At 42.0% G+C, this 112320-nt stretch overlaps 2 protein-coding genes across 7 annotated transcripts; one reads left to right on the top strand and one right to left on the bottom strand.

Annotated features, from left to right (window-relative positions):
• The first annotated feature begins 26146 nt into the window (after positions 1-26146).
• On the top strand, positions 26147-31172 carry LOC137374191 (tyrosine-protein phosphatase non-receptor type substrate 1-like). Its single transcript, XM_068039978.1, has 4 exons — positions 26147-26238; positions 26334-26675; positions 27729-28028; positions 31078-31172. Exons 1-4 carry the CDS (start codon positions 26190-26192, stop codon positions 31170-31172), a joined length of 786 nt encoding a protein of 261 aa, XP_067896079.1. The 5' UTR covers positions 26147-26189.
• ttf2 (transcription termination factor, RNA polymerase II) lies at positions 30468-107619 on the bottom strand. Of its 6 annotated transcripts, none has more exons than XM_068040731.1 (23): positions 107489-107619; positions 98436-98547; positions 97080-97166; positions 96360-96426; positions 93984-95075; positions 92724-92850; positions 91809-91970; positions 87915-88078; positions 80899-80980; positions 79662-79772; positions 74044-74194; positions 73192-73282; positions 72591-72790; positions 72146-72299; positions 66573-66664; positions 63873-63961; positions 60513-60655; positions 59824-59994; positions 52959-53017; positions 41897-42050; positions 40331-40413; positions 39198-39272; positions 30469-34121 (listed from the first exon to the last, which is right to left on the bottom strand). In XM_068040731.1, exons 1-23 carry the CDS (start codon positions 107514-107516, stop codon positions 33977-33979), a joined length of 3639 nt encoding a protein of 1212 aa, XP_067896832.1. In that variant the 5' UTR covers positions 107517-107619; the 3' UTR covers positions 30469-33976. The 6 variants fall into 6 exon arrangements, 5 of the variants coding, with proteins under 5 accessions (XP_067896833.1, XP_067896832.1, XP_067896831.1 ...); XM_068040730.1 differs by having other exon boundaries at positions 30470-34121; positions 60513-60652; positions 79662-79775; XM_068040729.1 differs by having other exon boundaries at positions 30471-34121; positions 79662-79775.
• Positions 107620-112320: the final 4701 nt, after the last annotated feature.

The following is a 112320-nucleotide window of genomic DNA, read 5'->3' as shown; positions in this document are numbered from 1 at the left end:
TTCAGAAGGCTTTTGATAAGGTCCCACCTAAGAGCTTAGTGTGAAAAATTTAAGCACATGGGATTGGGGGTAATATATTGGCATGGATTGAGAATTGGTTGACAGACAGGAAACAGAGAGTAGGAATAAACGGGTCTTTTTCCAGGTGGCAGGCAGTGACTAGTGGGGTACCGTAGGGATCAGTGCTTGGGCCCCAGCTATTCACAATATATATTAATGACTTGGGTGAGGGAACTAAATGTAACATTTCGAAGTTTGCAGATGACACTAAGCTGGGGGGGGAGGGGGGGGGGGGGGGTGAGGAGGATGCAAAGAGGCTCCAATGTGATTTGGACAAGTTGGGTGAGTGGGCAAATGCATGGCAGATGCATTATAATGTGGATAAGTGTGAGGTTATCCACTTTGGTTGTAAAAACAGAAAGGCAGATTATTATCTGAATGGTGATAGATTGGGAAAGGGGGAGGTGCAACAAGACCTGGGTGTCCTTGTACACCAGTTGCTGAAAGCAAGCATTCAGATGCGGCAAGCAATTAGGAAGGCGAATGGTATGTTGGCCTTCATTGCAAGAGGGCTTGAGTATAGAAGCAAGGATGTCTTACTGCAGTTGTACAGGGCCTTGGTGAGACCACATCAGGAGTATTGTGTGCAGTTTTGGTCTTCTTATTTGAGGAAGGATGTTCTTGCCATGGAGGGAGTGCAAAGAGAATTTACTAGGCTGATTCCTGGGATGACAGGATTGACATATGAGGAGAGGTTGGGTCGACTAGGCCTATATTCACTAGAGTTTAGAAGAATGAGAGGGGATCTCATAGAAACCTATAAAATTCTGACAGGACTAGACAGGCTAGATGCAGGGAGGATGTTCCTGATGGCTGGGGTGTCCAGAACCGGGGGTCACAGTCTCAGGATACGGGTAAGCCATTTAGAACCGAGATGAGGAGAAATTTCTTCACTCAGAGGGTGGTGAACCTGTGGAATTCTCTATTGCAGAAGGCAGTGGAGGTCAAGTCATTTAATATATTCAAGAAGGAGATAGATATATTTCTTAATGCCAAACGGATCGAGGGATCTGGGGAGAAAGGGGGAACAGGGTATTGAATTAGACGATCAGCCATGATCTTTTTTGAATGGTGGAGTGGGCCCGAAGGGCCGAATGGCCCACTCCTGCTCCTATTTTCTATGTTTCTATGTTTAGTATCTTCGCAAGTGTTGATTATGGCAGCTTTGAGGGCAGACCAGGTATTGTGGACATTCTGTGGTTTCTGCTCGTTGAGCAGGAATATCCAGACTCTTATGGACAACCCCAGCAGCGACAGACCTGAACATCGCACCGCTGTCATAGCCCGAGAACTCCGCCACTACAACACTGATATTGCTGCCCTGAGTGAGACACGATGGGCAGGAGAAGGCCAGCTCAAGGAACAAGGTGGTGGATACACCTTCTTCTGGAACGGTAAACCAGAAGAAGAGAGCCGACTCCCCAGGGTTGGCTTTGCCATAAAAATTGAACTAGCCAACCGCCTCAGCGAGCCCCCTTGTGGATTAAACCATCGTCTCATGACTTTCCGGCTCACCCTAACCCAGAAACAGCACACCACAGTCGTCAGCATAAATCCCCCAACCATAGAAGCAACAGATGAGGCCAAAGAGGAACTTACTCCAGCCTTGATCACTTGTTGTCCCTTGTTCCCAAGGAAGACAAGCTGATCCTCCTCAGAGACTTTAAAGCCAGAGTTGGGAAGGACACAAACCTTTGGAAAGGTGTGACTGGCAAGGAAGGTATTGGAAAGGCTAACACCAACAAAGTCCTTCTTCTGATGAAATGCCTGATCATAACAAACACCCTATTTCGTCAGAGAGACAAATACAAGACCTCATGGCAGCATCCTCGCTCCAGGCATTGGCATTTGCTTGACTATATCATCATCCGAGCGAGGGATCGCAAGGATGGTTGCATCACCCATGCCAATGATAGGAGCCGATGACTGCTGGACGAACCATCGCCTAATCCAAGCTTCTATCTCCATAAACCCAGTCTAAAAACGGCAGCAGCAGCAGATGCACTGCCGCAGGAAAATTAATGTTGATGGTATCGAGGACTCTGTGAAGAAAGACCTACTCAGGCAGTGTCTTACAAGCAAGTACAATTTTAACAGTGTGATAAGCAATGTTCACACTAATTTTTTTGGAGTAGACAGGAAATTTACCTAACTGCGTGGCCCCTTTAAATTATTTGCACGGCTGCATACATGTGGTTATTTAAAGTGATCAATTTGTGCTCTGCCCCCACAGGAACTTTTAGGTTGCTGCGTGGCCACGCAGCTTACAGGGACCATTAATGATATGTCATAATTACTGCCAAGTAATCTCTCTGCCCCTGAAAATTTAATTTAACAAATGTAGAGTCTCATTCCTTCAGAATATAATTATTGTTAGAGATTTTCTTTTAAATTAAAAATTATCATCTTTTTTTACTTTTTCTTTCTGTCTTTTATCTCTTTCTCTTAATTTCATCTTTCTTTCCCCCACTTTATCTCACTTTCTGTACATGATTTTACAGTGAATTAAATATCCTAAATTATACTTTCTGGTTTAGGCTTTTTATATCTCAGTGAGCTTCTTTAATCTGAATGTCTGTTCACTTGTGAACAAGGCCCTTGCCATCCATGAGTTTATTGTAGATGATTGCATAAGAGAAATAAACAAGTCAACAGCAGAATAGGTCAAAGAAGATGGTTCCAATTAGAAAAGAAATCCAAGAAAAAAATAGATATTGCAATGATCAGAGTAGAGCATTTAGGTATGTTATGCTCAGCAAATTATCCTGTAATTCAGAGCAGGTTTAATCTTCATGCAATTGACCATTCCCCACTGTGCTGCATAAAGGGTGCTTTGAATGGAGTTGCTAGCATCGGCATTAAAAACAGGGTTCATATTCAATATTTAATATTCAGCAAACTGTTTAAGATTGGGGAATAATATTTTGGGGAATGTAAATTGTAAAGTATGTTTTTTTCATTCTTGCTTTGTTGACATTCCTGTATTAGATAAGTAGCATGTCAAGTGAATCGGACCAAAAAAATGGAATATTGGGTTGTATGGCAAAAGGTGTTGTTACAACTGACCACTCAAGACAATGCCCCCAATCAAAATATATGATTCTGATTGTGATGGGAGAAAAGCACTGTTGATTCAATCCCGTCCCTCCACAAATGGCCTAACATATCATTTTAAACTTTCCTAATCAAAGAACCAGCCAAATTGTACCATCTATTAATCCCCAAATGAGGCTAACCAAACCAGTTATCTTTCGATCAACAAATTAATTGTTTAATTAGAAAAACTAATTTCTTAAACACTAAGATATAAACATTTAAAATGGAAAAATTAGTATCTTTGCATATTTACGATCCTGCCGAAGTGAAATCTTCTAATGTGGAACAGTCCAGGGTTCCTTAAAGTCCTCACAGCTGTCCGATGCAGGGAGAAAAAAGATTCTTCAACAGTAGAACAGTCCATCATCTAGTTCAGCAGCTGAATTGACGCTCTTCTTTTCCAGCAATGAATTTTAACAATTACAGTTCAGTAGTTAGAGGAATTAGTTATTTTCTTTTAAGAATTCTGAGAGTATAATAAATAGGGTTTAAATAAACTGAAAGAGTGCTATAATTTACTTGAGTATATGTTGGTCCAGCTGGCTGTGTGTCTCTGTTAAGTGTGTCTCAAAAGCCAGAATTTCAGCCAGTTTCAAATGTCAATTGGCAAAATGTATCTCTTGATCCTCAGTCTCTGAATGGCTGTATCCCGGGGCAACCAGAATGCACTCTTTGAATCACAGTCCCTGGAGCTTGCTGCCTTAAAGCAGTACTGATCCAATTACAGCCTTAAAGGCACACTGCATACTTCCTGGAAAAGAAAAAAAAACTACAGGATCATAACAGTGTAGAATTTAAAAGGAGAGCTGTAATGCAGCTATATAAAACCTTTAGTAAGTTTACAGTTTTGCACTCCACACCATAAAAAGGATGTTGAGGAAATAGAGGATCCACTGAATGTTTCATTTGGATGCTGCCTGATATGAGGAAGTACAAATACAAAGTGACATAGGGATGATTGGTTGATTGATAGAGGTGTTTAAAATTATGAAGATCTTCTTCTTCTTCTTTGGCCTTCTTGTCTCGAGAGACAATGGGTAAGCACCTAGAGGTGGTCAGTGGTTTGTGGAGCAGCGCCTGGAGTGGCTATAAAGGCCAATTCTAGAGTGACAGACTCTTCCACAGGCGCTGCAGATAAAATTGGCTGTCGGGGCTATTACACATTTGGGTCTCTCCTTGCACTTCTGTCTTTTTTCCTGCCAACTGCTAAGTCTCTTCGACTTGCCACTCTTTAGCCCCACCTTTATGGCTGTCCACCGGAGGACTTCATGTTATGTTTGCAGACGTCTTTAAAGCGGAGACATGGACAGCCGGTGGGTCTGATACCAGTGACGAGTTCGCTGCACAATGCGTCCTTGGGGATCCTGCCATCTTCCATGCGGCTCACATGGCCAAGCCATCTCAAGCGCTGCTGGCTCAGAAGGGTGTATATGCTGGGGATGTTGGCTGCCTTGAGGACTTCTGCATTGGAGATATGGTCCTGCCACCTGATGCCAAGGTCTCTCCGGAGGCAGCGAAGATGGAATGAATTGAGACGTCGCTCTTAGCTGACATACGTTGTCCAGGTCTCGCTGCAGTTGAGCAAGATACTGAGGACACAGGCTTGATACACTCAGACTTTCGTGTTCCGTATCAGTGCACCATTTTCCCACACTCTCTTGGCCAGTCTGGACATAGCAGCGGACGCCTTTCCCATGCGCTTGTTGATTTCTGCATCGAGAGACAGGTTCCTGGTAATAGTTGAGCCTAGGTAGGTGAACTCTTGAACCACTTCCAGAGCGTGGTCGGCAATATTGATGGATGGAGCATTTCTGACGTCCTGTCCCATGATGTTCGTTTTCTTGAGGCTGATGGTTAGGCCAAATTCATTGCAGGCAGCCGCAAAACTGTCGGTGTGTCTCTGCAGACACTCTTCTGTGTGGGATATTAATGCAGCATCATCAGCAAAGAGGAGTTCCCTGATGAGGACTTTCCCTACTTTGGTCTTCGCTCTTAGACAGGCAAGGTTGAACAACCTGTCATCCGATCTTATGTGGAGGAAAATTCCTTCTGAAGACTTGAACGCATGTGAGAGCAGCAGGGAGAAGAAGATCCCAAACAGTGTAGGTGCGAGAATACAGCCCTGTTTTACACCACTCAGGATAGGAAAGGGGTCTGATGAGGCACTGCTATGCTGAATTGTGCCTTTCATATTGTCGTGGAATGAGGTGATGATACTTAGTAGCTTTGGTGGACATCTGGTCTTTGCTAGTAGTCTGAAGAGATCACATTTGCTGACGAGGTCAAAGGCTTTGGTGAAATCTATGAAAGTAGAGGGGCATCTGTTGTTCACGGCATTTCTCCTGTAGCTGGCGAAGGGAGAACAGCATGTCAACGGTCGATCTCTCTGCTCGAAAGCTGCACCATGCCTCAGGGTAGACACGCTCAGCCAGCTTCTGGAGTCAGTTTAAAACGACTCGAGCGAAGACTTTCTCCACTATGCTGAGCAGGGAGATTCCACGGTAGTTGTTGCAGTCACTGCGGTCACACTTGTTCTTATAGATGATGATGATATTGGCATCGCACTTGTCCTGTGGTACTGCTCCCTCATTCCCGCACAGGCAAAGCAGTTCATGGAGTGTTGAGAGTTTAGTCGGCTTGGCACTCTTGATCATTTCAGGGGTAATTCTGTCCTTTCCAGGAGCTTTTCCACTGGCTAGAGAATCTTTGGCATCACTGAGTTCCGATTTTGTTGGCTGTTCGTCCAGCTCATCCATGACTGGCAGAGACTGGGCTGCATTGAGTGCGGTCTCAGTGGCAACATTTTCCCTGGTGTACAGTTGTAGGTATTGCTCCACCCAGCGGTCCATTTGCTTGTGTTGGTCAGTGATCGTTTCCCCTGATTTAGACTTGGGGGTGGGGGGGGGGGCGCGATCTTCTTGATGGTTGGTCCAAAAGCTCTCTTAATGCCATCAAACATTCCTCTAATATTTCCAGTGTCAGAGGCCAGCTGAACATGACTGCATCGGTGTTGCCAGTAGTCATTTGCACAGCGCCTGGCTGTTCTTTGTGCAGCGCTTCTGACTACTTTAAGAGCTACGGATGTTAACTCACTGGGGGCTTTCTTGTAGTTCAACAGTGCAGTGCGCTTAGCAGTTATGACAGGTTCCAGCTCTTCAAAGTGAGATTGAAACCAGTCTGCATTCTGCTTCTCACGTTTGCCAAAGGTGGTCATTGCTGAGTCAAGGATGGCGTCTCTGATGTGGGCCCACTTGGTCTCTGCATCCCCTGTCGGAGTGTTTTGAAGGGCTTTATCAAGTGAATTTAGAAACTTATGTAACGCTGTGGATAAGAAATTCTGTGAGTGTTGATGCGTGGGCGGCCCGTCTGCTTGGAGTGATGTAGCTTCTTTGCTTTGAGTCTAACTTTGCTGCACAACAGGGAGTGGTCGGTGTCACAGTGCACACTGTGGAAGCTGCGTGTGATTTGGACACAGTTTATGGAGGCTCACCTTGTGATGATGAGGTCCAGCTAGTTCCAACGACGTGATCTTGGGTGTCTCCATGAAACCTGGTGACAGGGTTTAGTATGAAAGAACGAGTTGGTGATGCAGAGGTTGTGATAGGTACACAACTCCAGCAGTCTCTGTCCAAAGATATTTGACAGAATAGATAGCAACATATTGGGCTGAATTTTATGAGCCCTCTGGCGTTAGAGGTCATGTGGGGGGGTCCCGAAAATTCTTCCAGGAGAGGCCCGCCACGACCTCTGACGTCGAGAAGGTCCAGCCGCATTTTACCAGATGGCAAAGATTTTGCCATCAAAAAGGACTGTGCAAGTGTGGTGTGAGATTTTCAAGTATTTTAATAAGTAAAAAAAATGTTTTTTTTGTAATTTGTGGTGTCAGCTACTTACAAAGTACTATTTAGTTAATAGGGATGTCTTTTAGTTTAGTTGTTAGAATAAAAGTCTTAAAACATGAAATCTTGTGTGATTCTTCAAATTGGTCTGGGGGTTCATAGCTCATGTTTTAATGTTAACGGTCTCACTGAGGTCGTAACACTAACTAACTGTAGTCTGTATTTTACTGAAAGCCCCATACGAACTCTAATGAACTGAAATACAGACCTTTCAATAACACAAAATACTGCTAGAAAGGGAGAGAGGGACTATATTTAAATAGCTTAAAAATATGAAAAGTAACTATTATACTCAGCAACATTTCAAAGCCATCAGATCAGTTTTCAGGGTGTGCAGTTGGAATTCCTTCTTTTGCAAGTTTTGTTAGTTTTATTGGACTTAAGAAATACATTATCTTTATTAAGATATATAGTTATGGGTCTTACAAAATGTGAGGAATAATATAGATTCCAATTAACTTATCTGTTTAGCTTTCACCTAGGACAAAATGATGCTAGTATTTTATCATTTTAACATTGTGCATTATATTTCTGTGCTTTTCAAAAACTTATATACTAAAAGAACATTGTCCTCATGGTGAGAAGGTTTTGGGTAATTCCTAATGCTCCTAAGATTAGTGTGCTCCAAAAATTATGTGCAAGTTCATTACATTGACCAACTGGCTAATTTCATCCTACTACAGAATGATTTACTTTTGTCATTTTTCCCTTCCACTTTTAATTAAAAGTTAATTGTTATAACAATGTGATCACTGATGTTGTCATGTAAATAGTGTACTTTACTGTTGCAGTCTTTATTTAAAGACATCAGCAGATGACAATCCTGTTTTTTGAAAAATTACAAGTTGGTAAGATGCATGCTATTCATGTGAATGGATGTTTTCTAAGATGCCACCTCTTTGACCAACTTGTTACATGTTTCCGATAGATGACAATTTGAAACCCATTGTGTGGATCCTGCATACCTGAAAGGGCTCAGTTTGGTCACACGCCTTAGTCACCAGCTTACAATGAAAGTTCACAAGTTTCAAATGCTACTAATGCCATTTGTCAAATAGGCTCTTAGTCCTGCTGAGTATGTCCAATATATCTACAGGCTTTTAAGTGGTTAGGTCACAAATTAACCACACAGCTGATCTTGTACAGACTGAGTATTTAAATATACAACTGCAATCCACAAAAGTCATCACTGCTATCTATTTTAAACTTCCTGTCCCTTACTGTTTTTTTGATGTGGACTTTGCATGTTGGTGGCTCAGGTACATCTCTAACCAGAGCACAATGTTTCCAGAGAAACGTGCAGTTAATCAGTATAGAATAGATTTACGCAATAACACAATAGAAAAGGAGTGCATTCACTACCGGAGCAAAATACGAAACTAATAAAAATGATGTTCTAATAAATGTAATAATGCACTGTAATGCTCCCCCATTCCCACTGGCAGAAAACACTGCCACAAACCCACTGAAGAAACTAACATAAAGTAAAACTCTGCAACAAGACTTCACCCTCCACAGTAGTGGAGATGTGGAAAAAAGCAAAGGTAATTGACATTCAGTTATTTTGTTGGAAAAGTAGCTGCATGATTATCCAGTTGAGAAAAGATTTGAGGTTTTATTATTGGTATTGGTATATACTAAAATCATTCTAACATTAGGATCTTGAACATGCTTAAAGGCTGGGAGTTGACTCATGCAGCTGGATTTTGTTCTCCCCCAGGCATCGGGTTCCGTGGCCATGGGGGACCTGAAGATGGCTCTGGGTGAGGCCGGACCCGATCCTCCCGGCAGCAACGAGGCTCCGTGGCAGCCCCCTTGTTGCTTGTCGATGGATCAGCAATTAAAGAATTCAAATCAATAAAATGAATATATTTAAATAAACGTACCTGCAATCTGAGGGCCCGCCGCAATCTTTGGCATGGCGGCCAGCATTCATGTGTCTTCAACTTGCCGTCCAGGGAAATATAGCGCCACGCTGGTGGGGAGGTGGGTGGAGGTAAGTTTGTCAGTGCAGGGGTGGGGGTGGGGGGAGCGGGGAGACGCAGTCAAATAAACGTAATGGGTGTAGGGGATGGTGGGAAGGGTTGACCTTTAAACTTTGTGCAAGTTGGGGGGGGAAGGTCAGATGTAAAAGGTACGTGTTTCTTTTTGGTGGGGGGAAGAGCAAATAGTTTCTGTAATTGATATGGGGGGCATTAGGAAAGGGGCACTATAAACTTATTTATTTAATTTTGGGGGGCTACTTCTTTAAAAATTTTAATGTGCTGGCAGGGCTGGCTGCCCTTTAAAAATGGTGCCAGCACCTGCGCACAGACAGCTAGTCATTGCCGGGGATGGACAGCCCGCCCCCTCCACGTGACTTTGGGGGGGTGGGTGGGGCCGCCCCAGCTATTTAAATGAGCCACAGCATGGGAGATTGTGGCGGCTCTTCCATTTTTTAAGCTTCTTAAAATCCAGCCCATGGATGTTGTTCTTTGGCAAGCTAAACAGAAAAAGTGTTTTAATATATTATAACATTTACTATTTATTCCTGGTGGTACACTGAACTTTTTAGAGATTGTTTTACCCTCTTGCTTTCAATGCGATGAGCATTCAGAACAGGAATCTGACTCCCAAATTACACAGTTGCCTTTGAATTATTGTATATCCAAAAGCCTTTATCAACAATGTGGAAATGGTCATTTGGTAGTACAGAACTTTGACCAGTGAAGGTAGACCGTGGTAGAGAACTCCTTCGCAGATTTCTCAACTAGTACATCAAGGAAAGGAAGCTCATTTGACTGCTCCATTTCAAAAGGTGCAGCTCCTGGAAGCTCGGGTTTCAGAGCTGGAACGGCAGCTGGAAACACTGTGGAGCATCCGCGAGTCTGAGAGCATTGTGAATAGCACGTACAGAGAGGTAGTCATACCGCAGCTGAAGGGACTTGAGGAAGGAAGGGAATGGGTGACCACCAGGCAGTCCAAGAGAAACAGGCAGGTAGTTCAGGAGTCCCCTGGGGTCCCGCTTGCAAATCGGTATTCCATTTTGGAGGCTGATGAGGCTGGTTTCTCCAGGGAGTGTGGACAGAGCCAAGCTTCTGGCACCACAAGCAGCCTGTCTGCACAGGAAGGGGGGAAGAGAGGGAGAGTAATAGGGGATTCTATAGTCAGGGGAACAGATAGGCGCTACTGTAGCCGTCAATGTGACTCCAAGATGGTGTGTTGCCTCCCTGGTGCCAGGGTCTGGATTGTCACTGAGCGGCTGCAGGGCATCCTGAATAGGGAGGGTGATGAGGCAGAGGTCATGGTACATGTTGGTACCAATGACATAGGTAGAAAGAGGGATGAGGTCTTGCATCAAGAATTCAGGGAGTTAGGTAGGAGACTAAAAAGCAGGACCTCTCGGGTTGTAATCTCTGGATTACTCCCAGTGCCACGTGCTAGCGAGTATAGAAATAGGAGAATAGCACAGATGGATGCGTGGCTTAAGAGTTGGTACAGGAGGGAGGGTTTTAGATTCCTGGACCACTGGGACCGTTTCTGGGGAAGCTGGGACCTGGACAAGCGGGACGGTCTACATCTGAACCAGAGGGGGACTAACATCCTTGCTGGTGGGTTTGCTAGTGCTGTTGGGAGGAATTAAAACTAATTTGGCAGGGGGAGGGGATGCAGACTCCTAGCAGAATAGGGACACAGCTAAACACAGGAAAGTGAACAAGTCAGAAGGAATACAGCGGAAGTAAGTTTCAAGGGAGTAAGACGAGGATGGAAGGCCTCTACTTTAATGCCAGGAGTATTGCAGGTAAAACAGATGAGTTAAGGGCAAGGATTGACACGTGGAATTGTGATATAGTAGCCATCACAGAGGCATGGTTGATGGAGGGGCAGGATTGGCAGCTCAATATCCCGGGATATAGAATCTTCAGGTGAGACAGAGGAGGGGGTAAAAGAGGAGGGGGCATCGCAATATTAGTTAAGGAGTCAGTTACTGCAGTAAGGAGAGATGATATCTTGGAGGGGGCATCAAATGAAGATTTATGGGTAGAGTTTAGGAATAAAAAAGGGACAGCCACATTGCTAGGTGTTTATTATAGACCCCCAGATAGTCAGCGGGAAATTGAAGAGCAAATATGTGCGCAATTTGCAGAGCTGTGTAAAAATAATAGGGTAATTATATTAGGTGATTTCAACTTTCCCAACGTTAATTGGGATAGTCATCGTGTTGAGGGCTTAGATGGAGTGGAGTTCTTAAAATGTATACAGGAGAACTTTTTAGCTCAATATGTAGAGGATCCAACAAGGGAGGGTGCAGTGCTGGACCTAATTCTAGGGAATGAAGCCAGACAGGTGGTTGATGTGTTGGTGGGGGTGCATTTTGGTGATAGTGACCACAACATGCTACAATTTAAGCTTGTTATGGAGAAAGAAATAGACAAGTTGCAAAAAAAGGTTTTGGATTGGGGGAGAGCGAATTTTAGTAAAATAAGGCAGGATCTGGCCAAGGTAGACTGGAAAGTTGGGGCGGCACAGTGGCGCAGTGGTTAGCACCGCAGCCTCACAGCTCCAGCGACCCGGGTTCAATTCTGGGTACTGCCTGTGTGGAGTTTGCAAGTTCTCCCTGTGTCTGCGTGGGTTTTCTCCGGGTGCTCCGGTTTCCTCCCACAAGCCAAAAGACTTGCAGGTTGGTGGGTAAATTGGCCATTATAAATTGCCCCTAGTATAGGTAGGTGGTAGGGAAATATAGGGACAGGTGGGGATGTGGTAGGAATATGGGATTAGTGTAGGATTAGTATAAATGGGTGGTTGATGGTCGGCACAGACTCGGTGGGCCGAAGGGCCTGTTTCAGTGCTGTATCTCTAAACTAAACTAAGTTACTTGTCGGGAAATCTACAGAAGAGCAGTGGGGGGCATTCAAAAAGGAAATGGGGAGGGTACAGGCCCAACATGTTCCCTCTAAGGTAATAGGTAGGAGCAACAAGCCCAGAGAACCATGGATGACCAGAAACATTCAGGGTACGATGAGAAGGAAAAGAGAGGCTTTTAGCAAATACAAGGAGAGCAGATCAATGGAAGCATTAGTGGAGTACAGAAAATGTAGGATGGAGCTTAAGAAAGCAATTAGGAGAGCAAAGAGGGGATATGAGAAAGCTCTGGCTGGTAAAAGTAAGGAAAATCCCAAGATATTCTCTAAGTATATCAATGGGAAGAGAATAACCAGGGAAAGAGTAGGACCCATTAGAGACCAAGGGGGAAATTTGTGGGTAGAGCCAGAGGACATTGGTCGGGTGTTGAACAAATACTTCACATCTGTCTTCACCCAACAGAATGAGGATGTAGATATGGAACTTAGAGAGAGAGAGACTGTGAGGTTCTTGAGCAAATTGTTATAGGGAGTGACAAGGTATTTGAGGTTTTGGAAGGCTTAAAAGTGGACAAATCTCCAGGTCCAGACAATTTGTGTCCCAGGATGCTGTGGGAGGCGAGGGTGGAGATTGCAGGGGTTTTGACCCTAATTTTTAATTCCTCTCTGGCCACGGGGGAGGTGCCAGAGGACTGGAGAATAGCTAATGTGGTCCCACTATTTAAGAAAGGTTGTAGAGATAAGCCAGGGAACTACGGACCAGCGAGTCTCACGTCAGTTGTAGGGAAACTATTGGAGAAAATTCTGAAGGAGAGTATCTATCTCCACTTGGAGAGGCAAAATTTGATTAGGAATAGTCAGCATGGCTTTGTCAGAGGGCGGTCATGCCTAACAAATTTGATTGAATTTTTTGAGCATGTGACCAGGTGTGTAGGTAGATGAGGGTAGTGCAGTTGATGTAGTTTACATGGATTTCAGCAAAGCCTTTGACAAGGTCCCACATGGGAGACTTATCAAGAAAGCAAATACACATGGGATACAGGGTAACTTGATAAGGTGGATTCAAAATTGGCTTAGCTGTAGGAGACAGAGAGTGATGACAGACGGCTGTTTTAGTGACTGGAAGCCAGTGTCCAGTGGCGTACCACAGGGATCTGTGCTGGGTCCCCTATTGTTTGTCATTTATATAAACGGCATAGATGTCTATGTGGGGGGTAGAATCAGTAGGTTCGCGGATGACACAAAGATTGGCCGAGTGGTTAACAATGAGGTTGAGTGTCTTAGGTTACAGGAAGATATAGATGGGATGGTCAAATGGGCAGAAAAGTGGCTGATGGAATTTAATTCTGAAAAGTGTGAGGTGATACACTTTGGAAGGAGTAATGTGACACGGAAGTATTCAATGAATGTCCTGACACTGGGAAGTTCCGAGGAACAAAGGGACCTTGGCGTGTTTGTCCATAGATCTCTAAAGGCAGAAGGGCAGGTTAATAGGGTGGTGAAAAAGGAATATGGGACACTTGCCTTTATCAATCGAGGCATAGATTACAAAAGCAGGGAGGTCAAGTTGGATTTGTACAGAACTTTGGTAAGGCCACAGCTGGAGCACTGTGTGCAATTTTGGTCGCCACATTATAGGAAGGATGTGATTGCACCAGAGGGGGTGCAGAGGCGATTTACCAGGATGTTGCCTGGGATGGAACATTTAAGCTATGAAGAGAGGTTGGACAGGCTTGGGTTGTTTTCGCTGGAGCAGAGAAGACTGAGAGGTGACCTGATCGAGGTGTACCAGATTATGAGGGGCATGGACAGGGTGGAAAGGGAGCAGCTGTTCCCCTTAGTTGAAGGGTCAGTTACGAGGGGTCACAAGTTTAAGGTGAGGGACGGGAGGTTTAAGGGGGATTTTAGGAAGAACTTTTTTACCCAGAGGGTGGTGACTTTCTGGAATGCCCTGCCTGGGAGGGTGGTAGAGGCAGGTTGCCTCACATCTTTTAAAAAGTACCTGGATGAGCACTTGGCACTTCATAACATTCAAGGCTATGGGCCAAGTGCTAGCAAATGGGATTAGGTAGACAGGTCAGGTGTCTTTTTTGCATTGGTGCAGACTCGATCGGCCGAAGGGCCTCTTCTGCACTGTATTATTCCGTGATTCTGTGAAATCATGGACCTTTGGCAAAGAGGTCACCCATTCTGTATTTAGACTCCCCAAAATAGAGGAGAGTTTTCAGCACTGACCTTCTCTAGGCAAGAGATTTTCAGTTGCAGGTGAGCACCAGATATATGTTTGTACTAAGTGTCTCTCATCATATACAATAAAGACTTTCACTTATTGAGTATCAAGAACTAGTGCTGAACCGTGGGGGTACAGTGGTAAAATAAAAATAAATGGTGGACATGTTGAAAAATTACTTTGCATCAGTATTTACTGTAGAAGAGGAGGATAGCATGCCAGACATTCCAAGGAAACTAATCGGGAGGGAACTAACCAAAATTTACATAAGCAAAATAACAGGAATGAATAAAATACTGGCACTGACGAGAGCAAAATCCCCAAGGCCAGATAGTTTTCATCCCAGGGTTTTAAGGGAAGTAGGTGAGAATATTGCAGGTGTTTTAACTATAATCTTCCAAAGTTTTCTCAATTCTGGTGGCATTCCTTTAAATTGGGAAATTGCACATGTCACTACATTATTTAAGAAAGTAGCATCCGCACCAGGCAATGACTATCTCCAACAAGAGAGAATCTAGCCATCTCTCCTTGACGTTCAATGGTATTACCATTGTTGAATCCCCCACTATCAACATCCTGGGGTTTAGCATGAAGCAGAAACTGAACTGGACCAGCCATATAGATACTGTGGCTACAAGAGCATGTCAGAGGCTCGGAATTCTGCGGCGAGTAATTCACCTCCTGTCTCCCCAATGCCTGCCCACCGTCTACAAAGCACAAGCGAGGAGTGTGATGGAATACTCTCCACTTGCCTAGCTCCAACAACACTCAAGAAGCTCAACGTCATCCAGGATAAAGCAGCCTGCTTGATTGGCACCCCATCCACCACCTTAAACATTCACTCCCTTCACTACTGATGCACAGTGGCAGCAGTGTGTACCATCTACAAGATACATTGCAGCAACTCACCAAGGCTCCTTCGACAGCACCTTCCAAACCCGCAACCTCTACCACATAGAAGGACAAGGGCAGCAGATACATGGGAACACCACAACCTGCAAAGTTCCCCTCCAAGCCACACACCACTCTGACTTGGAACTATATCACTGCTCCTTCACTGTCACTGGGTCAAAATCCTGGAACTCACTTCGTAACAGAATGTTGGTGTACCTACAACCCAAGGATTGCAACAGTTCAAGAAGTCAGCTCACCACCTTCTCAAGGGCAATTAGGGATGGGCAATAAATGCTGGCCTAGCCAGCGATGCCCGCATCCCACAAATGAATAAAAAAAACTTCCACCCTCCATAAACCTGAGTTCATCCAAAACTCTTCTGCCCTTTTCTTAACTTGCACCAAATCCTATTCGCCTAACACTTCTGCGCTTGCTGTACATTGGCTCTCAATTGAGCAATGCCTTGATTTAAAAATTCTCAACCTTGTTTTCAAATCCTTCTGTGGCCTCAACCCTCCCCATCACAGTAACCTCCTCCAGTTCTACAACCTTCTGATACATCTGCGCTCCTCCAATTCTGTCCCCTTGTGAACCCCCAATTTTAATTGCTCCACGATTGGCAGCCATGTCTTCAGCACCCAGGCACTAAGCTCTGGAATTCTTTCCCAAAATCTCTCAGCCTCTCTACTTCTCTTTTCTTCTTTATGATGCTCCTTAAAATCTATCACTTTAAAAAGCTTTTAGTCATCTGCCTTAATATTTCCGCAAGTGGCTCAGTGTCAAATTTTGTTTGATAATGCTCCTGTGAAGCACGTTGGGATGCTCTACTAGGTAAAGGCACTATATAAATGCAAGTTGTTATTGTTGTTGTTAGCTTACATTGAAGCTCACAAAACTGAAGGCAATTTATTGAGTTGGTTAGGAAATTGGCTGAACATGAAGAGACAGTGAGTATAAATAATGGACAGGTACACTAATTGGCAGAATGTGACCAGTGGGAACCCATGGGGATCTGTTTTGGGACCCCAACTATTTAATATATTTATTAATGACTGAGAGACACATATCCAAGTTTGCTGCTGACACAAGGATAGCTGCCATTGTAAGCAGCGCAAATAATTTAATACAAAGAAGTGTGAAGTGATACGTTTTCGTAGGAAGAATAAGGAGTGGCAATATAAAATAAAGGATACTATTCTAAAGGGGATGCAGGAAGAGAGAGACCTGAGGGTATATGTGTACAAATTGTTGAAGATGGGAGGGCAGGTTGCGAAAGTGGTTAAAAAGGCATACGGGATCCTAGACTTCATAGTGGCGTACAATTCAATAGCAAGGAAGTTATAATCAACTTTTTAAAACAATGGTTTGGCATCAACTGGAGTATTGTGTCCAATTCTGGACACCAAACTTTAGTAAAGATGTGACGGGATCAGAGAGGGTGCAGAAGAGATTTATGAGAATGGTTCCAGGGATGAGGGTCTTCAGTTACGTGGATAGATTGGAGAAGCTCAGGTTGTTCTCCTTAGAGAAGAGAAGGTTGAAATAAGATTTGATAGAGGTTTGCAAAATAATGAGGGGTCTGGACAGAGTACATAGAAACTGTTCCCATTGTGGAAGGATTGAGAAACAGAAGACACCGATTTAAGGTAATTGGCCAACTGTGACATGAGAAAAAACATTTTTATGCTGCAAGTGATTAGGATCTGGAATGCACTGCCTGAGAGTGTGCTGGAGGCATATTTAATTGAGGCTTTCAAAAAAGAGCTGGATAAGCACCTGAAGGGAAAAAGATTGCAGGGCTATGGAGAAAGGTTGGGGGAATGAGGCTAGCTGAGTTGCTCTTGCAGAGTGCCAGCATAAACACGATCGGCTGAATGGTCTCATTCTGTTCTGTAAGCATTCTATGATTCTAAATAAATGCATAAAATTACAAAGAGGAATTAATAGACTAAGTGGGTAAATTGTGGCAAATGGATTTCAATATAGGAAAATGTGAAGTCATCCACTTTGGACCTAAAAAAGGATAGATCAGAGTACTTTCTAAATAGTGAAAATTTAGAAACAATGGAGTTGCAAAGAGATTTGGGGGTCCATGTACATAGATCATTAAATTATCATGAACAGTGGTTTGTATTAATTTTCTAGCGGTAACTTTAAATTTGGGAATTGATTTTTTTTTATGCAAGACAAATGCAAACACCTGGTTTGAGAAGCTGGCAAACAAACCTAGGGTGGTTACAAATCAAATGGTGGCCAGTGTTTATTTAGTAAAGTCATAATGGGAAGTGTGAAGACACAAAATAATGGGATCCTCTCTGAACTTCTTGATGGATACAGTCTGCAGCTGCCTTAATCAGGGGTTTAAATTATTCATATGATTTCCCAGAACAAAGCGAAGATATGGAGTTGGAAATAATTAGTTCAAATTGCTATCTTGGACATCCCACTGGTACCACGTTATTTGGAGATGTTTTGATCTGTGTGGTGCTGACAGATGTGTTGTTGGCTTTTGGAGAGTTGTTGGCTTCAGACAGGCTGTTGGTCACAGAGAAAGCTGTAGGCTTTGAAAGCAGCTGGGCTCAGGAGCAAAGAGGCCATCAGGAATTAGTGGTGTTTCTGTTTTGCGGCAGGCCCCTGATCAAGCTGGGAAATCCAGATTTGTGAGGTGTTGAAGGAGAACAGGAGGGTTTGCCTAGCTGAAGCTAGAGGGAGAATGCCCAGGAGATCTGATACCTCAGAAGGCAGCTGAGAAATTTTTAAAAAGCGAAATGAATTCCTAAGAGCTATAATACACTTTGGATTGGTCCCAGGAAAGTTGAATGAACTGCCACGATCCTGCAATGTATAGGGGAACTCATGGAGTGGAATTCACAGTCATACAGGAGTGTTCTGTTGACATTTAAAGTTTAAAGTATTCATCTTCATGTTCTGTTAAGATATTTGGCTGGACTTTGTATCCCGGCGGCGGGCGCAGAACATGGCGACCGTCCCCCACGGGACCCGTGCCGCTACACCGCCATGATTATGTGGCGGGCAGCTACTTTACATATTGACGGTGGCCGCCCCCCCTCCCCCCAATCACGCAGCAAGGCGGCCTCGGTGCTGCTGCCATTTTTAAAAGGTTGCCAGCCCTGTAAACAGCACACCATAAAGTTGAGTTCACGGCCTACCCATCTTCCCAAACTCATCAGCATTCAGAGTTCATCCCTTCGCCCCCCCATACCCATCAGAGTGCAGAGTTCACCCCTTCCCCACCCCCATACCCATCAGAGTGCAGAGTTCATCCCTTCCCCACCCCCATACCCATCAGAGTGCAGTGTTGACCCCTTCCCCACCTCAGTGGTGCCAGATTTCCCTGGACAGGAAAGTGAAGGTGCATGAGTGCCGCATGTCGCGTTGAAGATCGGAAACTGAAGGTCAGATTGCTGTTACATGTTAATTCATGCAAAGATGTAATTTAAATATGCTAACTTGGGTCTCGTTGCAGAGCGGCAGCCACGGAGCTTCCCCGCCACTGGGCAGATTGGGCCTGGCCATACCGGCATCGGGTTCCACGGCAGTCGCTGCTGCTCCGATTCGCCAGCCCCACCCGCTATAGAACCCGACGTCTGGAATAAAATCCAGCCCATTAAGTTTAAAGTATGTGTTTACAAACAGTAGTGTTAAGTTATGAGTGTTTTGCTTTGTTTACTTCTTTGTACAGTAAAGTTTTTTGTTCAAAATATGAAATCCTATGGCATAATTCTTTCAGTAATAACTGGGAATTCAACTTACTCCTTTTAAAAGTTAGCCATTCCTAAAGAGATCATAATAAACAGGTACAGAAAATAATGAAAAAGACTAATGGAATGCTGACCTTTGTATCTAGAGGACCAGAATACAAGGCGATAGAAATTATGCTTCAGCTACTCAAAGTTTAGTTGTGGCAGTACACCTTAAGAAGGATAGATTAGCCTTGAAGTGAGTGCAGAGTAGTTTTACTGAAAGAAAACTGAACTCCAAGAGTTAAATTATGAGGAAACTAGGATTGTATTTCCTGGAATTTAGAAAGTTATGGGGTGATCTGATCAAAATTTTCAAGATATTAAGGGGAATTGATAGGGTAGGTAGACAGAGATTATTTGGGGACTCTTGGACTCAGGGACTAGAGTACATAGTCTAAAGGTTAGACCCAGGCCTTCCAAGGGTGAAGTGATGCAACCGTCCACAACAGCATTTCTGATATGTCTTTTTTCTTCAACTGAGAATTCCCCCTCACTGTGGTTGACAGGGCCATCAACTGTGTCCAACCTATTTCCTGCACTTCTGCCATCACCCCTTCCCCTCCCTCCCAGAACTGCAACAGGGTTCCCCTTGTCCTCATTTTCCACCCCACCAGCCTCCACATCCAAAAGGTCATCCACTGACATTTCTGCCACCTCCAATGTGATGCCACCACCAAACGCATCTCCCCCCACCCCCCGTCAGCATTCAGAAGGTATCATTCCCTCCGCGACACCCTGGTCCATTTCTCCATTACCCGATACCTCGTTCACTTCCTATGGCACCTTCCCATGCAATCGCAGATGGTGTAATACCTGCCCTTTTACCTCCTCTCCTCATCATCCAAGGTCCCAAGTACTCCTTTCAGGTGAAGCAACAATTTACTTGTACTTCTTTCAATTTAGAATACTGAATTCGCTGCTCACAATGCGGCCGCCTCTACACTGGGGAGACCAAACGCAGATTGGGTGACCGCTTTGTGGAATACCTCTGCTCAGTCCAAAAACATGACCCCAAACTTCTGGTCGCTTGCCATTTCAACACACCCTCCTGCTCTCATGCCCACATCTTTGGCCTGGGCTTGCTACAGTGTTCCAGTGAACATCAATGCAAGCTCAAGGAACAGCACTTCATCATCTGATTAGGCACTCTATAGCCTTCCAGGGTGAACTTTGTGTTCAATAATTTCAGAGCATGATTGGCCCTTTTATTATTTTATTTTAGTTTGTTCTTTCATCTTTTTTTAACCATGTACCTGCCTTATACTGGGTTTTCATGTTTGTGCTTTTGACTAGGCCTGTTCATTATTCTGTCATTAACACTCTCTCTGCACAAATGTTTGTCTTTCACCACACCATTAACACACTCTGTTTGCCTTTGCCCTATGATCTCCTTGTCAGTTAATCTCTCCTGCCCTCTGCCTATCTCACACCTTCCCTTTTGTTCTCTCCCTCACCCCCACCACCAGCCCCGCTTTACTTGCATAAAACCTATTACGTTTCTAACCTTTGCCAATTCTGATGAAGGGTCACTGACCTGAAACGTTAACTCTGCTTCTCTCTCCACAGATGCTGCCAGACCTGCTGAGTATTTCCAGCACTGTCCATTTTTATTTCAGATTTCCAGCATCCGCAGTATTTTGCTTTTATTTTAGTGACAATCCTATTAGCGAGCAGATTCTCGGGGTATTTATATAAAAGATATAGGTCAGTACAGATGACAATCTTACTTAAAATCAATCTGAGTTTTTTTGTCGGAAATTAACTGTGCCTTTGTAAAAATGTACTTCTGGTCGCTATTCATTAGAAATATATGTAGATAACATTGCACCCCGAAGTATTTGACTGGACCTATGAAAAGATTAAATTGGATCACTAAATGCTGCATATTTGTGAAAACCCCCAGGTTATGCCATCTGAATTCTAGATGCAGAACTGTTGTTACGTTGATAAGCAATGTGTGTGTAGTTAGTGTTTGATATGTACCTCACTACATATCAGTATTAAGGTACAGTGTGGAACAGAACATTTTAAACTGTCGCTTACAACTGATAAACAAACTGTTTGATGGACATAGTCTATTGTTTTACTCTAATTATAACACTGAGAACATTTATGGTTGAAAATTATACCCTGGCTTATTTATTATAGCCAGAAGAGAACAAATGATTCTAATCTATCTGCATCATTTTTAGATCTAACTGCTCTTAACTAATAGCATTCATAAAATATATTACTGCAAAGTTTTACATATTCCATATAAAGGATAATTATATCATTTTTATCATATCAATCATAACTTATCACAAAAGTCCTCCCAACTAATAATCAACGTTTAGTTCAGTCACCTTATTTACTGCCAAACTACTACCGATAAGTCAATTTAGAGTACAATGTAAAATGATATTCTAGTTTTAAACTAATTAAATTAGAATATTAATATAATAGTTTTTAGATCTATATGTTACTTAATTAAATTGGGCTGAAGCATATTGCACACGATAAAATAGGATAATTCCTTATTATTAAAAGCAAGTTTCTTTTACATAGGTTTTGTTTTACATATATATGAAAATGGTTGTATCTCATAAGTACAAATGACAGAACTAATAAAATAAAGCAGTAAGTGGGACTGAGTAGAGAGACGGTCAGCAGTCTGGACAAAAAACTAAGGGGATGGAGAGTTGGATAGGCAACCACACGGTAACAGAAATGGGGTCTGGAATATATTCCATGCAATGTTCATGTGTAGGTCAACTAGTTTAAGCAGCATCATTAACGGTTGGGGGTTCTCTCTTTCTTTGGCCTCCTTGTCTCGAGAGACAATGGGTAAACGCCTAGAGGTGGTCAGTGGTTTGTGGAGCAGTACCTGGAGTGGCTATAAAGGCCAATTCTAGAGTGACAGACTCTTCCACAGGCACTGCAGATAAAATTGGTTGTCGGGGCTGTTACACAGTTGGCTCTCTCCTTGCACTTCTGTATTTTTTCCTGCCAACTGCTAAATTTCTTCGACTCACCACTCCTTAGCCCCGCTTTTATGGCTGTCCGCCAGCTCTGGCGATCATTGGCAACTATCTCCCACGACTTGTGGTCAATGTCACAGAACTTCATGTCGCGTTTGCAGACGTCTTTAAAGCGGAGAAATGGACGGCTGGTGGGTCTGATACCAGTGACGAGCTCGCTGTACAATGTGTCCTTGCGGATCCTGCCATCTTCCATGCGGCTCACATGGCCAAGCCATCTCAAGTCCTGCTGGCTCAGAAGGGTGTATATGCTGGGGATGTATTAACTGTATTAAAGGTTAACCATATGTATTATATGAGCTGTTGATTTTACTTTCGATTTAAGACCCATGTACATGAAAAACAATTTGTTCTCCATTTAAAGTCACAGGTTCAGACACTTAAACTGCGCAGTATCTAAAAACTGAACCAACATTTTGACATGTTGTTAATCCATAATAAGACACAAATTAAATGGCAAGGTTAGCTTATCAAAAGCCTGCTTAAGTAATAATCATGTGCAGTAATATGCTTAACCACGTGTTTTTGGTTAAGACAGAATTGACATTAATATAATTTAAAACACAATTCATCATATTATGTAAATCAGCTTAAATGATTTTGGTAAGTATCTTAAGTTTTTCAGCTTCTTACACCTGATTCATAGGAGCAGTAAATCACATATCTTAATGCAGATTGACGTGTGCAACTGCGCTTGACGATTGCGACACTGAAGACCTGCAAAGACTAGAGTGGCTTATTAGATGTTGGAGTGTGTCACATTGGGAAACTTATTGACCATTTTTGATCTCCGAACAAAGGGAGATTAAAATAGAGACAGAGACACTGGCAGTCGGTTAAATGTTTAAACAGACTGGTGTAAGGGTTTTCACAGACAGGGATTAGAAATACTGGGGGGGCGCAGTGAGAAGGAATCTTGTTTAAGGCAAAAGATAATCTGTCGATGGGGGAAGCATGGTGAGTTATTTTATATTAATATGGGAAGGTAATTTGATCTGATTGAATTATGTGCATCAAAGCACAACTGTTGTCATGCATGGTCTCGTTACTGTAACAAAGCAGCCTTGTAATTCGTACGTGGTCTTGTCTGAATAAGTGTTTGGGCGCGCGATCCACTTCGAGAAGATTAAAGAAGCACCCGTAAAATAAATATCAAATTCAGATCTGGAGTGGATGTTATTGTTACACCCTGAGTTATGCTATTATACAATAAATATAAGGTAGCGTGAGTTAATTCCATTGAAAGATGCTCCGATCACTTAGGGAAGAGACTAAAGCCACTGAAACTCAGGAAGATATTTATGACAGACCTGAATTTGTTATTTTGACAAAGTTATTAGCCCAGTTAAAGTAAATCCTTCAGTTCAATTAAAGAAGCAGAAGAATAGGTTAACGCGTTATCAATCTTTTATCAGAGCCGGGTGAACTCACCCTATGTACTTACTCCATTTACAGATTCCTGTCGGTAATCATACGCTACCTCACCATCTTTGTGGGATTGAGTTTGTTACTGATGGCAGTGATCGGTGTTCAGATTCGCAAGTAAATGGCAAGAAATGCGATTATCTAGCATGCTTTTGTGTGATAAATATTTGGATGATTCTACTTTTATTTCTCAAAAGTTCTCGCGGCATTACCAGCTCCTGTCCTTCTGAAAGGTAATCGGGAGATCTGTATAAGTAATGACATGAATCGCTTTTTGTTACTGGTTCCAGTTTTGATGATAATTATTTATAATGCTCATTTACTTATTTCATAAAAATGAATGTTTTAGGCTTCGCTTTGCAATCCATTAAATAAAAGAGCTATTCCAAAAGATTTATTTAGAAACTGTATACATGGCAAACAGGTAAAATATTTTTTGTCCAGAAACACATTAACTGTCAACTTGCAAGAAATGCATATATTGTAGAATCAATAAAAGAGATCTCAACAGGTTACATAATGCCAACAGTTAAAGAAAATCTCATCAGCAAATAAAAAATCTGTACTTCAACTAATTCAACCTATTACATGATGCTCAACCCATGTTTTTAAACTGGGCTGGCACAAACTCATCAGCTTTCTATAATTGTTGGCTTATGTCCATTTTGCTTTAAACTACTAGAAATATTTTCTACCAGGACAACATTGATTTCCTTTGTGATGGGGTAACTTTTTTTCCCAAGTCAGATTGATTGTCCTGTGGAGTGTTTGCACGATTTGGAAGGGATCCTCCACAAAACACTTTGAAAAACACTAATTGAAACAAATTACAGACTTTCAACGGTTGGAATCTCTCTGGATTACACCTGAATAATTACATTCTAAGATTGTATCATAGGTATAACCTAGAGTAACATAACTTTATTTCAGTCCTTGTAGCCAAAGGCAGTGAACCACAATAACACATTTCATTTTTAAGTAGAATATAAATCAAGCTCTCATTTCTCACATGGACCTCCACACAACGGAGGTTGGATCAAATCACAATTATTTTGACTTAAATTACATTTTGGCGATTGCTTCTGCTTGTTTTGGTTTCTCTTGTTTGTTTTTGCTCTCCCCATGTCATACTGAATCATTCCAAGGTTGGAGTTGCAGAATAAACATTACTCTGCTTTGCTCCAACAATGTGCCTTGAACCTGGCATCTGCGCTATCCAACAAGACTGAAATTTAGTGCCAATTTGTGTTGAATTGTTGGCGGTTTTGGGCAATGCACCAACAATCACTAGCAAAAAGGGTTTCCGTTGCAATCTGAGCTGGAGTCGAATTCATACACTTCAGAGACAGTAGGACATTAACTCATTATATGATTCACCAAATCTTTCTCAATGTTAAAACCATTCGTGGTTAAACAATTGCTCTGCATCTTAAAAGATGTTGCAAGTGGGAAATGGATCAGTTATTGAAAGAAACCAAATCACAAAAACTTTTCCAAAGTACTTTGCAGAAAGTAATCAAATGTATTTACTTTAATGATGAATTTTCCATCTTACATTCAGTCTATAAAAATAACAAGCACCAAGTTAGGAAAGCAATGTTCTGACCAAACTGAAATCATATATACTTTGATATAGCAAATCGTCATTTTAATTGGGAGTTGTTTTCCTACAACTGATCAAAGTCAAGTAGCCGCTTGTTTAAAAACACCTTTTTTGCCAGGCTGTAAGAACCAAACAAATAATTTCAGTTCCCTATGTCGGTCACATTTTCCCAGTCATGTAGACAATATCTGGCTTCAGACTGGGTTGGAGTTGCTGAGTAATTCATTCTTGAAGTAGAGAAACTCCATACATCAAATATAAAAATGATACCTTGCTAGTTATAGCCTGCTAACCCAAAAATGACCAGTTTATTCCTACTCTTTGTTTTTTGTCCATTATTAACCCTCAATCCATGCTAATATATTACTGCCAATTCCATCTTCCCTATTTTTGTGTAGTGACCTCTTGTGTGGCATCTTATCCAGCGCTTTTTAAAAAATCCAAATACACGATATCCACTGGCTTCCCCCTTATCAACCCTGCTAGTTACATCTCAAAAAACCCTAACGGATTTGTCAAACATGATTTGCCCTTTCTCAGTCCGTGTTGACTTTGCCTACTCATATTATGATTTTGAAGTGCCATATCCCTAATAATAGATTCTAGCATTTCCCCTGCTCTCTACCAATGATCACCCGCCCCCCCCCCCCCCCCCACCTCTCCCCAAACCATTCAAACACAAACATATGGTAAAGTGCTGGAATAGGTCCAGAATATTGACACACTCCACTGCGGCATAGTGGTTAGCACTGCAGCCTCACAGCTCCAGCGACCCGGGTTCAATTCTGGGTACTGCCTGTGTGGAGTTTGCAAGTTCTCTCTGTGTCTGCGTGGGTTTTCTCCGGGTGCTCCGGTTTCCTCCCACATGCCAAAGACTTGCAGGTTGATAGGTAAATTGGCCATTATAAATTGCCCCTAGTATAGGTAGGTGGTAGGGAAATATAGGGACAGGTGGGGATGTGGTAGGAATATGGAATTAGTGTAGGATTAGTATAAATGGGTGGTTGTTGGTCGGCACGGACTCGGTGGGCCAAAGGGCCTGTTTCAGTGCTGTGTCTCTAAAAAAATAAAAAATCTAAATAATGCCGAAAATCATGTCACAATAAAGTATGTTTAAAGAAAGTAATCGCATACTTGAATGCAATTTTTCTGCGTCAGGGTGCGTTTTACTGGGAGCCCTATATTTAGCTGGGCACTGGACGCTTATATATATATTATACATGTGTGCATGCAACCAGCAGCCAATGTGATATGACGCATAGTGCGCTAAACCACAATCATTTTTCAGCGATCTTAATTTTCTTTAGAATAACCAACAGGTGTAACCAACCGGTGACAGGGTGTCTTCATCAGCAATATGGGTGCATTTACAAACATTGTTCTCAAACTCTGGCTCCTTGTCTTAGGTAAGCTTTCACTTTGACTCCAGTTATCAGTAATTCCAGTTGTACTCAGATTATTTGAATTTTATGTTCCTACTTCTTGTAATTTTATGTCCCAGGGCCTGCTGTCGGTCTGGAAGTGATCCAGTCTCCTTCAGTTCTGTCCCTCCTGAGAGGACAGACAGCTCGGATCAACTGCATCCTGATACCCGGAGAGGAGCGAATGGATTCGGTGAAATATTATTGGTGTAGGGCAAGAGACAATCCTGGCATCGGATGCAACGAAACCAGGAAATTCCTCAATCAAAGCTCTCGCGTGTCTGTATCGATGCCTCGGGGTTCACTTGTCATTCGGGAGGTGATTGTGGACGATTCCGACCCTTACCACTGCCTGGTCCTTAGAGTGAAGCCTCGGCCCTGGAAAAGCTTCACAGGAGAAGGAACAAAACTGAACATCGAAGGTAATTAGATTAACTAAAACTGAATTAGTTCAATGTATGGGGCAAAGGAACTAGAATTAGCTCCACACGGACACCTAATCTGGATTGATATGCTCAGTGCACTGGGAGCTGGACTGAACCAGCGTTTAACTTTCATTTCACAATAACTATTAAACAGAAGGTACTTTCATATAGTTTTTAAAAACTTGGTTTTGATGGAAAATAACCAAAAGACAAAACTGGGTAATGCTAATACAAATACAGGATATTGGATAAATGCTTGAGCAGGAGAAAAAAGGCAGGGGAGTGTGACTAATTGAATAGCTCTTTCAAAGGCACAAGCAATATGGGCTAAGTGGCCTTCTTTTGTGCTGCACAGTTCTATACTAACAGAGGAATGTTATTTATATAGCAAACGAATTGCAAATAGCATTGCGAAGAAGGGTCACTGACCCGAAACGTTAACTCTGTTTCTCTTTTCACAGATGCTGCCAGACCTGCTGAGTGGTTCCAGCATTTCTTGTTTTTATTGCAAATAGCATGACTGCTTTGTGAAATAGGTGTTGTCATTTAAACCAATATCGTCAATGAAATAAAGAAAAACAAAGTGAATTTGTGCCCGAACAAATTATATTGTAAAATCATGGGATATTATTCTGGCCAGTTATTTCATTAGGGTAGATGTGTTATACTTTATGTATCTGATCATAGATGGAATAGTTACAGCACAGAAGGAGACCGTTCGGGCCGTCGTGTCCGTGCCAGCTCTCTACAACAGCAGCTCAGCTCGTCCCACTACCTTTTCCCGTAGCCTGCAAATTTTTTTCTCTTCACGTTCTCTATCCAATTCTCTACTGAAAGCTCCATACAATCATCGAATGATCTTGTGATTTGTATATTGATAATCTAGTCAAACTGATTCAGTAATTCCCCATTTAGTATCAAATTTCCATCAGAACTGAAAAGGCCATTAACCTGAAACGTTAACTCTGTTTCGCTTTCCCTCGCACCTGTGAGTATTTCCAGCAATTTTTGTTTTGATATAATTTACGTTATTTTAATGTGTTTATTTAGCGGAACCTGAAGTATCTCTCTCTGCGGATCCCGAGAATGAAGTTGTTGCCATTCAGACTCTGACTTGTTTGGCTGCGGGATTTTTCCCAAGAAATCTGAACATGTCTTGGTTTGTAACGGGAGATGTCTCCTATCAAACAGAACCGGGTTCCCTGATAGAAAACAGTGACAGCACTTACAACCTGAGCTCCCGGCTGCGGATTACAGACAGTTACTGGGACCAGGGAACCACCGTCACCTGTCAGGTTCAACACGTTACAGTCGTCAGGTCAGCAAGGAAAAGTTTTGTTCACAGCAAAGGTAAGTTGTTCAGAAAGGGAATAAATGTTCGCTACCCCCAGTTACTCCACATCCAATCTGTGGAATACTAAACCTAATGTGTCTTTCCATTTATGTATGGAACATTTAACAAGTAGTCAGGTCACACACTGAAGGTAAAATTGATAAACCTGTTTTATTAGACATACACAAGTGGGTGCTACGATCCGATTCATGGGTTAGCATAGTGAAATTATCTGCACAATAATGCGTTATGTCGGAGGGCGACAATCTTTAACAGTGACCAGATACTTGGGATATTTACATAAAAGAGATACCGAAGACAATCTTGCTTAAAAGCAATCTTAATTATCGGAAATGAACTGTGCCTTTGTTAAAATGTACTTCTAGTCGCTATTCACCAGAAATATATTGTCAAATATTTCGTTGAGCAAATGTTGTCTATGAAAATATATGAAGTTGGATCGCTAATCGCTGCATATATGAAAACGTCCGAAGTTTTATCATTTGAATTCTGAGTAAAGCAGTCCTTATTTTGATCAAGCACGTGGGTGTAGTTAGGGTTTGATACATACCTCACTGAAGTACAACGCGGTAAATTATACATGAGAAATAGGACATTTTAAAGCCACTTACAAGCTAAACATACTATCTGATGGACATTTTCTATTGTTTTATTCTAATCATCATAGCAATGAGCATTTATAGTTGAAAATCATGGCCTGGTTTATTTATATATAGCCAGAAAAAAGATTCCAATCCATCTTCATCGTTTCCCTTTAAATCTAAATGCTCCCAACATTCATGCTGAGCTTTGCATAGTCAGTATGAAGGACAATTATAGGATTTCGAGCAGGTTCAGTCCCCAGGTATACTTGCATCATATCTAATTAATTATAACTTGTGATAAAAGCCCTCCCAGATGATAATCAACGTTTAACTCTGTCACCTCATAGGCTACCAAAGTACTACCTGTAAGCCAATTTAGAGTACAATGTAAAATGACTTATTCTAATTTTAAATTAATTAGAATGTGATAAAAAAAAACTTTAATCAAAGACATGTTGAATTACACTGCAACATGTCACACATCTCATAAGATAGGATAACTCCTCATAATTAAAACTAAGTTTCTTTTACATCGCAAAACCTATAATGAAAACATTTGTTTATGAATACAATGCAAATGTGGAACTGATAATATATTTACGATTTCAATATTGTACCTTTTGGCTAATAAGGACACAAGTTAGCAGTAAAAGTGGATGCATGTATAGAGGAGTTACCAGCAATGCTCCTTCTAAAGATGTGTGGGTGCATCGTCACACAACAATCTGGAATGCACCTCATATTAAAAATAAACAGGCCGTTCATAACATTGTCAGTTAGTTGGGAGGAATTTCCAGCCTAATACAAGTCCTGACTTTTAAAAGGCACATTGCACATGGACAAAAAAAGGTAGTGACCAGAGGAGTTTATAACCTGTCCAGTATAAAGAAATTTTAGATGGAACTCTGGTTACCAGATAGACAAATAATGAAATTGGTAAGCATACATTGGGAGAAATGGGCAGAAATATGCTCCCAGGGATAGCTAATCAGTAACTGGGAATGAGCAGAGAGATGGCCAGCAGTCTGGACTAAACGAATAGAAAATTGGATAGACAGCCAAACAGTAAGAGAAATGGGCCCTGGAGTAATGTGTTGATAAATATATTCCATATAATATCAGTGTGTAGGTCAGTCAAATCAGTTTTGGGGATTACAACTGCATTAATGGGTAACCATAAAGACCCTTTAAACTTTTCCCTCTAGGACTTATGTATACAGAAAAAAATTGGTTCTCCATTTAAAGCCACAGATACAGTACCGCAGTGCGATTGGTATCTATAAACTGAACCAACACATTGATAGACGCTGTTAATCTAGAAGTTAAATTAAAATGACAAAAATGTATAAATGTTTCAAATGTCTCAATGTTGTGCTGAACATTTTGGCTAATACAGAATTGCCAGATAAATGTAATTTTTAGCATTATTCCATAAAAATGTAAATCAGTGATTTATTTGGATCAGTATCTTAAGTTTTTCATCTTCTTATACCTGATTCTTAGGAGCAGTAAATCATATACAGTCAGATTGACTGGTTGGTGATTGTGATGCTTAAGACCTGCAAAGACTAGCGTCCCGTTAGATGTTTAGTTTAGTTTAGTTTAGAGATACAGCACTGAAACAGGCCCAGCGAGTCTGTGCCAACCATCAACCACCCATTTATACTAATCCTACACTAATCCCATATTCCTACCTATACTAGGGGCAATTTATAATGGCCAATTAACCTATCAACCTGCAAGTCTTTTGGCTTGTGGGTGGAAACCGGAGCGCCCGGAGAAAACCCACGCAGACACAGGGAGAACTTGCAAACTCCACACAGGCAGTACCCGGAATCGAACCTGGGTCCCTGGAGCTGTGAGGCTGCAGTGCTAACCACTGCGCCACTGTGCTGCCCGATAAGATGTCAAACTGTGTCACATTGAACCTTTTTAACCATTTTTGGTGGCGATTAAAACAGAGAGACACTGGCAGTCAGGATTTTAACCAGAACAGTGGAAGGATTTACACTGAGACTGAAAGTTTAGAAATACTGGAGGGCAGTAAGAAGGTATCTTGTTTAAGTCAGTAAGACAACCTATTGATGTGTTATTTTATATTAATATGGGAAGATAAGTTGAACTGATTTATGCTTTGAATTAGGGAATCACTGTTGCTCTGTACGCTCTCCTTACCGTAATAAAACAGCTTTATGATTTGTAATCTGGTCGTGTCTCACAAGCTTTGGCTTGATCCACTTCAAGACTAAAGAATGGTCAGTTCACTTCGGGAAGAGACTGAAGCCACTGAAACTTGGGAAGATATCTATGACAGACACAAATTCATTATTTTGACAAAGCTATTAATCCAGTTAAGGTAAATGCCCCAGTTTTTTAAAAAAAGTATTTTTAGGAGAGCATCAACAGGTTGTCAATCTTTTATCACAGCTGGGTGATCTCACCCTATGTACTCTATTTACAGATGGTTTTGTCCCAGCCATCATACGCTATCTCACCATCTTTGTGGGAATGAGTTTGTTACTGTCGGCAGTGATCTGTGTTCAGATTTGCAAATAAATGGTAAGCAAATTAATTATCATGGTTTTGTGTATTAAATATTTGCATGAGTGTGTCTTGTTTTATTTCTCAGAAGCTCTCGTGGCATTGCCAGCTCCTGTCTTTCTGAAAGATAATCGGGAGATGTATGTATAAAATGAACTTTATGCTCCTAGTTCCAGTTTTGATGCCAATTATTTAGAATGATCATTTCCTTACTTCATAAAAAATGAATATATTTTAGGCTTCACTTAGCAATTCATTAAATAATAGAGCTATTCCAAAAGGTTTATTTAGACTCCGTATACACTGTAAAACAGGTAAAATAAAATAATTTTTGTCTGTTGTTACGACCAGGTGAGAAAAGGTTCTAGGGTTCTCTCAGCCTTCAGCTGGTTTTACCGTAACACGGTTTTACTTTAAACACAGTTTTTTTTTAGCTCCCACTTAGTGAATCGTTGTTCACCAACTTCCAATTATAAAGTAAAGAAACTAGCCAAACAGGTTTTCTTAGGTGTAAAGAAAAAAGGTTGAACTTTATTAAACTTAAACTCTAATTTAGTTAACACCTACAGATATGCGACACTCCCATGCTAGCATGCATACGTGATACACACATGCAGATAGAGATAGAAAAGAGAAGAAATAAAGTGGAAACGTTTGAGGCAATATCTGAAGATGGTTTTGATTACTGTTTTTCGAACTCACTGTAAAGTCCTTGATTGTAGGTGGGTCTTGCTTTTCATTGGGACCCAGTATTCTTCCTAAACCTTGTTCGATGTTGGGAGACTTTTCTCTCGAAGTTCATGTGCCCTCAGTGGGTCCAGAGGCTTATCAAAAAGAGATGGGAGCAGACAGGACAGGTCTTCTCACTCCAAGTGCAAAACAGTCTTTTTTTTGTTCAAACTCTTTGTACAATTCAGAAAAACCCAGGTTGTCAAGCAGGTTAGTCATGTGACTAGCTGGTCTAACCACCTCGGTTTGTAGATTTTCTTGTCTTAGCCGACCCTTGAATGTCTTTTCTTACGCACAAAACCTGGTGCTGAAAGTCCATGGTGGGTTAAACTGGAGCAGGGAATAGCCCCTTTTGTGCCTCCAGGCACTGTCTAAGTATGCAAATGTTTTTTTCCAGCCACGGCTGATCTATTTAACATGTTATTTCCTCGCTCCAGCAACAGTTTAAAATCAATGTTCACATGACAAAATTAATATGCCTCATTCTTGGCAGGTGGGGGTCTAGCATGACACTGTAAACATCGATTAACTATCAACTAGCAGGAAATGTATATTATAGAATCAACAAATAAAACAAAGATCTCAACAGGTTACATAATAGCAGCAGTTAAAGCAAATCTCTTCAACAAACTAAAAAAATTTGCACTTCAACTAATTCAACCTATTACATCTTGCTCAAACTATGTTTTAAAACTGAGATTGCACAAACTCATCAGTTTTCTCTATTGTTGGCTTATGTTTATTTTGCTGTACACTACGAGAAACGTTTTCCACCGGGACAACATTGGTTTCCTTTGTGTAGCGGATAACCTTTTCCTAAGTCAAATTGATTGTCTTGTGGAATGTTTGCAAGATTTGGAAGTGATTCTCCACACAGAACACTTAGAAAAGCACTAATTGTAAACAAATGAAACAAATGGTTGGAAATACTCTGGATTATATCTGAATAATGACATTTTAAGAGTTTATCTTAGTTATAAACTACAGTAACATACTTGTTCGTTTCAGTTCTTGTAGCCGAAGGCAGTGAACCACAACAACATATTTCATTTTAAAACTTTAAAAATTATAAATACAGCTCCCATTTCTCACATGGCAGTTTACTCAATGCAAGTTGGATCAAATCATAATTATTGTGATCTAGATTACATTTTGGCGATTGTTTCGGCTTGTATAGTAAAAGACGCCAGGTCTGTGGATTAACCTTTATTTTTTAAATTATTATTTTGCCCTCCCCATGTCGCCCTGAACAATTCCAACTTGGAGTTGCAAAATAAACCTCACTTTGCTTTTCTCCAACAACATGCCTTGAACCTAGCTTCATCAACAAGACTAAAATTTAGTGTCAATTTGTACTGAATTGTTGGCGGATTTGGGCAATGCACCGACAATCATTAGCCAGAGCCCTGACATAAGCAAAGGGGATTTCCATTGCAATCTTAGGCAAACTTACACAGCTCAGAGACAGTACATTAACTTGTTGAGAAAGAATTGATGAATCATACAATGTAAAAGCCATGCTTGGTTAAAGAACTGTCCTGCATCTTAAAAGATGTTCCAAAGTGTGAAATGGATCACTTCTTGCAAGAAACCAGATCCCCAAATTTTTTCCAAATTACTTTGCAGAAAGGAGTCAAAATAATTTACTTCAATGATGAATTTTCCATCTTACATTCAGTCCATGTTGATTTAAAATCACCAGGTTAAGAAAGCAACATTCAGACCAAAATGAAATATATTCTTTGATGAAGCAAATCTTCATTTTAATTACAAATTGTTTTCTCGCGTGATACAAATCAAGTCGCTTCTTGCTTAAAAAAAAAATCATGCAACAAATATTTGGCTTCAGACTGGGCAGAAGCTGCTGCGTATTTCATTTCTGAAACCGAGAAACTCACACACCAAATATATGAATGATCCATGAACTTATAAAGTTTTTGTAACTTACATCATAATTAAGAGAACATATTATGACAAAATGTTTGATTTCCAGCAGTTCCAATTCTAAAATCAACAGATGCATTAAGCCACAACTATGATTTGTTAGAATGTTCAATAATTAGACTGCAGGACTGTTTTTCCTATAAGACTCACACACCAAACAGAATCCGAAGATCAGCTAATGTAAGCTTGGTAAAGGATCCTCCAGTTCCCGATAGCACCTTCTTTGCTAGTTCCTTTTTCTTCTCCTGTAGCTCAAAGACTTTGTCCTCAATAGTACCCTCACACACAAACCTGGAGGGAAATGCAATTTTTAGTATAGCAACAGTTTTGTTTTTAAAACTAAAATTACCACCATTTCTGATTACAACATAACCTGTTTATCGTGAAATCTAATTTGCTGCAAAATTTCACTGCATTAAGCATTTTGCAGCAATGCATTATTCTCAATTTGTTGAGATGGAAAAAGCAACAAGTTCCAAATTCAGCTGCAATAATAGATCCACCTGAAACTGATGTAAATTACATAAGAAATAGGAGGAGTAGGCCGTTCAGCCCGTCAAGCCTGCCCCGCCATTCAATAAGATCACGGCTGATCTGTCCCAGGCCTCAACTCCTCTTTTGGGCTTGCTCCGCATAACCCTCGACTCGAGAATTCAAAAATCTATCTACCTCCTTAAATACATTTAGTGACCTAGCCTCCACAACTCTGAAGTAGGGAATTCCAGAGATTCACCACCCTCTGAGAGAAGAAATTCCTTCGCATCTCAGTTTTAAATGTGTGACCCCTTATTCTGTAACTATGTCCCCTAGTTCGAGATTCCCCCACCAGTGGAAACATATTCTCAACATCTACCTTGTCAAGCCCCCTCAGAATCTTGTATGTTTCAATAAGATCACCTCTCATTCTTCTAAACTCCAATGAATAAAGGCCTAACCTATTTAGTCGTTCTTGATAAGACAACTCCTTCGTCCCAGGGATCAGCCAAGTGAACCTTTTCTGAACTGCCTACAATGCTAGTATATCCTTCCTTAAATACGGGGACCAAAACTGTATGCAGTACTCCAAGTGTGGCCTCACCAACACCCTGTACAGTTGTAACAAGACTTCCCTATTTCTAAACTCTAACCCCCTAGCAATAAAGGCCAAAATTCCATTTGCCTTCCTAATTACTTGCTGCACCTGCATGCTAATCTTTTGTGTTTCATGCACAAGAACACCCAGATCCCTCTGTACTGCAGTATTTTGTAGTCTTTCTCCATCTAAATAATAATCTGCCTTTTTATTCTTCCTACCAAAGTGGATTACCTCACACTTTCTCACATTGAACACCATCTGCTCACTTAACCTATCTATATCCCTTTGCAGATTCTTTGTGTCCTCATCACAACATGCCTTCCCACCTATTTTTGTATTGTCAGCAAATTTGGATACACTACACCCCCTCCCTTCCTCCAAGTCATTAATATAGATAGTAAATAAATAGTTGAGGTTCTAGGACCGATCCTTGTGGCACCCCACTAGTTATGGCTTTCCAACCTGAAAAAGGCCCATCGATCGTGACTCTCTGCCTTCTGTGTGTTAGCCAATCCTCAATCCACACCAACACATTACCCCCAATGCCCTGACCTCCTATTTTGTGCAATAGCCTTTTATGTGGCACCTTATCGTAAATTGACATTGATTCAATGACACTTTAACCCAGATAGAATGCTATATTTTCAGGGACGCAGATTATCATCCTGACCTGAAACACATTATCTGTCCTGATCAACAAGGCCTGAGACCCTGATGCAGACAGTTTTCTGTACATGAACTCAAATTAGCATTTAAAAAAAAACTGAGATTGCAGATACTAAAGTGATTTATGACTATGGCACAAACTGATCCAAAAGTTGCAATTAGTATTCTAATTTTCAAGCATGATTTACATCGGAACAATAACAGGCTATTCAGCCTTTTGAGCAGAATCCGCCATGCAATGAAATCTTGGTTGATCTGTATCCTGCTCCATTTACTGGCCTTGGCTCCAAATATCCTTGACTAGTAAAAATCTATTGATCTGAAATTCATAATTAAATAACTATTCTAGCATTTGCTGCTTTGTGTGACAGAATTCCACAATTCTGCCACCCTTTGCGTGATCATGTGTTTCCTAACTTCCCCCCTGAAAGGCCTGGCTCTGATTTTAAGCTGATCTCCCCTCGTCTTAGACTCCCAACCAGTGGAAAAGGTTTCTCTCCATTACCCTATCAATTCCTTTCAAAATCCTAAAACCTTAAATTAAACTTCCTCTTAACCTTTTATTTTCCAGGAATCCAAGCCTAGTGTATGCAATCGCTCATAATTTAACCCCTTGAGCCTTGGTAACATTCTGGTAAATTTGTACTGCACTTCTTCCAAGGGCAATATATCCTAAGGTGTGATGCCCTGAACTGTACACAGTTCTCAATGTGATCTAACCAGGGCTTTGAATAGCTGGAGCAAAACCTCCTCCCCTCTATATTCTAGCTCCCCTAGATATAAAGGCTAACATTTCATTAACCTTTTTGATTATTGTTTCATATCTGACAGTTTAATAAAGCAAAATACTACAGATGCTGGAAATCCAAAATAAAAACAAAGTGCTGGGAATACTTAGCAGGTCTGGCAGCATCTGTAAAGAGAAGCAGAGCTAACATTTCAAGTCTGTGACCTTACATCAGAACCCATTTTAGTACATGGACCCCCTCTTTGGATCAATACCATTCCTAGGCTGTTATCCATTTAAAAAATCCTCAGACCTTTTCAATTTTGGTCCAAAATGGATGACCTCACACTTGCCTGTGTTGAAATCCATCTGCCACAATTTTGCACACTCAATTAATGTTTCTTTGTAAATTTATGCTCCTGTCTACACTACTTACCATGTCATGTATATTTATGTCATCGCCAAACTTGGATATATGGCATTTTATGGTGTTAGTCAAGTTATTAACAAATATTGTGAATAGCTGATGCCCCAGAACAGATCCTTATTGGACATCACTATTTACTTCCTCCAATTCGAGTACATACCATTATCCTACTCTCTTTTCTACCACCTAACTAGTCTCCTAGCCAGGCCAATAAATGGCTTCAATTCCATGAGCTTTAATTTTAGCTAAGGCTCTTATGTGGAACCTTACTGAATGTCTTCATATTAGCCACAAGCATAGACATTCGCCTACTACTTTATTTACTTCTCGATGCTTGTCTTAAATTTTGGAGTTACATTTGCAATTTTCCAATCTGAAAGGGACAGTTCCAGAAATTAAAGAGCTTTGAAAGATTATGGATACAGCAACTGCAATTCCCGCACCTACTTCTTTTAAAACTCTGGGGTGGAAATCATCAGGTCCTGGGGATCGGTCAGTTTTTAGTGTCATTACTTTTTCTGGTATTGCTTTCTTGCTTACTTTAACTTTAGTGAGTTCATGCCATTATTAGTTTCCATGGAATGTCAGGTATATTCTCTTCCTCTATTACCATTTCCTTGGCCGGAATTTCACTTTCATCTGACGGGAGCCGTCCACTGACTGACCTGCGGACCGCATTTTACGGTCCCCAGGCCCTTAACTGGTCTGAGGCAGGACTTCCACCTCACTGAAGCAGTAAGTCCCGCCTAATGGAGCTGCTGGCCAATCAGTGGAAGGACAGCCCCGGGAAAAGGTAAGTTTTTGGGGTCTCGCAGGGGGTGATCAGTCGGTCCCCAGCGAGGTAAGGGTGGTCAACTGGGGGGACGGGGGGGATGGGGTGGGGTGCTGTTGGGTGTGGTTCGGGCATTGGGGGCGGCCCTCTTGGCAGGCACAGGGTGCCCGATCATGAGCCCCCCACCCCCCAGGGCATCGGAAAACCACCTGCTTTTGTCAGGCTGCTTTTCTCAGACCTGACCGGCCAAGTATCAAAAGCCCGCGGCGGCAGGTGGAGGCCCTTAAGACCTTTAATTGGTCTGGGGCAGGCGGGCCAGTCTTCGTCGCCGCCACCCTGCAGAAAATGGCAGCGGAGGCAAAAGCAGGTCAGGAAGGGCGCCCCCGAGCCTCCCACTACATTTTATGCCCGCCATTGCCACCAACCCGCTCTTTGGCGGGGAGGGGGATCTAAAATTCCGGCCTTTATTTTCAGTTGCAATATCACCCGTATCTGTTTTTAAATACCCACATTACCCTTTCCCTCTAATATCAATGAAAAACTTTGCCTTAATCTTGATATTCCTCGCAAGTTACTTTTCATATTCATTTTTGCAGCTCTATCCTTTTTGTTTTCCTTTGCCTCTCTTCCAGTCCCCTGGATCTACACTATTCTTTGTAGTTTGCATGCTCTTTCCTTTAGTCTTGTTATCTCCCACCTCTTTTGTCAACCATGGCTGTTTTATTTGATAAGTAGAGCTTCTGCCCTTTAGGGATATTTCCTGGTCCTGTATTAAGCCAAGTTCTTTTTTGAAGATCGCCACCTGTTCATCTGTAGTTTTACCCACTAACAGTTTTGACCAGCTTGCTTTCGTTAGTATTTGTCTCATCCTGTTAAAGTTAGCCTTACCAAAATCTAGAATCTTAGTAACTGTATTACTGTGTTCAAACATTGAATCTAATCATATTATCATCATTGTTAGATAATAATCTAAAAGTAAGGGAACATTTATCTAAGTTTTGCTCGTTACTAAATCTAATGTGGCCTGCCCTCTTGTCAGTTCCAGAAGATATTGCTTCAGAAAACTATGTTGAATGCACTCAAAAACATTCACTAGCTTTTTAACTCGAGCTACTCTGCTCTTCCCCAATCTATAAAAAAGTACTGAAGACTCCCATTAAAACAACTCTGCTTTCATCATAACTGTAGTATTAAATTGAATTCTCAAGGTTCTCTTACTGCTGCCCTTCTCCCTCTCAGCTGCTCTTCAGCCCACACCTGGTATATCTGGCTTATTCCCAATATTCTAAATTTAAAGTCAATGTAACAAGTATATTTGTAAAAATATTTGAAGAAGTAAATATGTAGGCTCACAGTTCCTTTCATTTTTAAGTTTCAATTCTAAGCAGCAACTCAGGAAACCCGAAGAGAAATTATTCCAAGAGAAATTTTAGGATTTTGCATAGTCATGGAAGTGGCTGCCAGGTGCCCCTCTTCCTGATTTGTGAAGCTGTTTGAAATATACAATAGGACAGATTCATGAACCAGCAGGTGCTTTATTAAAAAACATTGCAGATGTTTGTTTGAATATAATTATTGTATTTTATTTTGAATGGTGTCATGCAAAACTAAAATAAATGATTTGTATTTATCCTTTCCATTCATTTCCACTTGCTCAGAAAGGGAATACAGGATCTCTAGTTTGATGTCTTTTCAGTTACCTGTGCACAGTGACGTTCTTGCACTGCCCTACACGATAAATACGATCAGATGCCTGCTCCTCCAGTGCTGGGTTCCTGAAAACACAATTGGGTGCATACATGAATGTGACCTGACTAGAGTACAAAAGTACAATTATCAATAAATCAATATATTTTGTTGACTCCATTAATTTTAATTTTAGATTAAATTTTAGATGCATCAAGATATTTTTGACAAACTAGCAAATCTGTGAACACCCCCTGCAATCATGCAGTTGCTACCATGGAACAAATAAAATGTAAGGGAGTTTGAACAAAAAGATACATTATTCACATTATAGGCATACCACCTCCCATTAGTGTTGTTTTCATAAACAATCCACATTATCAACAGATTAAGTTATATAATTTGGTGTCTCAATTATGCTAATATGATTATCTGAATTTGGTTAATTACAGCTACCCTGCTCTGAAATAGTAGGACACAGGTCCCTGAGAACTCCCCAGTTTCAGCTCAGCTATGGGAGGGGGCACAAGCACTGATCAGAGATGGCTTCACTAGTAACAGTGAGGAAAAAAACATTTCAAATAAACCCAAGAGAGTCAACAAAGGATTCTTTTGTGATTAGAGCAGCATTGGTTGAGGCCTGGAGTTATGTTACTATCTGCCTGCAAACATAAAGCAGTGTGTGATACAGGTGCAAGCGGAATAGGAGTCAAGAGAAAAATCTAAAGAAAGGGGAAAACTAGTTGCACTAATGAAATAAAAGGGAGAATGTTCTCATGAATTTAAGAACCAAATGATTATTACAAATGAGGAAGTTCAGCTCCTTAAGTCCCATCTTTAAAAAGCATTTGTTAAAGGAATGCATTGATCAATGATGCTAATGAGATTGAAGCAAGACATCCTAATTATTTGGTCACTTCGATCTAATGATTTCTGTAAATCATAACATTATTGCCAGCTACAAATTTGAAGTGTTAATAAGAATTAATACATTGACAACTAAAATGTTTGAAATCAGATATTTATTTTTTGAAAGCAGCAGTATAAAACTATCTACATGCACATACCAGCAGCAAGGAGATGTCATGCCTTTCAATATCACATTTTAATATAGTCTATCTCCAGTACTGCTGATCCTTAATCTTACCAGTGCATATCTAACAGGAAGAGGTGGTTGCCTCCAATGAGATTCAAACCCACACCCCCAGCACACAGAGAAACCAACATGACCTGTGATAAAAGGGAAAGTATTTAGAAATGAAGCGTTCGCAAGATAATCAATTCTTAGAAAGAACACATTACTGAAAATTCAGGTTTAAGTGAAGGACCTTCATATTTAAATAAACAGTGCACATAAGAAAGAGTGATTTAACCAAGTATATTTGACTATATCAGTAGAATTCCCAACATGTCATCAGACTGAACTTGTATACATTTTTAGTAGTGGATGTGTGATGGTATCTGCAGTCTGCATGGGGAAACAAGTACTAACTGTTATCTGAACAAATGGCTTGTCGAATGCTCTGGCAGGTGCACTAACCCTGGTTTGCAAAGATTTTTTTCATGTTTTGGGAACAGAATGTCCCAACAGAAACTGAAAACAAATACTTCAGGTTGCGAAGGTTGGTTGGAACCAGATAAAACAGTGAGACAGTGTTATCCAAATTTAGACAGCAGAAAGGTTTTTTTTTAACAGGCAGGTTGAAGAAAGAGAAGAATTGATCCAGGAGCGGTTTCAGTTTTTTTTTTAAGAGGAGCTGATTAACCAGACCCAGCCATACAGGACACATGGATGTCATTGAATGGCACAAATAAAGGTTACACTGGGAATCCATGCCATCAAGCCTGTCAAAAGGAGAACTGAGGAAGTCCTGGAGAAGTACAGCATATTTCTTTTGGTGAAGACTGTACCTGTGGAGTTCGAGATTAAAACAAAACCACTGTCAGTGGGGAATTGCGTCGGCATTTTGGAAGACAGGATCTAGAGACTTACCTGAGGAATTTCAGGGTTTTGAAGAACTGTGGGACTGTACTTTGGTACCATAACTGCTCAATGGACCACCTAGTAAATCCTTGCGATCCAGGTTGTCGTCTCTGATACCAAATGTGTAATTTGTAATATCTTGACCGTGAATTACTAATAATTCATGTTTAATTCATGTTGATTGTGGTTTGATTGTTAAATTAAAAGTTATAAAAGTGAAATCTTGTCCACTGAGCATTTTCTTATTGGGTTCTTTTGGTTTGTTGGTCTCCTGGGGGATCATAACAGGATGTTTACATTTTACACAGTGGTTTACATATCAGGAATTTCAAGAATGGGCTGCATTAAAGTTAAGAATTTTATTGTCCAATTTTCTTTCCACCTCTCAAAGATGACGACTTATGCTGAGTATGATAACATAGGTATCACCAGCATTCTAGTACCTGATCCAAGCATCCATTCTTCATATGTGAGGTTAGATGGTAAGTATTTAGAAAGATATTTGCCAGGGATAAGGGGAAGGAAGGTACATGTACCAAAGTTAAATCTAGCCTAACCTTACTTAAAGATTACAAATCTGCAAGGTACTAGAGGGATATCAACAACTGCACGTTACCACTTATTAGCATCATCAGGGAAGAAAATTGGAAAGAAAACAAAGCTCCCTTAGTATTCTGAATCTATGGTTCTTTTTCCTTAAGACAACCCAAAATGGCAACCAGCTGGTACCTGAGGTCCTTTAGGGTTAGTATTAAATTCCTCCACCAAATCCATACGACGTTTAGGAGTCACAGAGCCATCCAGAGTAATATAGCTCAGACTGATTCGATCCAAGTGGCCTGCCACCACATGCAGCATGCTGGTCCACTGAGAAATTATTACGCTGAGAGAGAAATGATCAATAATAGTTACATGCAACAAAATGGCAAATATGGCCTCAACATTCAATTTGTTTGTACCAGAAACTATTGAAACTGGGAATGTAAAAGACAGCACAAGATAATGTAATATTACTTGTCCCTTTGGTGTAGGAACCATTGTAAGATTTACAGGACTGCAAGTAATATCCAAAGAAAATGTGGGTTTTATTATAACTTCACAGTTACTGCATGAATCACATCTGAATAAATCTCACTCTGCTGGGCTCCACCCACAACTGCCTGGTCATGTGTGATGCGTCATCACTTCGTCTGGTAATCTTTACTTACAACTCTTAAGGTGGTCCTCTCAAGGTCGGCGCATGACAGGTAATAGCTACATGTAGAGTCTAATTCAGATATTGATTCCACTACAATCAAATTGGCAGACATGGAAAACATTGGTGAGTGAATTTGAAAGAGAAGAGAAAAGAGTATTTTACATGGCACCTCATACGCTCAGGATGTCCTAAAGCCCTTTACAGCCAATGATTTATCTTTGAATTATAGTCACTCCTGTATTGCGGGCAAGCACAACAGTCAATTTGCTGTGATGAGTAGCACATCCCCATAACATTTACAAAGCTCAAGTCAGGAATGTGATAGCATATTCACCACTTGCCTGTATGGATGTGGCAACAGCAGCAAGATGCTCGAGACTATCCAGCCAAAAGCAGTTCATTTGATTGCTGATCCAGCTGCTGGACTTAAAATCCATCCCTTTCACTACCAGCACAATACAGTATATACAATCCATAGGATATATTGCAGTAACTCACCAAGGTGACTCCAACAACATTTCCTGTTACTGAGAAGGACAAGAGCCATAATCTGGTGGAAACGCCATCACCTCCAAGTTCCCTTCCAATTGATACACCATCCTGACTTAGACTTATATCACTATTTCTTCATCTTCCCTCTGTCAATATCCTGTGCTACAACTAAGGCGGGAGTAATGCACTGTTAATTCAGTCCCACTACTCCACAGGTCATAACATATTAGTAAAGTTTCCCACCCAATGGAAAATAGCCAAATTAATCACTATTTGTCCCCCAGAATAAAGCACAGATTTCTTTGAACAATAACAAAATTAACCATTTATTCATAAACTAAGTTTTAAACAATAATGAGATAACTCTATACGTGAAAGGATTCCTTTCGAACTTCTTATTCTTCTGAACCCTCATGCATATACACACATATACACACATTAAAAAAAAAACGGTTATCCGGTTATAAAAGGATGTTTTGGATTACAACTGTTTCATAGGAATAATAAAATAATTAGGTTGTCACTTTCTGGTAGGGTATTTCTGGGGCGGTGAGGTGTCCCGGAGTCGAATCATCAGATACCACTCGAAGTCTCTCCAGGAGAGGTTGATGAACAGTCTGTGATGGGCAGGCATTCATGGCACTTCATTTGCAGCAGGCACCACACAGACCTTTCAATAAAGGGTGTAGCAATAGGTCTATTTGGGTTTTGAAATGGCAGTCTAGCAATAGAAGCTTTCTTGAGCTTTCAGGATCTCCCAAAACATAAGAGGCAACAAGAATCGCTCCTGAGGCAGAGATTTTTCAGAGAATGGAGGCATAAGAATTTGCCACCTTTTAAAATGCAGGGCTTCCTCTCAGCTTGGGAGCCTTTCTCCACAGAAAACAGCAACTCCTCTTTTCCAGGGTCTTTTCCTTTCCAGGGTTCTTTTTCCTCTCTCCATGCAGACCACAACCACCACCTCAAATGTAGAATATCTTTTTTTTTTTAAAAAGAGAGGCAAACCTTTTTCAGGGAGAGGTCTTTTTCTCTGGTCAGAAAAAATAGGTCCCAGCCAGTTTGTTCTGCCTCCTGCCTGTCCAGCACTGGTCTTTCACAAAGCAAAAGTGAAACTGATACTCTAACAATCAAGTCATGTGACCTGTCATTTCCCCTTGCTGTTGTTTGGAATGGGTGTCTTGCAGTCTGTCCCACTCAGTTCAAACACCAAGTTTCAGCATTCAATGTTCACAGAAAATCCCTTTTCTCAGTCTTTTAAAAACACACAGAATTCTAAACTTACAAATAAAAAACAAAACTCTTGTAACACCTGGAAGTCCCTCTTTAACACTTTGTGGGAACACCACTACCACAAGAATTGCACACAAGCAGTTCTAGGACAAGGCCCACCACCAGCTTTCCAGGAAAAATAGGAATAAGTAATAATGAGCCCTTACCAGCACCAACCCCAAAAACAAATTTAAAAAGGGACAGCTGCCACTAGGATCAGCTGGCGCTGGTGAATGTGAAGAGCTTTTGAGCCTGAGGGCAGCTGATGATTATCAGTAACGATTATTGCAGCTGGAAATGTTTGAGTAATTTATTTTCCTGCCGTGAGCCTTGGACTTGCTCCTGACTGTCTGTGGGAATACAAGACCACTATATTTTGTTTCCCTCTCCCTCCACAGGGACTGGTTCTCAGGAGCAGATTTGCCATTCCCTATGAACATATCTGTGTATGTCATTACTGTGAAGGAAGATGAACAAGAGAGGATGGAGGGAAGCAGAGTGTGGCAGCACCCCTCAAGTTATTAACTCCCCCTCCACACAAAGAATATATGTGTAGCACAAATCCTATGAAGACTTTAGTGAGTGGATGTGTATTGAAGGATGCAAATACCCACAGGGGCAATAGGAAAGCTGCATAGAGGACTGGCAGGTATGGTCATCTGCCCTGACAGCTGTTTGTGGCTATGAAAGTCACAAATCAAAAAGGAAATTAGGAAAGCAAAGAGAGGCCATGAAAGAATATTGGCAAGGAAAATCAAGGTGAACCCAAAAGATGTTTTATCAATACTGTTATGATCCTGTAGTTTTTTTTTTCTTTTCTGGGAAGTATGCAGTGTGCCTTTAAGGCTATAACAGGATCAGTACTGCTTTAAGGCAGCAAGCTCCAGGGACTGTGATTCAAAGAGTGCATTCTGGTTGCCCTGGGATACAGCCACTCAGAGACTAAGGATCGAGAGATGCATTGCTGCCGATTGACATTTGAAACTAGTTGAAAAACTGGTTTTTGAGACAGTTAACAGAGACACGCATGGACTGTCTGCCAGCATATGCGGAAGAAAACAAGAGCTCTCAGTTTATTTAAACCTAATTTATTACACTCTCAGAATTCTGATGTCAAGCCAGATTAATTTCTTAAAAGAAAATAACCAAATTCCTTTAACTACTGAACTGTAATTCCTAAATTCATTGCTGGAAAAGAGCATTAATTCAACTGCTGAATTAGACTACAGACTGTTCTACTGTTGAAGAACCTTTTTCCCCCCATCGGATGGCTGTGAAAACTTCAAGCAACCTTGGACTGTTCCACATTGGAAGATTTCACTTTGGCAGGTGCGTAAATCTACAAGAACACTAATTTTCTTTCTATTTTAAATGTTTATATCTTAGTAGTGTTTAAGAATTTAGTTTTTCTAATTAAACAGTTAATTTATTGATCTGAAGACATCTGGTTTTGTTAGCCTCAATTGGGGATCAATAGATGGTACAATTTGGCTGGGTCTTTCTTAAATTTGGAATGTTTAAAATGATCTGTTAGGCAATCTGTGGAGGGATGGGACTGAATCAACAGTGCGTTTCTCCCACCACAATCAGAATTATATATTTTGATTGAGGGTTTTGACTTGAGCGGTTGGTCGTAACAATAGATTAAGAGTAAGAGGATAACTAAGGAGAGAGTAGGGCCCATAAAAGACCAAAAAGGTAACCCATGTGTAGGAGGGGAAGACATTGGTATGGTTCTGAATGAATACTTTGCGTCAGTCTTCACAAAAGAGGAGGATGATGCAGATATTGTAGTTAAGGAGGAACAGTGTGAAGTATTGGATGTGAAAAACATAGGGAGAGAGGAAGTATTAATGGGATTAGCATTCTTGAAAGTTGATAAATCACCAGGGCCAGATGAAATGTATTCCAGGCTGTTAAAAGCAGCAAGAGCGGAAATTGCAGAGGGCCTGATGATCATTTTCCAGTCCTCACTGGAAACAGGTGTGGTGCCAGAAGATTGGAGAATTGCTAACATTGTACCTCTGTTTAAAAAGGGAACGAAGGATAGACCGAATAATTACAGGTCAGTCAGTCTAACCTCAGTAGTGGGCAAGTTATTGGAATCTATTCTGAGAGACAGGATAAACTGTCACTTAGAAAGGCACAGGTTAATCAAGGATAGTCAGCATGGATTTGTTAAGGGAAGATCTTGTTTGACCAACTTGATCAAATGTTTCAAAGAAGTAACAAGGAAGATAGATGAGGGTAGTGCAGTTGATATGGTCTACATGGATTTTAGCAAGGCTTTTGACAAGGTCCCACATGGCAGACTGGTTAAAAAATAAAGTCCTATGGAATCCAGGGAAATGCAGCAAGGTGGATACAAAATTGGCTCAATGGCAGGAAACAAAGGGTAATTGATCAGGGCTGTTTTAGTGACTGGAGGGTTGTTTCCAGTGGCGTTCCGCAGAGCTCAGTACTGGGTCCCCTGTTTTCTGTGGTGTATATTAACAACTTGGACGTAAATGTAGGAGACATGATCAAGAGGGTTGCGGACGACACAAAGATTGGCCATGTGGTGGATAGCAAGGAGGATAGCTGTAGGCTGCAGGAAGATATTGATGGTCTGGTCAGATGAGCATAACTCCCATGGGTTTAAAGATGCAAAAGGGTGTATAAGGTTGCACCTAAACAGCATGCTAATACCCAAGGACGAAAAGAGAAAGCATTCAGTATGTTATCATGCCTGTCCTCATCAGGCCACTGATTTTCTTGAAACACTGATCTGCAGTTCTGGGAGCAAGAAAGTTGCCCTCTCTCCACATAAGACAACTTTTTCTTCCTCCCATTGAGACTCAGCAGCTTTTCTATTCTTTGCTGAAGAGGATGACTTGAAGATTCATCTCAATGACGTGTGCCATTGTTTCATTCCTTTTTGCCCATCTTTGCCAGATTTTGTCGTGAAAATATTAGTGAAAAGTGGAACAGAAATCAGTGTGTAGATATGCACCCACCAGTCTGGTGTCAACGCTTCTACTGACCTTACCATCTCACATAGCTAAAGCACAGTGTCTCCCTAGTAACTCTGTGGCATATTCCTTGTAGGTGGTGAGTTTCTTGATGTCAGGAGTGCTCTTCTATTCTCCTTTCCCACCCAATGTAACTACCTTGCTGTGCAATGTGAGAGGTCAGGGACACTTCCAGTGTCCAGGGTGAACACGTGTGCAGGAAGTGTCTCCAGCTGCAGCTACTCGAAGTCTGTGTTTCGGATCCGGAGTGGCGGCTGGAGACATTGTGGAGCATCCGCGAGTCTGAAATCATCGTGGATAGCACGTACAGAGAGGTGGTCACACCGAAGGTAAAGACTGCTCAGACAGAAAGGGAATGAGTGACCGCCAGGCAGAGTAGAAGAACTAGGTAGGTAGTGCAGGAGTCCCCTGGGTCCATCTCCCTTTCCAACAGATTTTCTGCTTTGGATACTGTTTGGGGTGGGGGGGGGGGGGGGGGGAATAGCTTCTCAGGGGAATGCAGCAAGAGCCAAGTCTGTGGCACCACAGGTGGCTCAGCTGCACAGGAAGGGAGGAAAAGGAGTGGGAGAGCTATAGTGGTAGGGGATTCTATTGTAAGGAGTACAGATAGGCATTTCTGTGGCCGCAAACGTGACTTCAGGATGGTATATTGCCTCCCTGGTGCTAGGGTCAAGGATGTCATGGAGCGGCTGCAGGACATTCTGAAGGGGGAGGGTGAACAGTCAGAGGTCACGGTACACATTGGTACCAACGACATAGGTAGAAAGAGGGATGAGGTCCTGCAACAAGAATTTAGGGAGCTATGTAGCAGATTAAAAAGCAGGACCTCAAAAGGTTGTAATCTCTGGATTACTCAGAGTGCCACGTGCTAGTGAGTATAGGAATAGGAGGATAGAGCAGATGAATACGTGGCTGAGGAGACGGTGCAGGAGGGAGGGCTTTAGTTGACTGGATCACTGGGACTGTTTCTGGCAAAGGTGGGACCTGTACAAATTGGACAAGTTGCACCTGAACCGGAACGGGACCAACATCCTTGCTGGGAGGTTTGCTAGTGCTGTTGGGGGCGGTTTAAACTAATTTGCCGGGGGGTGGGATACAGAGTGGAGGTATAGTAAGAGGTGATGCACAGTCAAATATAGAAGAGAAACAGAGTCAGTCTGGAAGGCAGAGCAAATATCGACCTGTTAAGGCACAAGTGAAAAATGCAAGTCTCACCAAAGCCTTTGACCTAGTCAGCAGACGTGGTCTCTTCAGACTACTAGAAAAGATCGGATGTCCACCAAAGCTACTAAGTATCATCACCTCATTCCATGACAATATGAAAGGCACAATTCAGCATAGCGGTGCCTCATCAGACCCGTTTCCTATCCTGAGCGGCGTGAAACAGGGCTGTGTTCTCGCACCCACACTGTTTGGGATCTTCTTCTCCCCTGCTGCTCTCACATGCATTCAAGTCTTCAGAAGAAGGAATTTTCCTCCACACAAGATCAGAGGGCAGGTTGTTCAACCTTGCCTGTCTAAGAGCGAAGACCAAAGTACGGAAAGTCCTCATCAGGGAACTCCTCTTTGCTGACGATGCTGCATTAACATCTCACACTGAAGAGTGTCTGCAGAGACTCATCGACAGGTTTGCGGCTGCCTGCAACGAATTTGGCCTAACCATCAGACTCAAGGAAACGAACATCATGGGACAGGACATCAGAAATGCTCCATCCATCAATATCGGCGACCACGCTCTGGAAGTGGTTCAAGAGTTCACCTACCTAGGCTCAACTAACACCAGTAACCTGTCTCTCGATGCAGAAATCAACAAGCGCATGGGAAAGGCTTCCACTGCTATGTCCAGACCGACCAAGAGAGTGTGGAAAAATGGCGCACTGACACGGAACACAAAAGTCCGAGTGTATCAAGACCATGTCCTCAGTACCTTGCTCAACGGCAGTGAAGCCTGTACAACGGATGTCAGCCAAGAGCGACGTTTCAATTCATTCCATCTTCACTGCCTCTGGAGAATCCTTGGCATCAGATGGCAGGACCGTATCTCCAACACAGAAGTCCTCGCAGCGGCCAACATCCCCAGCATATACACCCTACGGAGCCAGTGGCACTTGAGATGGCTTGGCCATGTGAGACGCATGGAAGATGGCAGGATCCACAAGGACACATTGTACAGCGAGCTCGCCATTGGTATCAGACCCACCGGCCGTCCATGTCTCCGCTTTAAAGACGCCTGCAAACGCGACATGAAGTCCTGCGACATTGATCACAAGTCGTGGGAGTCTGTTGCCAGTGATCGCCAGAGCTGGCGGGCAGCCATAAAGGCGGGGCTAAGGTGTGGCGACTTGAAGAGACTTCGCAGTTGGCAGGAAAAAAGACAGAAGCGCAAGGGGTGAGCCAACTGCGTAACAGCCTTGACAACCAATTTTATCTGCAGCACCTGTGGAAGAGTCTGTCACTCTAGTATTGGCCTTTATAGCCACTCCAGGCGCTGCTCCACAAACCACTGACCATCTCGAGGCGCTTACCCATTGGCCTCCTTGTCTCGAGAGACAAAGAAGAAGAAAAATGCAAGGCTGGATTGCATCTATTTTAATGCAAGGAGTAACCAAGTAAAGCAGATGAATTGAGGGCATTGATTAGCACATGGGATTATGATATTATTGCTATCAGAGACATGATTGAGGGAGGGGCAGGACTGGCAGCTCAATATTCCAGGGTATTGAATCTTCAGGCGTGACAGGGGAGGGAATAAAAGAGGAGGTGGCATTGCACTGTTGATCAAGGAACCAATTACTGCAGTAAGGAGGGATGATACCTTAGAAGGTTCCTCAAATGAGGCCATATGGATCGAACTTAAAAACAAAAATGGGGCAAACTTGGCTGGGAGTGAACTAACAGGCCTCCAACAGTCAGGGAGAGATAGAGGAGCAGGTACGTAGGTAAATCTCAGAGAGGTATAAAAGTAATAGTGTAATAATAGTAGGGGATTTCAACTTCCCTAATATCAACTGTGACAGTCTTAGTGTAAATGGCTTAAAGGGGCCGGAATTCTTAAAATGCATACAGGAGAGTTTTTTGAGCCAGGACGTAGAAAGTCCGACAAGAGAAGGGGCAGTACTGGACCTAATCCTAGGGAATGAAGCTGCAAAAGTGGTAGAAGTGTCAGTGCGGGAGCATTTCGGGGATAGTGACCATAACTCTAAGATTTAAGGTAGTTATGGAAAAGGGCAAAGATGAACCGGAAATAAAGGTACTGAATTGGGAGAAGGCCAATTTCAGTATGATAAAACAGGATCTGGCCAAAGTGGACTGGGAGCATCTACTTGTAGGAAAGTCTACATCAGACCAGTGGGAGTCATTCAAAGAGGAAATAGTGAGAGAGGTCAGAGCCAACATGTACCCGTTAAGGTGAAGGGTAGGACCAAGTCCAGGGAACCCTGGATGTCAAGGGATATAGAGGACTGGATCAGGAAAAAAAAGGGAGGCTTATGGCTGAAAACAGCGGAGGCCCTAGAGGAGTATAGAAAGTGTAGAGGGGTACTTAAAAAAGTAATTAGGACAGCGAAGAGGGGACATGAAAAAACACTGGCGGGCAAGATAAAATAAGAGCCTAAGGCATTTTATAAGTATATTAAGGGCAAGAGGATAAGCAGGGAAAGAGTAGGGCCCATTAGGGACCAAAATGGCAATCTGTGAATGGAGCCGCAGGAGATAGGTGAGGTTTTAAATGATTACTTTTCATCTGTGTTCACCATGGAGAAGGACGATGTAGGTGTAGAGATCAGGGAGGGGGATTGTGATATACTTGAACATATTAATATTGAAAGGGACGAAGTATTAGCTGCTTAAGTGGGCTTAAAAGTGGATAAATCCCCAGGCCCGGATGAGATGTATCCCAGGCTGTTATGTGAGACAAGGGAGGAGATAGCAGGGGCTCTGACACAAACTTTCAAATCCTCTCTGGCCACGGGAGAGGTACCAGAGGACTGGAGGACAGTGAGTGTGGTACCATTATTCAAGGGTAGCAAGGATAAACCAAGTAATTACAGGCCGGTGAGTCTAATATCAGTGGTTGGGAAACCATTGGAAAAAATTCTGAGTGACAGGATTAATCTCCACTTGGAGAGGCAGGGATTAATCAGGGATAGTCAGCATGGCTTTGTCAGGGGGAGATCGTGTCTAACTAACTTGATTGAATTTTTCGAGGAGGTGACTAGATGTGTAGATGAGGGTAAAGCAGTTGATGCAGTCTACATGGACTTCAGTAAGGTTTTGATAAGGTCCCACATGGGAGATTGGTTAAGAAGGTAAGAGCCCATGGGGATCCAGAGCAATTTGGCAAACAGGATCCAAAAATGACTTAGTGGCAGGAGGCAGAGGGTGATGGTCGAGGGTTGTTTCTGCGAGTGGAAGCCTGTGACCAGTGGCGTACGCGGGGATCGGTTCTCGGACCCTTGCTGTTTATAGTGTACATTAAAGATTTAGACGTGAATATAGGAGGTATGATCAGTAAGTTCGCAGATGACACGAAAATTGGTGGTGTTGTAAATAGTGAGGAGGAAAGACTTAGATTACAGGACGATATAGATGGGCTGGTAAAATGGGCGGAGCAGTGGCAAATGGAATTTAATCCTGAGAAGTGTGAGGTGATGCATTTTGGGAGGACTAACAAGGCAAGGGAATATACAATGGATGGTAGGACCCTAGGAAGTACAGAAGGTCAGAGGGACCTTGGTGTACTTGTCCATAGATCACTGAAGGCAGCAGCACAGGTAGATAAGGTGGTTAGGAAGGCATATGGGATACTTGCCTTTATTAGCCGAGGCATAGGATACAAGAGCAGGGAGGTTATGATGGAGCTGTATAAAACGCTAGTTAGGCCACAGCTAGAGTACTGTGTACACTTCTGGGCACCACACTATAGGAAGGATGTGATTGCAGAGGGTGCAGAGGAAATTCACCAGAATGTTGCCTGGCTGCAGCATTTCAGCTATGAAGAGAGATTGGATAGGCTAGGGTTGTTTTCCTTACAGCAGAGAAGGCTGAGGGGGGGGGACATGATTGAGGTTTACAAAATTATGAGGGGCATTGATAGATTAGATAGGAAGAAACATTTTCTCTTAGCGGAAGGGTCAATAACCAGGGGGCATAGATTTAAGGTAAGGGGCAAGAGGTTTAGAGGGGATTTGAGGAACATTTTTTTCACCCAGATGGGGTTGGAATCTGGAACCCAATGCCTGAAGAGATAGTAGAGGCAGGAACCTCACAACATTTAAGAAGTATTTAGATGAGCACTTGAAAGGCCATAGCATACAAGGCTACAGGCCAAGTGCTGGAAAATGGGATTAGAATAGGTAGATGCTTGATGGCAGGCACAGACACGATGGGCCGAAGGGCATGTTTCTGTGCTGTATGACTATGAATTCATGGAGCCAAGTACTTTCCTACTAAACTGATACTCCTCTTGTTCCGCTGTTACAATCTTTGGCCAGACATGGTTTTTAAAAAGCTGCACTCTAATTTCCAAAAATCCCCAGCATAGTCAGGGATTTTACACGTGAACCACCAGTAGATGTTCAAATGAGCTGACGCTGCATTTTATAGCGATTCAGGTCTGCCGAGCACTGGCAAGCATTAGTTCCTACTTACTAATGCAAATTACAGTGTGTAATTTCAGATCGTCTATGCTCATTAATATTTCCACAGCAGTAGTGCTTTATGAAAAGACACAAAAGATGCATAGCTTTTACTTTACTTGGAGAAAACATCTTCGCATTATCTAAACGATTTCCTGAAAAATGAAGCTTTCTGAAGAACGTACCTTTTTTGTGGTTCCAGGCTACTTCGTATTGCTTTTAGTTCCTCTAACAGTGCAGTGATCTGGTAACAAAAGGAATAGAACGTCAGGGCAGAATTGAAGTAAACAGATTATTTGGCCAATACGTTTATGGCTCACAGTTAGCAACTTCAACAAGTCATTAATTATTTTATGGATAAAAATAATTTATAGTATGCATCCTTTAAGGCTTTACGTTTGAGCTGTAAACAAGCACAGAGTAAATTGTTCCTTATTTACTAACTGTCGCCAGAGCATTTCTAGCAATAGTTTGCCTTCCCACTCCTGTTACCTTCAGGTATCCCCAAGGATCTATCCTTATTCCCATTTACTTTCTTGTGTACATGCCGCTTCGTGATGTGCCATCATCTGCAGACATGGGTCACCTTCCACACGTATTCTCTACCTCTCCCCCACCTCTGCTTATCCAGCATCCTCTCTTGGATGAACCAAGAGGTCCTGTAGCTACAAATTGGTACCCACCACTAACTCCATACCGTTCCCACGGACTTCCTCCCCTTCCCTGACCAGCATGTCAGGCAGAACCAGACTGCAATCTTGGCAAAATCTATGACCCCTAGGTGAGTTTCTAGCCCATCTTTTCTCCATCACAAAAATCACTTTCTCCCACCTCTAACAGCATCCATTTCATCCCAACCTCAGTTCATCTTCTGCTTAATCCCTCATACAAGTCTTTGTCACCTCCAGACTCAATTACCCCAAAGCTTTCCCGGCTACCTTCCCAACTTCCAGAAACTTCAGCTCATTCTAAACTCTGATGCCCGTATGCTGCTGGCCAACCAGCATCCTCAATGATATATACTGGATCCTGGTCAACCAACACCTCAAATTTAAAATTCGCATCCCACCTCTGTATTTAAATCCATTATGGCCTCACTCCTCTCTATCAGTGTAACCTTCTTCAGCAGTACAATTCCATATTCCTCTAATTCCAACCTCTTGCACATTACCCCCTCGATTGAATCTGCCTCCACCACACTCTCAGACAGTGCATTCACGATGTGAAACACTCGCTGCATAAAAACGTTTTTCATGTTGCCACTGCTTTTTTTTTGTCAATCACCTTAAATTGGTTTAGTTTAGAGATACAGCACTGAAACAGGCCCTTCGGCCAACCGAGTCTGTGCTGACCATCAACCACCCATTTATACTAATCCTACACTAATCCCATATTCCTACCACATCCCCACCTGTCCCTATATTTCCCTACCACCTACCTACACTAGGGGCAATTTATAATGGCTAATTAACCTATCAACCTGCAAGTCTTTGGCATGTGGAAGGAAACCGGAGCACCTGGAGGAAACCCATGCAGACACAGGGAGAACTTGCAAACTCCACACAGGCAGTACCCAGAATTGAACCCGGGTCGCTGGAGCTGTGAGGCTGCGGTGCTAACCACTGCGCCACTGTGTCCTCTGGTTCTGGACCCTTTTACAATGGGAACAGTTTCTCTCTGTCTAATCTGCCCAGAGCCATCATAATTTTAAACTCCTCCATCAAATCTCCTCTCAATCTTCTCTCTCCAAGTAGAACAGCCCCAGCTTCTCCAACCTGAAGTTCCTCATTCCTGGAACCATTCTTGTGAATTTTTTCTGCACCTTCTCTAATGCCTTCACATCCTTCCTAAAATGTGGTGCCCAGAATTGGACACAATATTCCAGTTAAGGCCGAACCAGTGTTTTATAATTTCCTTGTTCTTGTACTCTATGCCCATTTATAAAGTCCAGGATACATATGCTTTCTCAACCTGCCCTGCAACCTTCAATGATTTGTGCACATATTGTTGGTTTATCTGTAAGGTTACCATAATTAATTAGATTACAAGTGATTCTTTTTAATCAGTATCTAACCTATGTGATTTTAGAAGTGCAGCTGCTTGAGGGACATTTTAGAATTTAAACCGCAAGTCTGGGCAGAAACTATTAAAAACCTGTTGTGCTGGCACTTTAATGATTTTTAGGGAAGTACTGGTGATCCGTGATCGAGTTAAAACTTTTGAACTGCATAAGCAGCTGCATTGCTTATAATGAACTGCTAGATTGAGGTTATAACCGTGAATATGATATATAACTGATAGACCAGACAATGAAACCACAATGCCAAAAGAGACAGAAGAATAAGGATGCCCATGCAAGATGTGGCCTAGTGTGAAAGGTATATGTACAGAAAGGCACAATCGAGCAGGAGGACAAGTAAGCCACAAATGCAACGCAACTGCAAAAACAGGATATCAAGTAAGGTGAATCAATGTAAACTGCAGAAGTTGTGAACTATTATAGAAGAGTGTATGTGCACTATGCACAGGTGAGTGTTGTTTATGTGAACTCGTATATGATTCGGACAAGAACTGTATGATTGTATGGTGGAATGTATGGGAACAATTCCAGTTGGCAACCTTAGGGGAATCAGCTAGAAAAGAGTCAGCATAAGAAGGCAACCTCTGACTCGGTACAGCAGAAAAGAAATCAAAGACAAAAGACAAGAACCAAAAGACTAAAACAGGAAAAGTGTGCTCCTCCATCCAGCTTCAACACAGGATATACCTCATGTTGTTCTGTAAATCACTGCCTGAAATTTAGCTTAGATGTAGAAGTTTGCTCAGCCTTTCTTGCAAGAAAGTTGATCCATAACTGAACTTTTATTGTCACATACGATCCTGTACCAGTAGGAGGTAAATCCTTACAATATACCCCAAGGTTCCTCTGCTCCTGCACCCACTTTAGAATTGAATTGTACCCTTTAATTTATATTGCTTCTGCTCGTTCTTCCTATGAAAATGAATCACTTTACACTTTTCTGCTTTAAATTTCACCTGCTACTTGTCTGCTCATACCACAAGCCTGCCTATGTCCTTTTGAAGTGTATCACTATTCTTCTCACAGTTCACAATACTTACAAGTTCTGTATCAACTGTAAATTTTGAAATTGTGCCCTGTACACCCAAGTCTAGGTCATAACTATAAATCAAGAAAAGCAGAGGTCCTAACACCGACCTCCAGGAAACCCCACTCTATAACATTTTTCAATCCGAAAAACAACCAATCATTCACAACTACTGTTTCCGGTCACTCAGCCAACTTCGTATTCATGCTCCCACTGTCCCTTTTATTCCATGGGCTCTAACTTTGCTGACAAGCCTGTTATCAAATGCCTTTTGGAAGTCCATGTACCACATCAACCGCATTACTTCCATCAACCCTCTCTGTTATCTCATCAAAAAACTCAAACACGTTAGTTAAACACGATTTGCTCTTAACAAATCCATGGTGGCTTTACTTAATTAATCCACATTTATCCAAGTGACTGTTAATTTTGTCCCGAATTATTATTTCTAAAAGCTTTCCCACCACTGAGGTTAAACTGACTGGCCTGTAGTTGTTGGGCTTGTCCTTACACCCTTTTTTGAACAAGGGTGTAACATTTGCAATTCTTCAGTCCTCTGGCACCATCCCTTTATATAAAGGGAGGATTGGAAGATTATGGCCAGTCCCTCCGCAATTTCCATCCTTACTTCCCTCAGTATCCCTGGTTGTATCTCATCCGGTCTTAGTACCTTATCAACTTCAACTATAGGCAGCCTATTTAATTCCTCCTCTTTATCAATTTTTTAGCCCATCCAGTGTCTCAACTACCTTCTCTTTCACCATGACTTGGGAAGCATCACTTTCCTTCGTACAAACAGTTGCAAAGCACTCATTTAGTACCTCAGCCATTCCCCCTGCCTCCATACATAAATCCCCTTTTAGGTCCCTAATTGACCCCCAATGCTCCTTTTATCACCTTTTTATTATTTATATGCCTATAGAAGACTTTTCAAATCCCTTTTATGTTAGCTGCTAGTCTCTTCTCATACTCTCACTTTGCTTCTCTTACTTGTTTTTTCACTTCCCCTTTGAACCTTCTATATTCAGCCAGGTTCTCAATTGTATTATCCACCTGCCATTTGTCATTTTAAAAAATTCGTTCTTGGGATGTGGGCATTGCTGGCTCGGACAGCATTTATTGTCCATCCCTAATTGCCCTTGAGAAGGTGGTGGTGAGCCGCCTTCTTGAACCGCTGCAGTCCACGTGGGGTAGATACACCGATAGTGCTGTTAGGAAGGGACTTCCAGGACTTTGACCCAGCAACAGTGAAGGAATGGTGATATAGTTCCAAGTCAGGATGGTGTGTGGCTTGGAGGGGAGCTTGCAGGTGGCAGTGGTCCCATGCATCTGCTGCCCTTGTCCGTCTAGGTGGTAGAGGTAGTGGGTTTGGAAAGTGCTGTCTAAGGAGCCTTGATGCATTGCTGCAGTGCATCTTGTAGATGGTACACACTGCTGCCACTGTGTGTTGGTGGTGAAGGGAGTGAATATGCACCTTTTTTCTGCTTCATCTTACTCTCTATGTCTTTCATCACCCAGCGAGCTCTGGATCCGTTTGCCCTACTTTTCCGCCCTGTTGGAATGTACCTGGTCGGCGCTCACACTATCTCCTCTTTAAAGTTACAGTTTTGCCTGCCAATCTTTAATTTCAATTTACTTGGACCAGGTCCATTCTCACTCCATTGAAGTTGGCCCTTCCCCAATTAATTATCTTCACTCTGGATTGTTCCTTGTCCTTTTCCACAGCTAACCTAAATCTTATAATACTATGGTCACTGCCCCCTAAATTTTCCCCTACAGATACTTGATTCAACTAACCCACCTCATGCCCCAGAACCAGATCCAGTATTGCCTCCTTCCTCACCGGACTAGAAACATACTGATGTAGAAAGTTCTCCTGAAACTATTCCCCCTCTCCGGCCTTTACACTATTATCCCAGTCTATATTGGGATAATTGAAGTCCCCCATTATAACTACTCTATAATTCTTGCACCTCTCAGTAACTTCCTTACAAATTTGTTCCACTATATCTTTTCTCCGAGTTGGTGGCCTATAGAATACACCCAGTAACATACCTGTAACCAAACAGATTCTGCCCTTGACCCCTTTAGGAAATCCTCTTTCTCCTTAATCAATAAGCTACCGCTACTCCTTTCCTTCCTTCCCTATCTTTCCTGAACACCTTGTATCTAGGAATATTTAGTAGCCAGCCCTGCCCTTTTTGAGCCAGGTCTCTGTTATAGCCAAATCATATTTCCACATGGCTATCTGCGCCTGCAGCTCACCAACTTTATTTACGACACTCCGCACATTAATATTCATGCACAGTAAACTTATTTTAGACTATATTACATTCCTTCTTACTCTGACCCCCATCTAATATCTTACTATTTCCTATTCTAGTGCCATCTGACCCTCCCAATTCTCTGTGCACCTTGGTTTTCCACTGCAATAAATATTACCACCTGCTAAGTTAGTTTAAACCCTCTCCGATAGTACTGGCAAATTACCCCACAAGGACAACGGTGCCGATTCTGTTCGGCGGCAACCCATCCAGCCTGTACAGGTCCCATCTCCCCCAGAGCTGGTCCCAATGTCCAAGGAATCCAAAGCCCTCCTCCTGCGTCATCTCTCCAGCCATGCATTCATCTACACTGTCCTCCTATTTCTATACTCACTTGCGTGTAGTACTGGGAGTAATCTGGAAGTTACTATCTTTGAGGTCCTGCTTACTAGTTTCTTTCCTAATTCCCTAAACTCTGCCTGCAGGACCTCATCCCTCTTTCTACCTATGTCATTGGTATCAAAATGGACCACTGGCTTTTCACCCACCCCCCAGACCAACACTCACCCTGCCCCAGAGTGCTCTGCAGCCGCTCAGTGACATCCTTGACTCTGGCACCAGGGAGGAAACATACCATCCTGGATTCACGTCAGAGGCCGCAGAAATGCCTGTCTGTTCCCCTAACGATCGAATTCCCTATCAACATTGTTTTTCCAATCTTCCTCCTGGCCCCTGTTACAGCTGAGCCAGCCATGGTGCTGTGGTCTAGACTCTGGCTGCACACCCCAGGGGAATCATCACTCTCACCAGTATTCAGAATGGAATACTGGTTTGTGAGTGAAGTGCGCTCAGGGGACTCCTGCACTCCCTACCTAGTCTTTCTTGACTGTCTGGTGGCCAACCATTCTCTCTGCATGCATACCCTTAAACTGCAGGGTGACCACATCTACAAACTTGCTATCCAAGAATCTCTCAGCCTCACAGATATGCCAAAGTAACGCCAGTTGCTGTTGAAACTCTAAGACCGGGAACTTGAGCTGCTGCAGCATTTGCTGAACGTGATTGTCCAGGACATGAGAATCATCCCAGAGTTCCCACATGGAACAGGATGTGCACTCCCTGGGTCCAGTCTGCCCTGTCATGCCTCTATTAGACTTACTGCTTAAATAAAAGACTCACCAATCAGCTGCTTTTCCAGTGCTTAAGTCACTTTATTTTATAGGGAGGCGAATAAAAATGTTTTTGCTTAACTATTATCTAAAAACCTTGGACTATAATATACTGAAAAATTCAGATTTCTTTACTGTTCCTATCTCCTTTTATTTTTTAAAACTTTATCCCCATATCTGAATGATTAATTGAGCACTTATTTTAATATATGCTAAATTATAAAATCGGCTTTAGTTTTTATTTAAATGAATCAAATTAAGTCTTATTTTATAGTTGATTAATTTAGATTAAATTAAATTAAATCAAAACCTTACTGGTATACTCATCACTGCCTACTTTCTATTTCTTCGCTCTCTCTCGATTGCAATGTCACTCTTTTTTTTCTCCTTTGTTTGGTTTGTCTTTTGGTAATAAACTCAGCAAAATGTTTCTAAAAATTGTATAGTGTGCTCAAATTCCATTTAGAATGAAATAATTTCACAATTCAATGCTCAAACAATTGAATATACCTTAGTGCTCTTCCTCGTTTTCTCAAATAGGTTTGCTTTGAAGCTGGTACCATTCAGGGTAACAGTTGGTTTGGTGTCAGAGGTTGTGACCTCTGACAATGATAATGCGCTCAGCTGCTCCTCCAGTGAGAGGGTGATGCCCTCAGATTCCATCTCAGTTTGACTGAGAGCCTGTAATTCAAGACAAAAGTCACTTAAAAAATAGAAAAATAACCAAAATAAATTGGTCGCTGCAGCTGCTGATTTCTTTTGTGGAAGAGACTAGCTAGGTGGACCAAATGGTCTTCACCATGTGTATTTGCTTCTGTGCTTTTTTTTTCTCTACTAAGCAAACCTGATTGGCTGATGGGAAAAATGACCATCTTTTAACCATCATTATGTCACCATAAAAGGGATGTTCATTGGATCAAAGTAGTCTGAAGTTTGGTCTCCCAGCAGTATGTTACATAAAGGAAAATTCAATTACCAAATGGAACAATATTCAGATCTTCCATCAGAGCTCTCCAAGTATCACGAAGTAAAGCCTAAACTTTATTAGGATTTTCCCACCTGCACTCTGGTCACAAAGTTGCAAAATTCGATGTTTTATTTTGCAGTCCAACCTTAAATGTTTGCATTGTGAATATTCGTAATTTTAAAGATGGCATTTGTTGATTTGCTCATTCTTTTGTATGGTTTTCATTTCTTACCGTCTTCAGCAGGGAGAGGTGACAGCAGCATTGTCGAAGCCTGAGCAACAAGGATAAGATGTGGACTGTGCTTGATGTGTGAGAAGCCTTCTGGACAGAGGAAAGACTACCACTGCCAGACCCAATACCAAACTCTCGAGCTACTGAATGAAAACAGAAAACAAAATTCAAATAGTTTTTTATTTTTAAAAAAAAATAGATTGAATAGTTACAATTTGATTTCCACATTGGCACATGTATAAAACTTTTAATTTCTAAAGACACACATTGTTTGTTACACAAATTAGACCATGAACGTCAGGCAAAAGGAATAAAGTTAGCAACAAAGATAAAAGGAAAATTAGGCTTGAAGCATCAAAATTAGCATCAAGAATAAAAGTAATACTAATCCTAGATCGATTTAGTAATAGCTGGACAAAGCCAGATCCACTTCTTTCTGACAGAGACCTTATGCAATGGGCGGACTTGAAGGCGGGGTTTGCGGGAAAATAGGAAACATGTCAGGATGGCTCCCCAACGTATTCCTACCACAGGGGAGGCTTCCTGTGGGTGGGTGGAGACTCAGATTGGCTGCCTGCATCATGGTGGCAGGCAGCTAATTAAGCTGATTACAGACCCAATTACGTCTGATTTTGCAGGAACGCTGGCATTTTGCTGCCAGCAGAGCAGGACCTGCCACATGTGGAGGCTGCCATCTCCATGCAGCAGCCCAGGGGGGACCAGCAGAGCCAGAGGCTCCAATCACCAAAGAGGTCACACTCACAACCTGAACGATTCCCACGGAGGGGCCCCACACTTTAGCCTTAATACTTTTAGCTTTAAATACAGTTCTCCGATGGCGCCTCGATGTTGAGGCAAGTGTGGGCTCAGGACCTCATTTGGGCCTGATGGTGGTGTCCTGAGGGAAAATCCAGCCCAATAATTCCAGCAGGATGTGTTCTTAATAGGGAACTTTTAAATTATATACCGGCGGTGCAATAGTTCACCACATCATTCGCACCTCTGGAACTTGGACTTGAATACACCAGAGTGACATTTCCTCTTTTTGATGTAAGGGCCCCCAGGTTACAAAAAAAAAACAAAGGCAGTCTTAACTCAGATCGCAGAAGTCACAGGTCCAAAAGTATAATACTGCTTGTAATTTTGCACAAATTGATAGTATCACTCAGCATCCATGACAAAAATAGCATGCGCTAAAAACATAAAAATACTTTGGCACAAGTGATTGATTTCTTAAAGTAGCAATATTATGCGGAGTAATTTGATCTTTAATAAATACTGTCCTAAATCTGACCTAACAACAATGGATGCTAATAAGTTGATGAATAGTAAATATTTCATTACCTAGGTAATGACATCCAGGAAAGTTCACACAATTTAAAAATGTAACTAAAATCTTTCAAGTTGATCAGTCACATGACCATTTCCACATACTCCTTGAAGGATTATACAAGTCGACATCAAAATTGTCCTTCAATAGCGTTTTGTAATTTCTCATCCATCCAAAACACATCAAAAGCTAAACTTGGACACAGCGCCATAGAAACAAAATGTTACTACAGTAACAAAGGCTTTTTCATCAACACAATCTAATGAGCATTTAAGTTTGCAGATGGCACCAAACTCAGAAAGGTAGTGAACAGTAAAGACAAAGACAGATCAGTGAAATGAGCAGATGCAAGTGAATGTACAGAAGTGATGCAATTTGGAAGAATGAGGAAAGGCAATATAAATGAAAATTGTACAATTTTAAAGGGGGTGTAGGAACAGAGATCGGAGGGTGTATATACACAAGTCTTTGAAGGTGGCAGGACAAGTTAAGAAGATTGATAAAAAAGCAACTGGATCCTTGGCTTTATAAACAGATGCAGGCCTGGATTTTGTTATCCCTCCGCCGCTCATGGCGGCAGACCCGCTGTGATGTTGTCGGCCGTCATGTGGCGGGGTGGCACTGGCGATGCCATTTACATTGTCTCCTGATGTTGGATTGAAGAGTTCAATCCTGCCCCACCCACCCCCACAGAAACCCACTTGCAGAGCTCCACCCCTCTCCCCCCAATACCCACTTGCAGAGCTTCCCCCTTCCTCCATGCCCCCCACAGTACTCTCTTCCCTCACATCTGCAGATTGAACTTAGTGGCAATGCCCAATGTGGAAAAAATGCATGAAGATTACAACGCATAACTTAATTAACCTTTGCAGGCAATGAGGACACCCGCCTTGGTGGCACCAGCTTTTCAAAGACAGGAAAGTAAAGGCACGTGGATGTCGCACATCATGCAGAAAGATCGCGAACGCCTGGTAGGATCTTGGCGAATTATATACTAATGCTTGTAAAAACGTATTTAACATATTTAAACTACAATCCCTTCACTTCGTAGCAGAGGTGCCCGCTAGAAGGCGGTGAAATTCCATGAAAATTGGAATCCGGATTTACAGCGTCAGGTTCCGTGGTGGATGAATCTGCACCGAACCTCCGGCACCCACCCCCGCCCGAAAATCCGCCTCCCAACAGTGCATAAATTCCAGCCCGCAGGAGTACAAAAGCAAGGAGGTTATGCTGACCTTTTATAAATTACTGGTTAGGCCCCAACTGGAGTATCGAGGCCAATTCTAGGCACCACACTTTAGGAAGGTTGTCAAGGCATTAGAGAGGGTGCAGAGGAGATTTACGGGATGGCACCAGGGAATGAGGGACTTCATTAAGAACAGACTAGAGAAACTGGGGTGGATCTTCTCAGAATAGAGAAGGATAAAAAGAGATTTAATAGAGATATTCAAAATCATGAATGAGTAAATAAGGAGAAACAGATTCTAGTGGCGATCGGGTCTGTAACCAGAGGACAGAGATTTAAGGTAATTAGCAAAAGAACCAGGAGGTGAGATTAGGGTTTTTTTTTTATATAAACGCACGAGTTATGATCTGGAATGCACTGCCTGAAAGGGGGAGTGGGGGGGGGCTGGTGGGGAAGGGTGGTGGAAGCAAATTCAGTCATAACTTTTGAAAGAGAACTGCATAAATATTTGAAGGGGAAAACTTTTCAGGCTTATGGAGAAAAAGCAGGAGAGTGGAACTAATTGGATAGTTCTTCCAAAGAGCCAGCAGAGGCGTGATGAGCTGAATGGCCTCCTTCGATGCCATATTATTCTACGATTCCATGAAAAGGTAATTAAAAACAGAAAGTTCTAAAAATATATAGGTCCAGTGTCTGCAAAGGGAAAAGTTAACCTGATTTTTACATACAGATCCTTAGACTCTGACCTATCTACTGTGCATCTCTAACATTTTCTATTTTACTGCAAATTAATATATGCAGAATTTTATCTAAACTGAGTGGGTAATATTTAATTTTTTTTTACCTCTGTTGAAAGGGTTATCAGCACACTGTGATGAATCTGGTTTGTAATCTTTGCCCTCATGTCTCTTCAAATATGACTGCAAGGTTGACCTATGGAGAGGAAAGGTCATGAAACAGTTCCGCATATGATGGATAAACAAAGTGCATCTAGGAACCCGAGGGCTGCATGTCTCTTTAAGTGACTGTCAGTAGAGAATGATAACTTTTGCTTGGGCTGACAAAACATTTCATCAATATGTTCTAGTTCAGTGGAGCAAAACAGACATCTTAGTGGAATGATGAAGCTAATTGAGGCTAAAGGGGAAATTTCACTCTCCACATTACAATAACATTTACAGCATTGGAATTAATAAAACTTGACAACTGAAAATGTATCAAAGGTAACCGTTTTAACCAGTACGTGTGAAAAATATGATCACTTTTTTGTATAAAATAATTTTAAAAGAATGTAAATAATTAACAGCACATATGCATATTTGTGCACATTAAGTTATGACCAATTAAAAAAAATAATGTTGGCATACAGGTAAAACGTCTCAAAAACTATAGTCAGATATAATAGCCTCAGGTTAATCCGAGGGGGAGCCGAGCAATAGCTTGTTAAATGGAATACAGCTTTTATTTGAGGAATATTTCAATACCTACTTCAATACCTAAGAAGGGAATAATCAATCAACTTTTTCATTCATTTATAGTTCACATCCAGGTTGGAACAGACTATTTCTGGGAGATCAGGTAGAATGAACGATGAAAGAGGTCCACTGATCACTTTGGTGCTGTTACGTCTGCTGTCACACCAATCAGTGCAGTTTTCAGCAGCAGAGGGATGACTTGCATGTGCACAAACCATGGTAAGGCTTCTCAGAATGGCCACACATCCTAACTCTCCTACTCTGGTGCCAGAATGTGCACAGAGCCAAGTCATCCCGCAGGAAGATGTGGTGGAGTCTGCTATAGTACTTTGGATTCCATCTGCTGTAGATTTGAGTCACCTCAATTCCAAGAAGCTCTTCTGGAGCAGCGTACATAACTGTCACTAATAGGAAGCAGTGGTGGAGCAAACAGCAAGTGCTCACACAGTAGGATTATTACAAAGTTGTTTTCACTGGAGTTGTATAGTGGTCCTCTTAAGGTTTAGACCAGTGTTTCAGCAGTTGTCATGAATGGGAGCTTTGGCAGGCGAGTGGAATAGCCCAGTCCCTGTGGAACCTGGGATATCGGGTGGGGGGGGGGGGGGGGGGTGGAGAATCCACATGGAGACGTGTGCCATGGAACCCAACACCGTAATGCTACTTCCCGATTCTCCTGGAGGCAGCGAAGTGCTGTGGCGGCACCTCCGCCCCAACATGATGACATAATCATTTACATTTGTTAAATACTATTTAGCATACATTTGAATGTCATTCATTGCAATCTCACCAGGCATTTGCAATTTTGTGTTGGATGTGCAGCATGTGCCTTCAGCTTCATGTCTTCAAAAAGCTGGCGCCACCAAGGATACAGTTCTTGGTGCCTCGAGAGGGTAAGTAACTTTACCAGTGTTATCTAGAGGCAGTGGATGGGTGGGAGAACTCTGCAACTGGTTTGTCTGTGAAAGTGGGGGGTGGCGAGGGGGTGGGGGTGTGGAGGAAGAACTCGGTAAGTAGATTGACTGTGGGAAGGGGGGAGCCCAGGGGTACTGCTTGCAGAGAACAAAAAATTATTTTTAGACAACACAGAAGTGAAGCCTCAGGGAGATATTGATGAAAGCACATTAATGCAAAAGCAGGGCTGGCATCCCTTTAAAGATGGCGCCAGCACCTGCTCCAGCATCAGGTGATGCCATGAATGGCATTGCTATTGCCGCTCCTGCCACGTGATTGGTGGGATGGCTGCCTGCTGCATGGCTGCTGATATAACAGGCGGCACCGCTGCCATTTTGCACACCTTCCGCCGCGATAATAAAATGCAGCCCCTAGATAAAGCATATTGGCGGAATGTATGGGGAAGATGTAAACAAAACTGTTAATGCAATAGGCTTATTTCCACATTAAGAGATCAGTTTGGCCCACAAAGCAAAGTAGCAAGGTGGCTCATCAAAGTCAAAGCTGTGTGGTCCTGGCTTATAGCATCTCCTTGGCAACCACAGAACAAGACAAGTCTGGTCCTCGCAATTTTTTCTTCATTCACTGGTACTGTCTTTTCTACTTGGTAACAATCTTCAGACTAGGATCTGAACAAAGATAATGCATGACTGGAGTTCACTAACCTTTGGTTGTAAGTGAATGCAAGTCACTTAATCCTAAATAAGAGAAAATGTCTGGCAACCCTTCCTAATTTAGCTTGCAAATACACAATGAAATAATATAATTGTGTTGAAATATACTTGTGCTCTATTTCATCATGACAAAGCTGACATCTTTTTGACTACCTTCCCCGTCCACAAGAAAAAATACTGGAACTATGGGGGAGAAATTCATTCACATAGCATTGCTTCATCAATGAAGAACGCCGTGTGGGCAGGTAGTGGTCCCCAGGGAAAAAACAAAATCGACAGAAGTCTGCTTTGCTACGCGAAGGAATATCTTCCCCCATCATCTTTTTAGTAAGAGAAATACACCAAATCTGTACTGGTAAAGAACAGGATTATCCAAAATACATTCCATAGCTGGAAGCAGTGATGGCATCTTGCATTTCAGAGCACACAATTCCTGAGATATACCTGGAACGAGCAAACAAGACATTGTAAACAGCTTCCTCATCCTCTGACAATTTTAGTCGATGAGAGCGGTTAAATTTCTGTGGCAGGGCAACCTGGAAAAACAAAACATGTGCATAAGTAATTCTGTTACTTAAAACAATGATGTTTACAATAATACGATATTTTCATAAATATTCATTTCCCAGCACCACAATCTGCTTAGGTTTCAAGTCTAAGTTTTGGTGAAACAATCGGGTGTTTTCTCTGTGATGATAAAGTTGATGTCATATATTTGTAATAAATAAGTACAAAGTATCATTTTCACTATAAAGGAAGCACAGCCATTGCATTTAATGAACAATCTTGCACTATTTTCTGCATGATTAATCTCAAAAAGGTAAAACTTTTCATTACATTTTAAATACAAAGCCATAAACACATACAACCCTAGGCAACACCTGGTCACTCTGAAAGCAATTAACAAATAAATAAAGGCAACAAATATTGTTAATTATTATAATTGGCCTGTGGCATAAAACACTCCAATGCCTTTAGACAAGTCTATAGAATAAATACATCAGGCCAGATTTTGCAGAGTGGTGAATGAACAGGACTTGCTCATAGACATTCTATGGGGTTTTTCATGGCAAGATGCTGTCAGTGGGGCATCCAAAACAATGTGGGGTCCTCAACAGGACATCTAGAACCTGTGTGAACAGGGCATGAAACTTCGTGGCCAGACTTTTACCCTCCCCCTACAACCCCCCCCCCGCAATGGAAGTGGGCTGGGCGTAAAATTGTGTGGAATGTGGGGTGTGCCATTCCCATTACCTTCCAGCCCCCAATGCAATTTAATGAGTGGCAGAAGAGGTAACAAACAGCCTGCACGCCCCAGGCCAATTGAGGCCCTTAAGTGGCCAATTAAGGGCCTTCTCCTGCTGCCACTGGGATATTACCAGCAACGGGCAGGCACTTTGCCAGCTGTGGAGGCAATCCAGCAATACCAGATGGGCTCCTTGCGGGCCCAAAGTGGGGGACAGGAGGGTGTGGTGCCTCCTGTTCGGGCGCCCTGTACCCCTTTAGAGAACCCCCCAGCAGCTCCTGCCGTTCCCGCGGCGCACCTCCCACCACCCTTTTGATTGACCTCCACCACCCTTGCCATGGACCAGCCGTTTGTCCCCGACAAGGCCCAAAACTCCACTTACCCTTTTTGGCACAAGCATCCACAATCCTCCTGAGGCTGGGTGCAGTCCCACAGTGGCCACTACGCCTGGTGGCGCTGCCAGGATTGAGGAGCTGCCAGCCCCGATTGGCTGGCAGATCCGGGAGGCGGGACTTTTTGCCTCAAAAGGAATGGAAGTCCTGCCCAACACCAATTAAGGGCCTGGGCCACGTAAAATCTCTGATTGGCTTTGCGGCCCGGTGGAGGCGGGCTCACCCCGACTTTTAAGACGGTGGGCAGGCCTCCGCTCTGACGTAAAATCCCGGCCAGTATCTCTTTAACCAATCAGATTGAAGAATCGCTAATAAGCAGTTCAGAGACTGAGACAGGAAGTGTCAGTTAGAATAGCGAATTCAATGTCAAATCAGGTACAGAAAGTGAAATAAAAGGAGGGAGAGAGGAGATAGCAGAGAGAGAGAGAGAGAGAGAGAGAGAGGAGATTGCACAGAGAGAGAGAGAGAGAGAGAGAGAGAGAGAGAGAGAGAGAGAGAGAGAGAGAGAGAAAAAGAGTAGAGAGTAATAAAAGTAATAAAAAGTTTAAAAAGCTATTTAATTTTTTAAAAATCTGGCACTAACTAAAAGCTGAAGGAATAAGTCTCCAAACTTGTAAAAGCTAACTTTCAGTGCTGGAGAGGTTGCATGGCAGTAACTAAGATTTACCATGCCTTTAAAAAGTTATGAAGACTGGAAAGGACAAGACTTAACTTTCTGTGCTGAGTTTAGTCTGTATCTGTGATGTCAGTATAGGAAATTCACACCATTCAATACAATTGAACACGGTGGGCAGAGGGCTGGTGTGGAGGTGGGGGTGGTGGCAGACAGCAAGATACCATTTTTTGTGGGAGCAGTTTAACGGCATATCTCTGGAATCTTTGGAATTGTCCCAGAAAGTTGGGGAGGCTCAATTGATGAGTATATTCAAAACAGAGATTGATAGATTTCTACATATTAAAAACATCAGGCTTACGGGGATAGTATCGGAAAATGGTGTTGAAGTAGATCAGCCAAGATCTCATTGAATGGCAGAGTGGGCTCGAAGGGCTGAAAGGCCTACTCCTGCTTCTATTTCTTATGTTCTTATCTCCACTTGCCATATGTTGCTGTGATGTGTCAACCTGGTGAAGCTACAACACAGGACTACCCGCATGTCAAGCTGTGTAAGCAGCATGCGATAGACGGAGCAAAGCAATCCCATAACCAACGGATCAGCTCTGCAGTCCTACCACATCCAGCCGTGAATGGTGGCGGACAATTAAACAACTAACTGGAGGAGGTGGCTCCACAAATATTCCCACCCTCAATGATGGGGAGAGCCCAGCACATCAGTGCAAAAGATAAGGCTGAAGCCTTTGCAACAATCTTCAGCCAGAGATGACGAGTTGATGATCCATCTCGGCCTCCTCCTGAGGTCCCCAGCATCACAGACGCCAGACTTCATTCAATTCGATTCACTCTGCATAACAAGAAATAACTGAAGACACTGGATACTGCAAAGGCTATGGGCCCTGAAAATATTCCGGCAATAGTACTGAAGACCTGTGCTCCAGAACATGCCGTGCCCCTAGCCAAGCTGCTCCCGTACAGCTACAACACTGGCATCTACCTGGCAATGTGGAAAATTGCCCAAGTTTGTCCTGTACACAAAAAGTAGGACAAGTCCAACCCGGCTAATTACCCCACCATCATCAGTGATGGAAGGTGTCATTGACCATGCTATCAAATGGCACTTGCTTAGCAATACACTGCTCAGTGACATTCAATTTGGGTTCCACCGAGGCCACTCAGCTACTGACCTCATTACAGCCTTGGTTCAAACATGGACAAAAAATGAGCTGAACTCAAGCGGTGAGGGGAGAGTGACTGCCCTTGACATCAAGGCAGCATTTGATGGAGTATGACGTCAAGGAGCCCTAGCAAAACTGAAGTCAATGGGAATCAGGGGGAAAACTCTCTGCTGGTTGGAGTCATACCTAGCGCAAAGGAAGATGGTTGTAGTTGTTGGAGGTCAATCATTTCAGCTCCAGGACATCACTGCAAGAGTTCCTCAGGGTAGTTTCCAGTTAGTTGGTAGGCCCAACTATCTTCAGCTGCTTCATCAATGACCTTCCTTCAATCATAAGGTCGGAAGTGGGGTTATTCGATGATGATTGCACAATGTTCAGCACCATTCGTGACTCCTTAGATACTGAAGCAGTCCGTGTAGAAATGCAGCAAGACTTGGACAATATCCAGGCTTGGGCTGATAAGTGGCAAGTAACATTCACGCCACACAAGTGCCAGGCAATGACCATCTCCAACAAGAGAGAATCTAACCATCTCCCCTTGACATTCAATAGCATTATGATCGCTGAATCCCCCACTATCAACATCCTAGGGGTTACCATTGACCAGAAACTGAACTGGAGTAGCCATATAAATACCGTAGCTACAAAAGAAGGTCAGAGGCTAGGAATCCTGCGGCGGGTAATTCACCTCCTAACTCCCCAAAGCCTGTCCACCATCTACAAGGCACAAGTCAGGGGTGTGATGGAATATTCTCCATTTGTCTGGATGGGTGCAGCTCCAACAACACTCAAAAAGCTCAACACCATCCAGGACAAAGCACATCGCTTGATTGGCACCCCATCCACAAACATTCACTCACTCCACCAACACACAGTGGCAGCAGTGTGTACCATCTACAAGATGCACTGCAGCAACGCACCAAGACTCCTTCGACAGCACCTTCCAAACCTGCGACCTCTACCAACTAGAAGGTCAAGGGCAGCAAATGCATGGGGACACCGCCACCTGCAAGTTCCCCTCCAAGTCACACACCATCCTGTCTTGGAACTATATTGGCATTGCTTCGCTGTCGCTGGGTCAAAGTCCTGGAAGTCCCTTCCTAACAGCACTGTTGGTGTACCTACCTCACATGGACTGCAGCGGTTCAAGAAGGCAGCTCACCACCACCTCCTCAAGGGCAATTAGGGATGGACAATAAATGCTGGTCTAGCCAACGATGCCCACATCCTATGAATGAATAAAAAAAAAGTGTGTAAACAATAGTGAGCGCTGCTAGCCTCACCATTATTTTCACAACCAAATCAGGGCTATTCTAATTACGGAGGTGAAGACTTTGACCTGGAGACTCAAATTCTACTGCAGCTCCTGGGTTCCAGCTCTGCTATGATCGACAGGAATCAAAGATCACAGCCCTTTGTCCAAATTGCACAATTTGAATGGCAAGAGGAAGACATTGTTGTATTCAAACCCTAAACTTAACAAGCTATCACTGGCGAAGTATCAGAAAATTTAAATTGCCCAGGAACACACCCTTTAAGTAAATTGCAAGAGTTATGGTACTCTTCACTTTTCCCACACTTTTTTTCATCTTACTGAATTATGTATTTCCTGTAGCTGAGAACAAAGGCAGGCAACCTGTTCCCAGGCCTCCCCTATGCTGCTCCTGGATAGGCACCAGAAATCACAGGAATTTATCAACTGGTCATGTTCATTTCACTTGGTCTCCATAATGCCCAGGATCAGGAACTGAGCAAATTAGAAAAGGACAGGAACCAAGTAGAGAGAGAACAGGAATAACATTCTAAGGCCATCACATTCTGATACTTCACCAGATTGTCCATTAATTTAAAACCTATGTTGTATCCCTCCTTTGTCTTATACGGTTATGATTCTAAATCACCTATGAAATATAGGAAAGGACATTTTGCCTCAAGAATAACTGGCAGCATATAGCTTCGCTTAGTACTGACCCCTCCTCCCAGGCAAATGAATTTAATTTGTCACTGTTCACCAAACTAGTCCCATAGTTCACATTTGCTCCTCTTGTTTCAAGCCCAGCAAGAGTTATTTGATTTTTAGGACCAACAATATCTCAGAGATAATGTTTCAAGTTGTTCATCCTTCAAACAGTTTTGATAAAGTACCATCTTTTATCCTTTACAGATCCTTATAAGTGCAGTTACACTGTAGCTACCATCCGACACTAGTTGCAGTAGTTTAGATTCCAGCCAAGTAAAAGTTTGTTTACATTTGCTGGCTCTCATTTATTTTCTCAGGATTGAAATGTGTGCATATCTGGATACAGGCAAAACAGAGCCCTCTCCCAACAGTTAAAAACATAAGGGTCTAGAGGGGAAAATTCATACATTCCAAATATTTAAATTAAGATTAGGTGAGTTTACAATCAGAGTACATCTTAAAAGGTTTGACAAAAAACCCACTACATGGAGTCAGTTTGGGCCCAAAGTCAGTTTTACATGCAGTTTAGCATTGGCACAAAGCCAAAATCACTTCTGAGCAATGCTAAACTTGCAGTATAAAACAGTGATTCCTTTTTGTCAAAATTGAAATATAAACACTTATTTACCAGAGGTTTGCCACTGGCGTCAAGCTGGTCCTTCATTCTGCGCAACAGAAGGCTTTTGGTGATAATATTAAGGCGTTCACCACCCTTCTTTGTACCATTATCCACTTGATTCTTCCAAAGCTTGAACTCATCGAATGGGGAACAGTGAAGGAACCTGAACAAGGTCAGAAAGCAGAGCTACGAGAATTTAGAATCAGCCCTAGCTCTACAGTTAACAACTATAATTAATTAATCTCAACTTCGTAACTTGGGAATAATATCTAAAATAATTTAGGTGTTTTTTTTTTAAAAAGGTGAACAAGATCAAGAATATGAAAATAATTGTTAGGATACATTTTTAAATACTCTAGTCATTTAGAGAATCATACAGTTAAAAACAGTAGTGTCTGAAGAACACAATTTAATAACGAAGTTTAACCCAGGGTGCTCTGGTCTGTCTTCTTACTTGAGCAAAGAGTACATATCCAGAAGGTTGTTTTGAATGGGTGTTCCTGTGACTGCCCAGTGTGCTCTAGCGTGGAGTTTACACACTGCCATTGACGTTTGTACTTGGGGGTTTTTAACGTTGTGAGCTTCATCCAGGATGATCCGAGTCCATGCTATCTTCAGCAGAGGAGAATGTAAAGACTTTGCCTCAGTCAAAGCCTGAAAACAGTAGGTGAACAAAAAGTACGTGTGCAGTTTTCATCGTGGTTGGATTGAAAAGATGAAATACCCTACTTACTCTCACCTTAATTGTATTAACAAATTTTCTGATATGGAAACAAAAACATAAGTTCACAGTCCCTGTTGGAAGCACAGAAATTGCAACTAGCCAATCAGAAAGCACACTGATAAACTACTTGACCCACCCAATCCAAAGAAAGTGAAGTGCGCTATCTCACTGTCATTCCGATTTGGTGATCAGGTGGGTGACCATTCCAACAAGTAGTAATTGTTTGGGTACGCAAAAGCAGCAGCGTACCCAAGAAAATGCCAAGACATTACATACTACTCAAATCTACAAATGGGATCACTAACATGACTGTGCAAAATGCTCAACTTACATTCACCTCCTCCTGTCCATTTTCCTTTTTCACTGGGATCTCTTTTGCAACAAGGCTATATGTCGTCACAACAACATCAAATTCTGATAGCCTGAAAGAAAATGATTTAATACCTTGGATCGTGATAAACAGAAATGTTACTGAGTAGTATTTTTAGTTGGTTAAATTCCTATTCCTGGTTGCAGCTGCTCATCAATGTCAACTATCTCCAGCTATATGAGACATTCCTTCCTGTTCATTAGGACCTCTGCTATACGATGTCCTCTGACTGATGGGGCAGACAAATGCCCTGGTGCCAGTCCACTTCAAACGCTACTACCAAACTGGTTTCTGAATTGCTTACTAATTTTTTTGCTCTAAGGAAGGGAATGAGGGCTGGTGGTGGTCATGGTGGTGGCAGAAACTTGGCTTTGCTTAATGCCTTCCTCAAATAGCATCCAAGAGCAGAAACTCCACAGTTGCTGCGAAGTATAACCTACATTATACTATTGCATGATGTGACTGAATAGATTGAAATGTGCAGCCTAAGCTGTCTGGCCAGCCCCTAGTTTACAAATTTAATTTTAAGATAATGTTAATTGAACCATACTACAAAATTAGTGATCATTAGGTGGTTAAATTTGCATATCAATCTAGACAGATCGATCAGCAACTATATTTATATACATAATTATAGCAACTCTAATTAAATAAATGAACAAACTTCACATTATAGAAATCTTTCTATATATTGCATTAAATGTTGAGTTGCATATCATATTGAATATAGACTGGTGAGTATAGTATTTTATATTCAAAGCTGCAAATGCTGTATTTGCAGAGTAGGAACACCATAGAGCACCAGGTACTCACACCTTTGCTGATTGCTCTCTCTTTGGCCCATGGTACATGTATATAGTCAGTTTCCTTGCACAGACATGCCGCTCAATTTCCATCTTCCAATGGTGGATTAGGGATGCTGGACAAATGATAAGTGTCCCAAAGGAGATCACAAAAGTGCTATCTGTTGAAAAGAGGCCATTGGAATGTATTAAAATTGGAATGTTATGACCAGATAGCAGTAAGAGAAACAAATATCGGTTTTGCTAGATATCACACCAGCACCAAGCTGCAATGGGCAAAACGTCACTCTACATTTCTACCATTACTTGTCATGGAAACCTTCTGGACAATCTGTAGACTAGCAGAACAATATAGTCCCTAACATTAGCATTTTGGTAAATGGTGGATAAACAACTTTCAACTATTGTATTTAGTCAAATAAGAACACAAAATGCAACCCATCACAAATTATTTTGGCGGTATTTTATTTGACCAAAATTTTACAGAACATGCATGCAAGTTGAAAATTACACCTTTTAATAATTTTATTTGTAAATTGCAAATGCAGGAAAATGAATTGTCTTTTAAATCACTTTACTTCCCTATATAAATGGACTGTAAAAGCTTCTACAGGTATGTAAAAAGGAAACGTTTGGTTAAGACAAATGTGGGTCCATTACAGGCAGAATCAGGAGAATTTATAATGGGGAATAGAGAAATGGCAGCGAAGCTAAATGATTACTTTGCCTTCACTGAGGAAGATACAAGAAATCTCCCAGAATTAAAGATCCCAGGGGATAGGGTGAAATGAGGAATTGAAGGAAATTAGTATTAGTAAGAAGGTTGTATTGGAGAAATTAATGGACTGAAGGTTGATAAGTCCCCAGGACCTAATATTCTACATCCAAGAGTGTTGAAAGAGGTAGCTATGGAGATAGTGGATGCATTGGTGATCATCATCCAAAATTCTATAGATTCTGGAGTGGTTCCTGCAGGTTGGAAGGTCGCAAATGTCAACCCACTATTTAAGAAGGGAGGGAGAGAGAAAACAGGGAACTACTGATCTGTTGCCTTACATCAGTCATTGGGAAAATGCTGGAATCTATTCTAAAAGATGTGATAAATGAACACTTGGATAATAATGATCTGATTGGGCATAGTCAACATGGATTTATGAATGGGAAATCATGTTCGACGAACCTGTTGGGAGTTTTTTTTAGGATGTTACTAACAGAATTGATAAAAGGGAGTCGGTGGACGTGGTATACTTGGATTTTCAGAAGGCTTTTGATAAAGTCCCCCACAGGAAGATGTTGAGCAAAATTAAAGCACATGGGATAGGAAGTAATATACTGGCATGGATTAAGGATTGGTCAACAGGCAGAAAGCAGAGAGTAGGAATAAACGGGTCATTCTCGCGTTGGCAGGCTGTGATTAGTGAGGTACCGCAGAGATCAATGCTTGGGCCCCAGCTGTTCACAATATATAACAATGATTTGGATGTGGGGACCAAATGTAATATTTCCTAGCTCGCAGCTGACACAAAACTAGGTGGGAATGTGTGTTGTGAGGAAGATGCAAAGCAGCTTCAAGGGGATTTGGAAAGACTTAGGAGAGTGGGCAAGAACGTGGCAGATGGACTATAATGTGGAAAAATGTGAGATTATCCATTTTGGTAGTAGGAACAGATGTGCAGAGTATTTCTTAAATGGTTTTGAGGCCAAAACATTGTATATTTTCAAGGAGTTAGATATAGCTCTTGGGTCTGAAAGGATCAAAGGGTATGGGGCAAAAGCGGGAACAGGTTACTGAGGTGGATGATCAGCCATGATCATAATGAATGGCGGAGCAGGCTCGAAGGGTCGAATGGCCTACTCCTGCTCCTATTTTCTATGTTTCTATGTAAGCGATTAGCAAGTGTAGATGTGCAAGGGGACCTGGGTGTCCTTGTCAATAAGTCACTGAAAGCTAACATGCAGGTGTAGCAAGCAATTAGGAAGGCTAATGGTATGTTTGCCTTTAGCGCAAGAGGATTTGAGTACAGGAGTAGTGAAGTCTTGCTTCAATTGTATAGAACCTTGGTTAGACTGCACTTGGAGAACTGTGTGCAGTTTTGGTCCCTTACCTTAGGAAGAATATTATTGCCATAGAGGGAGTGAAACGAAGATTCAGCAGACTTGTTCCTGGGATGGCAGACTGTCCTATGAAGAGAGATTGGGGAAACTGGGCCTGTATTCTCTAGCGTTTTGAAGAATGAGATGTGATCTCATTGGACCTACAAAATACTTAAAGTGATAGACAGGGTAGATGCAGCTAAGATGTTTCCCCTGGTTGGGGAGTCTAGAACCAGGGGACACAATTTCAAAATAAGGGGGAAGCCACGTAGGACAGAGATGAGGAGAAATTTCTTTACTCGGGGGTTGTGAATCTTTGGAATTCTCTACCCCAGAGGGCTGTGGAAGCTCAGTCATTAAGTATATTTAAAGCAGAGATTGACAGATTTCCAAATACCAATGACATAAGGGAATATGGGGATAGTATGGGTAAAAGGCATTGAAGTGGATGGTCAGCCATGATCATAAGGAATGTTGGAGCAGGCTTGATGGGCTGAATGGCCTACTCCTGCTCCTATGTTCCGATGTCCTAATATCATCAGCTTTCTAAGAAATTCTAACAAACAAAATATACAGCTAAACCACTTCAGTAAAGCCACGTTGTGGTTCGTGGTTTAAGCTGACCACAATGCTTGAGTTTTTTTCCATTCTTGAGCAATAGCAAGTGTTGAAAGAAACGTGGTTACAAAAGGTAACATTTTAGATGCAGCTAAAGCAATGGGATGGTTTAACCAGACCAATTTAACCCCAATTAATGTTTTAACTAAAAATACAAACAGAAAATTGTTTTATGTAATTTCCCAAATAAAAAATCTTGTTCAAATTACAGCTTTCATCAAGCAGCTATTAAACAGCTACCAGTATTTAGCTTTTATTTTTAATTGCCTACATACAGATTATAATTAGGGCCCTACCAAATTCACTGTCAAATTTCACAGTCACAGTGTTTTAAGAATTGTGAATTTCATTTCACATATTTTAAATCATAAATTTCATATTGTTACTACAAACCATGAAAATGATCTGTTTAAAATAAAGACAGGGATGTTTTTGGTTTCGAATGGCACTTATTGTATACTCCAAACTATTGTAAAAAGCTGACTATAAACAGATGATTCAGTGATTGAAAGTGAACACGCAGCAACCTGCAACTGTCTCTTTCTTCATTCCCTGTCTCTGCACTGTGAACATCTGTCCGCATTTAGACACGGCTCTTTCTGCGTCCACAGAGTTTGTTGGAATTGTCAGGCAGCGCTGTGCTAGCCTTGCAAGGTGGGGGATTCTGCACTCCACACAGAGTTCCAAAGCTGCAGCGTGAGTAAAATGCAATCTGTTTCTTTTGCAATGCTTTTAATGAATCCTCCAGCCTACAGTTCTTGTCAAAGCCAGGAACAGCATCAAACGGGTTTAAATCCACCATCAACAGGTGCATTTTGTGCAGGGTCAAAGATATGCACAGCTTTCAGGGATGCCACAGAAGCTTGTTGAAACCCAAGCCACTTTTTCTTCACCGCTTGACTCTTCCCCATGGCAGTAATATTGTTTGAGCTTCTTTGCCATGCAAGGAAACACCTGTTGAGCACAATTCAGCGTCAGAGTGTTGTTCGTTTAACTGTGCTTCATCCATGAACAGTGCATTTATTGAAAGCTTCGTGGATTGTGAAGGGTCAAGATTCAAACCAAGTGACAAATCCATCAGTCGTACAGCATGCTTGGCAACAACTGAATGTCCTCATTAAGCTGAGCATCGTTTATAATGTCTGTTAAAACCTGTGTTTTCTGTGTCAGTGTGAATTCTTCTGAGACAAAGTCTTAGTAGTATTTCAGGTGAGCTGCATGCTACTGTACTGTTGAAATCTGCACCGTACTTTGAAATGGTTTTGATGAGCGATTGGGAAACTGTGATGTAATTAACAACTTCTAAGTAGATGCAGTCTGCGAGCACTGTTGTTAGCTTTCTGGACTGTACATCTTCAGCCTTACTAGACATAAAATAAAACAAAACATACAGCACATAGTTGTCTTGCTCATTGTTGGACTCATCATAAATAATTGCAAAAGACTCACGTGTTAATCTGAGACTTCATCTCCTCACAATGTGAAGCAAAACCTTTGGTAGGTAGTCCTGTCATAGGTAATTTGCATTTGGCAAGCAACCACCATTTTGCAAATTACATTGTTGCCTTTTTTTTTGCATGTGCGTTTTCCAGCAGTGTGATGTCAGATGTTCTCTTTCTGTTGCAACAACTTTCGGACTTTAAATGGCGCTGAACCATTGCCCTCCATGCGTGATCCAACGAAACATGTAGCTTGTACAGAACAATATTCGACCATCAGACTGCAGAATTTAGCCTCCAGATTCTTTCACTCAATATGCTGTAGTAACAGTTGTGGCCATTTTTTATTTGCTCATTAAGCACACTCACTTGTCTGCTAACACTGGAGACTGCTTCTCTCAAAACTGCACTGGAAGACCTCCCTCATCTACCAATCAGCGAGGTGAGCCTTGTGTCAATCAGGAAAATGCACCAAGTTTGCAAAATGGTCAATTTCACAGAGGACCTGAGATTTCACAGTGCACAAGGCATTTTTAATAGTTGTGAATTTGGTACGGCATTTATTATAATAGAGGACAAACTCATTTCACTGAACAGAATTATTCATGTAGTTAAAACAAAATAACTACAACCACTAGTCTCCCTGAGAGAGATGTGGTCTTTCTGTTTCAGGTTTCTGAGAAAGTTACATGCTTACATCTGGTCAATATAAACAGACAGACATTCAGTTATAAAGTGAAGAACAGTTTTACATTTTTAATTTTCAGAATTGCTTTCCCCCCCCCCCTCCCCGTATTATTTTCAGTATTACAAGCTTAATTTTAATAACCAATTTGGAGTTTGGAGTCATAGATTTGTTTTTGTTCTCACTAGTGAGAGTTGTCACTTTAATTACCTGAACAATGGACAGGATGGTAAAATCATTTATGAAACAACCAAAATATGTGCACAAGAATCTTGCATTCATATAGTACCTTATTAATACATCAGGATCTCCCAAAGCACTTCACAATCAATAAATTACCTTTACAGAAAGACAATCTCTTGTTATACAGGTACATTAACACACATCAAGGTCCTACTGTAGCAAGCGTGTTGGCCAGGACAATAATGCCATAGGGTCTTTTACTTTCCGGTAATCAGGCACACAGATTGTCAGTTTAATATTTCATCAGCAGCTCCTACAGTGCAGCACTCCCTCAGTAATGTGGCAGTCTAGATTAAGTTCTCAAATTCTGGTGTGGGGCTTAAACCCACAGCCTCCTGACTCAAAGGCGTGGGTGATATCATCAAGTCAAGTATCAACTTGCTTCAATCAGTAGCACTCTCACTTTGGTCAGGAGCCCCAGCCCAGAATTCAAGTCAGCAAAAACAAAAAGCCATGGTTTCTGCTCTCAGGGTTAACCAACCCATGGTATTCCAAAGTACATTTTTTTATTCTGTTACTGAAATCACTGTAACTAAGGCCATTTCATACCAGTTTTTGAGATCCATTCCTCTGGCTTTTTCTCTTTTTCCTTCTTCCCTTTGCACCGCTGTGCTAAGATGAGTGCAATCATTGTTAGAGTTTTCCCCAAACCCATGTCATCTGCTAAAAAAGGTATAAAATGCCAACATTTTAAATTTATGTATCTCCCTATTATTCCCAATTAGATTGTTACTAAAGATGGACATTCAATCCATATCCAGACAACTTTCATTTGACACAAGAGACAATTAGATACAGACATTCTGAGTATCATCACCTCCTCCTTTCACGATTAGTGGGTCAAAAAGCCATCATCAGTTGTGATTCCCTGACTTCTTCTATATTAACTCAAATTAAAAGTTCCTCTTAGCAATATATATTGACTGATAGCTAACGAACATCTAATCATAACAGGAAAATCAAATAGCATGTAAATACAGGATTTAAAACTCTAATTCCATGAGATTCTACAGATGGCACTAACGTCTGGATCAAGAGACTGAGTATGAGATATTATTGGTAAGCAATTCAACATTCTTTTGTTCACAAATTTAATACAGGTTTATCCATTAACCTAAACGGTCCAACAACTCCACTAAAATATAGAGAAACATTATACAAACATGATGAGCTTGCATCTTACTTGCTTCTAAGAGGAAGTGAGGGCAACCTTGTTCTGCATTTGAAACATTTAAAATACCCCTCAATTGATAGAAGCCTAAACTTAAGTTATCTAATTTAAACATATTTTATAATACCCTTTATAGCTCTATTTTGTATAATCTTAAGAACAGTACATTAGTAGACAGATATCATACTTTATCACAGATGCAAAACAATCTTAAAATGCTAACTGCTTCTCAGTTGCAACCTGAAAGTGATTTTTGTTGAAATGTGGCCAAAACATTCCAATCTGCAAAGTTATTAACCAGACAACTAAACAAAGTAATCCTAGACAGTGCATATTTATTTAGGCTTAGTGGCTTTATAGGTACATGCCAACTTAACATAGATCCACCTCAACAGTAAAAATATTTTGTACATTATGTGATATAATGCTCTTGTCATTATGAAACAGAGTATCATTTGAGTTGCCATAAGCAATGCCAAGGGAAAGCTACTATTTTGTATTGATTGTATTAAGCTTTTGCCTTCTACTATCCTTTATGCAAATTATACTCTTCAGTCTCTTTGTTCTTGCATGCCGAGGCCATCTTTTACAACACTCCTCAAAGAACTTCCTTACCTAGTATGCCACCTGATGGTTTTTGATTCTCCCGCCAAAGTAACCATGCCAATGCTTGTTTCTGATGAATTAGCAGTGGGACCTGTAAAAATAACAGATTCAATGCAAAAATGTTCAACGTTTTATGCATCAATTATCTTTTTCAGCTTTGTTTAGAAAATATAGAATGAGTCAGAATAAACACAGATCACTGTAACCATATTAAACTATCATAACCATAGGAACGCATTGTGTCTCACTTCCTCCTCCTGCGTTTGAAAGGAAGTTATGACCATCATAATGTAAAATAACAACTGTTAATGGGATTGATAGCAAAGAAACATTAGGGGCTGAATGTTAGCCCCTTGATGTCGTGGGTTGCTGCGGAGGGGCTGTAAAATTCTGCGGGGAGAAGCCTGCCTCGACCCCCAAAGTCAAGAGGGACCCACCGCATATTACCAGCAGCGTGGGAACCTCAGTGCAGCCCTTTGCCACTTGGCAGCGGCACCCCAATTAACATTTGTAAAGATCTACTTATCTCTCCTGATTATGCATCCCACTGCCTCTTGCTCCACACTTCCGCATTTTACGCTTAATGGGCAGCAGTCACATGCCGCCCTATTCACAGACATAAAAGCCGACGGGACATCAGAAGCAGGACTACTGGACAGTGAAAGTAAGTCCAGATATACAGGGGTCTGAACTCTGTATATTTAAAGGGAGGAGGGAGGGGAGGATTACAGGGCTCTCAGCTCTGCATACTGGAAGGGAGGTGCGAGGCGGTCTGAGATTACTGGAGGGAAAGCTCTCTGCAGGCATGAAGGGAGGTACTGTGCAACCTCCCTCCGTAAATGGCGTACGTTCTGCGTTTGTGTGTGAAGGAACAATGGCACTCTAGTCACCCTGTGTGTGGAGAGGGTGCCAGAAAGGGTAGGAACGTTAAGGTTTTATGGATGGTGGGGGCAATCTATGCAGGTGGTAGGATCTTTGTGGTCATGCTGTGCCAGTGTTAGTCAAGATGGGCAATGCCATGCCACGCCACACAGTTGATCCATGAAAGCACCCGATGTACCCGTCAACACCAATCCCTGCCCTGTTAGGAAACTTTGAATAAGTGGATACAACTTTATCACATGGAAATGGGTATGGCTCATCCTAGATTGTGTGATCTGCTTCTCCTCAGGATCCATATGCGCCGGAGGCAACATCAACAGGCAGGTGCGGTCCACGTAGAGGCCCCCGGGCGTGAGCATGAGCCCCCAAGGGGAGCTCGCCATTCAAATCGCTGCAAATCTACAGGCTCCGAACAACATGCTATCGGATGTCAGAGCACCAGTGTCAGAGGTGAATCCGCATGTAGAGAAGGTGGTGACACGTCTCTGTGCCCTGCTCCACGATGACCTGCAGGCCATGGGCTTCAGTGGACTTCCTATTCCTGTGGTCTTGCCTGTGGCAGCGGCTCTTAAGCTTGATGCCTCTGCAGCATTTCAGGGGCCCACCGGAGATCTTTGTGGAGTCACAGTCAGCAGTGCACCGCTGCATCAGGGAGGTCACCGATGGACTGCACCAGAGGGCCAGTGAGTATGTCTGCTTCAGGACAGTCTCTCACAGCCAGGCCCAGAGGGCCATCGGTCTCGGCACCATTGCCGGAGAACCACTGGCCTCAGAGTTCATAGACTGCACCCATGTGGCCATCAGGCTTCCCGTCAGGAAACCATCTGCAGACGTTACCATTAAAGGAATCTCCTCAATCTAGGTAAAGCTGGTATGTGACCACTGGAGATGCTTCATGCAAATCTGTGCCTGCTTCTCCGGCAGCTGCCATGACACCTGGGTCCTGCGCTAGTCCCAGCTGCCACTGCTATTCACTGAAATGGCTCAGATGGAGGGGTGACTTCTTGCAGACATGGCTCCTTGCAGACATGGCTCCTGACACGAATTGTGAGACCCCATTACTGCTGCAGAGGAGATACAACGCCAGCTGCTGAGTTACAAGAGCCACTAGTGAGCAGGCGATCGGCATGCTGAAAACACGCTTCCAACACCTGGATAGATAGGGTGGCCCTGTACTACAGGCTGAAAAAGGCCATCTCCTTTCTTTGCTGCTCGCTGTGCTCTGCACAACTAAGCACCCAATAGGGAGAAGGCCTGGCATGATGAGGAGAGATGTCAACAGGATTCCTCCTCGGACTATGAGGACCTACAACAGAAAAGGTGCATGGGAGGGCAGATGCCACCTGAAAGTTAACTCTGCTTCTTTCTCCACAAATGCTGCCAGACCTGCTGAGTTTCTCCAGAACGTTCTGCTTTGCTGCCAGATTGACAGCAGCCCCGCTCTTCCACAGCGAGGAAAGTATTTCTTTGGCAGCTGTCAGGAAGCAGGTGCTGGAGGACCTAAAATAGGGCCCCAGCACCTGCTACACAGCTGACAAAAGGTCCCTCACTGCGCCGAATGTCCTGTCTCTCCCCACGTAATATGTGGGGGGGGGGGCAGTGCGTCACATTGATGCTAATGAGCCTCCGTGCGTAATATCGCAGAGGCTCTGTGGCGGGCCGCTAAAGAGCGGTGCGCTAATAAAATTCAGCCCTAGGAAAAAGACAGATCATCGTTGAATATTAAGAAAAATGAAGTAAGCTAAATACCAGGTAAAAGTTTAAAAGGAACATGGTAAGCAACTTTAGTAACTAGTGCTTCTCAATTCAATCTGCTTAGGCACTGTGCCTTTACCATAAATTCTAGCCACAGCTGATGAACATTTGGGAATTAGATCCATTTGTCAAAGATGGGATTTTGGTTTAATGTATATGATGCTACAGATATAAGGGCAAGTTCAGTTTACAATGAGATAACTCCCAGAGACACAGAAGGCATCTAGAATGTTAATGAGGATGTTTAATAACTTTGCAAATTGTGCCAGCTTTCAAATAAAAGGAAGTTGTTTAGCACATCCCATAGCAATCCATACCCTAGGGTTAGAATTTCAGGGGAGGCTTAGAAGGACATGCAATACAGGTGACAGGAGTTTTCACAACAATGAGAAATGGGGGTGGTTGGGAACATTCTAGGTGACTTTAGTTTTGCAACAAGTATTGGTCTGCTGTTCTGCCAGAGTTGAGGGAGTGAGTCATCTTTCTCTAAACTTTATAGGAAAAAAAAAAATCAGTCAAGGGCAGTCAGACACACTGATCTGGCCCTCTAGCAAGAACAGCCTGCAAAAAAAGTTAATGCCAGCTACTCCAGGGACTGCTCCCGTGCGTCAAGGATTGGAATTTTTCGGCCATACTTCCAGAAAAATTGCTTGGAGATAAACAACATTAATATGTGTTTAGGACAGAAGATTGCTCAAGACTTCCCCAGCAAGCCCAGTATGGACTGGCCATTCACAGGCAGCGAGAGATGATTTAAATGTAGAATTGGTAGTTGTATTTGTACAGATGCCAAATAAACAGTCAATTTGTTAGCAATGTCTGGCCAATCAAGAAGACATATAGCATCTTGGTGTTGAGAAATTCATTTGATCTCTGTAGGTTAGGGGTGAGATGCTTTTTAAAACAAAAATCAGGACACACAGACACCACAAAGTCTTTTAGGCAGCAACAGGAAGATGCGCTTTATCATGGTCAAGACAGTTTATGTTTTTACATTAAGGGCTCACTAAAGTTGGCTACTGTACACCTGTTCTTCATTTGTGCAATGTTATGGGAGCACTAGTTGAAATAATTAGTGTGAAGAATGTCATGTGGCACAATTTACATTTAATTTAACATGGAATACAGCAGCAGAATCGAAACAATACCTTACCTAGTGTCAAGTCAGTCTGCTTTCAGAGACATTGAGAGGAGTATATAAGAATAAGATACAGCGATCTACTCCAAATAACAAAGGAGTTTACTTTTTCTTTTACATCTGCTGGCCAATAGAGAGGAGTGGCAGTCAACCACCATAAAGAGCAACTGGAAACCAGACCACTTAAAAGCAGCTCCTAACATCACTGAACCTGAGCTTACAGCAGTGACTTTATCCTATATATGAAGCAAGTCACATATTTGTTATTTGACGGTTCAAGAACTGGAAAGAATAGATCCATCAGACAACAAAATTGTATTCTGTTCATTTATGTATTCTATGAAAAATAAATTAGTTTGCTGGATTACAATCAGCCTCATCACACTAATGTGCTCTTCCATTGATCTTCCAAAAAGGGAGGGTGACACACTGCAGTGTGTGAAAGATCACAATATCCAGTACTGGCAACAAAGGACTTGACTTACTGTTAGGATCCCTGGGTTATGCTATAATTTAACAAAATCACAGAATCAGAATTGTTATGGCACAAAGGAGGCCATTTGGCCCATCACTTCTGCGTCGGCTCTCCGAAAGAACAGTTTACCTGGTGCCACTCCCTGGCCTCCTCCCCATAGCCCTGCACATTCCTTTTTCTCATAACAATCCTAGTCCCTCTTCAATACCTTGATTGAACCTGCCTCCACCACACTGTCAGGTAGTGCATTCCAGATCCTAACCACTCGCTGCATGAAAAAGTTTTTCCTCAGGTCTCCATTGCTTCTTTTGCCAATTACCTTAAATCTGTGCCCTCTTGTTCTCAATGTCGCCACCAATGGGAACAGTTTTTCCCTATCCACCCTGTCCAGACCCCTCATGATTTTGAATACCTCTATCAAATCTCCTCTCAACCTCCTCTTCTCCAAAGAAAACTTCTCCAAACTATCCAAGTAACTGAAGTTCCGCATCCCTGGAACCATTCTCATGAACCTTTTCTCCACTCTCTCCAATGCCTTCACATCTTTTCCAAAATTTGTTGCCCAGAACAGGATACAATACTTCAGTTGAGGCCAAACTAGTGTTCTATACAAATTTCACACTACATCCTTGCTTTGTACTCTATGCCCCTATTATTGAAGACTAGGATGCTCTATTAACTGCACTCTCAACCTGTCCTTCCACCTTCAATGATTTATGTACATATACACCCAGGTCCCTCTGCTCCTGCACCCCCTTTAGATTGCATCCTTTATTTTGTTTTGTCTCCCTACATTCTTCACACTTCTCTGCATTAAATTTCTTTTTTTTATTCTTTTGTGGGATGTGGGCATCATAGCATTTATTGCCCATCCCTAATTGCCCCAGACAACTGAGTGAGTGGCTTGTTAGGCCATTTCAAAGGGCATTTAAGAGTCCACAACATTGTTGTGGGCCTGGTGTCACATGTAGGCCAGAGCAGGTAAGGATGGCTGATTTCCTTCCCTAAAGGACATTAGTAAACCAGATGGGTTTTTACAACAATCAACAATGGTTTCATGGTCACCATTAGACAAGCTTTACAATTTCAGATTTTTTTACTAATTGAATTCAAATTTCGCCATCATCCCTGGTGGGATTCGAACACATGTCCCCAAAGCACTAGCCTGGATCTCTGAATTACTTGCCCAGTGACATTACCTACTACGCCACCGCCTCCCCTCTGCCACTCGTCTGCCCATTCCACCAACCCATCTATGTCCTTTTGAAGTTCTACTCTATTCTCCTGACAGTTCACAATGTTTCCAAGTTTTGTATCATTAGCAAATTTTGAAATTAGATTCTGTACACCAAGGTCGAGGTCCTGAATATCTATCAGGAGTAATGATGCTCTCCACATTGCACAGTTTGTGACTATCTACTTATGGACATAACTAGTGATGTGAAGACAGGAGCAAATCTACTGCAGACCTATGAATTTGTAATACTGACTTTACCACTTTATAAACATATTTTATAATTAGTACTTCAAAATAGTCCTTCACTGCATTTGCAGTTTAAACAAAAGCAAGAGATAGAATTCAAAGTCCATCTGACTGTCATGGGAACTGATCGCATCATGGTCTGAGAAAATTTTGAAAAGCTTCCTAATGTTACTCCATAGGTGATGCAATTTGAAGGTCAATGGAGTCAGTATAGCACATTACTCAAAATAAACTTAGCAAAGAAAGATTTACTACAGCTCTTGACACGTTACCATGAAAATTATCCTCTTTGTATGCTGATTATTGAAATTCTTGAATAAAGGGAGTGTGTCAGGGTTGGGAGTTTCGCATAAAAAAAGATTTCTACCGTATTCTCAAAATAAAATCTTGAAATGGAACATTCACAATCTCTTTAGTAAAGCTCATTCTACAGAAAGTTAAGTGTGCAATACAACAGAGATGCCAATTTTTCATATTTAGTACAGACACAATGGATTTTTCAGTAAAATCCAACAGTCCAGAATTTCCAACTTGTCTTAAATCCAAATTTGGACAAATGGAATTTATTGAAAACTTTTGAGTCTTATTAAATAATGAAAATTGCCTGACACAGGTTGAGGTTTATAATAGTATGGGTTGACAGGAAGAAATGTAATTTTTTTTTGTAAAATCTGGTTATTTTACAGGATTGCAAAACTAGTGTTGCAAAGATTGATAAGAGGTAATAATTTTTTCTCTATACTTTCCATCAAGTATCAAGAAAGTCATTCCAAAAATTATATGGAAACGTTTTATAGCTCTACAATATTTGACATTGCAAAGCCTAAAGAAGAATTCTGCAGATATTACAGAAATTACATAAACTGCATAATCAGAAATCAGCAAAGAATTGAGAATTCTATTTACTTATACTGCATAACAAACAAACATTCCAGAAATGAGGCCTTGTTATGCAAAACTGCAGTAGGTGTGGCACATTTAGGATATTTTTTCATCTTCACACAATCCCCTTGAGCTGCAAGGTGGGCCTATTCAGACAACTCTACAACCCTAAACATCTGCACAGAAGAAATACATGCAGAAGGAGTATATGAATCCCTGCCTGAGAAATAACCTAACTCATCCCAACTGTGCCAAGCAGCTATAAAGGACTTAACGAAGTGGCTAAGAACATCAGTGTATTGCAAAAATATAGTATTCTTTCTTTAATCACCTCCAAATTGTAAAGATACAAGTTGGAAAATTATACAGAATAATATAACCTCATTTACTATAACCTCATTTACAATTACCTTGAGATAGGGTGGATCTTCAGCCTCATCAGATGTATTTGGGCAAGACTCCAGCGATTTGTGGAGATGCTCAATAGCCTCACTGGTCATGTTCTTGACAGTGAGGAGTCGATCCTCTGTCATCCGTCCTCCATAAAGGCGCTGCTGCTGAGAGTTTACTGAATCTGTGAAAAATAATTAATTCACAATTTGCAAAGAGATTTCCACTTCTTATGGGATTACAGGAAACAAGATGGGAAACCTAAAAACAAAATCCAAACTTGAAATCCCCATTGTTTGCATAAAGGACATTCAAATTCCAGTGTTCGTGTGGATTTTTGTATTTTAACATATTTTGTATTTTAACATATCGCAATGAATTAACAAACTCTTAAAAGTGCTGGTCACGCTTTTTAAGGAACTAATATATATATATATATATATATATCTCTTTGGCCTCCTTATCTCGAGAGACAATGGGAAAGCGCCTGCAGGAGGTCAGTGGTGTGTGCAGCAGCGCCTGGAGGAACTTAAGGAACTAATATATATAACAAGGAAAAGAGGCTTGCCTGTTTAGAATGATGAGATAATGTCTAACTAGAACAGTCCGAGGTTAAAGGTGCATCCTGTTATCATGTAAAGAGCAATGGTACTTCTTTTAAAACTTGCTGATGCGACATAAAGAAAGAAACTATGCATTAACCTCGAGTTGTGTACGTGCAGATTTGAAGAGTTACAAAACCTCCTGATATTTTAGGAATAAGCAACTACCCCTTTTTATATGTATAAAAAGACGTACTGAAATCCTGTTCGGGGAGTCAGTCTGACCAGGAACCGAGTGCGGTATCCTGAGCAGCCTACTCCCAAGCTTGCTCGAATAAAATACTGCTTTGCTTCTAACAATCAGTGTATTTGAGTTATTGATAAAGTAGTTAGATTCGACATTCGTCACCATCCCCCACCCTTAAAATTTACTACTTTTATGTTCCTCATAAAATAAGCCATTTTCTCAAACCCTATTTTAGTGGCAGTAAAATGGGGAAAGGTTGATCATCATTCCATTCAAAGACAACACTCAAAAGGACAAGATGGAACCATGTGACAAACAAATCAAACTTATCCCGACAGTACCAGGCAGAACAAAGGAAAGTTTATCTAACGTGCAGCATATTGAAGAAAATTGAAAATAGAATACTGCAACTGACCTGTGATTGCACCAGAGGGCATTTTTTGTTTAAAGCACTTGTACAATTTTTCAGTCAGGGGAAAAGATCAATTGACTTTGTATTTGAATACTGGATGGAGAATCTGGGGTTAGCAGTGCATTATACAGAGAGATACAGTAAAGGATGACAACATAAAATAGTTGCATTGAATATTTAACTCACATTGTTCTTTATACATAATAGCAAGGTGTTATAGAATAGGAACCTCGGATGACGAAAAGGTGGGGGGGGGGGTGGGGGAGAATAAAAAAAATGGCAAAGTTAAATATCAAAACACTCTCCACAGAACAGAAGTTCAATACTCGGAGGACAAGCTAAAGTTTCAATTTACTAGGAAGTTCAGGTTCTACAACATCAAAATAAACAGGGATCCATTAGAGCTGGGGGTGGGGGACGGTGGGTAGCAGTGAAAAGAAAGCAAAAATTGAGAAGATGATGGGTGCAGGGGTGGGAGGAATGAAAGGCACGGTTAAGAAGTTTCAAGGAGGTTTTCAGAAGCAAGAAAAAAAAAGAGCTGGAAAGTTAAAACGAGCTGGACAAGTGATTCCCAAGAACAGGAGCAGCCACTACTGGTGGAGTGGGTGATGAGGAGCAGAGGGTGCAAGGTGGGAAGAGAGCATAAAAGTAGGGTAGGTGAGGCCATGGAGTGATTTGAAAGCAAGGACCACATCCTGACACCTAAGCTGCTCATAGCTAGTTCATTGTGTAGCCCTTTCTTCCTATCAGTGTCAGATATGCATCTACTGTGAAACCTTATTATCTGCCATAATGGAGGAACAATCTGTGAACAACAGAACTTGACAAATAATTCCAGAGTATGACAATACTGCTACACTACAAATAACAAAAGCAACATTACATGTCTTTATTGAATAAAGACAAGATGAACTATAAATAAAAACTGTAGTGAATTCAATCCTTCACGAGGCAGCGTTTTGCAAAAATTCTTACAAGTAATTGGAAAAACAGAATTGGAGTCTGGACACTAGAGCTTCTGTTGCACTTGGAATAGATACTGTGCACTGCTACACAGCCTCTATCATTGGATTTTGCGATCAAATAGTACTGTTGCCTAGAGGACTCAGCCCTGCTTGCAACAGTCCAATTTATTAAGAGACTACCTTTGCAACTATATTAATTATAATTCTACATCTGCGCAGAGAGTTTATAACTACATGTGCTAGATCATTATCATTCTTCAGGAAGTCCAAGCACTTAGTGGCAATTTTTAATATCCAGCTGCCAAAAAAGTCTGTTTCAATTAAACTAATTTTAAGAAAAGCACAAAATGGCATCAGTAGCAGTAAAGAGGTTTCCAGTCCAGGCCATTCTAACTTAGTGTTGTCCAATGCATTATCCACTAGCCACATGTGGTAAATTGCATTTTGATTAGCAAATAAAAAATGCGTAACAAACACTGTTATTGGGCATGTGATCTCAATACTCATTTGTACAGCGTATGCATGTGTACTTTAACTTTTTCTGATTGCTATATGTGCTTTACTTGGTTGCTAAATTGTTGTGTAACACGGGTGAAAACACTGGAAGTCAGCACTGTTGCAAGGATAGGGGAACAATTATCATGGTCAGCTTGGCTAATTGGGATAAGCGCTCCACGTCAGCAGAAAAGGCAAGTCCAACCAACAACGAGCAGCTCTAGCAGGGCAAGGTATGGCAAAAGATAAGCAGCACCGAACTGCATTCTGAATGGAAAGCAGAAGTGAGTCTGACATATCCTGTTATGCAAGTCAACCTTTTATTGTGATCACACTGATGAAGTCAAAGTACTCCCCACAACTACCGGACAAAATTCCAGAAGCTGCACGAAGATGTCCTTGTCTAATAAATTCATGCCAGAATTCAAAATTTCACACTAAATGGTGATAGGTGTTTGTTAAGTAAATATATCACTATTGTGTGCAAAATATTTTTCACGACAATAAGTGCACATGGCTAAAACAGTTTCGCTGTAGTTATGCTCGTGGCTAGTCAGTGACTCCTACTGGACAACACTTCTCACTGAACAATCAAAAAAGAAAAAGATGATAAAGATAAAAAGGTAATATTCTTCACTACCAATACTGGTTTTCTGGCAGCAATGACTGTGTGGCTGTATGGTTTGGAATTGCTAAACTGAATCCCCACTATCATTGCCTATAGGGGTTTTCACCTGAAGCATTAAAAATATTAACCACGTGACAGTAATTACAATTTAGCAGCAAGATTTCAAACGGTCTTGTAATCTAGCACTGAAGGAATCATAGAATCCTACAGCACAGAAGAAAGATCAGACATTTAAAAACAGATTATACTTTACAGCAAAGCAGATGATAAGGTCCATATAATATCCATAGCAATATTTCTCAGACACATAACCATCAATTGATCACTAAAATGAATGACCTGTCCAGGGAAAGTTGGAAAAAAAAGCAAAAGGTAGCTAAAATATAGAATGCTCTACCACAAACTGAAATAGAATGGTTCTTAAACGCTTAAAAAAAAAAATTAGACAGCTGTATGAAAAAGATGAATATTAAAGGGCATGGGAAGTGAGCAGCAGGAATAGACAAGGTAGCTCCAGGGAGAAAAATACCAGCAGAGACCTCATTGGCCAAATGGGCTACTTTTGTGCTGTAACATTCTATGATTCTAATTCTTCTTTGAAGAATACTTTTGTATGACATTTTACCTTTGTACACCTGGTTATAAAAGTGACTTGACCCCAGCGAATAAGCATCATTGAAATGTGAAGTTGTTGCATCAGATCTGGGATCCTGGTGGGGTACAGGTTTATTTAATAAAATGGTGCCACTTCTGTCGAAGGGATTGATCTGACTGTTCCTTGTTTCTTCTACAGAGAAAGACATTGTTGAGTTTGAGTTTCAATTGTCCTTATAGCTCCATTGTCAATACATGTCGATGTAGGTATACCCATTATTAACAACTTTGTTTGCACTAACAAAGTACTTGGCCTCTGCAAAGCACCTAGCCTGATGGCTTTATTGAGATTAGATGTAAAAATTGTGCAGGAATTCACATTGTACGATTCCATAACTGAGCATCTTGTTGCACCAACCGCTGTTGCTTAGGAGTCTCTAACCTACTGGTACTTATTGAATGAATGTAACTTGAGTCCACATTGCCAACGTAAATCCAGTCTGGCTGGAAAACCATGGACAAAATACATCCGAATTTCCTATTTGCACTGCCAAAAAACACTTTTTCAACAAAGGGTAGTGGAAATCTAGAATCCTCAACCTCAAATAGCTGTTGAGGCTAGGTCAATTGAAATTTTAAAAATTGAAATTGATAATTTTTTTGTGAGGCAAGGATACGGAACCAAGGTGAGTACATGGAGTCAAGAGTCAGATCAGCTATGATCTAACTGAATGGCGGAACAGGCTCGAGGCGCTGAATGGCTTACTCTTGTACCTATGTTTCAGTGGTAAGTTACTTGCTGGCAGTGTGGGCTCATAACATGATCCTAGTTATGTGTATAATCAGATTTAAATTAACATAGTATCAAATGCTTCTGTAAACTTTGAAAATGTCTCACCCATCTAATGAAATGCATTTGTTAATTCTAATAAGCTCAATATAGTACCTTTCTCATTTTCATCCGTAGCCGACAAGCAAAGTGCACTCAGAGCATCCTCCAGGTCTTTGACCTGATTTATTAACCTCTGACCTTTATCAGGGAGGGCAGCAACATTCACTGTTCTCAGAGTATTCTGCAAAATGAAATATTAAGACCTGAAAACAGCAATACTTCCAAATATTATTCCTTTCATTTTTCTTCTTAAAATTGGGCGGCACAGTGGCGCAGTGGTTAGCACCGCAGCCTCACAGCTCCAGGGACCCGGGTTCGATTCTGGGTACAGCCTGTGCGGAGTTTGCAAGTTCGCCATGTGACCACGTGGGTTTTCGCCGGGTGCTCCGGTTTCCTCCCACAGCCAAAGACTTGCAGGTGATAGGTAAATTGGCTGTTGTAAATTGACCCTAGTGTAGGAAGGTGGTGGGGAATATGGAATTACTGTAGTGTTAGTATAAATGGGTGGTTGTTGGTCGGCACAGACTCGGTGGGCCGAAGGGCCTATTTCAGTGCTGTAACTCTAAAATAAAAAATTAAACAGGTTGTTTTCTGCTGACCCATCATCAATGGAGCAAACTGTGTTACTGAATTATCAAAACAGGCATCTTAAGAAATTCATAATGCAACATATTGATAACAGACCAGCATACAGAGAATTACACCTTATTTGAAATCCAGCTTGGAATTAGTAACAGTTGGTATACCAATTGGCTTCACAATTCCAAAGGCACCATTCTGACCCTTCAATCGAGAAAGTAGATTTCCTGCTTTTTGGATTTTACCATAACTTGACCACATTGACTTCAATTGGATGACAAGTCAACTCTAAACCATTCTGCTAGATGGAGTGCTCCCAGTCAGAAGCATGACAAGTTAATCTCAACACTGGTATATTTACATCCCTACACTATATGCATACTGGCTAATCAAGAGGCACATTAAAATCAGCTAGAGGTACATTCATACCCAAGTTACCTCACCCTCCTGATTGCAGGGGGAGCATGTCTGATGGCTGTCAGATCAATGATACGATAACAGAGAAAGATGGGAAATGGGATTTACAAAAATGTGCATTTTTCCAACATTCACCTATTGTACCAATTTAAAGAATTCAGTTAACTATTTCTGGTTCCAAAAGGCCCACCATTGCCTCCTCAAGGGCAATGAGGAATGGCAATAAATGTCAGCTTTACCAGCAACACCCACATCCCAAAGAATGATAAAAATCAGATATCACTGTTCCTTTACGTTATCTCTTCTCACACCGATTACCTTTTTCTGTTTAAGTTGAGCAGTCAGCTGGTTGTGCAGTGCCACAGTTGTCTTTGTTTCCATGGGTACTGATGTATATTCGAATCCAGGAAAGGTTGTGATTGTTCTCTGTCCATTACTTATATTTGTTTTCTTTGTAGCTACTGTCTGTTTGGCATCCACTGACTGGTTGTTGAGTGTACTTTGCTCTAATCTGGTATGGCTATTTTCTGCTCCAATACGAACAGGTTCCTCAGCACAAATTTGTCCATATGACTTAATCTCATTTGTTTCTCTAACTGATTCAGAGCTGTGTGTAGAAAGAACTGAACAGCGTACAGTAGCAGTGTGTTCAACTTTGGTTCCTTGTGTCTGTTCTGAGCAGTTTTCCTGAGTATCTTTTGGTTCAGTCTGTTGGGGTATCCTGGTCACACAGCACTGCTGAGTGCTACTTGACTTTTCATTTTCACAACTACATTCACTTTTATTGCTTGATGCTTGTCTGTCCCTTAACTGTTCAGCTTTCAAGTGTGTACTGCTGGTGGTTGCAGTGTATGATGAGTACTTAGATAAATCTTTATGGGCATGTTCTTTCTCAGATCCTAACTGCACTTTATCCTTCTCCATAGTCTGGCATGGCTTTGACAATGTTCTTTGGTCAGTTGCGAAGAGGCCAGATTGTTTTAAATGTGGTAAGTTGTGACCCTTCTCCTTTTTGCTAGATTCATTTTTGCCTGTTCTAGCATCACACTTAAGGTGACGAATTACTTCTTTTTGAATCTCTTCAGAGTCCTTAAGAACAAGCTTTTCAGCCTCACTAGATGTCTTTTCCTTGATTTTGAACCCATCACGAGACTTCTTTGATACCTCCTTATCACTCATTGGTAAACCTTTCAACTGCAACCTTTCATCTACATCCTCATTAGGCTTCTTGTTTCTTTCAGACTCAGTCTCTTCACTACTATGGTTATCAGTGGCAGCTTTCCAGGTGAATGGCTTCTGATTTTCATTCAGAACTTTGAAAGGATTTTGTTCTTGCTTCGTAGAATGGTGGGGCTGCCCTCCAACAAAACAGGCACCTCTCTCGGTTGATGACAGCTTTGAACTTGGCTCCTGAAAAACCCAAAGATTAATATTAAATATTTCTTGTGCATGTCCAAAAAAGAACATAGTCCACAATGTATCTGGTATTTATTCGATGACAAGTTGCACTTTACATGAAACTCAGCTAAATAAATCCATGTGGAATATAATATCTGTACATTTTCCTAGTTAAAGTGAGGGTGCTGGGGAGGTATTTGTCCATACCTACATCTCGTGTAAGCACCAAATGCTATCAGGTCAGAGACAGCAGAGATCAGATGCAGGACAAAGCATTGTCTGCACAACACACACTACACCTCAACACAACATTCCTTTACACAAGTGTTTCACTTTACAAACAGTAACTATTCTTTGCCTTTTTGAATGAGATTAATGACTAAATGCCAATATTAGTATGTGAGTAAAACCCACTAATGACAGTGTGCACTCATTTAGTTATTGGGACACAGATTCTTCATACCAACAATTTAATCTGGATTCTCATGTTCTAATGGTGAAAAGGAAAACCAGTTGGTTGGCATCAATAGCAGAAGTTAAGGAAAGAAACATTAACCACCTTTCCAATTCACACCACTGGATCAAATTCTACAATGGTTTAGACAAAGCCAAAAAATTTACTCTTAACACTGTTGGGGTCTTTCTTGTTACTGTCACCTTGCCTCTCAACAAAAGATAAATTTGTGCTCAAATCAGATTTTTTTTTTTTAAAAAGAAAAGCTTTACCATATACAAAATACATTTTTTTCTGGGCAAAGTTTTGAATCATGGAAGATTGAGAAATATCTTGGAAGATTGAGAAATATCTAAGCTAAAGTAGTCTAGTGGATTTCAGAAGCTCTCTATAATTGTGTGTATTTCCTAGCGTCTTGTACAACAAACCTGTTGGGGATTTTGACACTTATTTGCCCTATTGATTTGAATGGAGGAGAAGAAAATTGGAGACTGAAGAGCACCCAAGGAGTAACTCCAATCCGCAGACTTCATTCTAAAATGAGTATATCACAAATCATTTTTGGAGTTGTGCGTATACAGTAAATCTCATTTTCTACAGTACAACGGTGTCAACTCTTCAAAAGTACTTGATTGGCTGTAAAGCGCTTTAGGACATGCTGAGGTCATGAAAAGTGCTTTACAGATGCAAGACTTTCAAGAACCACAGCAGGAATATTTCAATTCCTTAAAATAACAATGATCCATGCCTTTGGCTTCTGGTACTAATATATGAGTTGTCAATATTACAACATTTCAACTATTGACAAATGCCAAATATAAACTCCTATTGAACGTCCATACCTGCCAGGGCACATTTCCACACCATTTCAGTTTATCTGCCCTCCCTTTCACACAACGATAGTATAACCTACAGGAAAAGCACAAGTCAAACACTGAAAATCAAAATCAATTGCTAATGCTGTGCCCCAATTACACTTCCAATATTTCTGGTTTTGGGGCGGGGGGAAAAGAGATAATATTCAATTTACTTCACATTAATGAACATGTACTGGACCAACATCTTTTCATATCATAGGGATTATGTACGGAAGACAGAACCAGTTCCAGTAATGGAGCTACCTACTGTGCTCTACAGCCAACCAGAGAGAAAACAATTTTTAATGGTACTTTGTGGGAGTGATTTGCAATGACAAGAATGTCTTGACAGTGTTTCTTTAAACTACATCCATAGGCTGAATGGTCAAACTTTGCAATGAAAAAAGGCAACACATTCAGCTCACTCCACTGGGAAAAGAGATCACATCCAAAGGAATGAAAGATTCAAATCCTAGTATAAATAAGAAACAGCAGCTCCTCTGCTGGTCTACTAGGTAAATGCATCCCAGTGATAAGATCAAGACGTAAAACTACAAAAAAAATTGTACAGATACCACAATCCCAATATACAAAATGATATAGTTCGCCCTTTCTCCTGCCCCTCAGAATAAGAAACACAAAAGGATTTAGTACCACAATGATTTCAATTGGAGTTGTTTACATAATAGCAATAGTAAATCTTACCGATAAGATTGGGTGCCCGATTTTCTAGAAATGGCCTGAAGTTCGACAATTGAATCTTCATGTACCAGACAGTGAGACACAGGAATACTGGGAAAGAAAGACAACACCACTTAATGCAGAAAACATAGCTGTTACTGAGAGCCTCAGTATCAGAGAAATCAGGAGGCAACTAAAAAAAAAAGTCCTATATAAACCTCAACAAAAATTTACTAGTTGGGTCATTGCAATTGGCCTTAGTGTTCCTGAACTGCAGATGTCCAGGGTGGGGGTGGGGTGGAAAGGAAATCAGTTAAGGTTCTCACTGTTGATTGCTATCCTGCAATGGTGGAAAAGAGGAGGTCTGCGGCCATTAGTCACTGACTTCAGTATTAAAATCAAGTTTATCAATTTCTGACATATATTCAGTATAAAGACAGAATTTTAACTACATTTGTATATGTTCAACATTCATAATGTAACCTTCACTATTTTTAAATAAAGTTGAATTTTGATTCTACAATTGAAAGAACTTGTATTTATATAAGTGTGGCACTTTTTGAGGATTTCTACTAGATCTCCATGAGAGTATCGTAGTGTAGATTGTCAAAAAGGATACAATTTAGTTAACTACAACGAATAAGGGACGGGGTGTGGTGTATGTTAAAGCTATGCAAACAAATTTGTGGAATATTGTTATTTGTATACCTCTTTGAGTGGAGATAATACAAGTCCATAAAGTCCTCCAAGACTCATTATGTCAAGATAGCCCCATTCATTGTGTATAACAGGAGATATCTTCGAGGGACGCACACTTGGGGGTGTTGAGGGCACAGCAGTATACTTGATCAAGCTAACCTGAGACGTGGGGAGGAATCAGGAATCAAGCCAAATTCCTGTGGGATAGGAAACAAGTGAATAAAGACTCTCGTGTTGCTCAGTCAGTTGCTGAGATCTACTGAGGGGGAAGCCAGTAAGTTCTAAGTAGGTCCCCTTTGTGAAGAAAGTCAACCTTGGCTTAGATAGCTGGCCAGGTCCCAGAGAAAAAAGAATGACCAAGGAAAGTAATTTTTGTCCGATATTCTAAACAGTACCAGGCCTTGAAATGATTGCCAGACCTCCCTCGCTGGCACAAATGTTTTCACCAACAATAAAAGTCTGTATGGTGCTTAAGGTCCCAAAATTCCCAGTTACAATACTGCCACCATCTGCTCGTAAATTTCCAGAAACCTGTGGAACTCTACATTGGGTTGGTTCCAAATTTCTAAATGGATTTTAAAGATTGCATCTTAGACCAAAATGTTTCAACACTAAAATTTCTCAACAAAACATGACTCTTACTTCCTCCTCTATACCGTGTCCAGAACAAACAATACATACTCAGCAAACTGTGTGAATGCGCAGGGTGAGCTACCATGGTTTCCGCAGATGTAGAAACTTTTTCCTTTTGTTGCTCCATCTCTCACTCCTGTCTTCAGAAAACAGGGCGTTCCTGCAGGACACAGCACACACAATTAAGAGTTAGGATGAAGAAATAAAGGAAGACTTGCATTCATATAGCACCTATCATAAGCTCGGGATGTCCAATGTCAGCTAATGAAGTACGTTTGAAGTGTCATCACTGGTGTAATGTAGGAAGCATGGCAGCCAATTTATACACAGCAAGCCCCCACAAACAACGAAGAAATAAATGGCCAGACCACCTCTTTTAGAACAAAGAAAATTACAGCACAGGAACAGGCCCTTCGGCCCTCCAAGCCTGCGCCGATCCAGATCCTCTATCTAAACCTGTCGCCTATTTTCTAAGGGTCTGTATCTCTTTGCTTCCTGCCCATTCATGTATCTGTCTAGATATGTCTTAAAAGACGCTATCGTGCCCGCGTCTACCACCTCCGCTGGCAACGCGTTCCAGGCACTCACCACCCTCTGCGTAAAGAACTTTCCACGCATATCCCCCCTAAACTTTTCCCCTCTCACTTTGAAATCATGACCCCTAGTAATTGAATCCCCCACTCTGGGATAAAGCTTCTTGCTATCCACCCTGTCTATACCTCTCATGATTTTGTACACCTCAATCAGGTCCCCCCTCAACCTCCGTCTTTCTAATGAAAATAATCCTAATCTATTCAACCTCTCTTCATAGCTAGCACCCTCCATACCAGGCAACATCCTGGTGAACCTCCTCTGCATCCTCTCCAAAGCATCCACATCCTTTTGGTAATGTGGCGACCAGAACTGCATGCAGTATTCCAAATGTGGCCGAACCAAAGTCTTATACAACTGTAACATGACCTGCCAACTCTTGTACTCAATACCCCGTCCGATAAAGGAAAGCATGCCGTATGCCTTCTTGACCACTCTATTGACCTGCGTTGCCACCTTCAGGGAACAATGGACCTGAACACCCAAATCTCTCTGTACATCAATTTTCCCCAGGACTTTTCCATTTACTGTATAATTCACTCTTGAATTGGATCTTCCAAAATGCATCACCTCGCATTTGCCCGTATTGAACTCCATCTGCCATTTCTCTGCCCAACTCTCCAATCTATCTATATTCTGCTGTATTCTCTGACAGTCCCCTTCACTATCTGCTAATCCACCAATCTTAGTGTCATCTGCAAACTTGCTAATCAGACCACCTATACTTTCCTCCAAATCATTTATGTATATCACAAACAGTGGTCCCAGCACGGATCCCTGTGGAACACCACTGGTCACACTTCTCCATTTTGAGAAACTCCCTTCCACTGCTACTCTCTGTCTCCTGTTGCCCAGCCAGTTCTTTATCCATCTAGCTAGTACACCCTGGACCCCATGCGACTTCACTTTCTCCATCAACCTACCATGGGGAACCTTATCAAACGCCTTACTGAAGTCCATGTATATGATATCTACAGCCCTTCCCTCATCAATCAACTTTGTCACTTCCTCAAAGAATTCTATTAAGTTGGTAAGACATGACCTTCCCTACACAAAACCATGTTGCCTATCACTGATAAGCCCATTTTCTTCCAAATGGGAATAGATCCTATCCCTCAGTATCTTCTCCAGCAGCTTCCCTACCACTGACGTCAGGCTCACCGGTCTATAATTACCTGGATTATCCCTGCTACCCTTCTTAAACAAGGGGACAACATTAGCAATTCTCCAGTCCTCCGGGACCTCACCCGTGGTTAAGGATGCTGCAAAGATATCTGTTAAGGCCCCAGCTATTTCCTCTCTCGCTTCCCTCAGTAACCTGGGATAGATCCCATTCGGACCTGGTGACTTGTCCACCTTAATGCCTTTTAGAATACCCAACACTTCCTCCCTCCTTATGCCGACTTGACCTAGAGTAATCAAACATCTATCCCTAACCTCAACATCCTTCATGTCCCTCTCCTTGGTGAATACCGATGCAAAGTACTCGTTTAGAATCTCACCCATTTTCTCTGACTCCACGCATAATTTTCCTCCTTTGTCCTTGAGTGGGCCAATCCTTTCTCTAGTTACCCTCTTGCTCCTTATATATGAATAAAAGGCTTTTGGATTTTCCTTAACCCTGTTTGCTAAAGATATTTCATGACCCCTTTTAGCCCTCTTAATTCCTTGTTTCAGATTGGTCCTACATTCCCGATATTCTTCCAAAGCTTCGTCTTTCTTCAGCCGCCTAGACCTTATGTATGCTTCCTTTTTCCTCTTAGCTAGTTTCACAATTTCACCTGTCATCCATGGTTCCCTAATCTTGCCATTTCTATCCCTCATTTTCACAGGAACATGTCTCTCCTGCACGCTAATCAACCTCTCTTTAAAAGCCTCCCACATATCAAATGTGGATTTATCTTCAAACAGCTGCTCCCAATCTACATTCCCCAGCTCCTGCCGAATTTTGGGATGGTTGGCCTTCCCCCAATTTAGCACTCTTCCTTTAGGACCACTCTCGTCTTTGTCCATGAGTACTCTAAAACTTACGGAATTGTGATCACTATTCCCAAAGTAGTCCCCTACTGAAACTTCAACCACCTGGCTGGGCTCATTCCCCAATGCCAGGTCCCGTATGGCCCCTTCCCGAGTTGGACTATTTACATACTGCTCGAGAAAACCCTCCTGGATGCTCCTTACAAATTCTGCTCCATCTAGACCTCTAACACTAAGTGAATCCCAGTCAATGTTGGGAAAATTAAAATCTCCTATTACCACCACCCTGTTGCTCCTACATCTTTTCAGGGATAAATGCTGGCCAGGGCACCAGAAGAACTCCCCTGCTCTTCTGAGAGGGCAGATTTGGTTTAACTTCTCATCTAAAAGATGGCACCTACAGCAGTGCAGCACACTCTCAGTGTGGCACTGGAGTATCACCCTAGATTCTGCGCTCAAGTCTCTAAAGTGGGACTTGAACCCATAGTTTTCTGACTCGGGAGGCGAGACTGCTGACACTATTTTATGACTGACAACTACAGAGTGCAACATATCCTTCTTAAAGAAATTTAAGTGAGAGTTCAATCGTTTCAATAGACTGTATTGCTTTGAAGGCACACTTCATTCAGTTGCACCACTGAAGTATTTTAAAATCAAACCAAAACAGCACTGACAAGTTTGAAACCAAGTAAGCACTGAAACATAAAATACACTATGCATAACTTTTGGACTCACTGCACCTAGTTAAAATATTAGTTCGAACCACACAGCAAGATCCTCTGCAATTCTAAAATCTACTCCTGCTTAAATGAAAACATGTAATTTCTTTACTCCGAACTCCTGGTTAATGCTCCTTTTGAAACTGCACAGCCAGTTTTTTTCTAATATGCAGCACTTCAAATTTTCTGCATGGCCATGCATGTGCTGTGCTAACAGAGGAAGGCCTGTATGGTACCTTCCAGGCTGCTGCATGACTGTGTGCTCATGCAGCTTAATGGGTACATTGGTCGTGGTTGCTACTCCATATATTAACTAGACATTAGTTCCAGCCTTTGTTAGGAACACAGGAACAGGAGTAGGCCATTTAGCCCCTTGAGCCTGTTCCATCATTCACAGATCATGGCTGTTCTATATTCCAACTCCACCGAACCATTTTGGTTCGATATCCTTTAATATGCTTGGTTAGTAAAAATCTATCAATCTCAAATTAAAATGATTAATTACCTGGCATTTACTGCTATTTGTGGGACAGTACTCCACACTTCTACCACCACCCCCCCCCCCCCCCTCCCCTGTGAAGAAGTGTTTCCTAACTTCTCCCCTGAATGGTCTGGTTCTGATTTTATGTCTCCTTGTCCTAGAATCTCCTGCAGTGGAAAAGACTTCTGTCTACCTTATCAATTCCTTTCAAAATTAAAAACCTCAATGAAATAACCCCTTAACTTTCTATATTACAGAGAATACAAGCCTAGTTTGTGTAATCTCTCTCATAATCCTTAGACTCCTGGTAACATTTTGGTGAATTTGCATTGCGCTCCTACCTAGGCCAATATATATCGTTCTAAGGGCAGAGCACAAGAATTGTGAAACAAGAATTGGGAGCGAACTATACACAGTGCTCCAGATGTGGTCTAACCAGGGCTTTGTATAGCTGTAATGAAATCTCTAGTCAGAAGATAAAGTGCTTACATTGAGCTTTACTGGAACACCAGAGGAGGCCAAGGACAGAAAGGTCAGAATTGCAGCAAGGCTGAGAATTAAAATGAGGCACGACTGGAAGCTCAGCGTCACGCTTGCGGACCGAATGGAGGCATTCCACAAAGCGGTCAACTAATCTATGTTTGGTGCAGCAAGCAATTAAGGCAGCAAATGGAGGTGGCGGAGGATGATCCATTGAATAGGGAGGCTTGCAGGCTGGAAGTGAGGACAAGGGGAGCCCTTGGCAGAAAGGTCGACAATCAGAGGACACCGACTTAAAGTGAAATGCAAAAGAAGCAACGGTGACATGAGGAATTTTTTTTTTTTTATGCAGCAACTGATTGGGATCTGGAATACATTGCCTGAGAGTGCGGTGGAGGCAGAGTCAATAAATGCTTTCAAAGGGAACGAGATAAGCACCTGAAGAGTAAAAACTTGCAGGACTACAGGGAAAGGGTGGGATTAGCTGAGATGCTCTTGCAGAGCGCTGGCATGAACATTAAAATAAGAGCAAAATACTGTGGATGCTGGAATTCTGAAATGAGAACAGAAAGTTCCAGAAATACTCAGCAGCTGTGACAGAACCTGTGGAGAGAGAAACAGAGTGAACAGCCTGAATTTTACGAGCGTGCTGTTGAAGATGGCGGTCCGCCCGCACGCATCGCCAGTCGCTGAGCCCTCACTATATTTAAAATGGCAGCTCATTTAAAATGGAGGGGGCAGAAAGGCTGCCCCCGATGACATAGAGGGACGGCGACTCCATCCCCGGCAATGGCATCCGGCACCACTGCGCAGGCACCATTTTAAGCGCTTCAAGCCCTTACCAGTAGTTTAATTTTTTAAAAATCGCATTGTGGGCAAACTAAAATTTAAAACTTTATTAACAGATCTAGGCCCCTCTCCCACCAACCCCCCACAATGGCCATTTAATGTTATTCACACACTGGAAAACCTAATCACCAACTTTGCCCCGCACTTTGTAACTTTGGCCTTCAACCCCTTCCCACCATCCCCTCAGCCAAAAGAAGGATTTTTCCCTGTTCCCACCCCCACCGCCCTGAAAATTTTACTCCTCCCCTCTCCGACGTGTCTCACCTCGGATCTCCAAATGGAGATCCGAAGGTACGGGACCTCCGGCCACAATATCGGCATGGGACAGCCGTCAGGACAAGGTAAGTTTATTTGCATGTGTTGTCATTAATTTTATTAAAATGATGGCCACACCGCCAAGCAGCACGCTGCACCAGGGCTTTGCTGCCGTCGTTACAATGCGGTGGGGCCTTCTCGGAGTCAGGGGTCATGGTGGGCCTCTCTCGGAAGAATTTTCCAGCCCACCACCCCATCGGAGAGCTGCTTAAATTCAGCCCAACGTTTCAGGTCTGTGATCTTTCATCAGAACTAACAAAGGTTAGAAATGTAACAGTCTTTGAGCAAGTGAAAGGAAGGATGGGTGGGGTGGGAAGAAGAACAAAAGGGAAGGTCTGTGATAGGAAGGCGTGCAGGAGAGATTAAATGACAGAGATGTCATGGAACAAAAGACAAATGGAGTGCTAAATAGTTGTCGCAAAAGACAAAGAATTTGTTCAGAGAGAGTGCTAATGGCAGAATAATGAACAGCTCTGTCCAAAAGCAAAAAACGTAAAAAAACAAGTTTAAGATTGGCACATGGTTAAAAAATAAAATACAAAAATAGAATAAATAATTAATATTGAGTCCAGCAGGCTGTAGAGTTCCTAATCGGAAGATGAGGTGCTGCTCCCGAAGCTTGCGCTGAGCTTCACTGGAACACTGCAGCAAGCAGAGGACAGAAATATGGGCCTGAGAGCAGGGTGGTGAATTAAAATGGCAAGCAACTTGAAGCTCGGAGTTATGCTTTCGGACTGAGAGGAGGATTTCCGCAAAGTGGTCACCCAATCTGAGTTTGATCTCCCCAATGTGGAGGCAACCACGCTGTGAGCAGCGAATACAGTACAACAAATTGAAATTACAAGTAAATCGTTGCTTCACCTGGAAGGAGTGTTTGAGGCCTTGGATAGTGAGGAGAGAGGAGGTAAAAGGGCAGATGTCACACCTCCTGCAATTGAATGGGAAGATGCCATAGGAAGGGGACGAGAGTGATGGAGGAGTGGCCAGGATGTCGCGGAGGGAATGATTGCTTCGGAATGCTGAAAGGGGAGTGGAAGGGAAGATGTGTTTGGTGGTGGCACATGCTGGAGGTGGCAGAAATGGCAGAGGATGATCCTTTGGATGTGGAAGCACGTGGGGTGGAAAGTGAGGACAAAGGGAACCCCGTTGTGGTTCTGGGAGGGAGGGGACGGGGTGAAGACAGAAGTGCAGTAAATAGGTTGAACATGGTTGAGGGCCCTGTAAACTAGTGGGAGGGAATCCTCGGTTGAGGAAAAAGGAAAATTTGTCAGAAGCACTGTGTGGAGGGTTGCATCATCAGAACAGATGCGTCGGAGATGGAGAAACTGGGAGAATGGGATGGAGTCCTTACAGGAAACAGGGTGTGAGGTGTCGTCAAGGTAGCCTTGGGCTTATAATGAATATCAGTAGACAGCCTATTCCCAGAAATGGAGACCGAGAAGTACCTCCTTCAATTTAGTATGCCACATTCACTGCTCACAATGCGGTCACCTCTATATTGGGGGAGACCAAATGCAGATTGGGTGACCGCTTTGCGGAACACCTCCACTCAGTGTGAAAGCATGACCCTGAACTTCCAGTTGCTTGCCACTTCAACATCCCCCCCCCCCACCCCCACTCTTGAACATCAACGCAAGCTCGAGGAGCAGTTTATGTTGTGAAGAGGACATAAGAAGGTTACAGACCACTATAAATAGGTTGAGTGAATGGGCAAAAATCTGGCAGATGGAGTATAATGTGGAAAAATGTGAAATTGTTTACTTTGGCAGGAAGAATAAAAAAGCAGAGTATTACTTAAATGGAAAACAACTGCAGAATTCTGAGGTGCAGAGGGATCTAGGTGTTCTGCCACAAGTCACAAAACGTTAGTATGCAGGTACAGCAAATCATAAAGAAGGCTAATGGAATGCTATCCTTTCTTATGAGAGGAATTGAAAATAAAACTAAGGATGTTATGCTTCAGTTATACAGGGCATTGGTGAGACCACATCTCAAATGCTGTGTGCAGTTTGGTCTCCTTATTTAAGGAAGGATGTAAATGCGTTGGAGGCTGTTCAGAGGAGGTTTACTAGATTGATACCTGGAATGAGTGGGTTGGCTTATGAGGAAAGGTTGGACAGCCTGGGCTTATTTTCACTGGAGTTTAGACGAGTGAGGGGAGACTTGATTGAAGTATACAAGATCCTGAACAGTCTTGACAAGGTGGATGTGGAAAGGATGTTTCCTCTTATGTGTGAGTCCAGAACTAAGGGGGGGCACAGTTTTAAAAATAAGGTTTCACCCTTTTAGGACAGAGATGAGTAGAAATTTTTTCTCTCGGAGGGTTGTGCGACTTTGGAACTCTGCCTCAGAAGGTGGTAGAGGTGGGGCATTGAATATTTTTAAGGCAGAGGTAGATTGATTCTTGTTAGGCAAGGGAGTCAAATGTTTTCAGTGGTAGATGGGAGTATGGAATTCGAGACACAAACAGATCAACCATGATCTTATTGAATGGCAGAGCAGGCTTGAGGATTAGGCACTCTACAGCCTCGCAGACTCAACCTTGAGTGCAACAATTTCAGAGCATAACTGGCCTTTTTTTAAAAAAAAATTATTTTACTATTTTATTTTATAACCATGTGCCTGTTCTTTCATGAAGACAGAGTTGCTTATTACACTGCCATTAACACTCTCTGGACTAAAGCTTTGTCTTTCACCACAAGCATTAACACACTCCTTGCCTTTGTCCCATGACAACTTTGTTATTTAATTTCTCCTGTCCTCTGCCTGATCACTCACCTTCCCTGTTATTCTCTTCCCCACAAACCCCCACTCTCTTCCTTAAAGCTAATTCTTTTCGAATCTTTTCCAGATGAAACGTTAACTCTGCTTCTCTCTCCAGATGTTGCCTGACCTGAGTATTTCCAATACTTTCTGTTTTTATTTCAGATTTCCCGCATTTGTAGTATTTTGCTTTTATTTAAATATTTCCAGCACTTTCTGCTGGCACGGATACGTCAGGCCAAATGGCTTCTTTCTGTGCTATAATCATTTTATGATTCTACCGTGGTTCTGGGAAGACTCCGTGGCTTTGTGCAAACATGGGAATAGATAGTGAGAACGGTTTGGCTAAACTCGTCAACATATAAATAAAAGCAAAATACTGCGGATGCTGGAAATCTGAAACAAAAACAAGAAATGCTGGATTCACTCAGCAGGTCTGGCAGCATCTGTGGAAAGAGAAGCAGAGTTAACGTTTCGGGTCAGTGACCCTTCTTCGGAACTGACATTCGTCAACATATACCTTCGTACAAGGTGTTTCCACATCAGAAGTAATGCATTGCGCTTTAGCACATTTTCTAGCGGTGAAAAGGGGCTGTATAAATGCAACTCCTCCCTTCTAGGTTTGAACAAGAAAACACTAATATTTCTTACAGCAGTGAATCTGTATCAATACTATCAACAACACTCCAAATCACCGCGGCCCACAGCGTCATCATCCCACGTGCAAGCAACCAGAAATCCACAACTATCAACGCACTGATTGGGCCAAAACTCAGAGATACTCTGGATTGGTCATTCCAACCGCCAGTTAAAATACGTCATGTCCGGAAATATAGTCCAAACCTCGGACTGGATTCATTCTAATACTTCTGATCCGCTCGGCTTACAGACACTTCCAATAACATCTTCCGATGATTTAAACATACCATGTTCCTCACACAGCACCTTCTCCATATTGTACTCTTGTTATCGGCCAGACAAAAGTAGGGCAGTTCCCCCAAAAAAGCCAACACAGCTCACATGATACCCGACACACCACGCGCACATCACCGATGACGGCGCTATTGTCTCAACCAATCAAAATCTAGGGACGTGGGCTTCATCCGGGTACCATAATTTCAAATTCCTATTGGATAACGGACAGGGTAAAGCACCAATCACAATGTGAGATAGATAATGGGTCGGGAATTAAACCGCTGCCTTTCATTCTCTCGCGTGCGTGAGAGCGAGATCGCTAAATAAATACATAAATAAAAGCAAAATACTGCAAATGCTGGAAATCTGAAATAAAAACAAAAAGTGCTGGAAAATACTCAGCGGGTCTGGCAGCATCTGTGGGGAGAAGCAAAGTTGTTGTTTCAGGTCAGTGACCCTTCATCAGAACTGGCAAAGGTTAGAAATGTAATAGGTTTTAAGCAAATAAAGTTGGGATGGGGCAAGAGATAACAAAGGGCAAGATGTTGATCGGCCAGAGGGTCACAGAGAATAACTGACCAGAAGGTCATGGAGCAAAGGCAAAGGGTGTGCTCATAGTGTGGTGAAAGACAGGGTGTTAAATGACAGAATAATGAAAGCCCCAGCCAAAAGCACAAACATGAAAAAACATTGGGCAGGCACGTGGTAAAAAAAATTGAATGATGAAACAAAATAAAATGAAATAAAAATTAAAACTAAAAAAAGTGGTGCTAGTCATGCTTTGAAGTTATTGAACTCAATGTTCAGTCTGGTAGGCTGCAGTGTGCCTAATAGGTAAATGAGATGCTGTTCCTCGAGCTTGCGTTGATGTTCACGAGAAAACTGCAGCAAGCCCAGGACAGAGATGTAGGCATGAGAGCGGGCGGGGGGGGGGTGGGTGGTGGTGTTGGTGTGGTGTGGTGTTGAAATGGCAAGCAACAGGAAGCTTGGGGTCATGTTTTCGGACTGAGCGGAGGTGTTCCGCAAAGCAGTCGCCCAATCTGCATTTGGTCTCCCCAATGTAGAGGAGACCACATTGTGAGCAGCGAATACGGTATACTAAATTGAAAGAAGTACAAGTAAATTGTTGCTTCACCTGGAAGGAGTGTTTGGGGCTTTGGATATTGAGGAGAGAGGAGGTAAAAGTGCAGGTATTACAACTCTTGCGATTACATGGGAAGGTGCCCTGGGAAGGGGACGAGGTGTTGGGGGTAATGGAGGAGTGGACCAGGTGTCGCAGAGGGAACGATCCCTTCGGAATGCTGACTGGAGGGGAAGAGGAAGCGGACAGAGGGAGAATAGAATGGAGTCCTTACAGGAGGCAAGGTGAGAAAGGGTAGTCAAAGTAGCCTTGGGAGGCAGTGGGCTTATAATGGATAACAATAGACAGCCTATCCCCAGAGATGGAGACAGAGAAGTTGACGAAGGGAAGGGGAAAACTTTTGGTAGTGGCATCACGTTGGATGTGGCGGAAATCGCTGAGGATGATCCTTTGGATTTGGAGGCTGGTGGGGTGGGGAAAGTGAGGACAAGGGGAACCCTGTCGTGGTTCTGGGAGGGAGGGGAAGGGCAGAGGTGTGGGAAATGGGCCGTGCCCAGTTGAGGGTCCTGTCAACCACAGTGGGGTTAACGAAAAAGGAAGACATATCAGAAGCACTGTCATGGAAGGTTGCGTCATCAGAGCAGATGCACCAGAGATGGAGAAACTGGGAGAATAGAATGGAGTCCTTACAGGAGGCAGGATGTGAGGAAGTGTAGTCAAAGTAGCCGTGGGAGGCAGTGGGCTTATAATGAATAACAATAGACAGCCTATCCCCAACGATGGAGACAGAGAAGTCAAGGAAGGGAAGGGAAGTGTCGGAGATGGACCATGTAAAGTTGAGAGAAGGGTGGAAATTGGAAGCAAAGTTGGGAAAGTTTTCCAGTTCGGGGCGGGAACAGGAAACGGCACCGATGACAGTCATCAATGCACCGGAAAAAGAGTTGGGGGAGGCGGCCTGAGTAGGACTGGAACAAGGAATGTTCAATATATCCCACAAAAAAGACAGGCATAACTAGGACAGATGCGGGTAGATAGATAGATAGTTAAGCAGGCAGGCAGGAAGGGTTGTTTTTCCTTAGTGTGCATCTTAGAGCAGACTGCTACAGAGAATTTGAGCTTTATGGCCGTTTATATGTTAGCTGAGCTCAAGGGTTCACGTAGCCTGGTGCCCGCCCATCTCAGCTTATCTGCTGTAATCCTCATTCATGTCTTTGTTACCTTTAGATTTGACTATTCTAATGCAATCCTGGCTGCTCTCCCACATTCTACCCTCTAAATGTGAGATCATCCAAAACTCTGCTGCTCGTGTCCTAACTTGCCCCAAGTCCCTTTCCCCATCACCCCTGTGCTCGCTGACCCAGTCAAGAAGGTCGGTGGAGTTGTGGATAGTGTCGAAGGGTGTTGTAGGGTACAGAGGGACATAGATAGGCTGCAGAGCTGGGCTGAGAGATGGCAAATGGAGTTTAATGCGGAGAAGTGTGAGGTGATTCACTTTGGAAGGAGTAACAGCAATGCAGAGTACTGGGCTAATGGGAAGATTCTTGGTAGTGTAGATGAGCAGAGAGATCTTGGTATCCAGGTACATAAATCCCTGAAAGTTGCTACCCAGGTTAATAGGGCTGTTAAGAAGGCATATGGTGTGTTAGCCTTTATTAGTAGGGGGATCGAGTTTCAGAGCCACGGGGTCATGATGCAGCTGTACAAAACTCTGGTGAGGCCGCACCTGGAGTATTGCGTGCAGTTCTGGTCACCGCATTATAGGAAGGATGTCGAAGCTTTGGAAAGGGTGCAGAGGAGATTTACTAGGATGTTGCCTGGTATGGAAGGAAGGTCTTACGAGGAAAGGCTGAGGGACTTGGGGTTGTTTTCGTTAGAGAGAAGGAGGAGGAGAGGTGACTTAATAGAGACATACAAGATAATCAGAGGGTTAGATAGGGTGGATAGTGAGAGTCTTTTTCCTCGGATGAGGATGGCAAACACGAGGGGACATAGCTTTAAGTTGAGGGGTGAAAGATATAGGACAGATGTCAGAGGTAGTTTCTTTACGCAGAGAGTAGTAGGGGCGTGGAACGCCCTGCCTGCAACAGTAGTAGACTCGCCAACTTTAAGGGCATTTAAGTGGTCATTGGATAGACATATGGATGTAAATGGAATAGTGTAGGTCAGATGATCGGCGCAACATCGAGGGCCGAAGGGCCTGTACTGCGCTGTAATATTCTAAAAAAAAAAAAAGTAACGCCTTGATTTTAAAATTCTCATCTTCCTACAACTCTCAGATACCTGTGCTCCTCCAATTCTGGCCTCTCTAGTTTTTTTCACTGATATAGCCAACATGTGGTTAAAACAGAATATAATTATATCCCAAAATAAGAGAAAAATACTGTGGCTGCTAGAACTGTCAAGTGAGAACAGAAAGTGCAAGAAATACTCAGCAGGTCTGGCAGCATCTATGTAGAGAAACAAGAGTTTCTGTTTCTGAAAACTCTGGGGTCGAGAATTCCACAGATTCACCACGAGCTGAGTGGCTTGGCTTTTACTTGGCTTTTGACCACAGCAGTCATGGTCATTAGGTCCTAGTTTTAAACTAGATTGTTAGCTATATTTGGACATGATTCAATTGACATTTATATCACTGATATAACTGAGGAGTTTCTGAAACTCTGTTTCTCTCTGCCAGACCTGCAGAGTATTTTCGGCACTTTCTATCCCCGTAATTATATCCCACTTGTGCTTATCATCATTGATATGAAACAAGAAATGAATTAGAAAGAAAGATCACCAGACGTCCAAAAGTACTTTACAGCCAATCACGTACTTTTGAAGTGCAGTCACTGTTGTAGTGTAGAAAACACGACAGCCAATTTGTGCACAGCAAACTTCCGCAAACAGTAATGTGATAATGACCAAATCTGTTTTTGTGATATTAAGCGAGGGATAAATATTGACCAGGGCACCTGAGGTAACTCCCTTGCTCTTCTTCAAAATAATGCAATGGGATCTTTTATGTCCACTGGAGAGGGCAGATGGGGGTCTTGGTTTAACTTCTCATTCAGAAGACTGTACATCTGACCAGTGCAGTACTGAAGGAGTGCTGCACTGAGTGCCAGCCTAGATTGTTGTGCTCAAATCTTAGAGCTGACACACTTAACAATTCATGAAATATAAATTGTATCCTACAGCTCCTCAGTTATATCTGTGATATACATGTCAATCAAATCATGTCCAAATATAGCTAACAACCTAGTTTAAAACTAGGACCTATTGATCATAACTGTTATGGTCAGAGGCCAAGTAAAAGCCAAGCCACTCAGGCGGTGGTGAATCTGTGGAATTCTCTACCCCAGAGGTGTGTGGAGGTTCAGTCATTGTATATGCTCAAGACAGAGATCAATGGATTTCTAGATATTAAAGCTATCAAGGAATAAGGGGATAGTGAGGGGAAATTAGCCATGATCGAGTTGAATGGCAGAATTGGCTCGAGGGGCCGAATGGCCTACTCCTGCTCCTATTTCCTATGTTCCTGGCTATTATCACTCCAACATTTGTGATCCTGCCTTCAGCTGTCGAGGTGCAACGCTCTGGCATTCCCTCCCTTAAACCCGCACCTTTCTCTACTTCTCTTTTCTCTTTTAAGACACTCCTGAAAACCAATCTGCCATCTGCCCTAATATCTCCTTTTGTGCTTCGTGGTAACGCTCCTGTGAAACACCTTGGCATATTTTACATTAAGTGTGCTATATAAATAGATGTTGTTTTGAGTCA

The sequence above is a fragment of the Heterodontus francisci genome, chromosome 10 (genome assembly GCF_036365525.1).
Source record: "Heterodontus francisci isolate sHetFra1 chromosome 10, sHetFra1.hap1, whole genome shotgun sequence".
NCBI lineage: Eukaryota > Metazoa > Chordata > Chondrichthyes > Heterodontiformes > Heterodontidae > Heterodontus > Heterodontus francisci.
The sequence above is the reverse complement of the archived record's forward strand: the minus strand, read 5'-3'. Positions and strand labels throughout refer to the sequence as shown.

What these genes read in the sequence shown, in the direction of transcription:
- LOC137374191 (XM_068039978.1), top strand. Translation starts at nt 26,190, where the DNA reads ATGGGTGCATTTACAAACATTGTTCTCAAACTCTGGCTCCTTGTCTTA. An exon ending in ACTCTGGCTCCTTGTCTTAG is followed by an intron (nt 26,239 to 26,333) that starts GTAAGCTTTCAC and finishes TTTATGTCCCAG; the next exon opens with GGCCTGCTGTCGGTCTGGAA. An exon ending in AAGTTTTGTTCACAGCAAAG is followed by an intron (nt 28,029 to 31,077) that starts GTAAGTTGTTCA and finishes CTCTATTTACAG; the next exon opens with ATGGTTTTGTCCCAGCCATC.
- ttf2 (XM_068040729.1), bottom strand. Translation starts at nt 107,516, where the DNA reads ATGGAGAAGGTGCTGTGTGAGGAACATG. An exon ending in GCATTCACACAGTTTGCTGA is followed by an intron (nt 97,167 to 98,435) that starts GTATGTATTGTT and finishes TTTCTTTCCCAG; the next exon opens with TATTCCTGTGTCTCACTGTC. An exon ending in TCGGGCACCCAATCTTATCG is followed by an intron (nt 96,427 to 97,079) that starts GTAAGATTTACT and finishes CTTTTCCTGTAG; the next exon opens with GTTATACTATCGTTGTGTGA.